The 139,679-nt window shown below is 35.7% G+C and overlaps 18 protein-coding genes and 2 pseudogenes across 27 annotated transcripts in view; 8 read left to right on the forward strand and 12 right to left on the reverse strand.

Annotated features, from left to right (window-relative positions):
• Positions 1 to 8,748: 8,748 nt before the first annotated feature.
• Positions 8,749 to 11,948, reverse strand: LOC132186960 (RNI-like superfamily protein). The gene is given in 3 exon segments (XM_059601091.2): positions 8,749 to 9,051; positions 9,053 to 10,632; positions 11,813 to 11,948. Coding segments are annotated over 2 exon segments (1,170 nt in total). The 5' UTR covers positions 9,920 to 10,632; positions 11,813 to 11,948.
• A 1,282-nt stretch (positions 11,949 to 13,230) lies between these two features.
• On the reverse strand, positions 13,231 to 21,580 carry LOC132186953 (fanconi anemia group D2 protein). Its single transcript, XM_088513813.1, has 3 exons — positions 21,359 to 21,580; positions 21,175 to 21,249; positions 13,231 to 13,501 (listed from the first exon to the last, which is right to left on the reverse strand). Exons 1-3 carry the CDS (start codon positions 21,470 to 21,472, stop codon positions 13,490 to 13,492), a joined length of 201 nt encoding a protein of 66 aa, XP_088369939.1. The 5' UTR covers positions 21,473 to 21,580; the 3' UTR covers positions 13,231 to 13,489.
• Positions 21,581 to 24,914: 3,334 nt separating this feature from the next.
• LOC148587144 (transmembrane protein, putative (Protein of unknown function, DUF538)) lies at positions 24,915 to 25,977 on the forward strand. The gene is made up of 2 exons (XM_088513675.1): positions 24,915 to 25,526; positions 25,641 to 25,977. The coding sequence occupies exons 1-2, from the start codon at positions 25,047 to 25,049 to the stop codon at positions 25,668 to 25,670; spliced, it is 510 nt and encodes a 169-aa protein (XP_088369801.1). The 5' UTR covers positions 24,915 to 25,046; the 3' UTR covers positions 25,671 to 25,977.
• Positions 25,978 to 30,283: 4,306 nt separating this feature from the next.
• LOC148587145 (putative sodium/metabolite cotransporter BASS3, chloroplastic) lies at positions 30,284 to 34,006 on the forward strand. Of its 2 annotated transcripts, none has more exons than XR_015911296.1 (5): positions 30,284 to 30,780; positions 31,527 to 31,622; positions 31,732 to 32,038; positions 32,136 to 32,610; positions 33,447 to 33,535. XR_015911296.1 is itself a non-coding variant. In XM_088512500.1 (5 exons), the coding sequence occupies exons 1-5, from the start codon at positions 30,395 to 30,397 to the stop codon at positions 33,682 to 33,684; spliced, it is 1,275 nt and encodes a 424-aa protein (XP_088368626.1). In that variant the 5' UTR covers positions 30,285 to 30,394; the 3' UTR covers positions 33,685 to 34,006. The 2 variants fall into 2 exon arrangements, 1 of the variants encoding a protein (XP_088368626.1); XM_088512500.1 differs by having other exon boundaries at positions 30,285 to 30,780; positions 32,136 to 32,383; positions 33,447 to 34,006.
• A 4,998-nt stretch (positions 34,007 to 39,004) lies between these two features.
• Positions 39,005 to 39,475, forward strand: LOC148587146 (uncharacterized). The gene has a single exon (XM_088513407.1). It carries the CDS (start codon positions 39,005 to 39,007, stop codon positions 39,473 to 39,475), a length of 471 nt encoding a protein of 156 aa, XP_088369533.1.
• Positions 39,476 to 41,456: 1,981 nt separating this feature from the next.
• On the forward strand, positions 41,457 to 45,648 carry OTP80 (Tetratricopeptide repeat (TPR)-like superfamily protein). Its single transcript, XM_059578908.2, has 2 exons — positions 41,457 to 43,374; positions 45,561 to 45,648. The coding sequence occupies exon 1, from the start codon at positions 41,457 to 41,459 to the stop codon at positions 43,341 to 43,343; it is 1,887 nt and encodes a 628-aa protein (XP_059434891.2). The 3' UTR covers positions 43,344 to 43,374; positions 45,561 to 45,648.
• LOC132167869 (maternal effect embryo arrest protein) lies at positions 45,139 to 46,200 on the forward strand. The gene is made up of 2 exons (XM_059578907.2): positions 45,139 to 45,347; positions 45,561 to 46,200. The coding sequence occupies exons 1-2, from the start codon at positions 45,340 to 45,342 to the stop codon at positions 46,132 to 46,134; spliced, it is 582 nt and encodes a 193-aa protein (XP_059434890.1). The 5' UTR covers positions 45,139 to 45,339; the 3' UTR covers positions 46,135 to 46,200.
• A 4,854-nt stretch (positions 46,201 to 51,054) lies between these two features.
• On the reverse strand, positions 51,055 to 56,373 carry LOC132168054 (uncharacterized). 2 transcript variants are annotated; one of them, XM_059579123.2, is made up of 7 exons: positions 55,768 to 56,373; positions 55,476 to 55,563; positions 55,304 to 55,391; positions 52,702 to 52,748; positions 51,656 to 51,724; positions 51,530 to 51,579; positions 51,055 to 51,410 (listed from the first exon to the last, which is right to left on the reverse strand). In XM_059579123.2, exons 2-7 carry the CDS (start codon positions 55,548 to 55,550, stop codon positions 51,335 to 51,337), a joined length of 405 nt encoding a protein of 134 aa, XP_059435106.1. In that variant the 5' UTR covers positions 55,551 to 55,563; positions 55,768 to 56,373; the 3' UTR covers positions 51,055 to 51,334. The 2 variants fall into 2 exon arrangements, with proteins under 2 accessions (XP_059435106.1, XP_059435105.1); XM_059579122.2 differs by having other exon boundaries at positions 52,702 to 52,766; positions 55,768 to 56,362.
• Positions 56,374 to 58,019: 1,646 nt separating this feature from the next.
• On the reverse strand, positions 58,020 to 62,485 carry LOC132167887 (uncharacterized). The gene is made up of 3 exons (XM_059578924.2): positions 62,220 to 62,485; positions 61,523 to 61,707; positions 58,020 to 58,411 (listed from the first exon to the last, which is right to left on the reverse strand). Exons 2-3 carry the CDS (start codon positions 61,694 to 61,696, stop codon positions 58,187 to 58,189), a joined length of 399 nt encoding a protein of 132 aa, XP_059434907.2. The 5' UTR covers positions 61,697 to 61,707; positions 62,220 to 62,485; the 3' UTR covers positions 58,020 to 58,186.
• Positions 62,486 to 64,778: 2,293 nt separating this feature from the next.
• LOC132167886 (vacuolar sorting protein 18) lies at positions 64,779 to 81,917 on the reverse strand. The gene is made up of 24 exons (XM_088512918.1): positions 81,755 to 81,917; positions 81,392 to 81,604; positions 81,169 to 81,308; positions 80,568 to 80,663; positions 80,334 to 80,401; positions 80,020 to 80,121; positions 79,629 to 79,773; positions 79,232 to 79,375; positions 79,012 to 79,131; positions 78,792 to 78,848; positions 77,906 to 77,965; positions 77,460 to 77,567; positions 76,600 to 76,742; positions 76,016 to 76,094; positions 74,371 to 74,433; positions 74,150 to 74,280; positions 70,923 to 71,028; positions 70,222 to 70,410; positions 69,632 to 69,859; positions 67,871 to 68,026; positions 66,948 to 67,109; positions 66,254 to 66,370; positions 65,580 to 65,794; positions 64,779 to 65,165 (listed from the first exon to the last, which is right to left on the reverse strand). Exons 1-23 carry the CDS (start codon positions 81,915 to 81,917, stop codon positions 65,621 to 65,623), a joined length of 2,964 nt encoding a protein of 987 aa, XP_088369044.1. The 3' UTR covers positions 64,779 to 65,165; positions 65,580 to 65,620.
• Positions 81,918 to 82,089: 172 nt separating this feature from the next.
• Positions 82,090 to 85,615, reverse strand: LOC132167885 (uncharacterized). 2 transcript variants are annotated; one of them, XM_088512919.1, is made up of 5 exons: positions 85,600 to 85,615; positions 85,151 to 85,413; positions 84,942 to 85,032; positions 83,167 to 83,321; positions 82,090 to 82,154 (listed from the first exon to the last, which is right to left on the reverse strand). In XM_088512919.1, the coding sequence occupies exons 2-4, from the start codon at positions 85,262 to 85,264 to the stop codon at positions 83,191 to 83,193; spliced, it is 336 nt and encodes a 111-aa protein (XP_088369045.1). In that variant the 5' UTR covers positions 85,265 to 85,413; positions 85,600 to 85,615; the 3' UTR covers positions 82,090 to 82,154; positions 83,167 to 83,190. The 2 variants fall into 2 exon arrangements, with proteins under 2 accessions (XP_088369045.1, XP_059434905.1); XM_059578922.2 differs by lacking the exon at positions 82,090 to 82,154 and having other exon boundaries at positions 83,119 to 83,321.
• Positions 85,616 to 88,087: 2,472 nt separating this feature from the next.
• LOC132167883 (B3 domain-containing protein Os04g0386900) lies at positions 88,088 to 92,322 on the reverse strand. 2 transcript variants are annotated; one of them, XM_059578920.2, is made up of 3 exons: positions 92,067 to 92,322; positions 89,240 to 89,429; positions 88,088 to 88,561 (listed from the first exon to the last, which is right to left on the reverse strand). In XM_059578920.2, the coding sequence occupies exons 2-3, from the start codon at positions 89,381 to 89,383 to the stop codon at positions 88,247 to 88,249; spliced, it is 459 nt and encodes a 152-aa protein (XP_059434903.2). In that variant the 5' UTR covers positions 89,384 to 89,429; positions 92,067 to 92,322; the 3' UTR covers positions 88,088 to 88,246. The 2 variants fall into 2 exon arrangements, with proteins under 2 accessions (XP_059434903.2, XP_059434904.2); XM_059578921.2 differs by lacking the exon at positions 92,067 to 92,322 and adding an exon at positions 91,615 to 91,743.
• Positions 92,323 to 97,478: 5,156 nt separating this feature from the next.
• LOC132167289 (S-adenosyl-methionine 4-1-methyl-2-pyrrolidinyl-3-oxobutanic acid methyltransferase-like) lies at positions 97,479 to 99,286 on the forward strand. The gene is made up of 4 exons (XM_059578208.2): positions 97,479 to 97,589; positions 97,720 to 98,127; positions 98,218 to 98,475; positions 98,770 to 99,286. The coding sequence occupies exons 1-4, from the start codon at positions 97,515 to 97,517 to the stop codon at positions 99,130 to 99,132; spliced, it is 1,104 nt and encodes a 367-aa protein (XP_059434191.2). The 5' UTR covers positions 97,479 to 97,514; the 3' UTR covers positions 99,133 to 99,286.
• Positions 99,287 to 101,077: 1,791 nt separating this feature from the next.
• On the reverse strand, positions 101,078 to 103,453 carry LOC148587147 (replication protein A 70 kDa DNA-binding subunit B-like; annotated as a pseudogene).
• On the reverse strand, positions 103,444 to 106,807 carry LOC132169398 (uncharacterized; annotated as a pseudogene).
• Positions 106,808 to 107,239: 432 nt separating this feature from the next.
• On the reverse strand, positions 107,240 to 108,265 carry LOC148587148 (uncharacterized). The gene is made up of 2 exons (XM_088513419.1): positions 108,082 to 108,265; positions 107,240 to 107,973 (listed from the first exon to the last, which is right to left on the reverse strand). The coding sequence occupies exons 1-2, from the start codon at positions 108,263 to 108,265 to the stop codon at positions 107,240 to 107,242; spliced, it is 918 nt and encodes a 305-aa protein (XP_088369545.1).
• Positions 108,266 to 118,907: 10,642 nt separating this feature from the next.
• On the reverse strand, positions 118,908 to 120,711 carry LOC132189827 (large ribosomal subunit protein eL36x). Its single transcript, XM_059604635.1, has 4 exons — positions 120,604 to 120,711; positions 120,081 to 120,185; positions 119,525 to 119,724; positions 118,908 to 119,203 (listed from the first exon to the last, which is right to left on the reverse strand). The coding sequence occupies exons 2-4, from the start codon at positions 120,180 to 120,182 to the stop codon at positions 119,173 to 119,175; spliced, it is 333 nt and encodes a 110-aa protein (XP_059460618.1). The 5' UTR covers positions 120,183 to 120,185; positions 120,604 to 120,711; the 3' UTR covers positions 118,908 to 119,172.
• Positions 120,712 to 120,958: 247 nt separating this feature from the next.
• Positions 120,959 to 127,330, forward strand: LOC132168219 (zinc finger (MYND type) family protein / programmed cell death 2 C-terminal domain-containing protein). 4 transcript variants are annotated; one of them, XM_059579342.2, is made up of 12 exons: positions 120,959 to 121,038; positions 121,831 to 122,093; positions 122,223 to 122,306; positions 123,079 to 123,209; positions 123,356 to 123,453; positions 124,555 to 124,643; positions 125,021 to 125,123; positions 125,445 to 125,596; positions 125,684 to 125,754; positions 126,388 to 126,502; positions 126,804 to 126,961; positions 127,214 to 127,330. In XM_059579342.2, the coding sequence occupies exons 2-11, from the start codon at positions 121,842 to 121,844 to the stop codon at positions 126,957 to 126,959; spliced, it is 1,251 nt and encodes a 416-aa protein (XP_059435325.2). In that variant the 5' UTR covers positions 120,959 to 121,038; positions 121,831 to 121,841; the 3' UTR covers positions 126,960 to 126,961; positions 127,214 to 127,330. The 4 variants fall into 4 exon arrangements, with proteins under 4 accessions (XP_059435325.2, XP_059435324.2, XP_088369009.1 ...); XM_059579341.2 differs by having other exon boundaries at positions 126,804 to 127,330; XM_088512883.1 differs by having other exon boundaries at positions 121,857 to 122,093; positions 126,804 to 127,330.
• A 2,208-nt stretch (positions 127,331 to 129,538) lies between these two features.
• On the forward strand, positions 129,539 to 135,571 carry LOC132175796 (leucine--tRNA ligase, cytoplasmic). 3 transcript variants are annotated; one of them, XM_059587853.2, is made up of 4 exons: positions 129,539 to 129,688; positions 129,793 to 129,924; positions 130,563 to 133,838; positions 134,283 to 135,305. In XM_059587853.2, exons 3-4 carry the CDS (start codon positions 130,582 to 130,584, stop codon positions 134,299 to 134,301), a joined length of 3,276 nt encoding a protein of 1,091 aa, XP_059443836.1. In that variant the 5' UTR covers positions 129,539 to 129,688; positions 129,793 to 129,924; positions 130,563 to 130,581; the 3' UTR covers positions 134,302 to 135,305. The 3 variants fall into 3 exon arrangements, with proteins under 3 accessions (XP_059443836.1, XP_088369079.1, XP_059443844.1); XM_059587861.2 differs by having other exon boundaries at positions 129,540 to 129,688; positions 135,221 to 135,571; XM_088512953.1 differs by lacking the exon at positions 134,283 to 135,305 and having other exon boundaries at positions 130,563 to 133,842.
• A 1,890-nt stretch (positions 135,572 to 137,461) lies between these two features.
• LOC132191270 (Far-red impaired responsive (FAR1) family protein) overlaps positions 137,462 to 139,679 on the reverse strand; it is a 6,699-nt gene continuing 4,481 nt past the window's right edge. Inside the window, exon 2 of the mRNA XM_059606219.2 lies at positions 137,462 to 137,746. Coding sequence (XP_059462202.2) covers positions 137,549 to 137,746 — 198 coding nt within the window. The 3' untranslated portion in view covers positions 137,462 to 137,548. The remainder of the gene's footprint in view (positions 137,747 to 139,679) is intronic.

The raw sequence follows: 139,679 nt of genomic DNA on the forward strand, positions 1-139,679 counted from the left end.
CATTTTCACTTTACAAAACAAAACAAAAAACGTGGTCAACTGATTACTTTAAAGAATATATTAAAAACTGGGGATGGTAAAATGATACTTGCACTTTTATTTGGTGCATTGGATTTTATTTGACATATATTTTTTAAAGAAAAAAATCTATATATATATATATATATATATATATATATATATATATATATCCTTATGCGTTGGCCACTATGCTCTTCTCAACAACATATAATTTTATTGCCTTCTTTTAGAAGACCTAAAAGAAGGCAATAAAATTATATGTTGTTGAGAAGAGCATAGTGGCCAACGCATAAGGCGCAAGCCGTATTGCAGTCCAAAGCAACATTAAAGCAATTGAATAGTAGTGAATCTTTCAAAATGTTAAGTTATGTGCTTATTAATTATATAAGCAAAATAGGGCTCCTATTCATTGCCTTCTGCATGACAGGTATTTCTGAATTTTCAATGGCTGAATAATATACCTACATTTTTTTTTTCACTAATCAATGAGAGTAGAGTATTACCGCACAATCATGCCTACTAGAGCTTTTTCTACAATATTTTTCTTACAAACTGAGGTGGCATTTTATAATTGGTGATATGATCACCACTGAATAGTTGACAAGCCATGCATTAACTAATCATTTCACTAATTATAACATAAACCTGAATTTGTAAAAGGACTTTGAAGTAAAAGCTGTAGTGTCTTAATTAGCATCAGTGATTAGATCAAGACTTGTTCAGTTACTAGCCCCAATATAAAATTATTACTCCTTTACTAACCTTTTGGACAACCACTTCCAACCTAGCCCACTGTTTGATATCCAGATTGCTACTTGATTGAATACAATTATCATGAGTCATGACATCCTAAATTTTAATTTATACCTTACTAGTTCAAATGATATTACGCTCAGAGATGTCAATCAACTCTTGCTTGTCTTGAAGACCCCAGTTGATCTTATTTCCAGTAAATGCTATTTGCTTAATTTGAAAGCATTTACATGATGGGTGTGCATTTCCTTGGTTGCTCTATTATCAAGTTTCTTGTTTTTCCTAACACTACAAGAAACTGACTCATCAGGGTCGACTTATTAGGGGCGACTTTATAGTCGCCCCTAATACTCAACTATTAGGGGCGACTTTCAAAAGTCGCCCCTAATAGTTAAGTATTAGCGTCCACATCCAAGTGGACGCTAATAGCCGGCCCAAAAGATGAATATTAGCGTCCACTGTAGAGTGGACGCTAATAACTTGACCCTAATATACACGCAGGAATTATTCAAGAGGCGGGAAAAAGATCAATAGGGTCGACTTACAGAGTAGGTAGAAAAATAAAAAAATAAAATTAATCACCAATAGCGTCCACTAAAAGTGGACGCTGAAAACTCACCATTAGGGTCGACTTTGAAAGTCGACCCTAATACAAGTTTCTTGTTTTTCCTAAGGACCAGGCTTGCTTGGGAACCCTTCCAAGGAAACGGGAATACAAGTATACAACATAGGGTAATTGCACACCCATTTCCTTTTTTTTTTTTATGAGCAATTGTGCTAATCTTTGAGATAAAAAAAGGTTTCGGTAATTGGTGACACAATCTTAAATAACCTGAAAGCCTCAAGGATATAATTAAGTGACTAGATTAGGAAAATCAATCCAAATGTATACAAAATAAAAACATCATGTCACATTAACTGCAACAAGGTAATATTAAAACCCAAAACAGATTCACAATACTGCTGTAGACATCCTAGTAGAGTTCCAGATTTCGTTTGTTCAAGAGACTAACAAAAAACAACCAAGGGCTTCATATGAGAAATACTAGTCAATAACAATAGGAGCATTTGAACTCTCACCCTCCAGATGTCATCTACGTATACTCTCCATTCAGAAACAAATTTCTTTTGACAACCAGATGCTCCATTATATGACATCTCCCAGTTCTTATCCCGACAGGTCAGAACAGTGGGGATCACAAGAGAAGGAATTGTTTGATGCAATTTCATTGGAACTACCTATAAATTGATGTATGATAACAAATCAGACTAGCTTAACAATTTTAAAAAGAAACTAACAATTTTCTTTTTTTTAAAAAAAAAAAAGAATAACAAATTTATAGGAATAGTTTAATTTTTTTATAAAAATAAGTAGTTTTTTATTTTTATTTTTTTCAAGTTTTTGTTTTTGTTTTTTCTTTCTAATTTAGAAAGATATTTTTGGCTTATTGAAATTTTTTTGGGATCATTTTTGTATTTTTGATAGTCTTAAGGGAAACATTGACACAATTAGTAGTTTGGGAGGACATGGAGAATAGAGCGATAGTTTGAGGAAGTATGTATATTTTTTCCTACTATTATTCTTTTAGTAATTCTAGGGGCAATTTGGACAGTTCAAGTCAAAACAAGTCATGTGGGCGTCACGTGTGGCATTTTCCATCAATTGCGGATGGTGTAACTTGTAATAGTGTGGATCCGGAAGTTGAAAGGGTCAATTGTGACTTTATAAAGTTTGGTGGTCGAAGTAGTTTCAATATTTTCTTTTAGTGAGTGTTATTTCCAATTTTCAACAGTAATTTATCAAGACTGTCCTAAGGTTTTGGGACAGAAAAGGGTGAAAAATAGAGGCGGAGGAGCGTAGCATTCTACTTATACAATTACAAGCTCATATTCGTCAGCATCGAATCAATATCAATAAGAAGTTCTTCATTCTTTAGCTCCGTCGAGCCAAACGGATAAGATTGGCGAGTGTCTCCTTTTTTTAATATAAAAAAATTTAAAAAATTTTTTTAAAAAAATTTGATGTCAGCTTGGAATGCTCGAAACTAACTTCAAATATTTCCCCTCAAACATTTCAATCTCACGTCAATCGTTCTTCCGCAAAAATTAAAATCCAACTTCGAATGTTCACCACCGATCATTCGAGAGAACCTTCGAACATTCTCTAGGCAGAAAGTTCAAGCAAAAGTCCAAAAATAAATCTTACCTCAACACACTCCTAATTCAATTGGGTTTTACTTGAACACTAGTAAAGGTTAAGGTACAAAATAGGTGGATTTGAAGCTTAATTAGAGTCCTCCCTTGTAACCTTTTCCCGCATTTGATTAGAAAAAAAAAAAAAAGAAAAAAAAAAAGAAGCTTAATTAGAGTCCATCAGGCTTGTGATGCAGAGTGAGAGCCCTAAGCAATTTGTTGTATTTCAATATTTATAAACTTCAGTGATGTATTTTGAGATACTTAATTGTTGTTTTCTTTTATGAATTTTGGGTTATAATTTATTTAAGAGATATTTTTTATGCATTAATTGTAGTAATGTCTAAACAGCGTTAATGTCTAACAACATAATTTAAATCCAATGAAAATGTAAGTTTTGTGCTAGTACACTTATTAGAAATGAGCTCCATGAGATGATTCTACGGTCCTCCTCCATCCTAGCCTCATAATCCACCTTGCTCATAACCTGAAAACAAAATATTGTAAGGGTGAGCGAAAAATGGACGGTAAGAAGATTCTCAACCATAATTAAGTTAATTTCATTTTCTTTAACATTGACTTTTTATGTGAAATCATATAGGAAACACTTTCTTTTCAACAAAGCATTAAATATTTCTTATAAGAAGAGTATTAAATATTACTCAAAATAATCTTTTTTTTAAAAAAAAAAAAAAAAAAAAAAAGAAAACAGTTTAATCTCATTGATTGATTAACGAGTATAAAACTCAAACAACACAGAGCAAAGCTCTGAAGTAACCATAGCCGAAACTACGAGGTTACAAGCGTCAAAGATGACGTATTACATTTCAGACTCAAACAAAATCTGCTAACTTATGACTAATTTTCAAATTGAACAGCAAATATGCGCCAAGCAAACTCAAACCAATGCATAAGTAGTTCTTATTCCTTGGCATTGAGGGCTAAGAACCCCAAGCCAAAACTCATCATCCTTGACCCAAAAGCTAGGATAACGTTCGCATCCACAACCCAAAGGTCTAGACCAAATCAACTACCCCAATGAGCATCAGGTGAGCAAATTGAGAGAGAGGATCGAGCATTATTACAAGCAAAAACAAAACCAATACAGGAAAATAAAACAAGACAAAAAGAACAAAAAAAGGAAAGCCAGCCAAAATTACAGAAAAATAACCAACAGAAAAAAGCACACTAAGAGGATGACAGCAGCCGGAAAGAAGAGCCGATCGTGCACTCACTGGAAACCGAAAACAAAAGGGGGCGTTGGAAGCTCATCGCGGTGGGGGAAGCGAGAAAAGGCCCAGCAGAGGACGGTAGGCGGTGGAGTAGATGTGGAGGAGATCGGCGGCGTACTCAAACGAAGGGGGAAGTTTGAGTGAAACCCCATGAGCATCACCCACAAAGAGTACCTAAACAAGCAGAAACACCAAAAGCAAAAACAGAAACAAACAAACCCAAACTCTAGCAAAAAACAAGAAAATGAGAGAATATAAGAAAATAAAACAAAGAAACAAGGGACCCAAAGCAGAAACCACATCGAGGAGGAAGGTTGCCAAGGGAAAATGGCCAGAACGCGAAGAACCTAAACAGAGTAGAAAAGGACAGGCGGAGGGGTGAGCGACAACGTGGGTTCGGCAAAGACAGTAGATCAGGCAAGGAACGGCCAATCCAAAAGCCTAGAGCAAAAAAAAGGGACAAAAGGAGGAGGAAGAGGCGGAGAGGATGGGAAAGGAAAAATCGCCCAAAGAGCAAGGGGTATCAGGTAAACAGACTAGCTCGCTAAGAGAAAGAAGGTGATGGGATGGGAGGGGAGGGGGGAGGCAGAAGAGGGAGAGGGGAGGAGGGCCGGAGGGTTGTTCTCCCCCTCCAACAACGCTCTCTGCTAGAGATGAAACCCTAGCAGAGGGGGAACTCAGTATCATCCAATTATCACAAAATGTTCCTAATAATATAGAGATTGCATTTATTATGATACTATTTCAAATCTCACATGGTGGGCGGATTAAGGTCCTTCATTGATAAATAATCGTTCTCATAGTAACTAGTAAGGCTCATGTAAATTGTTACACCTCATATACTAGGGTTGCGTAGTCCTTGCAACTGTGACAATGCTTGTGACTATAGATGTGCCTTCTAGGCCAGTCGATTAATTCTAGGTGCACTCAGTTTGGCAAAAATGATGGACCCCACCTTCTCTAATTTCGTTATGTGGATTGCGCTTTCATATCCAACTCCGGTACCATGCTGTGCTTTTTCCGAATTATAGGCCAAAATTATCTCCTTTACACAAGTAACCTCATCTTATAAAACTTTTTCTCATTCATTCTTTATTTTCTCTTGACACATCTTTGGACAACATGTTGGACGGTTTTTACTCCTCTATTCTTTCCATAACAAGAAATATTTATTTAAATAAAACTTTCTCAATCTAGGAATCTTCCAAAAAGATAAACTTCTTCAAATTGGAATATCTATCATTTGGAACATTAATGAAAGTAAACTTTTTTACCCATAAAAGATTGAGTGAGTGCGAAGAGAGTCAAGGTATTCCCCTATCCTTCTCTGGGGGATTCATTAGAGGACCTATATTTATTCCTGATTGGCCAGACCTTATTCTTCCCACCCGCCTATAACCTCCTATAACCTCTTTTTATTGAGATTCTCTTATACAGCGAACTTGTTTAGGTCAAAGAAGAGAGGAACTGTGGGAGGGAAGAAGGATACGATTGCTTTGATCCAAAGAGTACAGTTCAAAGAGAGAGCTTGATTCGGCAGCAAGTCATTCATCAGAAAAGGACCCTACTAGGTATGCTTTCCATTAGAGAAGGTGACCGCAAATTTGCCTCCAAAAGAAGAGGGTTCTGGACTCGTATTGGCAGAGGGAAGTCATCTATGGGGCGAGCTTCTTCATTTTCTGAAAGTACATACCTGTACCATTCCCATTCCAACAGACATTGACCCGATTGACGATTTGACCTTGGCATCTTTATGGAGGGTGACCTCTATGTGGTCAAGATAGGTGCTCGAGTGATCCATCAACCACTGATGATTGCGAGATGGAAGGAGAGCTCAGGTACTTCTTGCAAGTCGGAATCAAGCACAGTCCCAAATAGAAAAAAAAAAAAAAAAAGGGAGACTGGGCTTGCTCGTCCAGTAGTCTAGATAGAGCCCCCTACTACGTGTGGGAGCTATGATGACGGTGAGGGTTACAAAAGGCTACATTTTCGGACATCGACAAAGACAGGGTACACTGTCACTAATTGAAGCAACGGTAGGTAGTTGATAGTCCAAGACCAGGAAGAGCATAAAGATCAGATCAGTTATCTATCTAAGTGGAAAAGTCATCCAAAACACAGCTTCCTCTCCTTATTTATACTTACTATAGGGCGAGTTAGCAAAGAAGCCGTTAGGGTCTGTCTGGTTTCGGGGAGTGACTAACGTCATAGCGGGAAAGAGGATAAGGAGACAGGACAAAGGCGCTCGTCGATCAGCAAGCATTGCAGGCAGGAAAGGGCTTGGTCTCAGGAGGGGCACCAAAGGAAGTCGGTGTGAAGAAGGCTCACTCAAGGAACTCTTCAAACAGAGCTGGTATCCAAGTATGCGCAGTGCAGAGTGTAGCGCTTGCCCTATCGGCGAGAGAAAGGAAGTCGAAAGTAGAGAATGAATTCCCATTGCTCATCCTCTAGAGCCCCGTGTATCCTTCGGTTCAGATGCAGCACTTGCAAGAGCAAAAGAGTATAGGATCACAGTTGAAGACCGCCTCCATTCAGATACCAATTAAAGGCAACCGAGATCTCCCAAACGGCCCCGTCGAGTCACAATTCAAGACTGGCCAAGATCAGCTGTTCGCGGTCAAAGTGGACAATAGTCCACTAAGAAGAGTCCTGGAACCAATGTCTCATTTGAAATGGCGAAACTGCTTCTTGGCCCATGAGACCAAAAATTTACAGCTTCACTATCTCCTGAGGCTCACATAAAGAGGGTTCCAAACCTGCCCCCCTATTGGTATCGAGAAAGCTACTTCCGAGACGAAAAAGCTTTCCAAAGATTGAGAGAGCATCTCTAGTTCTAGAATGACCACCACTTCATCTTCATCAGTCTGCTTGGCCCGAAGCATCTGCCCATGCTGTTGAACGAACCTGGCTTTCATTTGAGACTTTTGAAGATCTTTCATTTGAATTTGAACCTGGCTAGCACGCTGGTCTAGCGGGTCAAGCAACCCTCAATCCACAGCTTTCTCTCAAAATGCCATCTCTGGTTTTCTTTGATCTTTGAAGTAAATTTATCGGGCTTTTGTGAAAAGTTGTTGGTATGCCGGATAGAAGGGTTAGTAAGGCGGCTTTGCGAGAATCTCATCACTGGCAAAAGAAATAATAACTGTCCACACATCAGTGACCTGTGTCTGTCGAGTCCTGAAGCCCGAGCGGTGAATAAGAGATCTTTTAATCCCATAAGCAAGAAGAATAAGGAGCTGTCTTCTATGACCCAAAGGTGCAAAAGAAGGAGAAGCTTTTGGGGATGCAACATGTTTTGCTTGCCTTATTATTAGAGAAAGGGGCACGGTGTTCAAGCTAGTACGTACGTTGGTTTAACAAATAGAAGAATAACTAAACAACTATAAGCCAATAGCGAATATGGCACGACACACGAGGGCAAGCCAATCAATCAAGCAAGACAAGCCCGGTGTTAAAGCGAATAGGCCCAGCCAAGAGGGTCAACTCTCCAATATAAGGTAAGGCTCGGATTCGCTGGTAATGTTCATAAACTCCTCTAATTCATGTAGCACATTCCCTAGCTTTTGTAGCAAAGGCTCGTGTCCTGTATACAAAACAGTATTTGTATATAGGCTTGTAAAGGATGGTCTAGCCGCGGAATCTCCGGCGGCGGCGGGATCGGGTGCTCGATTTCATGCCCGGGTGCGCCTTGGGGCATGCCGGGTTCTGGTGGAATCCCCGGATCAGCAGAAGGAAACCCAATCCCTGGAGAACCGTTTCGAATGTCGCAGGCGGCGACTGGAAACTTCATGTTGATTATTAGAAGGAGGAAAATCAAAAAGAAGAAAGTTATTTCGAAAGGAGTGGCATGCGGAAGCTCTTTATAAATACGTTTGCAAATTATGACGATCGAGACTATAAGGAAAAGAAGGAAAAGCCAGATGAAAGAAAGGATAAGAACTCCCGTTTCGTTGTTTATAGGTAAATGGCAGGGTTCGCTTGGCACTTGTTCTACTGGCCCCAAAGTAAGGAATAACCATTCTAGAACAATTCTTTTACTTTCTTTAGGGGCAAAAAAAAAAGAAAAAGAATCGTTGACACAGTCAGGAGTGAAGGAAATAATTTTCGAGTTTTAAAACTTTCTTATTGAACCATGAAGTAGCGGAAGACTAAGTAATAACAATCTGGAGGAGATTGAATAAATCACAGGAAGAGGAGTAGGAGAGGGGTTCTAATTCCCTCCTCCTCAAGCTTTTTCTCGCGAGAGAGAAAAGTGTGAAACCCTAATTGCCAACCATGAGGAAAGTAGGAAAAAGCTCAATAAGTATAATGGCAGTACTAATTAAAAATCTTACCAAAGGGCAATCAAGCTGAAACTCATTTTGTAAAAAATATATCTATGCTTAGCAGGCAACCAAACATGAAACACCTTAAAAAGAAAATAAAAATCGGCTATCACGAGTTCAAGAACATATAGTTCAACAAGATGTAATTGGTCTGTCATAAAAAATAAGCTAGTAAAATGATATCTTTCACCCATTATATATATATATATATATATATATATATATTATCTAAACGCCCAATTAGGGCCAATATAGATTATTTCTTCTTCCTTCACATCAACTTCAGGTACTCTACATTTGAACAACTCTATTGCTCTAGAAATGCGCCTAAAACCCCTGTTCACGTACAAGATACAGAGGCGTTTGCACCCATCTTTAAGCGCCAACAAGCCACGATCACATAGATTACGACAATCGTTGACATGAAGTTTCTTCAAATTATTGCAGTTCAACCCAATGGCCTTCCACCCAGATATGCTTACCGCATGGCATGATGCTAAGTTCCACTCTTGAAGTAATGGACACCCCCTTTGCAATTGCCGCAATACACTCATCACCAACACTCTTGCACATGCGAATGTTAAGGATTTTGAGACTTGTCGCGAAACCGAAACCTGTCCCAATTGCTGCCAAATCACCATCAATCTGATCATTCTGATGGCTTGGGAGAGAAACATTTAAATACTCTATCCCACCTCCGCTGAGGATTCCCTTTATACCTTCTGCTTCAAGCTTACAACACTCGGCTTCCATATAAGCTAAAGTTGATGAACACCCTCTGAAGCCAACACCGCTTATTTTCTGACAATAAGATATCCGAACTGCTCGAAGCTGAGCTTTTAACCCATGGTCAGAAACAAGAGCACAGTATGAGAGATTCACATCCTTCAATGCTGAGGAAGCATTGGCCAACGCTTCTAACTCAGTGTCACTGATATTGCACTTGAAAAGACTAATAACTTTGAGATTAGGACAGCAAGTAGCTACCAGAAACAGTCCACGATCGGTGATACCAAAACAACTATCCAGACAAAGACTCTGCAAATTTGAACCACAGTGTTCCAACCGTGTCAAGCACAACTCACGTAGTCCTTTGCAACCAGAGAGGGACAGAGACTGTAAATGTCGGAAGCGGGTTAACAGCTTATACAGACGGAATGACTCAAATGACTCAATGTTAAGAGTGGGCTGGGAATGGGATGATGAAGAAAGGTTGAGTTGCCTTAATGAGCGCTTGAATTGCAAGGATTGGACACTTGAATTTTGTATATACAGCCGGCGATGGCAATTTAAGCCAAAAGATTCGCGATCACATCTACAATCGAACCGTTGGAAGATTGAAAGGAGGCAATCATTAGGCAGATTCATGATGGTGGTGAGAGAAAGATCTTCCATGTCAACCTTCTTAATTAGCACTACTCTTCAGATGGCTGCAGAGCTCTAATCTCTATGGTTAATATCCGATGTGGCCTTTCCGCTGTCCGCTGTTAGGTCTTGGTATCTAGTGGGAATACCTGAGGCAACTTGCTCCTTGCCTTTAGGTTTAGAGCAAGCAAAGACAAATAAGAATAGATTAGTTGTTTGCTTTCTTCTAGGCTTGTACCTATGAGTGAGGAAGTCTTGGGTCTATTAGTTGAGTAAGTCCTCTTAGCTTCTCTTCTTGAGTGATCTCCCTGCCTAATTACAGAAAGCGGAGTCTTCCTGCCTAACTGTAAGCAGAGGCCCTTCCCTCTGCTCTTAGCCCTTAAGGCTTAACGCTTTCGGGAAAGTTCCCTGCTGAACTAACATATTCAAAAGTGGAACAACGATAAAGATATTCCTTACTGCCCGGAAAGCTTTTTGTTAGGTGTGGCAGATGAGTTAAAGCCACAAAGAGTAGGTGAGTCTCCATGTCCATGGCCTATATGAACCCCACATTGACGGCAGCCGAGTTTAGTCTTTGAACCATAACAACTCCAAGAGACAGGGAAACAGTTCACCTCATCAACCTTACCTGAGTAAATCTGCTGAGATCAACTGACAGGAAGGAGATGGATCCTTTCAAGCCTATGCCAGAGGTGATTCAGTTAGAAGATGATAAATTTAGAGGGTATCCACAATTCCCACAACTGCAAGGGGGTAAGAAGGGAGAATATCAATTTCTACATGACAACAAATCTCAGGGAACCACAATCTGCAACATAGAAAAAAAAATCAAATCCATATATAACATGTACGGCTTAATATGAAACACAGTAAAATATACAAGAATTATATGGCATTCAAAGGTTAGAATGCCAGCTACTTACTCAGTTGTGTAATGTAACATTATTTGGCATTAATTAAAAGCCAAGATGATTTAAAAGAAACCTTTTTTTCTCTGTAGCTTTTGAGAAAGTTTGTGACTTCTTGATGCAGTAGCCGTGGCATTAGAAAGAAGTGCTACTATTGGATCCCAAAATAAGGCTTTGGGTCTTGTGACCATCAACAAACCTAGAGGTCTATTACAAAAGAAGTGCAACTCTCATTTATTATTTGGATTGAAGTGTACAGGTTGAAGCTTCATTTTCATGAATGATTAATTACTACTTTCTTTTTCTTTCTTTTCTTCTTTATATCTCTTTTGTTTGATTTTCTGCTATTTACAAGTCATAAAATCTACAACCAGACCTGGGAATCCTTTTCCTGCACACAATCCTTTCTCTTGCCTTATCTGACACAGAACCTAGAAGCCTTCTATTAAACCTTCCAAATCTTAAAAACAAGAACTTCTCTACCAATATCTGTCCACCAATTGAGCAATAGAACCTATGCTATTCCTTGAAATATTGCTTCCTGATTTTTCCTGCAATCTTTTTCTTTTCCCCCCTTGAAATCCTGCAACCAATCCCCTTAAAACCGTTCCATAAGCCATTCTAACAGTCAACTTCAGAAAGTAGGGAAGTTGAGCCACATCTAAGTAGCATGCACCTCTCTAGAGCTAGCTAGCTCAATCCACTTCCTCGCTGTCTACCCAAAGATCAATCACGTTTGTTTTCAAAAGGATCAGATCGATTCTTTAGATCATGACACTTTAGATTTTGGCCTTCAGATAACGGAAACTTGTATTGTATAAACAATTTTCAAAGATGGGGGGAGCTAGAAAATCTTATTTGTAACAATAAAATGCAAAAGCAACGAAACTATAACTTAACTAAGATGACCAATCATGTCAGAAACCAAAATTTACCAAAGAAAAAGAAAATCCCAACACGACAACCTTGGAATTCGCTTTAATTTGTTTATTAATTATGTTCCTTAATTGATTACCTGTAAGAGACATCAGCTTGGGACATCCTCACCGGACAACGATCAGAGCATGCTTGCTAATCCCATTTAAGAGACTTTCAGAGTCTCAGACCATCGAATAACACCCGAGAGTTTGTCGATCATTTGGCAGATATAGGAGCACTTGTTATAGCACATATATTCTGATAGGGTCAACACCTATCAATGTGCAATTTCGTTTTTTTAAAAAAATAAATAAATAAATAAGACAAAATTGTTAAAGACTAGGATAAAGTATTTGCATTTGTTGCTCGCTTAGAAACTTCTTTGACGACTTCAAAAAAATTGCATAATCTATTTTTTAATGGTTTTTGTGAAAAAAGAAGTTTCTATGCAACAACCTTTAAAGTATAATATGAAAGGACAAGAAGATAAAAGCCTCTAGATTTGAAGAAAGCCGAAACAAACACCAAGAGATTGAAATAGTAAAATTGACAAATATATCGAACATGATAAATTCATCAAGTATCCTTATGAGCATTGCCTTTTACACCATGGTCGCTAAAAGTATAGATATATGTGCTGTTTGCTTGTACGTGAATTCAAGAAAGCTATGGCTCAAGATTTTGAAATGAAATTGAAGTGAAACTAATAAATGATTGCATTTTCATTTCTCAAGAAAGCTACGACGCTAGAAAAGTTTGTCGAAGCAGGATGTTGGGAAATCCTAAGATTTTTACATGGTTCTCAGAAGCAACTATTTGTGAAGCGGAGTATGTCTACATCACAACATGTGTTTGTCGAGCAATTTGGCTTAAAAATTTTGTTAAAAGCAGTTCACATGTCATTTAAAAAAAAAAAAAAAAAAAAAAAAAACAGTAATTTTTCTGATTTCTCTTGATAGATTCCCTTGGATCCTATCACCAAGCCTCTCAAGTTCGTTTGGAGTTGCAAAATCAACTTTAAGGGGGGTTTTGTTGTAAATCTCTCTTAACATGAGAGCTTTAAGAAGGATACCTAGTTTCCGATCACTTCTTATGCTCTGCAACATGGTTTCTTCACACCCTGCTACAGTTGAATGAATTCGAGAGTTCCTCTCATGCCATACATGATATGGTATGTATGCTTTCTTTAGATATTGAAAAATGTACTCTTACTTTATGAGAGTCCTAGCATGCCTCTTAGTTTATTCATTTGATGATCAAGATCAACCAATGGTGGTAGAAAATTAATTGGCACAGTTCGCCAAAAGTGATAATCTTCCAGGACCGCATCTGGTCGCCTTTTCTGCATACATAAGGCTAGAATTTTGCCACCAGGAACCCAACTTTCAGATTCTCTAGCCAAGAATGCAGCATCCAATTCTATGGATTCACTATAATTGTTCTGATCCTTCTAATACACTAAGAAGTGACTTATCCCAAAAAAAGAAAACACAAAGATGTAATTGCAGTTCATCAGTCCATGGAAGCTAAACATATTAGCCCTCAATATTAATGTCAAAACAACAAAGATATTAACTTTTTCCTTTTAACTCTTTCCAAGGAAGAAAGACATGTCAAGATTTCTAGATCACCTTGGGCACATTGTGCTATTTTCATAAGAAACATTCTTCAACTTATGATAAGAAACCTAACAAACGAGTTATACCAGAAGCTAGCAAAGCTTTATTTAGTCCTCTTTTCCTGTATGTAATATGGATCTGAGCTTCAAATAAAGCTAGCCTTCAGCCTGCCAAATGAGGGTAAATGCATCATTAGAACACTTCTACACATAGATTAATGATGAACATCAAAGAAAACAGTTCTAAACATCTCTCTCTCTCTCTCTCTCTCTCTCTCTCAAGCAGAAGCACAATTCATTTTCCTCTCCGAGTGGCCTACATAAAAATTTTAGGTACCAATTGTAATATTCATCATATCAAATTCCATATTCTCCATTGTTGTTATCTCAAATAAGAACTAGCAGGAGAGTACTCAAGGCTTTGGATGATATTATGCATTCCTTTTCTAGGGGGACAGCTTGCTACCACTATGCCAAAAGCTCCCAAGAAGTTTTAAGATTATTCAAAAAAAGAAAAGAACATGTTTATGACATATCAGCAAAGAGAGACCTTTAGACTGCCTAGGGATTATTAGGAGGTCGAGGTTTGTAGGATTTTGGGATAGTTAGGGCTAGGGTTTTGGTGTTAGAGGTCTCGAAAATATGAAGAAATATAGGATTTCCAATGGTGCAAAGGAAGGACAGGATTTGGAAATGAAACACAGAAAAATAGCATTTGCGTCAGCTGAGGATCATATGCAAGACTCTCATTGAGTGGGTAGTAACCGTTGTATGCAGTGAAAAGTGTTCTCAGCATGTTTCCATGTTTTCCTAGTGTGCAAGTTACTGATTTCAAAAGACGTCAATTTGGAGTTTTTTACAGTTTGGGTAGCTATTCCTGGGCCCATGCTATAGTGCAATACAAGAGAAAACCCCTTTAATGAGAAAGAACAAAAATCCACAAAATCAGAAAAGTTAGAAATTGTGAGATATTATACACCCCTATCCATGTATCAAGGATTTGACCAAGATATTCTTTAGCTTTTCCACTGAAACCTCAGGATCTTCAAAACACATCGCAATCCGCTCTCTCTATATACATCACATTAAGCACAAAGGGAACATTCTCCAAGCATCTAAAACAGAACGACTTCCCAATTGACGTCTCCAACAATCCAACAACCCTACCCTAGAAAGGCTAAAAATCGAAGTCCATTATTATTATTATTGTTTTTGATAAGTTAAAATTGAAGTCCATTAGTCTTGGTGTTAAATCTAATTTAATCCAAGTATGAAACAGAAATGTTACTAGAATATTTCTAACAGAGTGAGAATGGGAATATCCCAAGAGTTGAGGCCTGACTGAGGGACCTTACTATAAATACCATAATTGACTACTTGTAGACATTCACCATACTCACCATTGTGGTTCTATGAAAATGGTCTTTAAATTTGTATAAGACCAACCTGTTCAAATGGGACTCAAAACATTCCCAATGGTGATGACAAAGAGGTGTAAATAGAACAACCCTCAAGGTGTACTGCAAAAAGAGAAATTTGATACAGAAAAATGGCCATCGAGTGCAAAGTTTGATGAGCTTATGAGGAGATAGATGTCCATATGGAGAGTAGAGCAGGGAGTTTTTTTGGGCCTTGCTGACGTGGCATAGGTTTCCTAGAGGTTTTTGAAATCTGGTTGGTTCTTCTGCGACTGAGGCTACGCGCTTGATTGTTTCCGCGCGTGAGGGCGCGTGACTATTCCGACGACTGTGTTTCTGGTGGAGGTGTGCCGGAAATACACTGGAGATTGCAATACAGATGAGGTGGAGATCAATTGGTGAATGATGGCTAGAAGAGCCAATAGAGGTCGTGGCGGGAAAAAGAATACCAAAGTGAATTTGCAAGAAGAGAAGGTGGCTATGGAAGATGCTTCGCGATCTGGAGATTGTGATGTTGAGTTGAGTGAGGAGGAGGATAATTGTAAGGTTTTGGAGTGTGCAGATGCGATTCCAGAATTGGATGATTTGAGATTACCAATTGAGGGTACTTCGGTTGTCGAAGGAGACTCTGTTGTTGAATTGGTTGGAAATTGTGTAGAGGTTGTTCCTGTTAAGGAAAAGGAGGTGGATCTGAGTGAAGCTGGAGGTTCTGAAGCTAAGAACAATAAGAATGTAACTCATGATTGGAGACAATTGTTCAGAACAGAGAAGTCTCTAGGTGCTTTGCAGTTTTTTGCACCTACTCGAGAGGAGGGGAAAGTTGTTGTCAAACCTCCTAAGGAAGCGATTGAGGCAGGTATACTGAAGTGGTCTCCATCACTGGTAGGTCAGTTTTTAGATAAACCCGTCCCTTTCTATATTGTTAAGCGTACAGTAGATAGTATGTGGGCTCAATATGGGAAAGTGGAGGTTTTCTTGCTGGAGAATGGTCTCTATTTGTTTAGATTTGCTGATGAAAGGACCAGGGATGAGGTCATGGAAGCTAAGCTATGGCATATAGCAAACAAACCTTTGATCCTACGTAAACGGACTCCAGGTATGCAGTTACTTAAAATATCTTTATCCACTGTACCTGTTTGGATTAAGCTGCATAATCTCCCAATTGAATTTTGGAACTCTACATGCTTTAGTTATGTAGCTAGTGGAGTTGGTAAGCCTCTTTATGCAGATTCTGTTACTGAAGATCAGCTTAGGCTTGGTTTTGCTAGGGTATTGGTTGAAGTGGATATTGATTCTGATTTTCCAAGAGAGGTTGAAGTTGTAGGTGCTGATGGGGGGAGGGTTGTAGTAGGAATTGAGTACCCATGGTTGCCTGTTAAATGTAAGAAGTGTAAATCTTTTGGTCATTTAGAACATGGTTGTACCAAAGTGGAGAAACAAGTTTGGATTCCTAAAAGGACTGAACCTATCCAGCAAGAATTGCATAAGAAGGTTGGTGTTGGGTCTGGTAAAACCATTGGGATGCAGATTGTGTCAGCTCCTAGGGTTGCTGCTAAAGACCAGTGGACTGAAGTTAGATCTGCTAAAAGAACTCCTATCTCTAAGCCTTCTGCTAGGGATAATCTTCATTGGACTAATTCTTTTCACTTGCTGGCAAGAGTTGATGGCAGAGGTGATGCTGATGAGGTGAAAGATGCAGGAGCTGTTTCTAATACTCCGCAAAAAGTGATTGAATATGCCTTAAATGAGGAGAGTGCCAATCTCTTGGTTGACAAGGGGAAAGGCAAAATGGGGGAAGAGGAGGAGGTGTTAATGAGGGGGTTTTCTCCTACTGCATGAATTTCCTTGTATGGAATGTGAGGGGTTTAAATCATCCCTCTAAACAGCTAGAGGTGAGGAGATCGATTAGGGTTCATAAGATTAGCCTTATGTGTTTGATTGAAACTAGGGTTAAGTTTCCTAAAGCTGATAAAGTTAGATCATGCATTGTTCCTGATTGGGATTATGTGTATAACTATGATCAGAATTTTTTGGGGAGGATTTGGATTTGTTGGAAGCACTCTGATTTTGAAGTAACTGTTCTCAATAGCAGTGATCAAAGTATAAACTGTGTAATTAAATCCCTAAATCATAATCTCTGTTGGTTTCATTCTTTTATATATGGGGATAATAATGGTGTAAATAGGAAGCTGCTGTGGACTGATTTAGTTTCTTTGAAAGCTAGAGTAGGTCTTAATCCTTGGATGATTTGTGGTGATTTTAATGTTGTTAAGACCTTGGCAGAAAAGTGGGGATCAGACAAGTTAAACTCTTATGAAATTGAGTTTGGGGAGTGTTTGAATGATTTGGAGGTCTTGGATATTAATTTCAGTGGCTTTTTTTATACTTGGACTAATAAAAGTGAGGAGCCTCGTTTTGTGGCCAGGAAACTTGATAGAGTATTGGCTAATGAGTTTTGGTTGAATGATTTTGGCAAAACCATTGTGGAATTTCACTCAGGGGGAGTTTCTGACCATTCCTCTGCTATTATTTCAGTGGGTAGTATGCAGAGTTTTGGTCCAAAGCCGTTTAAGTTTTTCAATTTTTGGCTGGAGCATCAAGATTTTTTGAAATGGGTTTTGGAGGGTTGGAATATTCAGGCAGATGGGGTCTCTATGTATAAACTGTATGCTAAGCTCAAATCTGTGAAAGCTGTTCTCAAAGTTCAGAACTTGTCTTGCTTTGGGAATCTAAAACAGAAAGTTATGGAGGCTCGTGAGAACTTAGATATGGCTCAAAAGGATGTCATTGCTAATTTTGGGAGAGCTGATTGCTTGCTTAAAGAGAGAGAATGTCTTCATGCTTATGTTTCTCTTACAAAAGCTGAGGAGTCTTTGTTAAAGCAAAAAGCTAGAAATAAGTGGCTACAGCTAGGAGATCAGAATAACTGTTTCTTTCATCGGTCTCTTAAGGTTCAGAATGCTAAGAACACTGTCACTCATTTGTGGGATGAGCAGGGTAATAGAGTGGAGGATGTGGAGCAGATCAAGCAGGTGGCTATCCAGTTTTATAAAAAGTTGTTAGGGTCAAATCAGTTGCAATTCACTGATGCGAAAGTAGCTAGGATTAGACAACTTATTTCTACTGCCATTCCTAGTGATAAGGCTGCTATTTTGGAGAAGGAGGTTACTGCAGAAGAAATAAAGGAAACTTTATTCCACATGCCAGCCAACAAGGCCACTGGTCCTGATGGGTTCTCTACAGAATTCTTTAAGGCCTCTTGGTCTATTGTTGGAGAAGGGGTGGTGGCAGCTATTAAGGGGTTTTTTGCTTGTGGCAGGTTGCTTAAGGAGGTAAATGCTACCATTTTAACTTTGGTACCTAAGAAGGTGAATCCATCTACTATGGGGGATTTCAGACCTATAGCTTGTTGTAATGTGATTTATAAGTGCATCACTAAAATCATTTCTAATAGGATGCTCCCTTTGTTGAGTGATTTGGTTAGCCTGAATCAATCAGCTTTCATTCCTTCAAGAAGCATTTCAGAAAATGTCTTATTGGCTCAAGAGATTGTGAAAAATTATCACAAGGGTAAAGGGGATCCTCGTTGTACTTTGAAAATTGATCTTATGAAGGCATATGACTCTGTCAATTGGAACTTCATGTTACATTGTCTTCATTGCTTTGGGTTTCCTTTGAAGTTTTTAAGTTGGATTAAGGAGTGTATCACCTCTCCTAGGTTTTCCATTTGTTTAAATGGCACGTTGGTTGGCTATTTTGAAGGCAGGAAGGGGCTTAGGCAGGGGGATCCTTTGTCTCCTTACTTGTTTGTTTTAGCCATGGAGGTGTTTTCAAGGATTATGGCTGAGCACACTGGGGTTGGATCAGGTTTTCAGTTTCATCCCAAGTGTGTGAAGTTGAAACTTACTCACTTATGTTTTGCAGATGATCTTCTTATTTTTTCTGCAGCAAATTTGAATGCTATTACTATTGTAAAAGCTGCTCTACTTGAATTTGAAGAACTCTCTGGTTTGAAAGCAAATCCTACTAAGAGTTCTTTCTTTTGCTCTGGGATTTCAGATAGAGTGAAGCATATGTTGTTAGGAGAGCTGGGAATGAATGAGGGCCATCTTCCTGTTAGGTACCTTGGGGTACCTCTCATTTCTACTAGACTTTCTGCTGCTGATTGTGGGGCTTTGTTGGATAGGATTGCTGGGCATATTGACTCATGGCTTTCTAAGAACTTATCCTATGCAGGGAGGCTCCAATTATTATCTTCTGTGCTTTACAGTTTGCAAGTTTACTGGACTAGTATCTTTATTTTGCCAAAGAAGGTCATTAAGGCTATTGAACAGAAATTCAATAGGTTTTTGTGGAATGGGAAGAGTGAAGGGTCTGCAAAGGCTAAGGTTTCTTGGCAAGAGCTGTGTTATCCTAAGAAGGAAGGAGGTTTGGGCTTGAAACAGTTGGAGACTTGGAACCAATCTGCTATGCTTAAACATGTATGGAGTCTTTTTGCTAGATCAGGTTCTATTTGGGTGGCCTGGGTGAGAGAAAATTTGTTGAAAGGGAGGAGTTTCTGGAGTGTTGGCTTTCCTCAAACTTGTTCTTGGAGTTGGAGAAAGATTTTGAAGTTGAGGAGTATAGCTAAAAGGATTTTGAAGTTTAAAGTTGGAAATGGGGAGAATATTCACCTTTGGTTGGATTCATGGCATCCTTCAGGTATTCTATATGAGGTTTATGGGCATAGGGCTGTTTATGATGCTAGAAGCAATGTGGAGGCTAAACTCTCTTCTGTAATTCTTAATGGAGAATGGCATTGGAGACCAGCCAGATCTAATGCTCTGGTTGAAATCCAAGCTAGGCTTCCTGAGATTAGGTTTGCTCCTTATGATAAGCCTGTGTGGACTGCATCTAGGAAGGGAATATTTGTTAGTTCAGAAACTTGGGAGTTGCTGAGAGAGAAGAAAGAGGAAATTGCCTGGTGGAAATTGGTTTGGTTCTCATATGCCATTCCCAAGCATGCTTTCATTTTGTGGCTTGCTATACAAGATAGACTTGTAACAGGTGAAAGGTTGCTTAAATGGGGGTTTCAAGGTGATATTAAGTGTCTGTTTTGTCATAATCAAGTTGAAAGTAGGGGGCATTTGTTCTTTGAATGCAGTTTTAGCTATAGAATCTGGAAATTTTGTATGGCTCGATGTGGAGTGGACAATGTTCCAGTTATTTGGGATGAGTTTCTGCAAAAAGGAATTCAAGAGTGGATGAATAAGTCTCCTAAAGGTTTTCTTTGCAGATTGGTTCTAGGCTCTGTTATCTACAATTTATGGTGCACTAGGAATGAGCTAATGCATTCTGGTCAACCTAACACTGAGGAGCAACTTTTGAAGAAGATAATTTGGGAGGTGAGGTCAAGAATTGCTGGGAAGGGAAAGTTTCCAAGAACTAGAGAGAACCTGGATTTAGCTTCTTTGTGGAATCTGCATGCTGACTTGCTGTTATAGTTTCTGTGCAGGCTTGATATTCTATTTTTCTGCCTTGCTCTTCTTCTTGAAGGCTGGTCTCTTTTTGGAGAGGTTTTTAGTATTGCTATTGGTGTTGAGTAGTGTCTTTGAAGTTGTTTGCTTAGTTTTTTTTTATTTTAGACCCTGCGTGGTTTTCTGCAGATTTGGTTTCTGTTTGTTGATTCTTTGTAGAGCAGCCCTGCTTTGGATTTTCTTTTGGTAGTGCTGGTTTTGCCATATTGTTTGTTGTATGCATTTGGCTTGCTTGGAGCAAGTGTGAAGCCCTGCGTGGCTAAGTTTTTGGCCTTTTGAGAAGGCTTGTAATTGGAATATCTTTGTAGTTTGGATTGGTTGTTCTTGAATGAAATTCCTTATTCATCATCAAAAAAAAAAAAAAAAAAAAAAAAAAATGATAGATGTCCATATGAACTCCAACGGATGAAATCAAATCATTCAACTTTGTCAAGGACTTAAAGTTTCATCTTAGCCAACTTTTCTCATATGAAGAATCTAGGAATGTATCATTACTTTTTGCATATTGAAGCAACTATAAGCTCCTTGGCTATTGCCATTCATAGGAAATTACTCCATTGAACGGCAACTACCAAGCTAAACAGTATGGTTGTCGGCACCACGACTGCTATGGAATCAAATGCAATGGTTGACAATGAACATAAAGCCCATTGAATCTCAACTCAACCGACCCTCAGTTTCAACTAAGTACAAGGGTCTCACAATTTTTCTCATATGAAAAATAGACCGAAAATTGGTAACTTGAATTAATAATCTCACTTTCTCCAACTTTTCTTTCTTCATAACAGAATCAGAGTCTAATGGTCGGAACGCCGAGGCGTATTGTATAAATTATAAAAAGAATTAATCAAATATTAATCAAATTAGTGAAAAAAAAATAACCCCCAAAAAAAGATGAAGGAATTACCTGACCAGAACTCGATTTCGGTACTGCCTCGAGGTTCAAGACTCTGGCTTCCAGAGCATCAAATTTCTGCTTGACCTACAAGGAAAGAGAAAATGTAAAACGAAAACGAAAACGAAACAATTAAAAGCTTAATCTTTTTAAAAGTAAAAAAGAGAAAATGTTTGTTTGACAAGCGGCTACTTACATCTGAGAAGAGAGCGTAGCGATCGATCCCAATGTCTCTCCAGATCAAGCGGGAAACTGCAGCTCCTGCCACCGAAAACCCCACACCGAACCATAGCAACCGAGTTCTTATCATCTTCCTCTCTCTTCCTCTTTTCAAACCACAGAAAGAGAATGCGATTTGATCAGTCCTGGAGAAGTCTTTTTTACTTCTCTGCCTTTCTTTTAATTTTTTATTTTGGGTTTTCTCCTCTCTGTAATATCATTCCTTGTTTACAATTTAATTATATTTTATATCATTCATGCTTATTTCAAGTTTCAACCATTTCAACAAAAAAAAAAAAAGTTTCAACCCGATTAATCTGATCGGATAATGAGGTTTTTTTAAAAAAAAAAAAAAAGAAAAGAAAAATTGATTCATTAAATTAAGAGATTGAAGTTTAGAAGATAATTGAAGGAGTAAAAAGGCGGTTACGATTAACGGTTATTGGCTAAAACTGCGGACTATAACCACCTAGACAGTTAGTAAAATTTCCTAACTGCTTCTGCTATCGGCGGTTAGTGTTCAAATAACCGCTTTTTAAAAGAAAAAAATTAAAACAATTAAAAAAAAAACAAAACGTTGTCGTTTCTATGGTAATACGATAATACCCTATTACATATGATATCGTTTCTAAATTTGTATACATTTTTATATATATTTAAAAACAAAAACGACGTGTATATATATATAGCGGTTAGCGGTTTTTTCAAAACCTAAAATCGCTAATCGTAAACACTTAAGCAGTTAGCTTTTTTTCCTAACTGCCTTTAAAAGTAGTTTATGATTAGTACAGTTAGTTTCACCCCTAGACAGTGACAGAGGCAAACATTTCATATTGGGGGTGCCGTTAAAATAACCAGACTCCATATATACAAACATATAGGTTTACTAACTTTTATTCAATTTTCTAGGCAACCAATTTCCAAACAGAAGATAATTAAACAAAAACAACAAAAAAAATTACAAATAGAAAAGATAAATATGTGAGAATTAATAATCAGATAAATCAGATCAAGACCTAATTTGGCAGCTGCATCATCGAGTTCGATCGTTCCCACCCCACCGCCCAGTGCACCGCACAACCTCAAGAAACTGATAAAATAAATCGAAAAATTCCAAATTAAAATTAGGTAAAAGAAAGAAATTAGAACAAAAATCTAATACAAAAGCGACTAAGAGTCAGAGATGAAGAGTTACTTTGCTTGGTAATGATGATGGTGGCGTCTGGACAAAATATGGGAAAAAAGATCCTCAACCCCACTTTACTTGACAACCTCATTGAAGATAGCAAAGTCGAAACTGTTTTGAGAAGTAATGGTAATACGAGTAATATTGGGGGTGCCGTGACTTGGGTAGGTAAAAAGATTTTTTTTTTTTTTTTAATTTTCGGGTCGGAAAAAAAAATATTAAAAATCCACGACACCCCCAAAGAGTGCTGTTCCGCCACTGCCCCTAGATAATTGTATAAGCCACAATAATTCAAGAGAGTTAAGTAACCATCACCTCCGACCTCCGCTCAGTTTCTCCCGAATGGTTTGCACTAATGTCAAATTTGGAGTCTAGATCTTGGTTTTTACGAGCCAAACATGTCTTCCTCTACCCATCATCATCGCCAAAACACCACACCATCTTAATCCTCGGCCTCTCCGCTCTATAACTCCTCCTTCTGTGCCATTGCGTGATATGTGCAAGAGTATGTTTCTCTAAAGTAAAATTATTAGAACGAGAGATGTGACTTGTTGGATAGCAAAGATGTGCAGTTGGATAATCAATAAAAGAGCCAATCAAGAATAGCCTACAACTTTATCTCATCATGCCACCACCTTACTAACTCTTATGTCCTAGGAACATGCTATTTGTCATTTTTATGTTCTTTTTCTTTACAACTCTTTTAAAATCAATCATTAAAAACAAGTGAGACTGATTTTTTTTCATTTTCTAATTAGATGACTAGAACTGATCAATGGAAGTCTTAGAATTTTTTTTTTTTTTTTTAAATTTTTAATTTCATTTGATTCCATCTTATTTAGTTCTTTAGTTTCATTCCTGTCCTTTTTAAGGATTCACTCTTAGGAAAAGCTCGACCTTAGACTTTTTGATTTGAGCTTAGTAAAACCTAATTAGCCAATTCAAATAATGGGAAGCGTGAGAGTGAGGCCTAATAGTCATTTGGGTTGTATGAGTAGGGGTTAGATCCCAAGGTCGAATCTCATCATTAATGGGAAGCGCTTGGGATTATTGGCTTGTCCATTGATTTGGGTGTTGCTAGAGTCCTTGGTGAAGTTAGTGTTAAACTATGACTCTATCAGTCTTGACGGAATACCTGTAATTTCACTGTCTATGCCTCTTCTAAGTAATGCACAGTGGACGCATGCTATCATGATGATGCACAAGTAGAGTAAACACTTTGGTGACCATATTTTGCCTTTTTAATTGAAAAAAATAAAAAATAAAAAGACTTTAACTTATATCAGGCTAAGCCTTAAAATCCCATTTTTACAGCTCACAATCAATAATTGATACATAAGCAAAAATATAAAAAGTGCACAAAAATAATTTGGACCAAAATACACCATATTTGTGCTCATTTGAACTCAAAGAGAGAAAGAGCTTAGAGAATGGGTGACCCAAGGCTGGGTTTGGCCGTGACCCAGCCGTGAGTCACTTTCTCTGGCGCCGTGAGTCGCATTTTCTAGCCTTTAGTGTTATAAAATCCCTAAAGGGTTAATCCTTCACCTTTAAGTTTTAGTTTTGAATCAAAAAACGAGTTTTGAGGTATTAGAAACGGCTTTTGAGGTATTAGAAATGGGTTTTGAGGCCGATCACAGCATGCTAGACCCACGCCATTGGTCTGGCTGGACCCACGGCGTGGGTCTCACCGGCTACAGGTTTTTTGGGTTTTTTTTTTTTTTTTTTCTTTTACATTTTGATTTGGTGTAATTATTCTCACTTTTATTTTTTGCTTTTTTCTTAAATTGATAATGTGTCACATGGTGATTGAATGCTATAAAAAGGGCTAATTTACGCCGAACAGGATAATAGGGCTCTCAAATAAAAAATAGAGAAAGACAACATCCTTTTTTTAGATCAAACTTACACTAATTTGGAGCCAAATTTCTTCGAAAATACGAAAGGTCAATCATTTGTTTCATTGAAACGTTGATATCATTTGCTGGATCTTGTATTGGATTGAGTTTTCTAATGAGAGGGATGGATGGAGGTCGTGAATATCACAATCGTGACTGGTGGCTATTTTTAATCACACAATTTGCAAATGACCAAAACCTACCGGACAAGCACCAATGATGTATGTTTATCTTAAACAACCCCCCCAATTTCACCTCCCACGTGCCAAAATGACAAAAAAACCCACGATGTTGATATACGTGTAAGTTTAGCATTTGCTGGGTGAGAATCATTGGACTCATCCATTTTTCCAAAGAACAGGGGTCCCGCCCACAGGCCGAAGCGGTCACCACCAATAATTGGATAACTCTCCTCCTCCTAATCCTCTCTGTACTCAAGCTGGCACCACTTGTCTCCTTCCTTCTACTCCCTCAACACCTCTCTCTCTCTCTCGTAGTAACAGTAGCCACCACCTAAACACTTGTACTAATAATACACCATTTTTCTATGCATTAGCAAAGAAACGAAAATTCAATTAACAATGCTTCCACTTCCATTGATTTGCCTCTCTTTTCTGTCGTTTATCTCCTACACTTCAATCCCACTCTCCAGTGCAAAAGATCAATCATTAGTATTACCATCGTCGTCATCGTCGATATATGAAATCCTCCTGGCCCATGGGCTACCGATGGGCCTGCTGCCCAAGGGTGTGAAAGAGTTCGACATTGATGACACCGGGCGGTTCCAGGTGCACCTGGATCAGCCCTGCAACGCCGACTTCAAGAACTCATTGCATTACGATCGGAACGTTTCGGGGACTCTAAGCTACGGTCAGATCGCATCCTTGTCGGGGATTTTGTCTCAGGAGTTGTTTCTTTGGTTCCAAGTGAAGGCGATTCGGGTGGATATACCCAGCTCCGGCTTGATTTACTTCGACGTCGGCGTGGTTGATAAGCAATTCCCTTTGTCGCTGTTCGAAACGCCGCCGGATTGTGTAGCAGCGAGGACAGTGGAGCCCGAGGTTTGGTTTCGTTTGCCTCATGTCTGTGAATTTTTGCAAGTTTAAGTTTTTGCATTATGTGTATCTGGGTTGCTCTGTTTTTGATGCTTTGGGTATGGAACTTCATATACACAGAGTGAGTTTGATCAGGAAGATTTTGCGTAGATTGTGAAATGTGACGGAGCAATCGGCTCATTGGTTCTTCCATTCCCCTTGTAAACTACGATATATAGTGCAGACTCTGCAGTCTGTGCAAACTAGTCGCGCCAGCTCCTGTGTATGCAAATGCAATGATGGTGGGTGTATTCGATTGAGAGGGAGAATAAACGAGGCATATCTAGTTGAGATAAATGAATGTCAGCATATTCAGGTGTTGTATCGGGTCATCTTCTTCTTCTTTCTTCTTTTTTTTTTTTTTCTGTAATATAATTTGTAAACTAATCAAGAATCAAAACCTTTCTTCCTTTGCTTTTGCTCCTTCAACTCTTTCTATTATCAGTTTTGATAATTGCTTTGCTTCTATTTGACATCTTTGGTTTAAAATCTATGGCATAATAATATCAATTTAGATTAATGGTTTAGGGGTGGTGGAGTAAGAGTATGAAAACTTCTCTCTCTTATTTTGTTTTTAATTGGTATTGTTAGAGATAATGATCAAGCAAAACAACCACGACAGAATTGTAATAAAACCTGAAGATTTTAGAGAAGAAGTCATGTACAAATAGAACTCGATCATTTATAAGAAAGTTGTAACGAACTTTCTTATAAATGAAACAATCTTCACCATATTGAGGTAGGTAAGGTAGTTACACAATTCAACATACTTGTAAAATCTTACAACTATCGACCACTTTTGTTGATATTAAGATATAATGTCTGGTGTAAACCTTAAATAGTGCTATAAGTCCCTCTTAAGTTCCTCCAAAAATAATGTGTCTAATAAAATTACCATTAGGCTCATGATTGATCATCATTGAATTTTAATCAAATGGTAATTTTAATAGCCACATCATTCTTGGAAGGACTCAGAGAGATTTTTAGAATTACTCGTAAACCTTAGAGGACTCTGATTCTATTTTCAGAGAGTTTGTTGATATTCAAAATGGATTATTCATATAGGAGTCCTTTCTTACAATTTCTACTTTTCTTTTTTGCCATTTTCACCTAATGGTGTGACTAATAAAGAGTAGTAAACATTTTGGACATTTATTCAATTGGTATAATTTGGGTGCTCAGGGGCGAAACTAGGTTTTGTTATGTGGAGGGACGATACTAAGATCTTAATAGAGAGATTAAGGTACAAATGGTTGGTGTTTTAGCTTCACTAGTGCAATGGTTTTTAAAGGAGTGGTTTAGGTCAGTCCGGTCACAAGGCATGGCCTTGTGGGGAGTTGGTTCAGCCGCAAAGGCTGAGGATGTGCAAGTCATCCGTCAGCGCAAGTGGTGCATGATAAATTGTCGTTAATCGTTCTCTCTCTCTCACGCCATTTCGCTCTTGTTTGTTCTTTAAGATGGAGACTTAGAAAGATTTTGAGATAGGTTCAGATGAAAGGGTTTAAGTTTTGAAAAGTTAAAGGGAAAAATTGGAAAAGAAAGGTCACAACCATCAATTCCAGGCTTTGCCCCTTCTTATTCAATGTGACAAATAAAAGTACAAAAAAAAAAAAAAAACCAAATATTCACTGTGGTCGTTACACAATTCAACACTTTTGTCTAGGGACTTATATTTCAACTGTTAGAATATTTGATATTATTCTATTATGTTGTCTTATATGTTCTAGGGTTTAGTCTAAGGTTTTTTGCTCACTGCTTCTTCTCTTTCTATAAATAGAGAGCTATGTAAACATATCAACAATATTGAAGAGAATATACAATGTAGTCCTTATATGCATCCACTTTCTCTATTTTCTCTCTCTCTTTCTTCCGCTCTCCAATATATATTTAACATGCAATCAGAGCCACTTTCTTGTGGCTTTCAACTTCCTTGACATTTTCTTGTGTTCTCTCCAACGATCTCACTATTCCAATCCCCATGAATCGCCTCCTCAACCATCAGCGTGTGATTCCTACAGGCTCAAACGCGTTGCCATTCACCGACGGAAGTTCTGCATGTGGGCTTCACGTGCCACAGCACCACATAGTGGAAAGCGCGTGTACGTCAAGCGCTAGACGAGTTTCCCTTCTTCCTGTTGCCATGTGTCACCCAGACAGTGCCACCTCAACCCTAGGGAACACGTCAGCGTCCAATGCACCCCAACGGATCCATCAACCCGATCTGCCAACCCAACCTAGGGGGTATGAATCTGGTTCGGTTCACTGGTTTTCCTACTCGAACCGACTCAATCTTCATTCGTCTCACCTGCCTAAGCCAGCCCACTCTCAAACCAGTCCAGAAGGCTCAGCCGAACAAGCCAGTCAAGTCAATCCAGCCCACAGGTTAGACCCGGTTCACTTAGATCCATCAAACCCGGCTCAATTGAGTAGGCCAATTGGGTCAATCTCTCCAACCCGGTCTAAAGCAGTCAACCTGGTTCAGTGGGTTAGACTCGGGTCACGTAATTTCGGGTCAAAACATATTCAATAGTCCACGAGTTTTGGCCAATTTTAGCCCATGTAACCGGCCCAATCTAGCCTATCCTATAAGGCTCCAATCCAATTCAGTCCATCAATTCAATAATGCTCTAGCCCAAGTCATTGCCAACAGCCGCCGTCCTCCACCTCCGGCTGCCACTCTCCGGCAAACCAAAAAAAAAAAAAAAATTCTCTTTATTTCCCTTTCTTTTTCCTAAACTCAAGCTTACACCTTGAGTTTGAGATGGATGTTATAATATTTGATATTATTCTATTATGTTGCCTTATATGTTCTAGGTTATTTTCTCTCTATAAATACAGAGCTATATAAACATATCAACAATATTGAAAAAAAATATATAATGTAATCCTTATATGCTCCCGCTTTCTCTCAGGTGTAGTATACCTTGAAGGACTCTATATCTGTTGTCAGAGTTTTAGCAAAAGGCTTGATTATCAACTCTATTTATTTAGGAGTCCTTACAATTTCTACCTTTCTTTTGTGGCCCTTTTCCGTCTAATTGTGAGAGTAATAAAGAGTAATAAACATTTTGGACATTTATTCAATTGGTACAATCACAGTGCTTTTCTTATGATTAATGGATTATGTATTTAACTACTTTGCTTGTGATCGGAGAAATGGATGTAAAAGTTTGGATATAAAATTTTGAAAGAAGACACTCCGGTGGAAATTTGCCAAACCAAGGGTGGAGTGTACAAAACCCAGAACCTCCACTCCGCCCAACTTTCTTCCAATCAATCTGTTTTTTTTTTTTTTTCAAAGCAAAATAAGGTGAAAAAAAAAAAAAAAAAAACTGTTCTGAAACAAGATTCATTGAATTCATTAACAACAATAGTGAGGGAATAGATTGCATTTGGATTTTTTTTAATTTTTTTTTGAAATCATAAACACAAAAATTAATTATATCATTTTCTATTTTCATTCTAATTTTTGAAGAGATAGCGACATATGGATTAACATATTGTATATAAAGAAAATTGTAGACACTAATGCTAACAATGATAATAAGATAAGTTATGCTTTATTAAAAGCTGCTAAATACGATGGTATGGTGAGGATTGTGATAATAAGACAATTGTCATTTGAACTTTGAAGGAATGACTATACCTTAAATCATATCAAAGTTGTGTGAAAAACAACTTGCATAAGATCAAGAGATTATAGACTTTATTTGGTTCGAGTTGTAAGTTATACTGCCCAAAATTTGAACCACTTAATTAGAGTTATAGAGTTTATCTGCTTCGAGTATGTAAGTTAAGCACCATAGCAACTGTTTGAAAAAGATGAGCCCTACAACTTTTGGAGAACAAATTTTGAAAAAAAAAAAAAAATTGGGAAGTATAACATTCTCTTTTTTTTATGGGTCCAAATTTCAATAAAAAATAGAGCAACCTAATTTAATCCCAATCCCAATCCCTTATAATTACTCAAAAGAGAAGCATAATCACAGCAGAAAACCAAATATAAAAAAAGCAAAGGACTCCTTGGCAAAATTAAATAAAGCAACTGGCTTGATCGCTCTTCACTCCTATGCCATCAACTCTTTGACTTCTCCCATAGGAATAGAGATTTCCGGCTGCCAAGCATCAGATAATTTACCTTTCTTTTTTTTACTTTTTTTTTTAAAAAAAAAAATTAAGAAAAGAGATATTAAAAGAAAATTTAAATTTAAAATATTAGCACCCAATTTAAGGTATTAGCATTAAATTAAATCTGAGGCATTAGTAATAAATTTAGGATAATCAAATTCTTTTTGAATGAGACAATCTCTAAATGGTTAACTTTCTACCCCTAGATTTAAGTTTTAAATCCAAAAACAAGTTTTGAAGCATTAAAAACTGAATATTAATTCATAGAAATTTAACTAAAAAATAAATAAATTTTTTTTTTTTTGTTTAATATATGTCTAAATTTCACAGCCGCATAACAGGACTCCTCCCATAGATGATAGATTCTAAATTCTAAATATTAAAAGGTCACACGAAAAGAAAACGATGTCATATGAAGCACTTGAACAAATGTCACATGTCAGAAAGCGAAAAAACAACACATCCCACGCAAATCTCTGTCCCTCTCATATAATATTATTATTATTATTATTCTTATATGAAAACATAATAAAAAAACTTTTTTTCCCTTTTTTTTAATGAATGAGAAATTTTTATATCAACAAAAAAAATATCTATTCACTCTATTATCTCATCCACTTCCTCACTTCCCCACCACCTCTCCTTTCCCTCCTTCCCTAAAACCTCGCCGGAAAGAACCACTGACCGGCGGCGCAACCACCACCCCCATGTCCACTTCTTCAATGCCCTCAATTCCCTTCCTCTTCCTCTCTCCCCCAACCAAGCCAAGCCTCTCCGTTTCATTAAGGCCACACTCTTCCTCTTCTTCCTTTTCTTCATTTTCTTGCTCTTTGGTTTCCAAGCGCTCCAATGGATTCGCCAACAGGACGACTAAGCTTTCGATATTCGCTTGCTCCACGTCGCCGTTCATAGGGAGAGTGGGTCTGCAGTGGCGGGAGGGGAACGTGTCCCTGCTGTCGTTTGGGGTGAACCCATATGCGATGACCGAAGTTGGGAAGAAGAGCGATTCATCCCAGGCTCTGTCGGCATTGCTTCCCTTTGTGGTCGCTGCCACTGCGATTGCTGCTCTTGCTCAGCCTTCCACTTTCACTTGGTGGGTCTTTTGGGTTTATCAAGTTTTCGAATTCTACATGTGGCTTTGTGATTAGTTAGTTTCTACTTTTGCATGTGGGTTTGATTGTTCTTCTCTAACTGGGTTTTCAGTGTTCAGTTTAAAATATTGGTTATTTGTCTGCAAATGGGGTTTTCTATTCTATTATTCTTTCGGTCCTGAGTTCTTTTTTTTTTTTCAATAAATATGTAAGCATTTAAGGAAATTGTTCTCAAGTTTTTTATTTTTATTGTTCATTATTAAAGTTTTTTCTTTTATGGGGTTTTTGAAACTTTCCTTTCAGTTTTTACCTTTCTAATATAAAATTAATTGTTTTTCATTTAATATTTTTGCATTTCTCATTATTTCTTTTCTCCCGATTTCTTAATCTTTAACTTTTGGACTTTCTATTTTATTTTTCTTTTCTTGGAAAAAAGAGAGGTGGAGAGTGCTTCTCAGAGCTGCAAATACCTATTAGTTGTAATCTTAGAGACAGAAGGCCATGAAAGTTACATATCAGAATTCGGGACTGCTTGTGTTTGATTTAAGGCTGATAAGGGGCTGGGTTCACCTAGCTTTTCTTGTTCACAGGTCTTCTAGTTTCTAGTCAGCGTGTGCCATGGCAAAAGAAGCTGTGTTTTTGTTAAGATTTACGTGAAAAATGTGTAATTCTTCCCAACTAATTTATGGATTTAAATGTTTAAGAGTGGTTTAAAACTGAAGGAGCTATGAACTTTGAACATCTGTAGGGTATCTAAGGAACTATATGCCCCTGCTCTTGGTGGGATCATGTTGTCTATTGGAATCCGACTTTCTATTGATGATTTTGCCCTTGCATTTAAAAGGTGCAACCTTGTTTTATCTTTTTTATTTTTCATCTGAAAATTGAGGTATTGTAATCCATTCGTGGATTTTGAATTGTTTCCAATGTTCTTCAGCTTTCTTCTGTTGCAGACCTTTACCATTGACTCTTGGGTTCATTACACAATATATGCTGAAGCCGGCCCTCGGAGTATTAATTGCAAGAGCATTTGGCATGTCTCGGATGTTCTATGCAGGCTTTGTGCTCACATCTTGTGTTGCAGGAGCTCAGCTGTCTAGCTACGCCAGTTTTTTGAGCAAAGGGGATGTGGCCTTGAGCATTCTCCTAACCAGCTCTACAACCATTGCATCAGTGCTTTTTACGCCTCTACTGACTGGCCTTCTAATTGGATCTGTTGTTCCAGTTGATGCTGTTGCCATGTCAAAGTCAATATTACAGGTAAGAAGAACCGTGCGTTAAGTGATTAAAAGAAAATTTATAAATAATTCTATCCCCTTTGTCTTTACTAATAAATTTTCTTCACGTTTTTTGTCAGGTAGTTCTTGTTCCAATCACCCTTGGACTAGTGCTTAATACTTACGCAAAACCAGTTGTGAATGTCCTTCAACCAGTGATGCCATTTGTTGCAATGATTTGCACTTCTTTGTGCATCGGAAGTCCTCTTGCTATAAATCGGAGCCAAATTTTGTCCATGGAGGGTCTCCGACTGGTTTTACCAGTACTGACATTTCATGCTGTGGCCTTTGCTGTGGGATATTTGGTCTCCAAAATTCCAATGTTTAGGTAAGTTTATCCTTCCTTGCAATGTAATTTTATTCTTGCTTTGATGTTGATGTAGTGCCACAGGGAATTCAATGTCGAATGAGTTGGTGTTGAAAGGGCAATGTTGCAAGTGTCAATGTCAAAGGGACAGTTTCGTGAATAATGTTGTTCTGACAGCCAGTAACCGTGGCAATGACCAATGTTGTGCCAGCAGCTAATGCTTTTCCATTTGAGTGATTATCATTATGGTACGTTTGGAAGTCTAAGAGTTTCTTGGGACGATGTTGTTAGTAGATAAGTTGTCTTAGAAGTTAGAAGTAAGTATTTATTAGGTATTGTAATTTGTCTAGAAAGTTGTGTTAGTGTTGGACTTGTGTTTTAACTATTTTTGAGGTAGTATTTGTGTTGGAAGGCGTCAAGGGAGAATAGAAAGTTTTGGTAGTACTAATTTGTTGGTGCAGCCGTGCAGTGCCTATATAATATAGACGAAGTGGAAGTTTAGTTAAGTCATTTTTCTTATCTCTCTTGATTAATGTCATTGCAGCATGGGGTCCCCTTTTGGTCTATCTCCTCTTATTGTGCCTCTAAATGCTTTAATTCTTTCTCCTTCCCTCTTCCACCCACATTGAATTTCTTGTCCTATAAATAATGGAGATATGAGAAGCTAACCCCCTTGTCTTTGCCCTTGTATTATGGATTTGTGCACCTCTCTTTTCTTAATTGAATAACTTTTGGTCAGCAACATTGTGGTGTAGAGGGTCAATTGCTTAAGTGTAAAAAAACTCTTGTAAACCCAGGACTTGTTTGTGTGCCTACTTTGCCAAATCTGACATGTTCTTTAGTAGGCGCTTGTGATGGATTTAAGCTAGATGTTTCATGCTTTATTGTGTTGTGGGCACTACGTCATTATGCAAGTAGAAGTCGGTGTAATTTATCAAACACCGTCGATCATTACAAGAAGCCAGCTTCTTGATAGAATCTCTTCCTCTGTGTCTAATTGCGTACCAAAAACAGATCGTTAGCATTTTTCTGTTGAGGAGTTGCAACTGGTTTTCCTCAAAAATAATTTTGGTGTTGGTCGCAGGCAAGAAGAAGAAATTAGCAGGACAATTTCATTATGCACAGGAATGCAAAGCTCCACCCTGGCAGGGCTCCTTGCTACGCAGTTCCTTGGGAGCAGTCAGGCAGTTCCACCAGCATGTTCAGTAGTTGCTATGGCTATCATGGGCCTTTGTCTTGCCTCTTTCTGGGGCAGCGGCTATCGGATCAGAGACCTTCCATCCCTACTAATGCCACAAAGCGATTCTACGTTCAAGGTTTGATGAAGCACGGTCGGAGCGGTTAGATTGAACTAACCGGTGGTCGGAGAAACTGATGGATGCATGGCTCTAACAATCGTGACTACCATCAGAGATGGTTGAACCATCAGAGATTCAGAAGCAGGTTATGCAGCAATATATACAGCAGATTAGGAGCTATATATATGTGTGTATATAGCCTCAGAAGAAAAGCAAAAGAAAAAACAGGAGCCATATACATATATAGCGAGAACCATGGTGGCGCTTGGTTCCTGCTGTACATAAACCCGATAAATTGTACTTGAGAAAGTATACAAATGGTTGTATGAAGTAAGATTTTGCTCTCTCTTCACTCTTTCATGTTCAGTGTGTCTTTTCTTGCATGCATTCAATTGGCATGGAGTTAGACAAATTTGGGGGGCTAACTCTGCTAGGGAGATTTATGACTAAAACTTCAATTAATTATATAAAAATCCTGCTTTATATAATTTTAAAATGTATTTTGTATGTTAGGTGATTAAACAGATAGATTATAAATAAATAAAAAATAGAAACTATTATTTTTGGAACAATTTTGTTTCTACACGGTGCATATGAAATAGTTGAGAGGATTGTAACTAAAGATGTATAGTTGTTTAAAAAATTCTATAAAAAAAAAAAAAAAAAAATTAAGGCTAAGATATAGGTCGAATCACAAATTAGTTTGAAAGAAAACACTTGTAAAATATATGCCAAACCTTAAAGAAGATCAGAAATTAAAGAAAATGTCACATGCATGAATTGGTGGAGATGAGTTAGCAAGCTGAGTTGGCAGGTGTTGGTGATGTATGAAGATAATCCCACGTGCTGATTAGTTAATTCAGTTAGGTGGTTAGCATGAAGTTGTAATTCAGTTAGGGGGTTAGTTATAAGGGCACTATAAATAGTTCTCTCTTCAATTGTAAAGGCAGCTTGGTTGTTTGTAGTTCTTAATGAACATGGAGATTGGCACTCTCGAATGTGCTTAGGAGGCTGTAACCCTCGAAGTTACTGATTGCTCAATAAAAGTTCTCTCTTCCTTCTCAATTTCCATTCTTTTCTCTTTCATCTTTTATTCTTTTCTTGCTTACTCTCCATTACAGTATTGAATCCATATCAGTACTGTAACAAGTGGTATCAGAGCCCTTGATCCATTTGGGATATTCTGGTTTTACTTTTTTCCTCTTTGGTCTATATGAAAACAAGGTCAGCGATGGCAGAAGAAGCAATACAGTGGGAACAAGGCCGGCAGTTAAAAGCAGTCCAAACTGAGTGTGTGGTGTTGCAGTCAGCCATGAAGGATCTTCAGGATTCTAATGTTGAAATTAAATCAACTATAAATCAGTTGATTTTGGACTCTACCGAAAATAAGGCAGCAATGAAGGCCATGATGGGAATGATGACCAAGCAGAAACATCCTATGCAGCAGGGTGGGGACGAAGTTGGGCAAGTTCAAGGTCATGTTGCTGCGAGCCAGTGGGAAAGGCAGTTTGCAAAGGAGTCAACAACCAATGATGGGATTTTTACGAAGGCTTTTAGGCTGGAGTTTCCTACTTTTAATGGTGAGGATCCAGATTCTTGGTGTTATAGGGCAGAGCAATTCTTTGACTTCTATCGTGTTCAGGAAGGGCAGAAATTGAGAATTACTTCATTCCATATGGAAGGTAAAGCTTTATCTTGGTTTCAAGCTTTGCGTAATACTCATAATCTGTCTAGTTGGAATGATTTTTTGGTGGCTATTCAAGTTAGATTCGGTAAGGGTGCATATGATGACCCTATGGAGACCCTATCTAAACTAAAACAAGTTGGTTCTTTAGATGAATATAAAACTCAATTTGAAGTGTTAGCTAATAGAGTCTTATTGTTGATTGATTCTCATAAACTGAGCATGTTTTTGGGGGGTTTGAGGGATGAAATTAGACTTCCTGTGAGGATGTTTAATCCCAAGACCTTGAATGATGCTTATGCTTTAGCAATACTTCAAGAGGAGTGTTTGGTAACTAACAGCAGGTCAGGGAAATATTTTTGGAAGAATCAAGGAGGGGGGAATGATGGCAATACTGGTTTTTCTAAAGGGAGTAATTTGTATGGAAATAGAATGCAGTTTTCCAATTCTCCTAGACAGATTCAGGGGGGTGTTGGAGGAATTAATCAGGCTAGAGGAATTGTTAATGATGTTCCTAAAGCACTGGTTCCAGTACAGAAAATATCTCCTGCTCAGATGGATGAAAGGAGAAAGAAGGGTTTATGTTACTCTTGTGATGCCAAATGGAGTAGAGGGCATGTGTGTGCTGTACCTAAGTTGTTTATGGTTGAAGAGGTTATAGAACAGAAAGTAGTTGTTGGGGTTGATGTGAGTGACAAAGAGGAGGAGGATCCAGGACAATTTTTTTTAGATGAAGAGCCAGAAATCTCTCTGAATGCCATTACAGGCACTCCTAATCCGAAAACTATGAGGGTTATTGGAGTTTTAAGAAATCAGCAGGTAGTCATTCTTATAGATTCTGGTAGTACTCATAATTTTGTTGATGCTCAACTAGCTAATTTGTTGGGAATTGTAAGTGCTACTGATGATTCTATTAAGGTGAGGATTGCAAATGGTCAGGTGATTACCAGCCCAGGAAAGAGTCAGGACCTTACACTTCTGGTGCAAGGAAATTTTTTTCGAATGAACTTGTACATTTTGCCTTTAGCTGGTTGTGACATTGTGTTGGGGATACAATGGTTGAGGTTGTTAGGTCCCATTTTGTGGGATTTTGATCAGTTAACCATGGAGTTTCAATTTGATAATAAGAAGTGTGTGTTACATGGGCTACAGCAGGGTCCTCAATTGAGTTTGGAGGATGAGAAGTCATTGCAAGGGCTTCAGAAGGGAAGCAAAGGTGTCATGTTACAGCTTATTAATAATACAATGCAGCCAGAACAAGAAGATCATGCAGGGAGGAAGGTTGAAGTGGAAAAAAATGGACTATTTGATGATATACTTGAGCAATTTGAAGATGTATTCCAAGAACCTACTGGTTTGCCTCCCAGCAGGGCTCATGATCATGCCATTCCTTTACAGCCAGGAGTTCAGCCAGTGTCAGTAAGACCCTACAGGTATCCTTTTTATCAAAAAGAAGAGATTGAGAAGATAGTTAGACAGTTGCTGAAATCTGGAGTTATCAGAAGCAGTACTAGTCCCTTTTCATCTCCAGTGTTGCTTGTTAGGAAGGCTGATGGAACTTGGAGAATGTGTATGGATTATCGATCCCTCAACAAAGTGACAGTTAAGGATAGGTTCCCTATTCCTGTGGTAGAGGAACTCTTGGATGAACTTTGGGGGTCTACAAAATTTTCTAAGCTGGACTTGATATCTGGTTATCACCAGATTAGGGTAGTGGAAGAAGATATACCCAAAACAACTTTTAGAACACATGAAGGGCATTATGAGTTCTTGGTTATGCCTTTTGGCTTAACAAATGCTCCTTCAACTTTCCAAAGTTTGATGAACCATTTGTTCAAACCTCATTTAAGGAAATTTATTTTGGTGTTCTTTGATGATATTTTGGTGTTCAGTAAAGATGTGGAGCAACATAGAATTCATTTGCAGCAAACTTTGGATATTTTGAGGCAGAATAAGTTGTTTGCTAAGAAATCCAAATGCAGATTTGGGTGTGATGAGGTGGATTATTTGGGGCACATTGTTTCTCAACAGGGTGTAAAAGCTGATCCCGGTAAGATTCAGTCCATGGTGGATTGGCCCTTTCCAACTAACATCAAGGCTTTGAGGGGTTTTTTGGGGTTGACTGGCTATTACAGGAAATTCATTAGAGGGTATGGTTCAATTGCTGCTCCATTGACATCTATGTTGAAAAAGAATGCATTTTCTTGGGATGAAGCTGCAAAGGGTGCTTTTTTGGATCTTAAGATTGCTGTGACTCATTCTCCTGTTTTAGCATTGCCAAACTTTGCTCAACCTTTTGTCATTGAATGTGATGCAAGTGGGGTAGGAATAGGTGCAGTTTTGATGCAAAGCAGTAGGCCTATTGCTTATTTGAGCAAGGCTTTGAAGGGAAGGGCTCTTCTCATGTCCACTTATGAGAAGGAACTATTGGCTTTAGTAACTGCTATTCAGAAGTGGAGACCCTATTTGTTGGGGCAGAGTTTTGTTGTTAAAACTGACCAACAAAGCTTGAAGTTTCTGTTGGAGCAAAAGGTTGGTACTCCCTTTCAACAAAAATGGATTTCCAAGCTGTTGGGGTATGATTTCACAGTGAAATTTAAGAAAGGGGTGGAAAATAAGGTGGCAAATGCCTTGTCTAGGAGGGAAGGTTGGGCAGAAGAGATCTCACTTGCTCTTTTGTCAATCCCTACCTCGGATTGGGTGGATAGGTTGAAAAGGCATTATAAGGAGGATCTACTTATGCAGGGATTGATTACTAAGTGGTTAACTAATCAATTGAATACCACTAAGTATGCTTACAGGGAGGGGCTGCTGTTTTACAAAAACAGATTGTGCTTAGGTAATGATCCGACCATTAAGGCTCAAGTTCTATCCTTTGTTCATGGTGATCCCATTGCAGGCCATTCTGGTTATGAGAAAACAATGCAGAGGGCTAAAAGAGATTTTTTTTGGAAGGGCATGAAGAAGGATCTTAAGCAGTTTATTAAAGAGTGTGAAGTTTGTCAGAAAATGAAATATGAGAACACTTCTCCTGCTGGGTTGCTGCAACCACTTCCCATTCCACTTCAGATTTGGTCTGATATCACCATGGATTTTGTAGAAGGATTGCCTCTTTCCAGTGGACATTCTGTGGTTTTGGTAGTAGTGGATCGGTTGTCCAAGTATGCTCATTTCACTTCCCTGGCTCATCCATATACTGCTTCAAAGATTGCTCAACTCTTTGTAAGCAATATAATCAAACTTCATGGTATGCCTACCTCTATTGTTTCTGATCGGGATCCTACCTTCACCAGTGCATTTTGGAAGGAATTATTTAGAATGCAGGGGACAACACTCAAGATGAGTACCAGCTGTCATCCACAAACTGATGGACAAACCGAGATAGTAAACAAATGCTTGGAGAGCTATTTAAGGTGTTTTGCTCATGATAGGCCACGGCAATGGTTATCTTGGCTGCCTTGGGCAGAGTACTGGTATAACACCAGTTGGCAAGAGTCCATCAAGATGACACCCTTTCAAGTGGTTTATGGCAGGCTCCCTCCTAGGTTATTAACCTATGTGCCAGGCACAACTCAGGTGGCAGCTGTAGATGAGGTTCTGAAATCTAGAGAGGAAATCCTGGGGCTTCTACAGCATAACCTTCAGCATGCTTAGCAGAGAATGAAGAGGTATGCTGACTTGAGAAGGTCAGAAAGGACTTTAGAAGTTGGTCAGCAGGTGTATCTTAGATTGCAGCCTTACAGACAAAGGTCTCTGGTTACTAGGAGGGCCTTGAAATTGTCTCCTAGGTTTTATGGTCCCTTTACAGTGATTAGAAAGGTGGGGGAGGTGGCTTATGAATTGAATTTACCTCAGCATGCTCGGATTCACCCTGTGTTTCATGTGTCCCAGCTCAAGCCTAAGGTAGGTAGCAGCAATATTGTAGTCCCTACTCTGCCCCCAGTAAATGCTGATGGTATCATTCAGCCTGAACCAGTGGAGGTGCTGGCTCGCAGGTCTAGACCTCAAGATAATAAGGCAATCACTGAAATTCTGGTTAGGTGGGCAAGTCAATCTCAGGAGGATGCCACTTGGGAAGAGTTCTATGCTTTGAAAAGGGCCTATCCACACCTTGTGGGCAAGGTGTTCTGAAACAGGGGAGTATTGTCACATGCATGAATTGGTGGAGATGAGTTAGCAAGCTGAGTTGGCAGGTGTTGGTGATGCATGAAGATAATCCCAAGTGCTGATTAGTTAATTCAGTTAGGTGGTTAGCATGAAGTTGTAATTCAGTTAGGTGGTTAGTTACAAGAACACTATAAATAGTTCTCTCTTCAATTGTAAAGGCAGCTTGGTTGTTTGTAGTTCTTAATGAACATGGAGATTGGCACTCTCGAATGTGCTTAGGAGGCTGTAACCCTCGAAGTTACTGATTGCTCAATAAAAGTTCTCTCTTCCTTCTCAATTTCCATTCTTTTCTCTTTCATCTTTTATTCTTTTCTTGCTTACTCTCCATTACAGTATTGAATCCATATCAGTACTGTAACAGAAAAGTATTAAAAGGAAGAAAGTAAAGAGGATAAAGCAACTATGATTTCATGGTTATGAGAAATGGAAAAGTATTAAAAAAAGAAGGAGATAAAAATGGCCATAATTACGTGGTTTAATTATGACTAAATGTTCAATTTTTTATTTTGCGACGCTATTCAACTTGACTAATTTAATGGAATTAAAATGAATGGAAGTTTTTTTTTTTTTTTTGTTTGGTAGACAACTACCAACAATATAATAATCTCCCAATTTTCGTTTTCAAGGACAATTAGAAAAACAAAGCCTAAGAAACATTAACATAACAAGCCCATATTTTTTCTCAAAAACTTTTGGGGAGGGGACCTTTTTTGTAAAATTTTTGGGTTCTTTTTTTTTTTCTCAAAATCTTTGAGGGTGGAGGCTTTTTTGCAAAACTTTTGGAGGGGGGAGGGCAAAAGAAAAAAAAAAAAAAATAAAGAAAAGGGAAATTTACATTATATATATATAACCAAACAATGCTAAATAATCTAAAAACTATTTTAAATGGGCCAACAAATTGGCATGGCCATTGGGTTTTTGGCTCGCCGACCAAGAATGGAACCACCTCTAATGGCAGTTTAGAGGTAAAACTGCCGGAGATAGCACAAGAACCAAATTCTAAGCATTTTCCTTAGTATTTCACTTAAATTAATTAAGTAAAAAAAGTTTTCTTATCAAATTTTCTTAATTATTTAATCCATTATGAATTGGCACATTAGTTTGTAAATAACTTTGCAATAAAAATTGTAGTATCTTAAACATTTTTCTTTTCTATTGATGACAACATGTCTTATTAATGGTTTGAGTAATGCTATTTAGTAGAATGCTATATGATTATTATACAACTAAGAAGATATGACAGTAAAAATTAACCTCTAATTTTTTTTTCCTTTACAAGTACTGATTGAAAAGTTTATTTTTACTGATATATTCTCAAATTGTATGACAACTATATAATAGTGCGGTAAATAGCATTACTCTAATGGTTTCCATTAGAAAATCCAAACAAAAGTTCAACATAAAAGAGTTGTTATCATTGGCATACACTTAGCATCTTGTTTTGTGTTGTTATACCGTATACCCCTTATTTTTATGCCTTAAGGTGTTTATATTTGTTAGTGCTACAAAACCTTAGAGACCAATTAGTGATTTTCCTAATAAATTCCAATTTGTGTACATATATTTTGTCCATAGTCAAAGTTTCAAGAAAAATAAAAACATAAAAAATTGAAAAGTCCAAACCTTAGTAATCTTGTACCTTATAATATGGACATAAATTTCCTCCAAATTGAATTATATATATATATATATATATATATATATATATATATATATATATTTTCAATCCAATTCATAAAACTACCATGTGTCCTTAAAAAACATATGCTTTGTTAGTAATTGTATTAAAAAAAACCATGGGAATTGGGATATTGTGTTTAATGAACCTTGCTCATGTCATGTGTGACATGCCCATCCACCTTTGACACTTGGTGAACAACGATTATATCCACAACTACAAGCAAAACCATTTGGCCAGACACCTATCCTATTCATCAGGCCGCCGATGAGTTATTCCACGCTAGCCGTTTTAGGGAACCCATTGTTTCCGCCAAAATCAAAATCCAAAAGCTCCCCAGATAGGAAAGAAATCATTTCTCTCTTACAGAGATGCAAACACATGAACCAAGTTCAATCGCTTCACGCCAAAATCATAAGGAAGGGCCAAGAACATGACCCCTTTGTTGTCTTTGAGCTTATTCGGGTTTGCTCCAATTTCAACTCCATTGACCATGCCTCCAAGATTTTCCAGCACGCTCAAAACCCAAATGTGTACCTCTATACTGCTCTTATTGATGGGTTTGTGTTGTCTGGTTCTTACGTTGATGCAATTCGCCTTTTTTGTGAAATGGTGTATGAATCTGTCATACCCGATGCTTATGCAATCACTTCGGTCTTGAAGGCTTGTGGGTCTCAGTTGGCTTTTCAAGAAGGTAAACAAGTTCATGGGCAGGCTTTAAAACTTGGGCTGAGTTCAAACAGATTGATAAGGATGAAGCTCATGGAATTGTATGGGAAGTGTGGCGAGTTTGAGGATGCACAACAGGTTTATGCAGAAATGCCTGAAGGAGATGTTGTTGCATCAACCGTCATGATAACATGTTATTTGGATTATAAATTCATCAACGAGGCAATTGGTGTTTTCAATCGAGTTCTGGTTAGGGACACGGTTTGTTGGACGGCCATGATTGATGGGTTTGTTAGGAATGGCGAATTTAATAGAGCTTTGGAGCTATTTAGGGAAATGCAGGAGGATGATGTGAGGCCGAATGAAGTTACCATTGTTTGTGTTTTATCTGCTTGTTCACAATTGGGAGCTCTTGAGCTGGGGCGGTGGCTTCACTTTTACATAGAAAAGTATGGGATCAAGCTTAATCATGTTGTGGGTGGTGCATTGATAAGTATGTATTCAAGGTGTGGTGATATTGATGAGGCGCAGCGAGTTTTTGATGGGATGAAAGAGAGGGATGTCACTACTTATAATTCCATGATTTCAGGGCTTGCTATGCATGGGAAGAGCATTGAGGCTATCGAAATGTTTCGGGGAATGATGAAGCAAGGGATTGGACCAAACAACATTACATTCATTGGTGTGTTGAATGCATGTAGTCATGGAGGTCTAGTCGAGTTGGGATATGAGATATATCATTCCATGACTAGAGATTATGGGATTGAACCACAAATAGAACACTATGGATGCATGGTTGATCTCCTTGGTCGTGTAGGTCGGCTTGAAGAGGCTTATAACTTCATCAGAGAAATGAAAATAGCTCCAGATCATATAATTTTTGGTGCTTTACTAAGTGCTTGTAAAATGCATGGGAACACTGAAATAGGAGAATCAGTTGCAAAAATTCTAGTGGATTGTGGTCGCGCAGATTCCAGCACTTACATTCTTCTATCAAATGTCTATGCTTTGTCTGGGAGATGGAAAGAGGCTGCACAAGTAAGAGCAAAAATGGAGGAGAGCGGAATGCTAAAGGAACCAGGTTGTAGTTCGATTGAAGTGAATAATGAGATCCATGAGTTCCTTTTAGGAGACATCCGACATCCTCAAAGGGAAGTAATTTACAAAAAGTTGAAGGAGTTAAATCGTGTTTTAAAATTGGAAGGATACTTGCCATCAACAGAGATGGTTTTACATGATATGGAGGATGAGCAAAAGGAATGGGCTTTGGCAATACACAGTGAGAGGCTTGCACTAAGCTATGGGCTAATCTCAACTACCCCACATACGACGCTAAGGATTGTCAAAAATCTAAGGGTATGCAGTGATTGCCACTCCATGATCAAGCTGGTCTCTAAGATTACCAGGAGAAAGATTGTGGTGAGAGATCGTAATAGGTTCCACCATTTCGAAAATGGAGCTTGTTCTTGTGGGGATTATTGGTGAACCAAGCACAAATTCTTAATAGCTATTACAGGTACAATTTATTTCTCCTTTACTCGAGGATTTTCTAGTTGTACTTTTTCCCGTCTCTTCTCAACAGTGATGGTCATTATAGGCACAACAGCATCAATGACATAAAATTGTTATGTTCTTGTGGGTCTGAGAAATATTTCTAAAATTCAAATATTTAGGAATTAAAGAAGTAAGTAGCCTATACGATTCTTGATATAAGCTAAGTAATATCCATTGCTCAACTTGAGTATGCTAGTGCAAGAAGTAGCTTTATTCATTTGCATTGGACTAGATATTACTTTTGCAGTTTATAAGCTTTCTAGTGAATACCATATATAGGAAGGCTATTGGCGAAGTCTTTAGATTTCTTAATTCCAAGGGGTTAGTTCATGTGGTAAGGGCGTTGGTCTTAGTGGAATTTTCATTAGGTCTAAGCTAAAAGTATCACCGGATATGTGTGGAGTAGGCATTTTGTACGAATTTATGACTATTTTAGTAATGCTATTTGGATAACATCACCAGCACAAATGATAACGCATCAACATCAATATGTTGATAGACTTTTACAATTGGTGGAGGGGTCAGTTTCTTGTGGCTTCTAAACAAACATGTATACATTTATTTCACACTCCACAGAAGAATCCGAATTCCAAGCATTGACAACAACCAAGAAAGAACAATTGATATTGGGTGACATTAATTATCGCCAGTATATTTGTTAGGTTAAGCAATAACTTGGCCGATACTTTTACTAGAGGTCTCGAGAGATATTTTGATTGGGTTTGAAACCTTTCTTGTAGAATATTGGAAATCCAACCTTATGCAAACAACATCTTAATTTTTATTTTTTCTAAACAATACATGCAAGTTATCCCAATGAGTAGTTCAATTGGTTGGAGACCACACCTCATGAAACGGAGATCACTAGATTGAATTTCTCTCTCCCTTTTTTCTCTTCTTGTGTGGACATGTAAAAAATTAATAATAATAATAATAATAATAATAATACTGCTATATACTTATACAGTCATTCTATTCTTATTTTATTGGGCTATGTAACTATGTTTTAGTGTCATCGGTTCTTGTTTTAAATAAATAAATAAAATTATAAAATTAGAGGCCGAATAATATTGTTGCATCAACTCAATGATATGAATGTTTGACGAAGTGTAATAATTGTCATTTCTCTTTATGAAAATAGAAAAATTGAAACTCGTAAAATTTGGAAACATAATGGAAGAGGGGGTGGAAGAATGTTAGGTGAGCTGATTATTATGATACTGATGCCACAATCTTTTGTATGCTATGATGTCCTCAAATTATTCACATCCATGTCTTCTTTTTGGCTGAAAATTTTATTTTTCCTCTACTCAAAAGCCCTTATTTATAGAAAGTCGGTGGAAAGCTCAAACCACCATGGAGCAGAAAGTCTTGAGTTTGACTAAATATGCATGAAAAAAAGGAAAAAAAAAAAAAAAAAAAGGTGACCGTATTATGTATGTGTTCTAATTCTATATGTGTCCTAGTATTATTTATTTATTTTGTTAGTAACAGAGAAATGTGGTTTGGTTTAAGGTGGCCAGCCAGTAGACGGTTGAAAAGGTCATATGCTTATTTGATCTTTTAATATAGAGAAAGAAATAAAAGTTGGTATACACAGAAGGGCATTCAAGTCATTTTCCAGGATCAGACATTGATTGTTTCGAAAAAAATTCCACGTGTGTCCGGTCCGATATTTGGAGTCCCACCCCACCATGACGACATACTTTTTAAAACCAACAAATGAAAGCAAAAGCAAACATGAAACAACCAAAAAAGCAAAGTATTCCCCTTCCCCTCCCCTTTCTTTCTCCTCTCTCCCTCCTTTCTTCCAGGAAACAACCATAAACCCTACGATACAAGCAATAAAATAAGCAACACAAAGATCTCTCTCTCTCTCTAACTCTCTCTCATCACAGAAGAACAACAAGACTTGCAAGATTTAGCCATGGATGGGTGTCTTCCTCTTTCTCTCTCTCTCTCTCTCTCTCTCTCTAAATTTGTTTCAGTTCGAACCCATATACTATATAATTTCAATTTCCTTCTCATTTAAATGTCATTCATTTCTGACACCACATATATAGTTCTCTACTTCCCATATCTCTAAAATTCAAAATCTCAATCTGGGTTTTGTTGATTTCACACTCATTCTATCATTTTTTTTGGCAGATCGGAGTCGCCGTACCCGAAAGACGGCAGCTTCGGGAGAGTGACTTCAGGGTCAACCTCTACGACGACGACCACCAGCGTGCACGTGACCGCCCTGGACGGCCTCGTCAACGTCAACTCGCTCTTCACCATCGCCGTCTTCGTGGGGCTCTCCCTCACCACCCCTAACCAGCGCAGCCTGGAGAACAACTCTGCCTGCGACGCCGGCCCCGACGTGGCCAGGAAGCTGCTGGTCTTCGAGGTTGTCTCCTTCAGCTTCTTCCTCTTCTCCTCCCTTGTCGCCCAGGGCCTGAAGCTCGCAATCAACCTGCTCAACAGCAAGGACGTCGATGAGGCCTTCCGCGCCCACATCAACCTCAAAGTCCTCAGGCTCGGAATGATGGGCTCCGCTATCGGATCCGTCATGGGTTGCTTGTTCCTCATGCTTTCCATGATCAACGTCATCCAGATCCGGTTGGGAATGTTGTCGTGCGGGAGTAAATCCGCTGTCCATGCGGTGGCGGCTCTGCTTATCTTGGTTTCCTCTGCTCTTTTGGTTTATATTTCTACTGCCATTTATGCTTTTATGCAATGATTTTGAAATCTAACTCTATATTCTGAAATCTATAGACTATATATATAGCTCTGAGTGGTTTGGATATTCAGCTCAATTGAGCTCATTGTTGAAGTTGCATCATTTTGATTTGGGTAATTAATTAGCTTACTAATTAATGTTTGTTGCCACACATTGAGGATAAGATTAGTTTGATATGGGTGCTTGACCTGGTTCAGATTTGCTTGAACTTTATATATAGATTTTAAGATAAGATGAAAAATTTCCCAGTTGATTAGGAGTTAGGAAATGTGTTAGCTTTTATTTGGTTAATCGGCTAGATTGCTTATGTTTAGATCTGCCTAGGCTGGATACTTTGGTGCCTTTGGCCTTGGGTTAATTGATTTTAGTGGCTTTGTGTTGAACCATTTTATGTGCTAAGCTTAATCGGTGAGGGTTGGTTCCAAGTGCAGTAACATTAGGGTTATTGTAATGATAAGCATTTAATCCTTATCATTGTAAGAAAGAATTTGAGTCCCAAAGAGATTTTGGCTAGAGGTCAGAAGATTAATCTTAGGGGAAACTTCAGAAAGCTCTCTTGAATTCCAGCCAATTTGAAAAACCTCCCATGAATTTCCAAAACTCTCATTTAGGCTCCCTGAACTTTGGTTTTCTCTCACTTTGGACCCTTTTAACATTAAACTACGTCGTTTTGGGCTGGGTAGGTGTTGTAATTTTAGGACACAAAACGACGAAGTTTAATGTTAAAAGGGTCCAAAGTGAGAGAAAATCAAAGTTCAGGGGGCCTAAATGAAAGTTTTGAAAATTCAGGGGGAATTTTTCAAATTGGCTGAAAGTTCAGGGGAGCTTTATGAAATTTCCCCTTAATCTTAAGATTGCATTTAAGCCATCAAGGCAACAATTCAGATATTGCATTCTGTGGACGGCAATTCATTGATTGTTGTCTATTTCTGTCATCTATGTCTATGATCGAGCAGACAATTATTACAGGCCTTTGATGGGATTGGGGGCCCCTATTGAATAGATGGCTTAATGATCAAACAGGTGAATCTTTTCTGGAGGCCTCTCACAATTGTAAAAAATTCCTTATAATCCGAACATAAAAATTGGAAAGAAATTTCAGTCCAAACAAAATTGCCAACGTTGAATGCTTCCTGGATGTAATTGTTGTCTCTTTTGCTTCTTATGGTCAAATGTATGATATGCTTTAATGTGATCTCTTGTTTTTTGGTGGGGGGACACGTGATTTAGCAGTAGATGTGTCTTGAAACTTGAAAGAAGCCATTAAATAAAGCCTTGAAGCAAAGAAATAAGTTGTTTACAAGTGAATCCAAGTGAAAACAAGTTCAGCACGGTCAAGGCAACTCGAGGAGACAAGGGCGAGAGAATGGTATATTCTATGGCTTCCCTCCCGCTCATATCTAGTTTAGTCTACAACTATGGAGATGCTCGAAATTTGTCCTCATGGGAATAGGATCCTTATGGCATTGTAGGGCTTCATTAAATGGGGAGGATCCTATTTCCATAACAAAAGGCTAAATCCCCTAGTCCCATAACAAAAGGCTAAATCCTTAACCCAATAGCATAGTTGAAATTAGCAGAATCCTAATCCTGATGAGATGCAAGGATGACACGCACAAATCAATATTTTTTTAAGGTCATAATTTTCTTAAATTCCCTCGATCTCCAAATTGCATGTAATTTGGACCGCTCCATAAAAAAGACAAATGTGCCTAGCTTATCATCTATTTTCTTTGTAAAGCTGTCTAAATTGGATATAATTTAAACAGTTAATTCGAAGGCTAATCCAAGATGGTTGGTTGTGTCATCATGAAGCGTGCTGGCTAATCCAGGATGGTTGGTTGTGTCATCATGAAGGGTGCTGGCTAATCCAAGATGGTTGGTTGTGTCATCATGAAGGGAGCTGACCATGTTTGAAGGCTAACCCAGGATGATTGGTTGTGTCAGGATGAAGGGTGCTTACCATGTCTGATTTTAAGAGAACGAAGAAAATCTACTATAATTTGAAACTAAAGAGACAAAAAAATAATCATCACATCAAGCTTTAATATAAAAATTGATTGGAAAAAGAGTAAAAGGATAAAACGCAGATCCCACTCTCTGAATTTAGCTTCGCTCAGGCCATCATTGCAACATTTCGTGGGCCTCCAAGAGGATAGCAACACTTGGATGCTAGTTCTAGAGATCAACTACCAATAGAATGTGTAGTACCGTTTCAACTAACATTCTCTTTCATCTTCTACTTGCCTTACCTTCTTCCAGAAGTATCCCATCATCTCAATTTGCTAATTTTGCTGTATGTAGTACCGTTCAAAAAGAATGTGTACCATTATACAAAGGGAAATATCTCAAAAAAATATATATCACTACCCATAGGAACCTTGCTTATCGGCGTGCTTGAACAATAAACACGTTGGTGACATGGCACATGCCACCGTCAACCATGTTGTGCTTATTTCTCTTGTTACCTTGCTCGTAAATGGTATAGCAAGAGTTTATACATACAAAAGAGACCATGAATTTATCTCTATTTCATCAGCTCTCATATGCATTTCATTTATAATTTGGTGAGAATCAATGTTATGAATTCACATACAAATTTGTTTTAATTTGGCAGTAAGGCTTGATTAATATTTGATTAGCCTTATTAACACCATATTTTAGTAAGTTGTTTTACCTTTTTAGTGATCTTACTATTATTAGTTTTGGATAGATTTATGCTTCTTCTCTTCCCTTTTCTTTTTTTATTTTTTTATTTTTTTGATTATGTCACTACTGATAAATTCATTGATTAATGGTGGGTTTTCATCCCCAATCAATTTGTTTCTCAAAAACCTCATACATTTGAAGTTGGGGGATTTTATATGACAAGGAACTCGCCACTTTGCATACTCACCCCAGTCAGGTAAACCTCGAATCCGTGCAAAGTTTTGTACTCCCTCCACACGAATTGGGTAATACTCTAACTTTGCTAGCGGGCCAATCACAAAAAAATTGTCCGCATCAAGGGACTTCGAACCATGGGATATAATTCAAATGATAAGCATATTAATCATGCTGTTTCTGGTGATATAATTACATAAGCAATATGATTAAAATAGCATCTGAACCAAAGTTATGTGGAAAGATGAAGCAGTTGGAACCAACATTATGTGGAAAGATGCAGCAAGAAACAACATTACTTGGTCTAATAACAAAGTGAAAGTGAAAGTGAACCACACAGACTGCAGCATCAGATTGAAGACAAAACAAACATTGGAAGGAACACATAAAACAAGTTGGTCTACATTTCCCCTCCCAAAAAATGTAACCAATTAAATCTACACAAGCATACGCACATAACATAGAAACATTGTGCTGTAAGAGTTATAGATGATTGATTAAAAAAATGGTTAAAATTCTTAAAATTCGCATTTCATCAGATCCCGAGACAAAGTATATATGGACTCCTTCCACTTCAAGATGTTTCTCGACTTCATCAGCCTATCATTTTATTTCTGACTGCTTTTCCAATATAGATCCTTCCTCTATTTGTTGGAAATCTTTATGAAAGCTTAATATCAATGACAGGACAGGCTCCAATTGTTTTTGTGGAAAATAGCTTGGAATATTCTTCCGACTAAGGAGAGATTAAGTCAATTGTTTCCTTCCATTTTTGATACTTCTTGTCCTCTTTGTAAAGTGGCCACAGATTCCATGCATCATTTATTTTTCAAATGTGTTTTTGCTCGTGTTGTCTGGCGAAATTCTTTCTGGCCTTTGGACTCGACAGCTTTCAATTTCTCTTCAATGGAGGAATGGATAAATTTGATTATTTCTCCAGGCAAATATCTCGGTATCCCTCGAGAGGACTGTCATAAGTTCCAAATCTTTGCCTCTGTGGCATGTGACATCTTATGGTTCTACAGAAACAAAGCTTTTCATGACAATTCTGTCTTTGATGTTCAGAATGTCTCAGCTCATATTAATAAAATCTCTCTCGAGCATTATCAAGCTTGGTATCCAGATACACAGGTTTCAACAGAAAATTGGATTACCCCTCCAAATCTCTAGTTCAAGATTAATTTTGATATTGTCATCCGGGACTCTTTCTCATGTCAGGCAGCAGTTTGTCGTGATTCTAAAGGCCATATTATTGCAATGATCTCCCAAATCAGTTCATCATGCTCTCCAAATTTGGGAGAAGCCTTGGCAGCCCGCCTTGCGGTTTCCTTAGCATCTTCGCTTCGTCTTGATCGCTTTATACTAGAAGGAGATTCTGAAGTGGTTATTTTAGCTCTTCGTCAATTAGATTCTTCTCCAGACTGGAGGATCTCTTCTGTCATCTCTGATATTTTAGACTCTATTCTCTTTGCTTCCTCTTGGGAAGCTAGAAAGGTTCACCGAAGTGCAAACTTCTGTGCCGACTATTTGGCACGTTGGGCCGCAGCCAGATCTCATTCTGGCAGCATTCCCTTTTCCTCTTCCCCTTTCAATTCTTCTACGATTGTTAGCGGAGAGGAACATAATCTTTCTGTTTGTTTGTTGTAGTTTTGCGGGTTTGTAATATACTTATAAAAAAAAAAAAAAAAAAAATGGTTAAATTCACTTTAACCCCATGAAGTTTCAGGAGTTTTTCAATTCGAATCTCAATGTTTAAAAATTGGCAATGTACCACCCTAATGTTTCAAAAATTTTCAATTCAAACCCTCCGTTACTAATTTCTGTCTAATTGGACGGAAATTAAAGAAAAAAAAAAAGCATTGAGGGTAATTACGTAACTTCATAGATTTCCGTCCAATTTGACGAAAATTAGTAACAGAAGGTCTGAATTAAAAATTTTTAAAACAATAGGAGGGTACATTGCCAATTGTTAAACATTGAGATTCGAATTGAAAAGAGCTCAAACTTCAAGGGAATAAAGTGCATTTTCCCCTTAAAAAAAACAATATTAGGTTTTCTCCTTCCTGTGTATCGAAGCACATGTAATGAGTTTGGATGTATGAAAGTTGGAAAGACTACTAAATCAGCAACATGCAAAGAGCTAGGAGAGACTCAACAGTTTGAACAAAAATTTCACATTACAAGCTTGAAATTTATAAGAGAAAAAACAAAATAAAATCTTTTAACCAAAAAACACTAGAAAATCTTTCAGAACTTTGACTTCAATTAGGAAAGTCGAACATTAGGAAACCCTAATACCAGCAAGTTCTACTTGTGCCTATGCTGCGTTAATGGCATCAATGACATCCACCTTATCCCGACTCACTGCTTCATCCATTGGTGTCCTCTCGTAGCTGAACATAACCCGGCACCACGATGGTTTATGATTTAAAACAAAAGAAGAAAAAAAAAAAAAACATGTTCATATTAAAAAGGCTTTCTGAGTTTAAGTAAGAGGTTAGAAATAACAGACCTGTTTAAAACACTCACATTTGCACCTGCCAAGATCAGTTTCTTAACCACCTGAGAAAAACAAACATTAGTCAAAGATCTTCAATATTGCATTACATTTGCCAGACATAGGGAATGTGATAATTACCTCAATATGCCCATTGAGGCAAGCCCAATGAAGAGGTGTATTCTTCTCCTCATTGAAAGCATTAAGGTCCTGCTCAGACAAAAGTCCCAAAAACTATTTAACATTTATGCAAGTAATTTAACAATCATAACCCACAGTAAGAGCAGGAAATCCAAGTAACCAGTCCTTTGTAAGAATTTAGGAAATTGGAAAACAATGATTAAGAATATATTAAGCTCCATGGCAGACATGGAATGTTCTTTATTGGAAATTTTACAAACTTGCCTAATGGATTATGAACCCATGATCTTACCCTCCATCCCATTCTCATGGGGAGCTAAAATTCATTTGCACAAAAGGGTTAAGGAAATACCAAAAATATGCTAGTCAAGGTTGGAATGGGGTTATAAATCTGAAAAATTTAAGACTAAGGATTCCCAACAGTACTTGGAAAGGTTTTGGTCATCAAAAGAGGAAGAAAATTAGAAGTAAAATAACCATTACACTCTGCATATACTCGGAAAAGTTTTGGTCTTTTGGCGATCAGATGATGCACTCAACTAACATTCAGAACACGGAAGGCGGAAGCTGTTTAAACAAGCACATATTTCAAAAGTGAATATCTACTCTGATAAATCCGGCAAGTTTAAATGGTCAAGATCCTGTCGCCTTAATTTGTACTACCTAGCCAACCAAGCACCAGATGTTTTTCTTTTCTATATTTTACATCAAAGCTGCAACTTAGGAATCAGAGGTTGAGAACATAGGGTAATATAAGCACAGATAATTTCTGCGAAACAATATGTTAACAAATTGCTAAAACAAACAGAGTTAAAACAATTTTGTTTTTGAGCTAAAAAATGTAGAGAGTTTTTGTAGGATATGGCAGCCAAGAATTAGCTTGAAGATAAAGGGTTGAACCAAAAACACCAACAAGTTAAGCATAATGAACACATCAAAAGACAAAACTTGTAATTTACCAACTATCAAATGTCAGTCCATTGAGGATTTTTAAAGTATGGAAATGATAAACAAAAGAAAAAAAATTAGTAAGATGGCTTACTTACCACTCCTCTGTTGACAAGATATTCTACGATGTCAAGATGCCCATTAGCTGCAGCCATATGAAGTACTGCAATCAAATATCAGCAGGACTTGGGTCAAGCATAGATAGATCCTTGATTAGCAGAATAGGACAGCTTCATCGTTAACAAAGGATACAGTAAGAGTATCATGGCAAACAAAGTTTTGAAATTCAACCTAGAATAAAAGGGAAATTTTACCAAAATCTGAAGGAAAATAGTAGAAAACCTTAACCTGAAAAGATAATTCTTAAACTTAAGCACTAACATGACAATGTTAAATAAGGCAGTTTCATTCAAATAACATCCAATTAGGCCAAAGCATACTTGAAATTTACACTTAATCAAAGTACAATTTATACTCACTATGTTTAGTTCAACAGTCTTTACTCTCCAAAGATCACAACAGTCTTTTTCTCCAAAACTATTATTTCTCAATCTCTTGGCAAATAAAGGACAATCTCCTATTTCTCAGGAATCCATAGCAATAGGATCCCAAAAATATCATTTATCATACTCACTGTTAAGTGTCAGCATTTAAAGTTTGGGCTACTCGCACCTGAAAGAGGAGGAGGGGGAAGGGGGCTCACTTGCTCTCTCAGATCTTGTCATATTTCCTATACCAAATTTTCATCACAAAAGGTAAAATGCCACTAGGTGCTTCCAAGACCAGTGATGTCAATCAAAGTAAATATTGCACGGATCCAATCCATTAGACATCTTTATGCTAGTATTTTGGCCATCATAAAACTTAGTTCATCACCCCATTGACTAATAAAGACTTCAAACCTATTACAAATCTCTCGAAAGATGTAAAAAAAATTCAAAACCCAAAACAGCCTTTCAAATATCACACTTATGGCCCCATTCTATAGCTAAATCAGAAGAAATGCAATCACTGCAAATCTTTCAAAAAGCTCAAGAGGACATCGTCAAGATCTGGAACCCTAGCCTCTTCATTATAGCAGAGGAAGCACGTAGCAGGGGTTTATCTTATCTCTTCCAAAAAGAAGGCCTTGTGGGATTTTACGAATGTGGAAGATCATCTCTCTTCATAACTCATTTGTCATATTCGGACAAGAAGTTAACAACCAATATTCCAGAATCAAGACTTGAAACCTTTTCAGAATGAATACGATTCCGTAAATCATGCACCTATTAAATGCCAAAGTTTACAATGAATAACCTGTAAACAAGAACTAGCACCTGGATGGTTCAGAAACCTTCTTCTTTTTTTTTTCTTTTTTTTTTTTGGACGATTTTAGCTTTGGAATGACCACATAAAAAAGGGGCCAATGACGCCAAACTTAGGCCAGGTGACATATAATAAAATTGTCAACCCAAAATACACTTTGGCACAAAATGTTTTGTTATCAATTTCTTAAGCTTGAGTAATAAAATATATAAAGGGAAAAAAAAAACACTCTCCTTTCTGAAATTTGCTTAAGTTTTCACTCTTTTTCTCAAACAATAAGGTAGTGGACATATTTTTATTTTTTCAATCTCTATCTATAAATATGTTATATACATGTCATGCATCTAAAATCCAAAATTGTGCAATGTGAAATTTATGCCCCTCCAATTGCACATCGGTACATTAAGAACATATTTACCTAATCCACAGATTTCATTTCATAAGGGCATGAATCAACTTAAACTATGCAGTCTCAACTTTCTTTTTGAGAAAAATGCATAATTTGGGAAATGAGGAGCTCAAGCTCAAAGCAAACTCCTTACTTATATTAGCAACCACCATGTTATAGCTATACCAGTAGATTGTGTTGACTTTCCAACTTTATTGTCAAATCCACTGAAATTCTTTGAATAGCATCAACTTCAAGCAGAACAACGATCCCCACTAAATCATTTGATTCATGTGATTTCTAGGGTATGGATTTGCCTTCACTTGGAAGGAAAATATGTGTTACCTATTTCCTGAAGCAAATTTGAGGAAAAAAATTAAAATCTAGAAACTGGCAACACTAGGCATAATTTCAGAGATTGTAACAGAATGTTCATACGTTCAATCTAGATCTTTAAGGAACTCATTGCTGACAATTTGGAAGCTTGTTAACACATGTCGGCCGCCAACAAACTCATGGCACACTGCAAGTACCGAAACAGGTTTCTTCAGCTCACTAAAATCCTATTGAAGTTTAGAATTCTAAGCACCAAAGCCTCAGAATGTTAGAATATCAATTTAAATAATTAAGATCAGCTTAACCTTATGGAATAATTGAGAGTGCAGATCACGACAATTTACCCATTTCAGTTAAATATTTCATGTGTTGAGTTTCACTACTTGACAGAGAGTTTGAACTCACAAGTGAAAATAAATGTTAAAATATTAATGTAAATGATTGAGTCCAACCGTTTTCCATAAGTTTAAGCTTTTGGGATAACAAAAACAACCTAAGAATGAAATCCTTCAACCTGAGTAAAACGATAATCAAAATTCTTTCTTTCTTGCAAAAAATTTCTCTATTTTTACCCAATAAAACACAGGTTTCTCTCCAAAGACATTGTTGTCTGCTGGAACAAAGCAACGAGAAATAGAGAGGCAAAAACTACGTAATAAGGCTATAACCTGTTCGGCCAAGTGAGTCCTTGGAATCAAGAAGAACGCCGGCGGTGGCTAGGCTTACGACGTCGTCGAGATCATCGTATCTAGCAGCCTGTGAAAGGGATAGAGAAACGAGAAGTGCAATTTTAAGTACTCCAAATAAATTCAACCAGAAGCAATGGAAGTGGTGTTGTACCTCAAGCAAGGCCTCCACATGCTCCGGTGTCGTTTCAGCAGGCGTCTGCTCTGCTGTGTTTGCCTCCGTCCCCATCTATCCCTAGGTCCTGAATTTTCAAAGTAGACAGGGTTTACTAATTACAAAAAAATTCTTGAGAAAAAGGTTGAGTTTATAATGAATTGATTAGTTAAAAGTAGATTTATTTATGTTTTTAGGGTTTTTATTTTAACAGCAACAAAAATTAGAAGAAAAAAAAAACGAAATATAAGCAAATCAACAGAAATATCCGATCCAAACATACTTATAGTACCTCACTGCTTTAGAAAAAAATTAGGAAGGTGAAAGTCGATCAAGAATGCAACCAACAAAGCTAGTGATTGGTGGAAGAGGAATTAGCATACCGACTCGCCTTCTTCCTCCCCCTTTTTATTCCAATGGATACTTTTTTTTTTTTTTTTAGGAAGTTTTACAACAAACAAGATAATTCTGAATTGATATAAGACCTAATGCCTAATTCTAATAAAACAAGTATCATTTTTTGTTGAACTCCAATTCGTATTGTTCATAGAATGAGGGCTTTGTTGTTGTCCCACATGACTCGAGGGAGAGATTGTGTTTCTTTTTTCTTTTTTGAAACCCCACCAAAAATCTTTAAACATTTTTTCCAAAGAGGAACAGATAGTTTTGGGGAGGAGGAGGAAGGGAAGCATCCATTGACTTAATAAAAGTGGTGCAACCAGCTTGGGAGAGGACTTTTGATTTCCTACACGAAATCCTGTTTTGAAAGAGAGTTAGCAAGTCGTCAAACAAATTTTTTTTGGATTTGTGGAAAAGGAAAGGAAGACCGAGATGTTTGGTTTTGGAGGAGGATGTGTTGAGGTTGAAGATGTTTTGGACAGCTACAGACGAATGTGGCCTTGTATTTTTGAGAGAGAGAGAGAGAGAGAGAGAGAGAGAGATTGGTAAAAGATAAAAAATTTTACCAAAACCAAGTAAATAGATCACACGTAAAGGAAAAAGGTCAAATTAATTCACCAAACCAAGAAATTTTACCAAAAACACGTAAATAGATCACTGCGAAAAGGAACAGCTCAAATTAATTCACCAAACCATATCCCCCACTTATCAAGTAGGATAGATTACCAAAATTTTGCTACGTGCATTAATAAATTTCAATTGCGCAAGGTAAACTAGAAGAATTTCAAAATCCGGAAGTGAACAGAAAGAAAAATGATTTAAAACAAGAAAACTTAGACAAATCTTAGCCATTCAATAATACTAATTAACTTGATTTGCATAGCCGGTCAAATATAATTGCATATCACAAACATTAAGTTAAACATAATTAAGTTAATTTCCGTATGCATACATGTGTAGTTCGCTAACCTACAAACCCACAATCTAAAACTGGATTCCGTGAAAGCGTAAGGATTACCTAAAATTAACTCACATTCTCTACAAGGAATGTCAAAGTAAGTCAGGGAAAAAATTTAACATTGGAAAGCATCTCTGAGTGCGGTCTCCAATTCTTTTGCTATAAGAGGATTCTCCCTCCAAGTATTTATAAAGTTTAGTTTTACCAAGTCTAGAATGTGAAACTTGGAATGGAGGTCTCCATTTTAATGATTCTAATTGGCCTACACAAGTAGCCCAAGAGAATGAGAGATTGCTTGTTTGGAGGCCTTGCAACCACATTTTGACTTAATTTTCACTCGCCTACGTAAGTTGTCCAAGGGAATTGGGGACTATTGGAGTGGAAGCTCATGGCCTACACGCCAGGGACCTCCATTGACCTAGTATCCCACCACACTACCTTCAAAGCCTCCAAGATGGAACCCCTTCGTGCTCGGGCTTTCCGACAAGCGAGTGAGGTCCATTGGCTTAGACACAACCTTCGAGTCCTCCAAGAGGGAACCCATATGTGCTCCGATTTGCCAACAAGTTAACGAGGTTCATGCACACACATTCAAAAGAAAGAGAAATGATTCATTTTCTCTTCTAGTGTTTCTCTCGTCCTCTTAATTTTTAAAATAACTATTGAATCTGTGGGACCTAAGTGTAAAACCTATATGAGCCTCATAATTCCAATGGTAATTTTGAAAATTAGGAGGATGGATGAGTGTATAACACGTCACCAAAAGAAAACCCCTTACAAGGCAACAAATCCCTCATATTAATGACATGGAGAATGTGCATGAGAACAGAAGCCCCCTCACCAAGAAAAGAAAGCTTGCTAAAAGGAAAGGGTCCTAAGGATGAAAAAGAGAAAATTGACGACACTTCATTCCAATCATATATCCAATACTTCATAAATATAACCAAAATTTAGAAATAACTTTTCAACGTTGATAGTTCTTGGACGATACTTTCAAGAGGTAGGACACACCATGAGTGATAAGATACAAAAAGAGCATTTAATTATGCTGAATTTCATAACGTACAACACTCTTTTAAGTATTCTGTGATGATCCAAATTTTTTCATTCTAAGTCCCACTAGAGCATGCTAATCAGCAGACTGGATCTAAATGCATAGTAAAGGGGAAGGGGAAAATTGGGAAGCGTACAAAAAAGCCTAACATATTATTAGCAAAAGAAGTTTTTGGCAACAATCATGATGCACGAAAGATGTTAAACACACATCATCTCAAAGAGGCACTCATGTCACAAAGGATCATAAACGGCAAGTTCCCCATTTATGTACCAATCCGCCCTGATACAAGCATCTTATCTAGTTGGCTTTCTTTCGCTTTATGGAAGGCTTCTCAGTCTGCAGTTTCAGACTAGAGGGACTTTTCAATTGTTCAGTTCCAGGCTCTTCAGGCAAAGTAGTTAGCAGAAATTTCTTGCTCGATCCAATATGGTTGCAGAGCAGCTTCAGCATCTTCCTCCCCCTCATCCATTTGAGCATTAGCTTCAGATGTGTCTTGCTGTTCAATCCACTAACACCAGATTCCTGTTATGAAAAATCAAACCCAATCAATACAATAAAGCTTATACAAATGCAGATATAGTTTTGTGGTGCAACATCAAATTTCAAGAACAAGTAATGTTGTAGCAGAGATGGTCTACTTATCCTAAGTTTCCCTCCATTAACATGCACAATCTAATGCTAGAAACAAGAATATTCCATGATGTATTTCAGGAAACAACAACCGTACTGGCTTTAGTACATGAAGAACACGACCAGTGTCCACTAATTCAAAGGCCTGTCCATGCAAGCATAGGTAAATAATTTGGAGAAGAGTAAGGTTAGAAAGTTAACTTAGATTATAGAAGTGTCATAACCTTTAACATAGGTTACATATATCCTTTATAATCATAACTTGAACTTTACTAAAAGAGCAAGTCTTGATGTCATATTTTGGCTCTGGCATTAACTAAGAAAAAATATAATGACTAAAGAAGGTTGCAATCAGCATTACTCTAGAAGGAAGGAAGGACACTTTGATCTTGACGGTTAGACAATGTTCAAAAAGTAGTAAAATTACGCATATAGACAACGATTTAAGAAAAATACTGGAGAAAGGTGAAAAAATAATTTATTGAAGAAGAAGAAATGCTCATGTACACGAAAATTATACAAAAGAAGCAACCACCCTACTGGGTCGAGAATCTAAAATGTTAACAAAATTACAAGGTTGAAAGATAGATGAGAAACTAGGAGCAAAAGAAACAGATCAATCTAAAAGGGAGCTCAAGAATGAGGTTTTTTTGATAAATAAACGAAATATCATTAAAAACGTAAGGTGCCCCAGGTACATGTAGAGTATAAAAAGAAGCTACCTAGAAATTATTGGCAACAAGAACAAGAACAAGAAACTCAAGATAACTATTCACTAAAAAGATGAAACATTACGCAGCTGTCCAAAAATAAAAAGTGTTGAAGAAAAAAGATTTCAACTACTCTAATGCCATCTAATCTTGCAGTCCTCAAAACATTTATCATTCATTTCCCTCCAAAGGCACCACAAAAGACACAATGGCACTATTTTCCATACAACAGCACTTCGTGTGCTGCCAGTAGTTCATCAACAAGCAAACACATCAACTACTCGTCTAAGCATAACCCAAGATAACCCGAACCGATTAGAGAAAACATTCCATATAGCACAAGCAACCTCACAATGAAGGAGAAAGTGGTTCAAAGACTTCCCATTCTTTTTGCACATGACACACCAATCAACCACAATGACGTGCCGTTTTCGGAGATTGTCTATAATAAGGATCTTCCCTCGAGCCACCGACCATACAAAAAAATCCACCCTCAAAGGAGCCTTAGTCTTCTAAACACTTTTTCAAGGAATCATATACCATCGTGACAATCCAAGACACTATAGAAGGATTTAACACTAAACAACCCTTTTTTGGAAAGGACCCACCACAACATGTCTTCCCCTTCCCTTATCAATCTAAATAAATACAACCTATAGAAAGAGGCTTTTAATTGCAGCACATTAGACTTGCGGTCTTCAAAAAGACGTCTATCTCTTTCTCTCCAAATGCTCCACATAAGTAAAGAAGGGATGACTTTCCATATGGTCTCTTTAAGATGTCTCCGCCCTTGCGACTTCCAACATTAAAGTAACGAGTAATGCTCAACATTCCCCTTGTATCTCCCCAAAACTAACGTGGCTTTTAAAATTACAATTGGATCAAAATTCAATAGTGGTCTACTACAAATTTAATGGTGATTTTAAAAGGCACATCAATTTTGGGGGAACACAAGGGGACGTTTAGCATTACTCTAAAGCAACTCTAGAATATTGCCTTGCATGACCCACGAGACCCCAAATAAAATAAAAACCAAGTGCCATGAGATTCCCTATCTCCTCAGGTTGTCAATCGTAAGGATTTTACCCAAAGTCGTTGTCCAAGTAAAGAAAGCAATACGAGGTGGAGCCTTCCCCTTCCAAACACCCTTCAAAGGAAAAGGAGAAGACTCTCCAAATTGTAACGTATTGTAATAGAACTTCACTTCAAACCTGTGATTACGAGTTGGGAACCATAACATTGTATTTGTCTCTCTTGAAGAGGTTTTCGAAGAGTATAAGTGATTAAGGAATGGAACTAGAGACTCAAGCTCCCAATCTTGGACCGCCCTGAGAAAACTCAGGTTCCAATGAACATAGGAGTCAAAAGAGTCCAAGTAAACAGACACTAAAGCCTCTTTGTCCCAAGCTATAGAGAAGAGTTCTTGGAATAAGGACTTGAGATTTGCTTCTCTACACCACACATCATCCCAGAAACAAAGGTGAGATTCATCCCCTGCCCTATAAGCGACCAAGTTCAAGAACCACCCCAAGCCATTCTTAATATTTCTCCAAAGACCTACTTATCAAAAAAAATATATATTTCTCCAAAGACCCACCCCATATGGTGCTCAAATTTCCTCAGAACACTAGCCCCTTCTCTAGATCCCGTACTTTTCAACAATTACTTGTCTCCATAAAGAATTTTTTTCCTGAGCAAATCTCCAAAGCCATTTAAAGCTTTATTAAACAACCTGAAATTTTTCACACCCAACCCTTCGCTTGGGGGAGCAAACAGTCTTCCAATTAACTAGTTGGAGCTTATGATACCCAAAAAAAGTCCCATTGAATGCAGTCCAATCTTCTAGCTATACTGGCTGGTAAGGGGAAAAGGGACAAGAAATACGTAGGCAGGCTGAAGAGCGTGCTCTTGATAAGGGTAAGACAACCACCATGAGACAAATAGATCTTCTTCCAACTGGCCAATCTTCTTTCCATTTTCTCCACTACCCCATCCCAAATTGCTTTTGACTTGACAAGAGCACCCAAGGGGAGACCCAGATATTTCAATGGCAATGAAAAAATGCTATGAATTTTGATTTTATCTTTTTATTGTAAACTGATGACAAATTAGTTTGTGTGACATATAGAGTCTATTTTTGGATTGTTAATATATGATATAAAGTTCAAAATATTGATAATTAAATTAAGTCTAATATCAAAATTTACATTTATGATTAACATGAAACAAAATTTCGTATGATTCAAAACAGGATTCGAAATAGCTAAATGGCAAAGAAAGAAAAAAGTGGAACCTGGGCGTGAATCCAAGTGTTGGAGACAGTGAGAGGGCCGCGTTGCTTGATAACATGGTAGAGGTCTTGAGCAATGGAAGAGGCCTCTTGAGGGGTCACCTTCGGGTTGATTTTTCTCAGATTCTCCGCGCGCGTCCGTGAGAAATGCCTCACGAATGTACAAACAGCAACCATTGTGCCAAAACCTAGACTCCAAGTGAACAGAAAGAAAAATGATTTAAAACAAGAAAACTTAGACAAATCTTAGCCATTCAATAATACTAATTAACTTGATTTGCATAACCAGTCAAATATAATTGCATATCACAAACATTAAGTTAAACATAATTAAGTTAATTTCCGTAACCTACAAACCCACAATCTAAAACTGGATTCCGTGAAAGGGTAAGGATTACCGAAAATTAACTCACATTCTCTACAGTGATTACCGCTCGAGAAATCAATTCCTATTCTTTCCTACGTATACAAGCCTCAGGATCAAATAAGAAAATTAAAATAATCAACATCCAACCACCTCTTAATACTAATTTAGATATTGATTATATCAACAAAAACAGATTCGCTTTGATAGCCTAATTCATCTGCGTGCTCTGTCAACCAAACTTCATTGATAAACACCATTAATAACCCCAAGAGTTGTTCCACAACATCACGTAACTTTGACGCAAGAAATATAACAGAGAGAGACAGATAAAACCTGTGCGTTTCGTCGTCAGTGGGAGAGAGGGAAGATGGATTTTGACAGTGGGTTGGGGTTTTGAAATTTGGGGATTTTGACGGTGGGTAGCTCGTCGCCGGAGATGTGGGTGGCTCGTCGTCAGCAGTGGTTGGAGTTCGTGGTCTCCGGTGGCCGGCCGTCGGTGAGGGCTGAGAGAGAGGCACTCAGAGTGAATTGAACGTGGTGACGGCCTGTCAAGTAGAGACGGGGGAAGAGAGGTTTTAGTTCTACAGACACAGAAACTGAGAGGGAGAGAGAGCTTTTTGAAATGAAGCCCGGTCCAATAAGGGGAAAAATATTGGGCTACATGACACTTAAGCAAAAGGCCCACCATTTTGAAGCAATGAAGCCCATATAATTAATTACCATTTTTTATTATTTTTTTATTTTCTCATGAACGTTACCATTTTTTATTATTTTTTTATTTTCTCATGAACGCTGTTGAAGTTTATACTACATTTGAAGAGCTTGCTTATGGACAAAGTTTTCCTTCAAACTGGGTTGGAGGAATTTCTTTCAATCTAATCTATAAAAGTGACACGTGTCCCATGAACATGTGAGATGCACATGTTTTTTTAATAGTAAGGACAAAGTTGAAATAAATTTTATAAAAAACTCATGTGCATCTCACATATTATTAAAAAAAGAGACACATGTCACTTTTATAGAGTAGGTTGAAAGAAATTCCTCCAACCCAGTTTGGAGGAAAACTTTGTCCCTTGCTTATGGTACTTCTCATGTGCACCGTTTGAAGTTTATACTACATTTGAAGAGTAAATAAAGATGGAGAAAAGAATATAATACTTACGAAAGTATTATGTTACATGTATGATAACCAACAATAATATACAAACAATTGTATATTCTTCCAACTAGCCAATCTTCTTTCCATTTTCTCCACTACCCCATCCCGAATTGCTTTTGACTTGACAAGATATTTCAATGGCAAGGAAGAAATGCTATGAATTTTGATTTTATCCTTTTTATTGTAAACTGATGACAAATTAGTTTGTGTGAGATATAGTCTATTTCTAGATTGTTAATATATGATATAAAGTTCAAAATATTGATAATTAAATTAAGTCTAATATCAAAATTTAGATTTATGATTAACATGAAACAAAATTTCATATGATTCAAAACAGGATTCGAAATAGCTAAATGGCAAAGAAAGAAAAAAGTGAAACCTAGGCATGATCCAAGCATTGGAGACGGTAAGACGGCCGCGTTGCTTGATAACATGGTAGAGGTCTTGAGCAATGGAAAAGGCCTCTTGAGGGGTCACCTTCGGGTTGATTTTTCTCAGATTCTCCACGCTCATCCATGAGAAATGCCTCACGAATGTACGAACAGCAATCATTGTGCCAAAACCTCGACTCCAAGAAGCTCCACCACCGCCCAAGCACGTCTACTCTACTTCAAAAGGTTTGAGATGGGGATCTTTATTCCAACTTTTTATCTCTCCCACTGTCTGAGATGCATAGTCCAATGTATATAGTTTTTTTAGTGTTTTGCTTATTTATTTTAGATAAAAATAAGAAATAGCTAAGCTATTGTGAGTGCTTTAACAAATGGATTACAAAAACATATGTTACAAAAAGTTTTGTACTTATTAAAGTCAACAAATATCTACGTAAATATTCTTGAAAACAATTTTAGAGACAAAAATTCTAAAACGTCATAAATTTATGCTTGGTGTTGCTGATTTACCTTGGAGATTTATATTTTTTGCTATTTATTATTTATTTTTTTTAATGTGTTTCTGTTATGTGTTTGTTGTCCTCTTTGTGTTGTTGATTTCAATTTAACCCAAACCGGTTAGACTTCAAACTCTTTGTCTATGAAGGGATCCCATTTTCGTGGTTCATTTTAATCTTAGTCTCTCGGTTTCTTTGAAAACTTGTCTAGATCTAATTTTTTTAAAGTTCTCTTACTCTCGATGGGTTTACCCATCATAGTGTGCCGTGGCTCTCATTGGCTATATCCCCAAATGACTTTCACCTTTTTGGTTTCCTTCTGGTGCGTTGAAGTGCTAGTTGTCTGTCTAACTTGGATTTTTCAATTGTTAAGCTTGTATTTTTATTTTATTTTAATGTGTTTCTGTTATGTGTTTGTTGTCCTCTTTGTGTTGTTGATTTCAATTTAAGCCAAACCGGTTGGACTTCAAACTCTTTATCTATGAAGGGATCCCATTTTCGTGGTTCATTTTAATCTTAGTCTCTTGGTTTCTTTGAAAGCTTGTCTAGATCTAAGTTTTTAGAAGTTCTCTTACTCTTGATGGGTTTACCCATCATAGTGTGCCGTGGCTTTCATTGGCTATATTTTCAAGTGACTTTCACCTTTTTGGTTTCCTTCTGGTGTGTTGAAGTGCTAGTTATCTGTCTAGCTTGGATTTTTCAATTGTTAAGCTTGTATTTTTTTTTTTTTTTTAATCATTTTCTTCTGTTTGTTGTCTTTATTGCTGTCATTTGTAATTTGTTTTGTATGTACACTTATAAATAAATAAATAAAGAAAAGACTCAACTGGCCAAAGTTAAGTTGTGGAAGAACCGAACTCTCTCTAGCTCTTTTGCCACTTTTTCTTCCAACATAATAAGCGCACTACAAAACACTTTTTATGTTCGAAATACAGGAAAATATAATGAAAAGCATGATCTTTCTGCTTTGATAGGACTACTACGATGCTTATACAAATATAGCTCAATTAGCTCTCATGAGTTTGTTAATAAACTTGACATACATTAAATACTCCACCCTACTACAAAAAAATTAATAAATAAATAAAATAGAAAAAGGAAGAAGAAAATTATACTTTCAACAATGCTACTATAATTGATTACATGACAAAAACCAAACCCTCTCAAATGGATTTTACAACAGACAAATTTCAATGGTGGAAGATCAAATCACCTGGAAATTGCACAACTGCAGAAAGGCAAATTATGTGCTCAAGATAGGAGGGAGGGGACCCAAATTCCAAAGGGCATAATTTTTTTTTTTTTTTTTTTTTTTTTAAAAAAAAAATGATAAGGAGAGTGATTAATGTTATATACCACATTTTTATACTACATGTCTACAACCATCTCACAATACTGACGTGGTAGTCTCATCCAACCATTGAATTTTATTTTATAAAAGATTGATCCAAGAGTTGATTGAGATTGACATGTTGGCATTATGAGATAAAAATGTAGTTTTTAACATTACTCAAGAAGAGCATTCTTCATGACCCAATTGACCTCATGACTTCGCATTTAAAAGAAAATGAAAAAAAAAAAAAAATTAAAAAAAAAGAAAAAGAAAAGAAAACTGCAAAGCACCATTTTGGCAACAACATACCTCCCTGGAACACAAGCATAGCCTACAGAGACACAACACGATCATAAAGGTAAAGAAAGGGTCCTCTGGTTTCCAAGATTATGTGGTTTTATCTCCCACGATGTAACCTGCCGAGCTTCTTCCGGGAGGACAAAAGGCAAAGAGATCTCACGGATCATCAAGTCACCGCAAAATGGGCATTCGCTGGCTATGGCATCATCCAGCTGTGATCGAAGCTGCACATCAATTGGACATGAATTAGTTAATTTAGCCAACTTTCAGAAGTTAGATTTTTTTTTTGACAAGTCTATATAAGAGGGGGGAGGGAGATTCGAATAGGTGACCTCCGCTTCTTGAAGCGTGGTCTCCAGCTGATTAAACTACCCCTTTGGGACTTCAGAAGCTAGATTTTTATTTGTGTTTGAATGCTTACAATGAAACAAAGAATCTTATTTTTTATTTTTTCATTTTCTTCAAGGCACAAAAAGCATTGAGTGAAGAATACGAATTACATGCCATATAAATATATCACCAGAAATAACAGCAAAGAAGTGAACAAACATTACTGGAAACCTTAAAAGTGATGGGGTTCAACAACAAAGCCATAAGACTATAATAGTCTCAAATCAAAGACAATCCATATACCAATGCATGTTGCTTAAATGCAATATCAGGAACCACATGAAAGAACAGACCTTATCCGCAGGTGTCATGCTAGTTATGGATTCCTCAGTTAGGCTACCGTTTGAATCCTTCCTTGCTTCCCCACCCAACAAAGTAAGTTGCTTCTGCAGATCCAGTATGTATTCTGCCTGCAATGTTCATTCAGAAAGTTAAACTGGGCCAGAACGATCCTGTTACTGGAATATATCTCAATCCAATAGCATCAACTCTAAATGTGTCAGGATGATCCAAGCAGTCAAACACATGTTCCTTTTAGAGTACCAAGCACATTAAGAAGTTCTAATAACATACAATTTTATGAGCTATGAATGAGAGAAGCCATCTACATTATAGAATTTAAGTAATTCAAGTTCCCCTCTGAGCTTCACTATGTGCTTGTCGCTGTAATAAAATCAACCTCTTGACAAAATTTTCTTCTTTAGACAAAACCTCTCAGCAGTACTCCTTTTAAATGTTCTTCGATACAGGACATCTTTTAAATCTGTTCCATGCAGTTAACACATCTTGCTAATAACATTACTAGTCATCTCAAAAATATAAGATCATAGTTTTACTCTGAAGTGGCTCAATTCAATATTATCGTAAAATCTTTTGATAGGGCTAGTGATAAACTAACCAGGAATAATGACAGTTCAGCCATACATTTCCACTCACACTCAAATCAAACGGAAATAAATAGAAAAGAAAGATAACACCATAACATACTTGAGTTTCATTGGTACAACGTGTCACTTGTGCAATCAGGCATTGTGCATGGAAGGCATGTCCACATGGAAAGACATAGAAAGGAGCCATTGGTCCTATTGATGTGTAACCACGAGCCATCTGGTATTCTCTACCCACAGTTAAGATTTTACGCCTACAAACCTGATAATTTGCAGATAGAGAAGTCGTATTCCAAATATAGGAACAAAGCTAACTAATAAATACAATCAATGTCACAAAGGCAGAGAGAGGTAACTTTCAACTATGGAGGAAAGAACATTTTATTGTAAAAGTAATTAAGAAACGAAAGCATCAGAAAGATTGCAATAGAAATCCCATTTCCGATGCTCAGGGAAAAAAAAGAAAGAAAACTAAAAAGAAAACCAAGAAGTTCCATTTAAGATCTGACGGGGGAAAACTCAATTGTTAGCCAAGAAAACTAAATATTTAAAATGGGGTTATAAACGATGCATCCAATCTGAATGCCTAAATAAAAGGAGGGGGAGGGAATCAAAGAGATTGCTCAGTTTTAGGAATTCAAACCAGAGAGGTGGGTTTTGGAATTCAAATAAGTTTTGAGGGGACTAGATGGAGCACTTTCAAAGAAGATCATATCAAGCATAATAATTTGCTTTAGCTCCAACCTAACATAAGTGGCACATATGTGAACGCACACTATCTACACACACAATATCAAGTGGATCTTAATCATATTAGTTATCAGCTTGACCATGGCAAATAAAGATCAGGATGGAGCACTTTCAAAGAAGATCATATCAAGCATAATAATTTGCTTTAGCTCCAACCTAACATAAGTGGCACATATGTGAACGCACACTATCTACACACACAATATCAAGTGGATCTTAATCATATTAGTTATCAGCTTGACCATGGCAAATAAAGATCAGGATGAATAATACCCCGCATTCTTCGTCACGATCAATCACAGCATATCTTTGAGCAAGTGCACTGATATCATTTCTGATGTTGTCTGCACCATGCGTTGCATCATTCATCTCCTGCTTTAGTTCTTCAATTTGCTTGTTGTAATCCTCTAGTGATGAGCAAATTGCCTCCTACACACATTTAAAGAAATTAAAGATCTAATGGCATCTGAAGACAGTTTAAAAGCAAGTAAAATATCTGAAAGTTGGCCCGCATTAGACATAGGATCATTTAGGCAAATGTCATCTATCATTGTGATGGAAAAATAAATTACTTTCAGAGCAGACATATGCCACACTATATATTCCTTTAGCAAGAAAAAAAGAACAAAACAAGGTCTCTCATGATGTCCAAACAAACTAAAAAAGAGTTGCCTAACGTTTAGTCTATAGGATTTTGTAATTAAAACAGGACCCATCATTGCACACTTGAAATTGAAGGCACATAAAAAAGGTGAGTTTAGAAATATAAGATTTCTAAAGTAAGATGCCACATAAAACAAACAAAAAAAAAAGTAATTTTTTCTTTTCTTTTTCAGAATTGTGGTGAATCAAAGAAATACCATGAGTTTGAAATACAGCAAGTTTACAGAAGTTGAGTTTTCTTCAAAACCTCATTTGCATTTTATATTTACTGCTCTCTGCTTTAAGTCTTGTTTTCCTTGATTTTACTGCCACTTTACTACTAGAGTTGTTTGTGTAAAAAGAAATGAAAAATGCACTAAACAATCTAACCAAAATGACTCATCTGGTATCTTTTAAGCCAAGTCTGCTTTTAAAAAAAAAAAAAAAGACATACACGCACTGGTGCACACACACACAGATATTTTATCATCTAGCATTAGAAAAGCCTTATTTTGGCGAAAGGGTACATAAGAAAGAACTAGGCTTCAAAACTTTTAAGTCCCTCAGCATAGCACTTAAGCAGATTGTGGCACTTATTGGAGATATTTCAAAGGATGCAGACCTCACTTACATGAATAGTTCTTTCCAATTATTGAACTCCTCCTCACATTCTTTGGTCAGTTTCTTTTGTTTATGTTTACGTGAAACACCTTTAGGAGTAAAGCCTTTGGGGAAAACAAACAAATGCACACAAGAGTTCAAGTTCTTTGCTAGAAAACTTAGGCAAAACCTGAACGGCACAAGAAAGTCTTAAATCCCTTATACTTGGAGAAACAACTCCCCTTGCACATTACATGCTTAAGGGATGGCTTAAATGGCAGCTCATGCATTCATTATCTGGTGCAAGATGAAATCCAGACTCAGAAAACTAATGAAAGGAAAACCCAACAATTTATATGTGAATGTAAACCACAAGCTCTTCTACATTAAAAACACCAGCAAATGGTCACTAAATTTAATTGGGCAATGAAGAAGAAAAGAAATCCACATATCAAATGGAGTGAATTACCCTGCATTAATGCTAGAAAAAAACATCTGGATTAAAGGATATATAACTCAAAAAGTTCTTCAAAAGGTAGAAGAATTGGATTTAGTCAATATCCTTTGAGGAGAAGAGATTTATTTGAATTGGAGTTACTTTGTGCAAAGAACAGCGACTACAACTAACATGAAACTTGAGAGTAACTATAGAACGTAGACTTGACATATTTAAGAAGCCAAGAACACCTAAACCAGATTGATTTAATTTTACAAGAGAAGAATTGTAGCCTAAGGTAGAATCAATATGATGACTAAAAAACTAGAAGAAAACCAAAGGTAATGAAGTCTCACTTTGAAGTCATCAATCAGAGCAAAGTCTGGAAAGAATGGTAATATATCCTCAATCTTTAAAAGGCCATCAGTTTCTTTCAGAAACGCTATAGCCTTCCGTATGTTCTCCCTTTTAGCCCCCTTTTCCTGTTTAATAACATGCTTGGCGACCATGAGCCAAAGCTTCTTTCTTAAGTCTTGGTCATCTTCAACCTTCTCAGCTTCAGCCATTGCAAGCTCAAGGTCAACCTAGTGCACCAAAAGAAGAATTTGAATAACAATCATATCAAAATGCCATCTAAAATGAAAGGAAAGATCACCATTAAAAACTTATAGAAAAAATGTATACTGTCTAAGAATCTTCATAGGTTCCACACTAGTACACGACAGGAGGCGGGGTATATTAAACCAACTGTTTCTATTCTTCTAGCCCCTTGGTATATCAGAGCATTGGGATACAACAATCACTTAAACACATTTCAACAACAGAATTACCCAAATATCCCCAATGCAAAATGCCATCCAAGAAGTTCCTATGGAAAAACTAACTACAAGAGAACAGATGCAGAATTAACAAGTTGGAATAGAAAATTTCAGTATCAAACTGTCACCTGTAGGGCAAGAGCAACTGCTTCTTCATGCATAGACATCATGCTGTATATATGTACACAGGCACGCATTCGCTTTTCCTTGAGGCATAGGCGCAAGGCATACTTGGGATCATAGAAGAATTCGGGGCCATTTTCCTGTCCTTTCCCAAACTTGCATTGTAGGAAACGCAAAAGTGCACTATCATCTTCCTGATTAGAATTATGAAAGAGAAAACAACACTCAATTTCCATAGTAGAATGATGCAGAATAAATTTCACCTAAAAGCAACTATTACTCATCATACAAAAAAGAAAAAGAAAAATTACTTCAATTCAATCTATGATATCAAAAATTAATAAAAGGAAATATATGTTGTAGATGTAACAAGACTCACAGCTTTACTTGACTGTGAAACTTGGGGAACAAGCATGACTAATGGCCATGGTACTATATGAGTCAAAAAGTTAATGAATGAAAAAGTAATCAAATATCTTTCAGACTAAAACATTGAGTTCATTAAAAAGGGAGACACCAGATTTTTTGATAGGATTGCGTGGAAAATTTGATACATTTATAGCATCCATCAGCCAAACATATCCCACAAAAACAATGACATAGTGCAATAAGATTATAATGTGTGATAGCACATGCAAAAAAATTATGCAACTTAAAAGCATATATTCAAAAAATTATTTCAAAATTTTAAAGTAAGCAAATCAACCTTCTTCACATACAGAGAGAGCAGCAAGTTGTGAACTCCAGGATCCTCATTATGCAAACGATGAACACAGTATTCCAAATATTTGATGACTTCATGTGTTTCATTCCTGCAAGTGATAAATAGCAGCAATAAACAGTGAATACAAAGTTCATAACTCAGAATACATAGAAAGTTTAATGCAAAGCTAACCACTAAACAGAAAACAGAGCTTCCAAAAGTCATAGTAACTTCTAGTTTTGGTCTCTATTAATTAAACTGTTACGCCTGACAACGAAGAGATGCAACTGTATATAATCTATAAACAGATTTGTCACCAAAGAAGCTAAATATTGGATCCATTCAAAATGATATGCGCATATCATTTCAAAGAAAGGCAAATATATAATAGACATGATATGGAGAATATGATTCCTGCATCTCGAGCTGTGATCAGAGAATGCTCTAATACTCTAAATACAAACTTCATGAATCAAATAACCCAATAAACAAATAAAATATAAATAACTTCTTCTTTTTTCGCTACATTGTAGATAGAGATGCTTTAAATGCAATTTCATGAATTAAATAACCAAATAAACACACACACACACACACACACACAAATCTATAAACAGATTTGTCACCATAGAAGCTAAATATTGGATCCATTCAAAATGATATGCGCATATCATTTCAAAGAAAGGCAAATATATAATAGACACGATATGAAGAATATGATTCCTGCATCTCGATCTGTGATCAGAGAATGCTCTAATGCTCTAAATACAAACTTCATGAATCAAATAACCCAATAAACAAATAAAATATAAATAACTTCTTCTTTTTTCGCTACATTGTAGATAGAGATGCTTTAAATGCAATTTCATGAATCAAATAACCCAATAAACAAATAAAATATAAATAATTTCTTTTTTTGCTACATTGTAGATAGAGATGCTTTAAATGCAATTTCATGAATCAAATAACCAAATGCACATATATAAAACATTTGTTTATTTTTCCCCTAGGCAAAAAACTTCATGAATCAAATAACCCAATAAACAAATAAAATATAAATAACTTCTTCTTTTTTCGCTACATTGTAGATAGAGATGCTTTAAATGCAATTTCATGAATCAAATAACCAAATAAACACACACACACACACACACATATAAAACATTTGTTTATTTTTCCCCTAGGCAAAAAGGGTATGGGGGTGATGGGGGAGGGGGGGCCAGGGACTAGAACTCCCTACTCGGGCTTTACCACACACACACATGGGTGGTGGGGGAGGAGGGGCCAGAGACTAGAACTCCCTACTCGGGCTTTACCACCCACACACACACACACACAGAGACTAGAACTCCCTACTCGGGCTTTACCATAGCAGCACCTTACCCACTAAGGCACCAGTCAAGAGGAGCTTAGACGGGCACACAATGCAAGAGATCCATAAGCACTCCCTCAAGACAAGTCGAGCCATAGACTCACTGTGACGTCTCATATTGTCTGGGTGTAGAAAAGATGATGTGTCTATATGGAATATGCTCTCTCTAAATGATATAAGGTCTTTTGGGATAAACCCAATAATAAAACCATGTGGGCTTGGCCTGAAGCGGACAATATCATATCATTTAGGGCGGGGTGTTACATATACTATCAGAGCCATAGCTCAGCCTAAGATGGGGGAGTGTACACAAGCCTATGATGGTGATTGTGACGTTCCACATTGTCTGGGTGTGAAAAAAATAATGTGTTTATATGGAATATACTCTCTCTAAATGATATAAGGCCTTTTAGGATAAACCCAACTGTGCGGGCTTGGCCCAAAGTGGACAATATTATATCATTTAGGGCGGGGTGTTACATCCCCATCAAGGGCATAGTAGCAGGAAGCCCATGTGCATGGATTAATGGAGATAAGTCTCATTCCCTTAGCATCGTGCTCATACAAACTCAAACCCATGTCCTCCCCATCACCTTACTACTTTGGAGTAAAATCCCCTATCACTAAGCTAATCCCTTTGGTGGTATATAAAAAGTTTGTTATCGGTACATTGTAGGTGCCTCTTATCTTCTTTTAGAAAAAGAAGAAAATAAAATAAAAGACGGAGTGCCTTACCCAACTCCTTGGATATAGATGCAAATTCTACTCCCAAGTCTTCATGCCAAGTCATCAGTATATTAATTTGTGTGCTAATTGTTAAAATATTAATTAAATGAATAAATTCACTATTTCTTATCAGCTTAAGCTTTTTAAGAAAAGTGGTAATTTAATATATTATCGAAGCAGAAGTCTTGAGTTCGAACTTTGACAATACAATTTACCCCCCATTTTCAGTTAAATGTTATACATGTTGAGCGTCACTTGTGAGGGAGAGCTTTAGCCCACACATGATGAGGAGTATTAAAGTATTAATTAAAATATTTTTTGATAAATAATCAAAGTATCATTAATTAAATTATTAAATTTACTTTCCTATTATCTTAAGCTTTTAGGATAAGTAATGATTTAATACTAATCAAACCAAAAAGTAACTTTTTTAATAACTGGAAAGCGCCAGGCAGACGAGATATAATTTAATCATTATGAGCAAAACCTAAAAGCATGGTCTAGTTTTTCTAATTCCTCTTTGCTTCCAACATACCCTACTAGGAGAGTAAGCGGCTAGCTTGTTTTCATTAAATCTGGACCAGATCCATAATGACTGGTGAGAAGGAGTTTGTACAAACGTAACCAAAGAGGCCTATGAAAGGAGGCTATTGATCCTACTTTTCCGAGCAAAGATTTGAAGCCCTAGTTTTTTGGAATTTCTACAATATAATAATAAAAATCTAAGGGAGCTTGCAGTCGCAGGAATTAAAAATTCATTGGATTCAAAGGGGTGCAAAATTAACAATCCCTGCATTTACAAAATGAACAACAGTACCATTTCTGACCACAAGAAATGCATAAAGTTGCTAATCTATCAACTGATGAATCAAGTGAACAGTCAAATGGGTGAGGAAGAAGTGCAGTTCTGGTACAAGCAATAATGTCATATACAGGTGTTAGTTGCAACTGCTTTGAATCTACAATCCTGGAAAAATTCTGAACTATCACACTTTCCAGGATGATATGCAAGTTTAACCAGGTGTCCTACAACATATTGCAATTATCGTTATTATCACAACAAATTTGTGAACACAGGCCCAAACAATTAGAGAGAAAAATATAGTTGATCAAAGATGCAAGTGCATATTACTTTGCATGAGGTTCGCTTGAATAACGCATCATTGCAGGAATCAGTTTCCTCGGATTCAGGTTTTTTGTGGCCATCCATGACTCCACAGTTTCATACGCATCAAGCATGATGAGGTCTGGGGCAAACTTGTACTGCAAAATAAGTTCATTGATTATGGAGGCCCAGAGTTGGAAACAAGGGGGAACCTGTAGATTCTGTTGAGGAATATGTTCTTAGTCTACCTGAAGGTCTATAGGAACAGCAGGTCTTTGAAGAACTTCCAATGCTTTCTTTGCTTCTCCTTGCTGAATCCAAAACCAAGACCAGGGGCGGGGGGTGGGGGTGGGGGTGGGGACTATAAGTATCAAATCAATAAATTGGCTCACAAATTTAACAATACTCAATCAAAACGAGTAACATACTATCTGTAATTTAAAGTGGTTAAATAACTACTCTCTTCAATGTATCAGTTCTGTCCTTATTAGGAAATTCATAATTTTCCAATTTATACGATTAACTTCAATGACCTAATCTTTGCAGCATTTTTTCATATTAGATCCAGAAGCAAAAAGAAAGTCATGTTATTAGCGGGAAAAGGGTACAAGGGTAGAAGGGGGCCTCTAAATTTGGAATGCTCCATTAACTATGATGCGAAGGGAGCATCATCTAGGCGTGGGAAAGGCAAGGCTCACGCTTGTTAGCGTTTGAGGGCTTTGGGCTTTGTTGTCTTATGGGTGCTGGGGTTGTGGGCTTTTTGGGTGGGTTGGGTTGAGGGTGTTTTTGTTGTTTTTTGGGTTTCGGGCTTGTGGGAGCTCCATGTGTATACATCCTGTGTACTTAGAGGCGCCTTAAGCTTTCAATAAAAATTGTCATTACTTAACAAAAAAAAGGGTACAAAACAGAACTGATAATCAGGTTTCCCAGTATAGCAGAACACTATGGATCTAATTCTATAACAACTATATCAGCTTCTAATTTTTGTTTTCCACCACTCTTGTCATTTTCTTTTTTAGCCGAAGAGAAACTGCTCAACTGACACCTAAGTGCCCAGATCATAAAGCAAAAGTTAATAGGGGTGGGACCCAATATCGGAATCAATAAGCATGATTATGGTATTCCCCTCTCTTGATATTGGATGTTGAGACTTGTCTGTATCAGTCCCCGCTCTTGATAATATGGCAGATTTTTTAACTAGAAATGAGGAAGCTGAAAAAGACTTATCGGTGTCAGGAGAAAGACAATATTTTCTCTCTACCAAATCTCAAACCCCCTCGGATAAGACATTAAGTTAATACCTAATCCTCTTCCATCTTTAGAATTGAGCAGTGTGTCATTATCAAAACAAGTTGGAATTGGATTTGGTATGCAGTACCAAGGTTTATCTGTCAAAGGGGGATAAGTAGAAGGTGATTATTGGACAAAGACTATATATCTTCTTAATGCTGGTGGAAATATCACCACTTGTTAGCAGGGCTTTTGTGTTGAAAATTCCTCGTCTAAACTAACACCTATCAAAGTGGTGTTTTTTTTTTTGGGGGGCGGGGGGTGTTGGTATGGCGATGAGAAGAAAAGGAAACTTAAGAACCAAAAACCCATATTATCCCATTGAATTATGAAGGCTAGACTAAGTTTCCCAAAACAAAAAACACATAGCTAAGACCGCCTACCATTTGCATAAAACAAGACCCAGAAAAGCTTTCAAAAGCAAAAACTTAGAAACTTTAAATAATAAATACATTGAGGAATTGAAAGTACTTAGACTAGGAAAAACATTGCAGGACAAGGAACGAGAAAATTAAAATCAGGAGCTGAGAGAAAACCAATAAGTAGCAGAAATTAGTGACAACAACATTCCACAAGAAAATCAGAAGGCTTCTAGAATAGCACCTGAATATAGTAGTGAACAACAATTTCATACTGCTCCTTTAGACTGGCAAAATATACCAATTCTTCAACCCGACCATAACTGTAGCATTTTCCGAAACAGAAACAGAGTATTTTAGGATTCTCTTAACTGACTAAAATTTTTAAAAAGACTGACATATATAAGAAATGAGTTTTCTTCTTTCCAATGTAAACAATGACGCTGCATCATAATAACAGTACTTGAGAAATAAGATAATACATATACTGCAATAAAAGTGAACCAGTTTACCATGCATTATACAGTATCCATTGCAAAAGCGTCAAGCAAAATCTAGGTTAATTTATGAATTTGCAGGGGGAGAAAATTCTCTCTCAAAAATCCAGATATTGGGGCGTTGAGAAAATCCCAACCTTATGATTTACTGGTTGATTTTGGGATCAATCAACTGAACCCCCTGGGCAAAAACCTATGATTTTTCACAAAAATCTCTTTGTGCTTATAAAATAGTTCCAAACACTTAATTTATTGGAGATAAACAATCTATAGCAGATCCTGTTAGCAATAGCTCATTAAAATAAATAAATAAATAATCTTCAACAATTACCTCTCTAAAAGTCTCATTGTAGTTGCTTCATCCAATACATCCTTGCAATCACTGAGAAAAGCACGAAACTCTTTGATGATTGATTGGTACTCTGAATTCCGATTATCCACAGCAGTGTCATCTTCCAAGAGTAGCCGGTTTATCTGATAATCATTTTATGAAATCTGAATTTAGTTTTAAAACGACAACATATAACTTCGTGCTTTGTTAACTATTGCAATGAACAGATGAATGAACTTTTAGATGATAATATACATGTAGAAGATAACTTAAACGCCAAATGTTCCTCACACAGAATTCCCAAAAACAGCCTTCATGCATTTACAGCCACTTTTTAACAACATTAAAGCATAACAGAAGTGGATAACAATACCACTTGTTTGTTTAGATATACAATTATGAACATACGAAGGACCAAGACAAGCTAACACACCGTTTTTTTGTCCATAGTTCAACAGCATAGTAACTATATACAGCACTTATGCTTTTAGTCAAAGTGACCATTAGCTGCATCACTATGCTAAAAAGAAACAAAAAGAAAATTTGAAATGAAAATGAAGAACATAAACAATTTACTTTCGTGCATAACATCTTTTGAGTTGTTTAGTGCACTTCTTATCCATTTAACCTAGTTCAACATAGAAATATCAGAGGTAAGAAACTGCATGGAAAATGGAAACAAAATAAGTCCAATATTGTCATATGCATCATATTGAACCTAAGCATCCTACTGTCCTAATTTGGGCCAACAACAAATATAGTTTTTATAGAGCCATCTAGCATAGCAGACATGGAGAAAGAGTAAGCATATGGAAAGCAAGGTCATTCATGGAAGAACCATGCCTAAAAAGAAGCAAAACCTTGTCCAAGTACAATTCAGAAGCCCAAGTGGAGATCATAGTTATTTGGCATTTATCATCCTTTGCAAGATTATCAACCTTCCGCAGTAAGAAAGTTCTCAAAGCATCCTGCAAGTAAGCAAATCAAAATGAAATATGGTAAATGTATGTTTCACAATTCTAGTCAAATCAAGTCCAGTTAAACTCATGCATCTTATAACTAAAACCAATAAATGAGTTTTCCATAAATGCTCATAATGAGTTGGCTCACAGCCAACAAAATATTTAAACTGCATCAAGGATATTTGACCAATTGGAATTTAATTTAATGAAGCATGAACCCCATAAGTGTGAAAGACTAAATGAAAACTATACCATAAAAATAAAAAACATGGTAGAGTGCATGAGTGGAGATAATTTTGATACATCTTCATAAAGCTAAACAAACAAAATAGTACTATAACTACCTGTTCACTTATGGTAATAAACTTTAGAGTGATCTCCTCAAACGATAATATATAGTTAATCTGCAAAACATTTCCCTGTTAGTTACAACATTGTCCTCCGGATAAAAGAAAAAGAAAAAGAAATGCATAACTCCAGATACAAATAGGGTCAAACTTTTCAAGAAATAATGCTCTCAGGTCAAAAGGTAAGAGCTTTTATGAACTACATTTAATACAATATTTTGGAATACAGTTAATTAGCAAGTTAGAGACAATTTCAACAACACAATAAAGCAATATAATTGGATTCAAAGGCACCTAACGATACAAAGGACTATTGAAAGAGAAAGTGAAGGAAGATAGAGTGAACAATAGGGGTATTTTCTTTTCCAGCACAAAAAAGCAGTAATTGAAAACAGGACCAAATGAAAACTGGTAGGAAGGGAGGGCAATGTGATGAATTAATGATTATAAAGAGTTATATGTATGTTAGAAACCTTCAAAGGTAGAAGATTCGCAACTGAAAATAAATATTAAATTCTTGTGAGAAATTTAGTAAATCAGATGGCTTGTCCTTCAAAAGTAAAAAACTGGAGTTATGAGCATACACTAATTGAGGGAGAAGTGGATTATGCATCTGCAAATCGGGTGGCTTTGTCTGTACAAAGGACAAGAATTGCTTTTTGCTCAAGCTTAATAGCAAAAAGTCATTGACCAAGAGATAAAAATTTTCCAATTTCTTATTATAAACTTTGGCAAGGTGTGGGCAATCCGAAACTGGTAATGCTTTCATGAATATCGAGTTCATTCATAAGAAATCAAATACATAGAACAAAATCCCAGGAATCTATGCATCATTGTAACTTAAATACATTGACATAATAAGATTGAGTAATAGAAAATTCACTTTTGCAAAGAAAGATGCTGCTCTCAGATAATCCTTGGAGGCAAATGCAGCTTCAGCCTGCACCACAAATTACTCTATTATGCACTATACAGATAAAAAGATTTAGTAGATAAATATATGCTGACCATAAAGACATCAAATTGTGTGACCAAAAATTACAATAGAAGTCTACAATCAGAACAACCAAGAGTTTAATGCAATAAAAGCAACTACTCATGACCTGTAGTAAATAGACTTGGTCTCTCTGGAGTGGGTCACGACAATTTGCTAAAGCTGCAGCATACTCTTTCATGTCCAGATAAACTTTCCACATATCCCGACCTTCATCATTGACAGACACCTGATGTTGCATCCTCAAATTAAGCAGCATGGGAAATATGTACTTTCTGGTGCAACATGGATCAAAAACAGAAGGGATAAAGTCATCAGAAGATACAAACCTGAAAAACTGAGTTTTGGTCATATGCATAGAACAATCCAGCAGTGGCATCACTACATAATCCAATGATACCCCTTGAAACTGACTCCGATGTTTGATCAAACTGAAGTTCCTCTATGATTTGCTCGCATATTCTATTTACAACCTAGAAAACGTTCAAAGAACTTAGCAAACAAGTCCCAAAAGCTGAAGAACAGGGAAAATGTATTAGGTAGGATACTTTTGGTAAAAAAGACTGCAAAACCTCATTATAAGACAGTACAAAATTAATGTACCTCATATTTGCTACCAGCATTAGTCCTAAACATATTACCAGCATTAAGATTGTAGCATTCATATGGTTACCAAGAGATGGGCATCTTTATAAGGTATATTATAAGTGTTAAGTAATTACACACCTTGACCTTATTCCCAATAAGAAGCAAGAAATGGAATTCAGACACTGCCATAGAACTGGGTTTAACCGCTTCAGCACCTTCAGACAACTTTGAATAGTCCAATAGAGCCTTGTTCTCCACAAAATTTTCATCTCCATTTGGAGAACTGCCCAAGAGATTTCCCAATGAAAAAAAATAAATAAATAAACAAACAAAGCAACATTCATACTAGAACTACAGCTGATACAACAACAAGAACCAATACACGACGCATATCAACGAAGTACAATGATCACATTCCAAAAAGAAAACCACAAAGCTAGTACCAGCTAAAGCAAGAAATGCAGTGATCTACACGAATGGTTCCAAATTGACACAAAGGAAGAAAAAAATAAAGAATGCCATCCTCTACCTATGCTGTGCTCCAAAATTCAAGCCACCGTGATAGATACCAGCTCCAGAAAGCCACGCAAAATGTACTGCTCTTCTTTGCTTGATGTAGAAATGCAGTTCACTGAAAGTTGACCAAAATGGTAAAGAAACCTCATATATTACTAGCCCAATAAGAAAAAAATATTCCAGCCCAGTAGCACAAATTATCACTTTTAGAGAAGAGAGGCATGCTTCTAATACAAATTTTAAATAATATGGCAACCTTTACAGTTTTAATATCTGAAATTTTAGCAAGTTATTCAAAATACTGTTAAAATAAACAATAGCATTTACCTGTTTGGTATTTCCCCAGGAAGTTCCATGAAATGCACTGCACGTTCTAAATAACTTGCAAAAACAGCCTAAAAGTTTAAAACAAACAATAAGCACACAATCCAAATTATATTGCACAAAAATAAGAAAACTGCTATAAACAGAGAACAACTTGTTCCACAGCAAAGTGCCATTGTAAAAAGTCGTTCAAATTTGAAAGCCCAAAATGAAGAACTGGTGTTAGAGTTAACTTACCTCTAGCGAACCCATTCCAGAGAAAGAGTAAAGTCGTGTAGGAGTAACAGCCATCACATAGTATCTAGTTCCATTGATCACGCTAGCCGTTTCCATCTGTGCTCAAAAGAATAGGACCAAAATGGTTACATTGCGAACAAATTTCAACTTCAACATCTGAAAAGCATCACAGATTTGATTGAATCTAGCTGCCAAGGTGACATTCCAATTCCTAGCAACGCCCCCACCCCAAAAGAAAAAAGGAAATGGCATTCCGGTGTTTGTTCCATGTACAGGTACTTCAAAACTTAACAGAACATCAAAGGAAACCTTATAATCTCCAAAACGTATAAGGTTTCACGTGTTGCAGCAATTACATAATAGCTGATTGAGCATTGTCAGCATGGCCAACAGCCCAAAACAACTGGATAGATAGAACATGAGGTTAAGTCGATACACACAAGTATTACAACTTTGACGGTTCAAATAAGCTTTTTTAGTTGCTTTTTGTGAACCAGAAACATGCACATAGGATACTAATACAAAGGGTTAAGAAAGAAGCATTAACTCTCAACCAATAATCATTTTTCCGGAAGAAAAGGCAGAGAAATAAAAATAGTACCTGTAAATCCATGAAAGCTTCAGGAAGTTCTGTAAATTCGAACAGAAACTTGATGTACTTCTCCTTCTTGTCCTTCTCATCCACGGCAATCTCATGAAGCTGGCCATTGTCCGTACCAAGAACGACTTCCTTTGTAGAAGCTGTGTTTTAAACTAATCAATACCCATAAAAAAGCTTATACATATCTATCAAACAACCCATGGCTGAAACGATGAAAAATTACCTTCTGTGATCTGTTGTCTATTCCAGGCAACAGCATTCACCACAAGACCTTTCAATTTGCTTAAAACTCGAGGCTTGGTCCACTTCGCATGAGTGTAAAAAGTATCAGCACCTCCACTACCAACAACTACGGCAATACAATGGCTCCCTCCCGGATCAACAAAAACCCTGTGGATGGATTGCTCCCCAGGACGACCCACAGAGAGATCAATCTCTATACCCCAACCAAAAAAAAAAAAAAATCAAACCTAGAAATGTGATGAAAAGTGAAACGAACAAACAAAGAGTAGAAATTGAGAATTCGAATTCCCATTCTTAGTATACATTTCACGCAGAATTGAATTGAATTCAGAGAAGAACGAACCGTAGGAGTCGCCGACCCCGAAATCGTGGCGAATGATCCAGCCTTTACTGGTGCCCAGTAAAATGACGTCGTTTCCGGCGGCCATGCAGGTGATAATCCCGCGCCCTTTGGCCGCGTATCTTTCCAGAAGATCCACCGTGAATACCTGTCTTCCTGGATCCATCTTTGAATTATCTACGTAACCAAACACCCCCCCAATGTACTGTAACCCACCTGGTCGGAGCTCAAAGTTGCAGAAATATGAATCGGAGAGGAGAGGAGCTAATTGTGCAACTGTCAATGGAACGACAACGTTACTCAAGGTAATCGCTTCAGTCTGGTTGGTGGTTAGCGCAAACTGGATTACCAGCTCCACTCAAACGACGACGTTCTCCAGCAGAATTGTTGGCGTAACTATAGCCTACATAATTAAGAGAATACCGTCATTAACGATGCGGTGTAAAATCCATCTTTTACCGCCTTCAATCAAAAAGTGATACATAATCTAGAAACATTAAACTTGAAAACACTGGATCTTGGAAAAAAATAAATAAATAAATTTATTTTTATTTTTTTCTTTAACATGTCCACAAAAATAATAAGAAAAAATTCGAACTAGTAACATATGCTTTGGATAAAAAAAAAAAAAAAAAAAAAAAAAAACCATTTGATCCCTTTCAAGAGACCCACCGGATCTATAAGAAAGAAATCCTCTGCGTCCTCCGCCGGAATCCGCCCAAGGCAACCAGACAAAGCCACCCCAATTCTTTTGTGTGTTGTTTGATAGAAATGGGTTGTAGATCTCTTGCTGTTTTCGACTGTTTTCAGCAAACCTTGGTCCATCTCCCCCAACAATATATTCTCGTACTGTCATCCTCTTGGCCAGGCAGCCAACAAGTAACTGAAACCAAATAATTCTTTCTTGGCGTTTTCGACTATTTAGTAGTGTTTTCCTTCACAATGGCAATGTCAAAAGGGAATGGTTCTTTGCCTTTACGTGATCAAGCTTTGTTGGCTTTTGGTTCAAGATAAAATCACTCTATTTTACAAAACCACCGAAAAAAAAAACGCCCAACACCACAAGCAATTTCGCCACCTATAATCAAAGCAAAACCCATTTCTAAAGAGACACCAGTGGAGAGAAATTAGAAGGCACGAAACTACACTTGAAAGACGATGGCCTTGGGCGGTGGCCTTCGTCGGTGTCTTTTTGACGGGTTCTGGCAATTTGAAGAACATTGGAGTTGGCAATAGATCTTAAAGAAAATAAGGGTTACTTGATCCAGTAGTCCATGGGTCAATGAATTCAAACCAAGTCAGATTTTGGCAAAACTTAATTGGAAAATTAAATTGATAATAAATATTCTACTTACAATTTTCTTTTTTTTTTAAAAAGTGATAATTAAGCGAGCTTGAGAATAAACTGACTGAACTTCAAATGTACATGATAAAAGTATTTAATCGTCACGCCATCTATTTCTACAAGTTTCATTCAAGCACGTATAAAATGTTGTGGCCGGCTCATCAGCTGATCTAGTCTGAAATTGAACATAAGCAGCCCTTCCATGACCACATTTCGGGCACGATGCTGCCAAGAAAAAAAAATGGGGTTCAGGAAAAACAAAAACAAGCAGTCAAATTGCAGTATTAGCCATCATATCTTGAAAACATTTTGCAAGGAAGCAGCATGGACAAGAACATCAACAAGAAAATTGGAAGCTTAACAATAAGATAATAATTCATGCCTCAACCTTCAAGCATTGAGCACCAAATAATCTTTGTCATGTAGCTGAACATCCATGACAAAGTTTTACTCTATTTAGTTCAGAAAAATAAATTAAATATGAAGTCAATGAAGATCAATAACTCCAAATATGTACAGAATATATCAGAGAACAGAATTTATCCCATACCCATGACTAGAAAAGGTCCTAGTTTAATCTTCTAAAGCTCAACTTAACCTAACCCAAGTGGCAAATGCAACAAAGCTTTTACCCCCTGCTACATTATGTCACTTATGAATCCTATTTTCTTTCTTGGACCATCTATAACTCCCCATCCACCCCTTTACGACCAGAGCCTAGGCCCAAGGAATAAGGGCTAATTTCTCTAAATCATATATCAACCAAAATCCCAAAACTGTGGCCTGCATTTTTTTTTTTCTTACAGGCATCTTCTAGTCCACCGAACACATTCCACTCAATCCATATAAAAGATCAAGGAGTAATTGGTTTTGCCACACCTTCCAAACCATCCCGACTGACATATATCTATTTTGTCCTCAAGAAAGTTGTTTGTAAATCTAATCTATATCTTCTTGCCTCTCATCAATCTCAACAAATGGGATCCAAGCCATCAGCAAGAAACATACATACAAAAGAGATTACAATTTCAAACACAAAACAACAGGTCAATTAAATTTCATTTCATTTGACAGAATGGATATGCAGAAACTTTTAAGTAATTTCTTCTAACATCTTGAGGCGTGAAAACTACTTGCCCATTAGTTATCCAAGCTAGTGAATATATGTCATCATCTTCACCTGTTACTGGTTATCAACGCTCACAACCTTGTAACTTTATTTATTTTTTGATAAGTACAACCTTGTAACTTTATCAATGTTCAAAAAGCCATACATCCAACTTATAATTTTGTAAAGCTTTTAATAAACTAGGAGATCATCAACATGGGCCCAATACAGGCAGCATGTGACCCATAGCTATCCAATGGATGCACAACACTAGCTGAGAAGTGTTTATGCATCATTAGGAGACCGAATTCAATAAAATAACTACAAAACCCAAATAGGGTAGCATGACCAAAAGTTTAACAGTTTTGCCTATGGCATTTGTGATATATATGTTATCAATAAACTACAACTCATACAAATTGAGCCACATTACATCAAATACCATCAGACAGATAGATGAACATCAACTCACACATAGAAGTACCAAATCGAACAGCGGCAGCAAGAATCATGAGCAAAAAGGTGCAGGAAAAAAAAAAACACTTTGTTCAATTCTATATGCCAAACAGAACCAGTTAATGAACTAAAAAGAGTACCCTTGGAAGATCATCAAAGTTAAATCAGATAAAATTGTCATTGCAATACAATGTAAAAATTAACTATATTTTCTTTCTTTAAGTTATGTAGATGCTTTAACTGACAAAACAAGATATCAAAAATTATAGCAAGAAACGCACCATCAGTCTGAGACGCATTCTTCATGTCATCTTCAGTGACGACAGGCTCTAAATCTTTCTTAACCAGAGGTTGCTTTTTCTTTATCTTAACCTGCAATCATGAAACCACACACACATGCACATGAAATCATAGAGATGTTATACATTCCTCAAAAACTTCACATATCAATCAATCGGTTAACTACAATGACTTATTCAATGGACTATACCTTGTTCTCTAAGTAGCATACATACGGACATGCCGGGCAGAAGAATCTAGAAGGGCGGCCCATATAGGGCAACTCATACTGCAGCATGGTCCCGCAAGTTGGACAAAATTCCATTTCTTATCAGCTTCTTACCAATAGAAGCTTTCCCAAAACCGCTCACTCCTTGCGGAGACAGAAAATAAATTTTGGTGAAAGCAAATTGGAAACTGTAAGGATATTCCCAAAACCGCCTTTGTCAGTGTGATTTCACTTTCAATTTTTTTCTGCAACATGATTAAAGAAAAAGAAATTAATATTACTTTCATAAATCAAAGCAACGTAGAAGAAAAATAACCGCTCGAGAAATCAATTCCTATTCTTTCCTACGTATACAACCCTCAGGATCAAATAAGAAAATTACAATAATTCTATATATATATATAGAGAGAGAGAGAGAGAGAGGCACTCACAGTGACTTGAACGAAGCTTGTGAGTGGTGACGGCCAGGCACGTAGAGACGGAGAGAAAGAAAGGTTTCGGTTCGGAAATTAAGCCCGGTCCAATAAGGGGAAAATATTGGGCTACATGACACTTATGCAAAAGGCCCACCATTTTGAAGCAATGAAGCCCATATAATTAATTACCATTTTTTTTTTTTATTTATTTATTTTGTCATGAACGTTGTTGAAGTTTATACTACATTTGAAGAGGTTGCTTAGTGAATTTGCTTTGGAGCAGGCTGGCTTTCAGAATCAAGTGTTAAAGCCCGTGAGATTTCTATCAAATGGATTTTGGATGACAATTTTTTATGACTACTTCCATCGGTTCCTAGTTTTTACTTTTGACTTTGATCGAAAAATTAGAAAATACTCCCATGATTTCAGTTGCTGATTACATTTTTTTTTTTTTTTTTTTTGAGTTGCTGATTACTCTAATGGATAAAGTGGATTTTGTCGAATTATTGTTGAAGAATTGTAGGAAAGAAGTTTGTATTTTTTATGTATAGAAACTGTAAAATAGAATGACCTATTTATAGTTAAGTGATGCCGGGATGAAATTATTTATATGAATTACTAAAGAAGCTTTCTTTTGTGAATATCTTCATCGTCCCAAAGGTTGATAGCACGAGTCAACTGATAAATGTATTCTCACTCAATTTAAACCATTCACACCGCCCCCCTCCTTTTGTTTTTCCTTTTTATTTATTAATGCATTTTCACTTTAAAAAAACAAATCAAAACAAAGAACGTGGTCAACTTTATTAAGCCCCGAGTCTTCCTGATGCAGAATGGAACAAGTTAATGAGGCATTCAAAGAATAGAACAAGTTGATGGGATATCCAAAGAATCGCGGCAAGGACTATCAAAATTCAAGGACGAATTCTCTCTAACCTAGGAATGATAATGTAGATCGGAGTGCTAGGACAGAGAGTCAAGACGAGAACACAGATGCGTGCAAAAGGGCTGGAGAAGCAAGCACAAGGACTATCGTTCAATATCCCGTCCGAGCGTGCAACTTGAGAAAACTCCCCATAGTAATTCCCGAGGCATCCGCCCGAAGCCCTGTTCGAATGCCTATATTATTGTTTCAATTTTGCACTTAATTTCTAGTTTTATTCAGTGACCGTCCGAGCAAAGGTGTGTTCCGTCCGAATGGAAAGCGTAGTTTTTAATAACCAACTTATTTCAGAGTTCAATTAGGGTTAGGAGTCTAGGGCTATAAATATATGTTTTATAGCTCCAAGAACGCAACTTTTGATTATGAGTCAATTTTTATCAAAAATAATACTCATAATTGATATGATCACTAGTGAATGATTGACAAGCCATGCATTAACTAATCACTTTACTAATTATAACATAAACCTGAATTTGTAAAAGAACTTTGGAGTAAAAGCTATAGTATCTTTAGTATCACTATTGACCTCATCAGTGATTAGCTCAAGACTTGTTCAATTACGAGCCCCAATATAAAATGAGTGATGATAGAGAGCACGCCCAGCGTGCATAAACAGTATGCACGCCGGATGTAAATTTTTTTTATTTTTTATTTTTTATAATTATTTTAATTATAAAGAAAAAAAAAAAAAAAAATTACGCCCGGCGTGCATACTGTTCATGGGGGCGTGCTCTCTGTCATCACTCAAAATATTACTCCTTTACTAATCTTTTGGACGACCACTTCCAACCTAGCCCACTGGCTGATATCCAGATTGCTACTTGATTGAAAACAATTATCCTGACATCCTAAATTTTAATTTATACCTTACTAGTTGAAATGATATTACGCTCAGAGATGTCAATCAACTCTTGCTTGTCTTGAAGAGCAATTGTTGAAGCAAGTTTTTTGGGAAGTCAGGTCAAGGATTGCTGTGAAAAGAGGTTTTCCTAGATCTAAGGAAAACCTTTTGTTGTGCTCTTTGTGGAATCTACCTGCTACTATTCTTTGTAATTTTGATTTGTAGGTTGTTTCCCCTGTTTTTTGCTTTGTGAGGGGTTGTTTCCTCTGTTTTCTTTGTAAGGGGTTATGTCCCTTGACTTTGGAAGGAGTTGTATCTGTGCTGTGGAGTTGCTCTATTTTGAGCTTTGGTTTAATGAAATACTTATTCATCTAAAAAAAAAAAAAAAAAAAGAGCCCAGGTGATCTTGTTATTTCCAGTAAATGCTATTTGCAGGCATTTACATGATGGCCCATGGGTGTGCATTTCCTTGGTTGCTCTATTATCAAGTTTCTTGCTTGGGAACCCTTCCAAAGAAACAGGAATACAAGTATACAACATAGCTCTGCTCTTAGTCTCTTGGTGCTGAAACCCATTTCTTTTTTTATGAGCAATTGTGCTAATCTTTGAGATAACTTAGGGTTTCAGTAATTGGAGACACAAACGTAAATAACCTGAAAGCCTCAAGGATATAATTAAGTGACTAGATTTGGAAAATCAATCCAAACGTATACAAAATAAAAACATCATGTCACATTAACAGCAACAAGGTAAATATTAAAACCCAAAACAGATTCACAATACCGCTATAGACATTCTAGTAGAGTTCCAGATTTCGTAACAAGTAGTGTTGTTCAAGAGACTAACAAAAAACAACAAAGGGCTTCATATTAGAAATACTAGTCAATAACAATAGGAGCATCCAAACTCTCACCCTCAAGACTGACCTTGTCTAGTAACTCAGATGGGAAGTCGCCTTTAAGAATTTGGACTCTGAATACGAGTTTCGTACTACAGCACTCCATAAGCTCAAACACACATGCATCCCCAACCTTGACATTGTTGTCATCTACGAATGCTCTCCATCCAGAAACAAATTTTTTATGACGAGCAGGTGTTCCATTATATGACATCTCCCAGTTCTTACCCCGACAGGACAGAACAGTGGGGATCACAAGAGAAGGAATTACTTGATGCAATTTTGTTGGAACCACCTATAAATTAATGTATGATAACAAATTAGGCCAGCTTAATTTCATGAACTGCTGATCTCAGTAATTGGACACCCTACCAACTAAAACAAAATTTAGCCTTCAATGCCCATAACTAAAATGATCAAGGGTTTGACAGGAAAATATGTTATCTTAGTTCAAGAGTATGCCTTCAAGAAAATCGTGTGTATTTAAATTAGTAGCCTTATAAAGTAATCGACAATTTCCACTGGTAGTTTAACACTTATGTTGTAAACATAGTATAAGTTGTTGTGAAGGAATTGACATGCAGAAGCTATGTAGCTTTTCATGTTAAAAAAGTTCTTTGGGTAAATATTGTGTAGTAGTTGTAAATGACTGAAATACAATGCGGGTGTGCGGCAAAAAGTTTTGTATAAGTGCTATGAACATCTGAAATGACGAAAATGAATATCATAGAGAATGAAAAAACATTGAGGATTTTCAGAAGAATTTTAAAGAATTTTTTTTGATAAGTAGAATTTTAAAGAATTAATAAGGATAATTCTAAAAGTAGGAGCTTGTTATCCGCATAGGAGCTTTGGAATGCAAAGAGGCTACTTCCCAAGTCTGCCGCGGTATAGCAATTGCTTACTACAAAGCAACTTAGCATGGATTTACCAAACATATTCTAGAAGTGCAGATAAAGAAGGGAGTAATTACCATTTGATACTGGGGTTTGACATTTGATTTTCCAATAATGAGATGAAAGTATGGCTTCCCTGAAAGAGGCCAATGTTCATCCCCTTCAAATTCACTCTTTTCCATAGGATTTAGTTCAGGCTGGGCCAATGGGACCTCCTCCATTTGGGATTTACTACTTGAATGCTTGGATTACCTGCCAAAGAGTCCACTGGAAGAAAATATTTGAAGTCATCAACTATGTTCCAAGTAAAAGTACTCAGTTATATTACAACACCTCAAGGCATAAAAAACTGAGAGAATCATTATACTGTGACACAACATACTTCCACATCCAATAGTAGCCATGAGAAGACATGGTATATGTAATTTCAAAAAGTTAAGAGGGTGCAAGCAACTTGATGAATATTGTAAAAGACAATTATAAATCAAGCATTGTATATGGTAGAGAATGCTAGACAAAAAATACAAATAAAGAAAGAAAGAAAGGAAATAAAGCTAGTTAGTCAATCTATTGCATGCATAATGGCAATAGTGAAACAGATAAGTAGCGGTATAAGGAAAAACGTAATCAAATATACATTCACTTAAAGCTCAAAGTTGCGACCATAAGGACTATAAAAAGGTATTAGAGAATTCATATTGGCTTAGTCATTTTAGATTTCTATCCAAAATGGCTAATAGGAGCCCAAAACAGGCCAGCATTGGCTTAGCTATCCATAATGCACAATGCATTTTAGCTACAATGCCTCTCCCACCCCTAAAATCACCTGCTCGTCCCTCAAGGCCCAATCCCAGTCCGCCAAGCACCAACTCCTCAGCCTCATCTCAAACCAGGACAGAGGACTCAAGATCCAGAAGGACCCTAAGAAAGCACTTTGATCACTGAAGTCATTGATGCCATGGCCATTCCCGGCCGCAATACAGCCACCATCGGCGGGTCCCTCTTCTAAGTCTACAAATTTTCCTCTGTTTAAACTGTACAAACAAACTCTTTTCTCCTATAAAGGCACCCTTTCAATATCCTCTCTGACGGTAAAAGACTCTCAAATGGAAGAAAAGCGCAACTGTAATGACAACAAACTGTTGGGGAGAAAAACAATTAAGGCGTTTTTACCTTGAGTACATCAATACACATATTTGAACATCACTATAGCCCAAAAACCTAAGCTATTGGGCTTGGGTCCACTTAGGTATATTAACTAATTTTTTTCTTTATACTTTCTCAATGTGGGAGTCAGCACTGACGAGTACACTCACAACACAAACCATCCTCCTTATCATGTTTGCAAGAAAAATTGTCAACAAGCAAATATTATCAAGCACTCAATAAGACAAGAAGTTATAGACATCGAAAAACACCCATATAGTATCACAAGTACCTGTGTGAAACTGGATTTTTCTGAAATCAATGGACAATCCAACTTTGGCTAACTTATAAGCTATGTCATCTCTTGTATCTCAGCAATATTAAAACTCAAGGTGCAATATCATTTATTAAGGCACCAACCTCAATGCTTGCAAGTTTCTATTTGAAAAGCACATGTGATCAAGAAGGCATCTCCTACTACTAATATTAAAAGACCATTTCCAATCCACCTAGACTACCAAGGGGTGGTTTCTTCATTTCCCCAGTTTTTGTTTGGCCAGCAAAGCACTATAAAGTCTTGCTTCAATTTTGTGTTAGCCCTCAAAAGAAAAAAAAGGTGCATTGAGGATTATGATTCTTCTCTAGGGATGGTGACAACAAATTCAAGTATCGTTTCAAGTGACTATTTTATGAACACTTACTGAAACTATAGGTAAACTAGAATACCAGTAGATAATATGTATCCTCATTTGATCTGCAACAGGGGAGGCTTACTAGAAACAGTCTAGTAACCTCCATCAGTTTCATATGCAATCTCAATGGAAGAGAATTCTAACAACAAGGTATCAATTATATAATGTAATCAATGGATGCTATACCCTCCCACAAAACAACTAGGGTGAGAAAAGTTATCCCACAATATCCAAAATGAAACGAAGTACCAATTATAGATTTCACATCAACAGTTACAGTGGGAAAGGAGATATATGCTCACTCAGCAAGTCAGCATATTAAGAATATAAGTGAAAGAAAATATAAGGAAATGGAAATTAAAGAAAAACATCGGAATAATATAATAGAGACAAAGAATTTTAGGTGGGATTAAAGCTGTAAGACTACATTTTGCTCTTATTCACTTGACGATGTTACAATACAAAATATTCCTATTCATAGGAGAATTTGGACAGATAAATATGTTAATCAAATCTATACAATCAAATCAACATTAAATCTGATTACAATCAAATCTCGTAATATATTCTAGCAACAAGGGTATAGCAATCCGGCCCAATACAGACTCTCTCACATTTACTGCTCGGATCGATTGCAAAATTGTTAGGGATCTCTATCTATCCGACTATAAGTGGGTGTCTGGGATGGCCTTGCGCTTCAACTTAATCATAAACATTCAAAATATGGATTTTGTCACTCCTACTCCCTTTATTTAAAAGGAAATCTGTAACATTTATTAGTCTCACTCCAAATCACTTAATAAAGAGGAAAAAAAAAAGGGGCAAACAGACACACACAAAGTACACAAACAAAACCATACATACACCCTTCAACGTCAACCACCTCAACAAATACCAAAGTCATGAAAGTGTTTCCAAAAACATTTTCTGTTTTAGACAAAAAGAAAATGTAGGTTGAAAAAAGTCGCATACTTTGAGAAAAGGCAACTTTAAAGCACATGAAGCTTCATAATTCATAAATATGAGATAAATGGATTGACAGTGTTAGTTAAGAAAGAATCTTTACCCAGAAAAACTTCTCAACACGATATTTTTGCGGTGGAAAAATCTTGCCTCAGTGCTTGTGATTCCAGTCAATCTTTCTAGTCCATAAAAGCACAAAAGTATAGAAGAGAGAGAGGGGGTTGCAGTTGCTTTTATTGCACGGATTTGCTTAATTGCTTCTCTTCTTCTTCTTCTTTCTTCTTTAGCATTGTTTTCTCTGTTCTATGTACGAGCAAAGAATTCAGACCGTCCCAACTCCCGAGTTTTCCACGTGTCGTTCATGCGCCGTTCCCATTTAATTTGCCACCTGTTTCATTGAAGTTGTTTCAGAGAACTTTACCACTTTATTCTATTGCTAAATGCTAATAATAATCACCACTTTAATACTTTAGATGTTTAAAAGATGCCTGAAAAAACGATTTTTATTATTTCTTATATTGCTAATAATAATATTAAATTTTTGGGCTCCGCTCGTGTGAATCATGTGAGATTTCAGTGTTCAAGATTTGAGCTCAACTTTGAACATTTATGTCTTTACGAGGTAATTCAATCGGCTGGAACCACGTCTAATGAAGCAAAGATTATTAGTTCGAATCACTATTTTCCTTCTTGTGCGGACATGTCAAAACAAAAAAAAAAACTTTGAAGATTTATTCAATTTCCTCTCACCAAGGAATAGTTTGTTAAACAGCTTATCATCTTCTCAATATTATTTACTTTCATTTTTCAAAAAAAATAATATCAAAACATTCTCATTTTTTTACTTTTTTTTATATCACATCATTTACTTTGGAATACAATCTTTTCCAATTCTAATAGATATTATAAGTTAGTTATATTATAAGGGTATTTTTATCTTTTTACTTTTTGAATAGACAAAAATACTATTACAATATAATTAACTGATCAAATGAGATCTTAATTCATTTACTTTGTATATCACATCATAAAATACAAAGACAAGCTTTTGTCGAGTACTTAGATCAACTCAGTATTAATTTTTATCATTTCTCCATTAAAAAAATTGTTAGCTATCCACTGATTACCAAAATAACAAAATTTTTGGTTACCAATTGATTTGGAATGTACGTTATCGAACTTTAATTTTGGAATGAGCCATAGCAAAACAATGGTGTCCTTAATTAGTTATTTTGCACTATTTATGTAGTGTAATGATCTGAAGCCTCGGCATATTAAGTTTGTGAGAAATACAAGTTTTTTAGTACTATTAACGGAGTTGTGTGCTTCGATTCCCATATAAGCAAATTAAGGGGTTCCTTGTTGTAGACACGAGAATTACTCGTTCACCTATTACACTATCATAATGATAATTTATTTCATTAAGCAATAGTTTACTCGTTTTATGATATTGCCTTAAGTAACAGTGTCGCTAACCCCAAATTCTTTGTTCACCGAATCACCAATCACCATCATGAAAATGGTCTTTAATATATATGACTTACCAAACAAAAAATGATTAAATAAGATAGATTGCTACTTGATTGAAGTTGTGTGTCCCCATTTTATTGTTGTGCAACATCTATTAACACAAGAAATTGACATCTTTCTATCAAAATTTTGGCTTACCTCACGACTTGATTGCTTTTTATCTTTATATATATTGTCAAAGTAAGTACTTCAATCTGTCCCTTATTTTTGTTTAAATTTATTCTAACTATTCTTTCACTAACTACTATATATATATATATATATATATATATATATATATATATTCCCCGCTGATATTGTATAGCATTGGATTGAGAACTTGGAAATAAGGGAATCTAAAAACTTAAAGAAGACTCGGAGGAAATGATTATAGAGTGAGAATAATTTTTATAAGGTCTTGGTATAAATCAAGACCTTTGTGCCCACCCATAATGGCACAAACCAAGACCTTTGTGTCCACCCATAAGAGGTTGACACCTCAGCTTGAAACAAGACAACAAAACGAGAACGAAACACCAGATCATACCAAATTTAAACCCTAAAAAACTTCTCGATCTACTTTTTCACATTAACCATCCATCATGCTACCGTCGCTGCTCATTCGAAGCTGGACGTCACCACCCTAGATGGCATAAACTCTATCGCACAAAGCTTTGTTAGGTTCATCCCTCTCTTTGTCTTGATTTTATCAAGCAACATCCATAGCCGTTTTGGTCTAAGCTTATTACGATGGGCATGGTAATGCAAAATTGAGGGGATCTTATAGTTGGGCATTAATGTATCAATGGTTGAGCGGTAGATCCAGAGAAAGAGATGAAGCTAAGAGATCCAGCGGCCTAGGCGGTTGATAAGAGAGAGAGAGAGAGATAAATAACTTACCGGCATGGGTGGTGTGTTTGGCATCTAGTTGACGGCGGCGGCAACGTGGTGGGTGGTGCGGCTTGGGGGTAGAAGTGTGAGAGAGAGAGAGAGAAGATAAATTGCCAATATGGGTAGTGGCGTAGTAGCGGCGACGTGATGGATGGTTAATGTGAAAAATAGATGAAGAGTTTTTTTAGGATTTAAATTTGGTATGATTCGGTGTTTTGTTCTCATTTTGTTATTTTATTCTAAGCTGAGGCGTCAATCTCTTATTAGTAGGCACAAAAATCTTGATTTATGCCAAGACCTTATAAAAATTATTCTCAGATTGATTAATTATTCTTTGGTATATATATGCACTTGTTAATTTAAGCAGGACAAAAATATTGTTTTTGTTTGTGATTAGAGAACTTAATTATTATATTTTTCACAACCCTGCCCACCCTTGGATTCCTTCTTGTCTTCTTGGAATTGAAACAACTTTAAACACGAGAATAATAATGCCTTTAATATTTGTAGTACGTACTTCAATCTGTCTTCAGAGATCTTCACCAACAAATTTGACCAACTCACGTGGCTCACGAGACACTGTTGGCTTCCAAAACCTCACCATGCATCCAGGCCGTCCACTTCAGTCGAGAAAACACAACTTATATATGCCCTCATACACTGTCCGATATTGTACGGAGGAAAGACACGATTTAACTAAAACTTCATCTTGGCCGTCCACTTCAGTCCAGAAAACACAACTTATGCATGCCCTCATCCAGTTGGATCTTGTACGGAGAAAAGACACGGATTGTAAATTCTACACGGAAACAAATTGGCATGGCCATTGGGTTTTTGGCTCGTAGACCAAGAGAGGAGCCGCCTTTAATGGCAGTTTAGAGGTAAAACTGCCCGAGATAACGCAAGAACCAAATCCTAAGCATTTTCCTTAGAATTTCACTTAAATTAATTAAGTAAACAAAAATTTCTTATCAAATTCTCTTAATTATTTAATTATCTTAAACATTTTTCTTTTCTATTGGTGACAACGTGTCCTATTAATAGTCTGAGTAATTCTATTTAGTAGAATGCTATATGATTACTATACAACTAAAAAGACATGACAATGAAAATTAACCTCTTAAATTTTTTTTCTTTACAAGTAGTGATTGAAAAGCTTATTTTTACTTATACATCCTCAAATTGTATGACAATTATAAAATAGTATGGTAAATAGCATTACTCTAATGGCTTCCATTAGAAAATCCAAATACAAGATCAACATAAAGAGTTATATATTATCATTGGCATACCGCATACACTTTGTATCTTGTTTTGTGTTGTTATACCGTGTACCCTTTATTTTTAAGCATTAAGGTGTTTATATTTGTTAGTGCTACAAAACCTTAGAGACCAATTAGTGATTTTCCTAAAATAAATTCCAATTTGTGTACATATATTCTTTCCATAGTCAAAGTTTCAAGAAAAATAAAAACATAAAAAATTGAAAAGTCCAAACCCTAAATCTGGAGAGCAAAACTACTATGTGTCCTTAAAAAACATATGCTTTGTTAATAATTTTATTAAAAAAACCATGGGAATTGGGATTTTGTGTTTATTGTTTAATGAACCTTTGCTCATGTACGTGCGACATGCCCATCCACCTTTGACACTTGGTGAACAACGATTATATCCACAAGTCCGCAACTACAAAAGCCAAAATGGCCAAAAACACAGAAAAATATTGACCTAATTTCCTAAATATAAATCAATAGAAAATTCAAGGCATATATTGTATATAAGTGCGAAAATATTAACCTATAAACTTTAAAAAAGTGTCACCTTGCTGGGTTGTGAAATGTAAACTCTACCAATGAAAGTTTTGGGCTTTTTTCATTACACGACATATGAATCCATCAAAAATTAAGGTATCGGCTGAAACACTTTTATGAACATGGTTCTCTTTTAAATTGGGCTGGAAGAAGTTTCTTCGACTCAGTTTATGTGTTATTTAAACATGTGAGATGTATGTATTTTTGTAATAGCAGGGATAATGTTGAAATAAATAATATTAAAAATTTATACGCATCTTACATGTTATTAAAAAAATGACATGTTAGTTTTATAAACTAAGTTGAAAAAACTTTTTTTAACCTAATTTGGAAAAAAATTGTCCTAATCGGAAAAGTTTTTTTTTTGAACTGTGTTGAGGGAAATTTTTTCAATTTAATTTATTAAATTAAAATATATTTTAAAAATATATCTCATACACTTTTAATTTAATTATTATAAATTTTTAATAATTTTTAAAAATTTAATAGATCGAATTAAAAAAAGAAAAAGAAAAAATCTTTCCATCTAAAGGAAGCTTTATCCTAAATGGAGGCCAGCCCTCCGAAGCTCTCCAGGTGTTTCTTTTAAATTTTGCGGTCTCGGTCTTGGGACAGGTGTCATCGTGATCTTTGTTACTCTGAAAACGCAATGAAGCCCATAATTACCAATTTACCACCCACCAAATGAAACCAACAGGGGTAGCAAAGTAAAACGCAATCCGTGGAAAGACACGGATTACCCAAAACTTCATCTTGGCCGTTCACTTTAGTCCAGAAAGCACAATTTATGCCCTCATCCACTGTTCGATCTTGAAAGAATACCTCCTAGGTCAAGGGCATTTTTTTATTTTAAAGGTGGTGTTTGCCCTCAGCTAACCAAAGGGGCTTCTTAATGTGGTGAGTTTGAAGTGATAAGTGCAAATAAGGTGTAATTCATATGGATAAGTTTATTTGTCACATACTGTTTGTTGTGAAGTTCTTTTGTCGATACACATTGTTTAAATTTTCTAGTCAAGGAAATCATCAGGCCATTTTGTTCCATAATGTTTGGTATCAGGTCGTGTATCTTTATAAATATCTCGGTTAGAAAAGTTTATTAAGATTTGTAAGTCATTAGAGTGTGGGTATTTTGGTCATTGTCAATTGTATTTTGGTATTTTATTATTTTATCAAACAATTGAATAGTATGTTAGGAGTCTTTTGCCTCCCATTTTTAGTGAACTAGGCTCTTTGGAAAACTCTTGCTATCTTCAATTATAAATAAGTTAGGGTTACCTCTCCCTCAACACATTCAGCTGATCTAACTCACAGCAATCCAGGTACACAAGAGTGAGAGAGAGATGGAAGTTGCTCAAGTGCTTCACATGAATGGAGGAATGGGAAATACAAGTTACGCAAACAACTCCCTACTTCAGGTAAACTCGGTAACTTACTCGTGAAATACTTAACTGAAATAAAATAACTATAGAGTCAGGGTTTGGATTATCGCTTATTTCTTATACACAAGAACTCATTCAAATTCTTTGTCTGGATCACTTTGGACAGCAAAAGGTAATATCGATGACGAAGCCCATTACAGAGGAAGCTATAAGCAATCTCTACAGCAGCATGTCGCCAAGGACGCTAGCCATGGCTGACTTGGGTTGTTCTTCTGGACCGAACACTTTGTTCCTCGTTTCTCAACTTATGGAGGTGGTTCACAATCTATGGCGAAAGCTAGGGCATGATCAATCACCTGAATATCAAGTGTTCTTGAGCGACCTTCCGGGGAACGACTTTAATACCATTTTCATGTCGGTTCCAAGCTTCCTGAAAAAAATGAGCCTTCAACTGGGGCCGGACTCCGGTCCATGTTTCTTATCAGGAGTTCCCGGTTCTTTCTACGGCAGGCTTTTTCCGGCCAATAGTCTGCATCTTGTCCATTCTTCTTATAGCCTCCATTGGTTATCTCAGGTTAATTAATTACTCTTAATTAACAGAAAATACATATATTAATGTTATAATTAATATCCATATTCATATGATACGAGGTTGTATCATTAGGTTCCTGAAGGGTTGGGTAGCAACAATAAAGGGAACATTTACATGGCATCCACAAGCCCGCCAGGTGTACTTTGTGCCTACTACGAGCAATTTCAAAGAGATTTTTCAATCTTTTTGAAATGTCGTGCAGAGGAGTTGGTGGGAGGAGGAAGAATGGTTTTAACAATTCTGGGGAGAAGGAGCGAAGATCCATCTAGCAAAGAGTGTTGTTACATCTGGGAGCTTTTGGCTACGGCACTCAATGACATGGTCTCCGAGGTAACTTCTATGGATTAATTAATAGAAATGTTTCATAGTCTTTAGTAATAATTTTACCATTCGGATTGCTAGTAGGTTTTATGTAGTCAATATGATAGAGTTCTTACATGGTCCAATTGCCTGAATCAGTCTGAAGCAGACGAGCTTTCTACTTGAATAGGTGATTTTATAGGAGCTCTCAAATTACATGCTAACACGTATTAATAAGTTTTTTTTTTTAAAAAAAAAAAAATTATATATCTAGCATTTTTCAATATCTATTGTGCTAAAGCATATGTTGTAACAATATTTCAGGGCCTCATAGACGAAGAAAAATTGGATTCCTTCAACATTCCTAAGTATACGCCATCTCCATCAGAAGTGGAGTCCGAAGTTGTAAAAGATGGATCCTTCTGCATTGATCGTCTAGAGGTTTCTGAAATCAACTGGAATCCTTACGACAGTGAATCATTCAGCTCGTCCGATGCGTTTTCTGATGGCGGATACAATGTTGCAAAGTGTATGAGAGCTGTGACTGAACCATTGCTTGTTACTCATTTTGGAGATGCAATCATTGAAGAGGTTTTCTGCAGATACAAAGAAATCCTTTCTGATCGCATTTCTAAAGAAAAGACACAGTTTACCAATGTGACCATTGCCTTGACTAAAAGAGGATGATTAAGGTCAAGATAAAAACATAAATATAGAAGTACTTCCAAGTCTCCTTATGAATAAATCTTGGCCATCTCACATTTATTGGCGAGTCGAGGCTTGTGGAAGAAAAATATCATAAAGTTAATTATAAGGTTATTAATAAATAATGTTAATCCAATCAAAGTCATTTCATCTTATGAATGAATCACCTCGTATGGTTGTCCAATAATAATGTGTGGTAGTTCCTTCAATAAAATTACATAAAACAAAAAAAAGAAAAAAAGAAAAAAGAAGTGGTTGTTCAAGCTATTGTATTATTATTACTAGCCACTTTTTAAAAACACTATACATCAAACTCTTTAAATAATTCTCTATTTTAACTAAATGTATCTAAAAATGAGAGTGCCAGTATTATTAAAACATTTTTCCATTTCCTCCAACTCTTTTTGGGGACAGATGCAATAAGCCTTAGCTTGACTTGACTTGATTGGAGGGTCGAAACAACGCGGTTTCTAACATGAAAGTAAAAAAGGCTACAATATGTTTTTGATAGGAAAGCTCACGAGAAATTGCAGCCTGGTCGAACTCTAAACCCAAAACAGGATATCCCACTACACCATATACACTTACGGCCTAGAATTTCCCCTCATGTTGCTTCCCTTATATGCTGTTGTTCATGAGCAACTTTTTTTTTTTTTTTTTTACAGATCGAAGTCAATACCTTTATATCACATTAATCATTTTTTATTATTATTTAAATAAAAAACTTACAAACAAAAACATTTCCCAAACACACCTGTTTGTACATGGAGTACTGAAGAGACTTGACTTGGTTTAGGAACGCCGTGCACAAGGGTGTAGAAAAGTCTTGAAGAAGACTGCAATGTCTTTACATCAGGAAAGTTTGGTCATGTTTGAGAAGATTGTGATGAAACGTGGATGTCTTCATCTGGCTGTACAATGCCGTGCACCAGGGTGCATGTAGAAATTAATAGAAGTAGAGATGATAGAGATATGACATGTGTTGGAAGTCCCACATTGCCTGGGTATTAAGGAGATTGTCCATTTATAAGGTGAGAGGAAACCTCAATTCTTGAGCTAGTTTTTGGGTTGAGTTAGGCTCCCCTCACCCTTATAAATGGACAATCTCCTTAATACCCAGGCAATGTGGGACTTCCAACAACATGTCACATGTGCAAACATTTAAGAATGCCCTGAACCAGGGTGTAGAAATACCCATGATGAAGACATTCCCATGTCTTTGGCTTTCTGCTGCTTTTAAACTTTGATGTTGCTGAAAGTTTTACATGAAAAAAAAAAGAGATCAAATTCACGTATGGAGGTTAACAATTTGTGTAGGTAATGTTGATCAAATTAAATAAAAAATTTCTTTATATAGATGTTTGCCCAAGTGGTTGGACCTTATGATTGATAGACCAATTATCCCAAAAACTTAAGCTTATAAGAAAAGGTAAATTTAATCACTTAATAATTACTCTAACACTTTCCCTCACGTGTGAGTTCAAATTCTTTTTTAATAAGTGAGGCCCAACATGCATGTGGAATATTTACTTGAAAATAGGGGGTGAATTTGATGGAGTCAAGGTTCAATTATAAACTTTTGGCTCTGATACTATATTAAACCATCACTTGTCCCAAAAAAACTTAACTTTATAAGAAGAAGTAAATTTATTTACTTTATTATTACTCTAACTAGCTTAGAGCCCGCGCCATGCGCGGGGCTGTTCACTTATCTCAAAAGTTTAAACCGATAGGAAACTTTGTTGATTCATAGAGCGCTGAGAAAACTTAAGAACAATTACAGTAATATTAATATTAAGAACAATTACATCAACTTGTACCAAAATTTCATCTCTTGAACCTTAAAAAAATAAATTGACAGCAGTCTGAATTCTAATTAAAGCAAAAAAGAAAAAGAATGCATTAAAAAAAATCCTTGAACTATTTCTCAATCAATGTTTTGAAACTTTTTGTTGATCAAACTCTTGTGTTGAGTATGTCGCTTTCTTTTGCAAAGCAATTTGATCGGAATGTTGTCGTCATCATCATCATCGACTGTTTCTATATCTTCAATAGGTAAGGAAAAAGACATGGAAGAACTTTGAGTGAAGATTTGTTCATCTTCGTTTTCAGAGCTGGACCCCTCAAGTGTTGTAATTAGAGGCATCTGTTGATTTAATGGAGTTTCTTGTAATCATTAAATTTCATTAGAAGATGCATAACTTATGTAGGAAAATAATGTGTAGATAAAAATAAATAAATAAATAGAATGAAATGTTACCTTTTGGATATTTGAAACATGTGATTCAAAGATTATTGAAACAGTATAATTCTCCGATCCTCTTATCAAATTATAATCATTAAGCCGCAATTGAAATATATGCTCTTGGGAAACAATTTTTTCAATTTCTCTTGGTAACATATTGTCATTCAAATCCTATATAAATATAAAAGAGCATAATGTTATAACAGGTTAGAGTATGTTGTATTGTTTTTTGTTTATGCAAAGGTAGTGTGAATTTTTTAGATTTTTGTTACCTCATCTTGCATGTTTGCAAGTTCGTTTGCTGTCTTGCCTATAAGTTTTTCAGCCTCTTTGTCAAACACAACAAATGTTGCTGAATCAGTTGTATCGGATACTTCTAATTGTATCTTATACCTGCTTCATTTCCAAATTGATTAGTAGTAGGAACTATATATTTATATACATACATATTAAATAGTAATTATTTATTTATTTTTTATTTTTACCTTGGTACAGAATGTTTAGGTTTCACTTTACAACGTTCACACCAAAAAGATCCTCCTATAATCTTAACCTTCGCCTTGTATGTAAGACACCCAACATAGTACCATCCAAACTTGGTGTCTATTCTATTGACTTTGCATAAACATGTAATTAATACTTCCTGCAATATTAAGTTTTGTAAAAAGTAAAATAAATGATAAAGTATTAGTGATATTATAGATTAAGATTTAGATCTTAGAATTACACTTGATCAAGGGCTCACACCTTTGTCTCTGATTTCGAACCCATTTGTTTTATTTCAGCAACGGTCTTTCTATTATGCAAGGCTAGTTCTTTGTCTGGTATCATTGGTGGTCGTTCTTTCTTCAATTCTTTAACTTCCGTTACCGTGACATTGTTCAACCTATTCATTATAAAACATATATATGGGTTTAGTTTCCATTTTCTTTGTTTAAAAAAAAAAAAAAAAATTGCGAATATTTGTACTTATCAAGAACTCTGGAAACTTCAGGTATTTTAAGGTTGATGTACACCCTTGTTGCGCTTGTTGATGATAAATTGTATTCGTCTACAAAATTTTCAAAGAGAAATCCATTAACATATACAAAATGAAATACACATTATATGATTTTAAATATAGTGAGTAAAATACTTACCTCTGAAAATTTTCACAGTAGTTGAAGTTACTATTACAATGAAGGGACTTGTATAATTATTATAGAAATCCTCATCTATTTGCAGTGCTGTAGATCCCCACAAAGTTGTTTGCAAACATATGTTTCTGACATGGTAGATGACTATAAGTTAGTATCTCAATTTTTACTTTATGTTATCTTTATTTGATATGAAGTTATGGTTTTTAGGGTTCAATAGCTCATCGTATTTGACATGAAAATAAAAATTATGTCTTACTCTTCTAGTAACAACTTAATTTTTTGAATTTTTGTTGGACGACCTTTCGAATTAATCTCCCCAATAACTCCAATTGATTCTAACCTGCCAATTACATCTGCAAATCAAAGAAATTGATTCAAATAAAGTTAGTATTGAATTTTCATTTTGTATCATTTTGAATAATTTGTAAATATATTTTCAAATATATGAAAATAAATGATTGATATACCAGTCAAATAAGTAACGTCATTGCAACGACTTGTTATGGTTTCATAATCAGCCAACTCAAATCCATGTTCAGGTATGGAATGATTTACTCCATGGATCTTAGAGATTGATGTTGTCGACATAAAATTTATTTTGACATGGTTTTGCACTGGACGGTATTTTGCTCTATATTCCTCGACAATAAAATTTTTGACCGCATAAATACATCCTTCATTAAAGAGAGGTCGAAAACGCTGAGCGAAATTCTTTCTAATACACGCATGTATTAGTGTTCCCTGAAAAGAAAAAAAAAATTGTTTCACAAATTTATTATTTTATATTTGAAAAGGATTTAATTGAGAAAAAATGAATACCAACTTACATTTTCATCAGCCATTATCATATCAAGGCTGATAAGCTCATTGCCATTTGCTACGTTAACTGCATCTCACATCCTTATTATTCTAACTTTCACATTCCATGAGTCTTTCTCGGTTGATATTTGATTCAGAGGTGTGTAAGTCATGTTGATATGATTCTATACCTGCACACAATTTATATTAGTTAGGTTTACTTATATTTCTAGGAAAAAATTTCGACATTTCAAATCAAGCTACAATGTAAGACTCAAATTTATACTAAATGTTACCTCTAGGTAAATTGTTGAAAATTTCCTTGTATACTATATTTTTTGTATGAAATTGGTCATCATAATGTTCATCTGCAATGTATACTCTAAGGCCATTTCTACTTGTAACCCTGGATATAGCGACATATAATTGACTATGGCTGAAGACAGGTTTAGGTAGAAAAAAGGCCTACACGTTGCAATGACTGGCCTTGACTTTTATTAATAGTCATAGCAAAGCAAATAGATACTGAAAATTGTCTTCTTTTCAGTACAAAAGGCAATTTAGAATCGGAAGGAGATAAAAGTATTCGTGGAATGAATACTTTATGTCCAACATGAGTTCCCGATATGATTTTAGCTTCTAACACCCACTTTGATAATTGAGTAACCAAAAGTCTAGTACCATTGCAAAGTCCAGCACTCTGATTTAAATTACGAAGTAACATTATAGGGATTCCAACTTTGAGCCTGAGTTTATGATTTGGAATACCGGGAAACTTCAATGAATTTAAGAATTCTACTGGATACATAAGCTCTTGGTCTTGAATATTGCTTGCAGCTTTACATATTGAATCTGCACTGAGATATGTTTCTTCACCTTCGTTAATAAGATCAATTATGTAGTCATTTATGTCTTGCACGGCATCATTTGTTGGAGCTAAAATTGCTCTATCTTCTAAATACTTTGCATCGGTGTATTTAGTTTGCAACTCGGGATAGATAGCATCCACAATATCATTAATAGGATGAGTACCATGTGGAATTAGTAAATCAGATGGTATCTTAATCAATGCTTCACCTTCGCTATCATCTAATTCGCCCTCACCTATTTTCAAAATCCATTCTGCAAATTCTTTTGCTGCATTATCATCGGGATTTTGTTCAAGTCTCATATTCTTTGTCAAAGTAAAAATTGTACAATACTTCCATAATGAAGACCTGTTAACTGATGCCTCAACAATTTCTTCTCTTCGGCCTTTAGATACAACCGGTAATATTTGTCGGAAATCACCACCAAGAACAATTGTCTTTCCTCCGAAGGGTTTTTCTTCACTTTGTGGATCACTAAAACGTAAAATATCTCTTAGTGAACGATCAACAGCTTCAAAACAATTTCGATGAGTCATAGGCGCTTCGTCCCAAATTATTAGATCCGTTCTTGCCATTAGGTTTGCAAGTTGTGAACCTTGCTTAATCCCGCAAGTTGAGCTATCTGTTATATTAATCGGTATCTGAAACCTTGAATGAGCAGTTCTTCCGCCAGGTAACAACAATGCTGCAATCCCAGATGATGCAACTGCAATGACTATTTTCCCTTCTGAGCGCAATCGACATATCAAGGTTCTCCATAGATAAGTCTTTCCAGTGCCGCCATGTCCATAAACGAAGAAAACACCACCCTTTTTTTCTATGACTGATCCAATTACTACATCATATATCTTTCTTTGTTCATAATTTAGACCCTTAAGAAGTTTGATATGCTCCTCTGCCAAAACAACCCTATCATAATCCAATTCTTCTTGCAATAATCTATTGCTACTTTGACTAAGAAGTAATGTGTTTGGATATGGCATTGTCTCAAATTCTCTCAAAGATCTTGCATTTTTGTTCAATAACCGTTCGGTATCACAAAGTGCATAGTCTTGTAATTGCGAGTCACTAAGATGTAGGTCATTATATCGTAAAATTCTTCTTTCTCGCTGCAAAATATCCTCAGATAACAATTTCCAATTTGAAATCCATAGTTTGTAAGGGTCGGCAACCTCACAAAAAATCAACATTGTTGCAAAAAGTTCACGAAGTTGCTTCCCTGAAGCCCAATACGACGCATGATTTAAAGCTTCATGCCACTCTTTATCATCATCAAGCAAACCAAGAGCGTAACATGCTGACTTGAAAGTTGGGTACAACACACTATTTACAGTTCTTATTTCCTCAAAAGATCGAGGTCCTTTAACAATGTTAAGCAACATTCGCAAATAAAATCGTTCACCACTTCCAGGATGAGAGTAGAATATCCGTCCTACACATAATCTTTGCTTCCTCAATTTCCATTCCTTGTCTTTGTTGTGCCAAACCCATTTGGAAGGGAAATCAGAATAAGTCAATTCTCTTGCTTCTTCATACAAAGCATTTGTTTTCATCCATTCAGTAAATTTAGTCTTTCTAATATTCGGTTGATTCAAAACATTATCTAAGGAATCTGAATCATCAAACATGACTGGTTGTTCATTTTCAAGATGAAAATTTAATCTCTCAACTGCAGGTTCTCGATAATGGATTTCAAACTGAAAGATTCTCCAACATGCCTCTATAGCCGACACATATCTGCAATCTAAATATGCTTTTATTTCATCAATATTTATCACATGTTGTATTCCAGTAGATCCATCGACGTGTAGATTTTCTTCAAGAATTAGAGTTGCACGATCAGGTCCTTTATTTATATATTTGAATAAGTACTTGATAGACCTTGAACGATTACACCACTCAACATTTATATGTGACTGATATTTCACCAATAAGTCAATATTGTGAGGAACTATAAATCGATTGTCAAGTTTGACACCATTTTTTTCAACAAATCTTCCATTGTTCCTCCTTTTATACACTGGAAAGCCATCTTCATCAACTGTAGTTTCAGAGTAAAATCTCTTTGGAAAATGCTTGCTACATTTGTTGCCAATCATACAACTTGATTTTGGATTTATAGAGCCGCAAGGACCATGTACCATAAATTGTTTGACAACATCATAAGCTTGAGGATCTTTGTTCAAATCTGGCACTTCTGCGGAGATTATCCTATCTATTTCTACTGGTGTTGGATGTTTGTCCTCAGGATGTAGAAAAAGCAATATATGAGCATGAGGCAATCCTCTCTTTTGGTATTCAATAGTGTAGACAACTGTAAGCACAATAAAATTTAATTATGTTGGGTATAAAAATTAAAAATTAGAAGATAACAAAAATGGTTAGTTTAGAATACCAGCCAGTAATCTCCCAAAGTGTCGTCCATGCTTTAAGTCATATAATAGCTGATCGAGCTTGATCTTAAAGACTCTTGCAAGTATATCAGGTCGATCCTCAGGTTTCTGACCAGGATTCATAGATAGAAAGCTTTCAATTTCCGGCCATTTCGCATTGCAAGTGAAAGTAATAAATAAATCAGGAGAGCCTGCCCATCTACAAATTGCCATTGCATCTTAATAATTCTCAATCATATATCTTGGGCTTCCCGTAAAAGTCGAAGGCAAAACAATTCTTTTCCCAATAGATGCAGGGGTGGTATCGCCTCTCATAACTGCATCCCTCAGACCACTATACAATTCAATCTTCAATGCACTTTGGTTACGTCTTACCCACATAAGCCGCATTCCTTCAATACATGTGTATGCATCAACAACAAACTGCTGAAATAAGCGGCCACCATATATCAAAGTATTTCCTTCACCTTGACATTCTTGCAACCGGTATGCATAGTACTCCCTCATTGTTACATAACTGTTTGTGTTATGTCTAGTTCCGTTAACACTTCTATGTAAAATGCCAAGCCTAAATCCATCCTCTCCATATGGAAATAGAAGAGGATACTGCAATGCCATATACGATGGATGCAACTCGTTGATCCTCTATAATCCACCTTCTTTATAATCCACAATAACATCACGGTGTGCATTCTCAACACCAATGTCACCGATGATAATTGCAGCAATTTCAGAACATGTGGGAAGATTGTGCTCTCTTCCATCAGTTGATCGTGATTCAATAATACGTAATCTTAAGTGGTGGACATTATCTTCTCTAAAACGATCTCTAGCCATACGAAAGATCTTCACCAATACATTTGATTCATCTAACATTTGGACCAGGACATCAACAATAGATCGGTCAAGGTTATTGTCAGAGCGATTCAAGGAATTCATTCTATTTGGAACTTCATTTTCAGTGTCGTAAAAATATAATTGCGCAAAACGCGGGTTCAAGCCGTCACCTGGGAGTAATGATCCAATTCTATGGTGGTTTTGACCATTAAGGCGAAAAATATAACGACCTCTTCCATCGTTAATACTATTATCCACATTCCCACCCATTGATGTCATAGCAAACATAGAATTATAACTTCTTATTTGTGCCTTAAAGTTTTTTGAACGCTGCCCACCAGCAGGATTTAGCAAGTCTTCAAGAATAATAGGTGGTTTCTTAAGCAAAGGCAACTTGACTTGACCTTCCATACAACATAGAGAAAATTTAGGATTAGGAGGCTTCCTAGATTTTGTTGTTCTTTCTTCATACCATACTATTGCACCACAATATTCACATACACATGATGGTTCACCAAAATTCCAAGGTTCAACAAATTTCCCTGTATGAAATAGAAGTAAAGAAAGAAAGAAAGATATTTTGGATTAAATTTAACGTTGTTCTAAGCTTTTCATATTTTTTATCAAAAAAATTTAGTTAAGTCATTTACTTGTAATATCTTCTGTGCCTGAACCATAGCTGCATCCACCTTCTGTCATATTTTGACCAGTTGAATATGTTGGTTGAACGAAGTTGACATCCCTAACTTCGCTAGAGCCACTTCCGTTATCCACACTAATAACTCCTTGATTTGTTTTACGTCGTTTATGTTGTGAACGTCTCCCATTCTCCATTTCGTTCCTATTATTTGTCATACTTTGACCAATTGAATTCGTTGGTTGAACGTTGTCGCAATCCCTAACTTGCCTAGATTTTTTTGCATTCATAATCATCCGCCTTCGATGTCGTGAAAGTCTAGTATTTTCCATTTTGTTTCTATTTTCCTATTGCATATTTGCGAGGAAAAAAAATTAATGACGAATCTATAAATCCTATCATTTAGTACATCAAATTGAACTAAAATATATAATATTATTTCAGCTGATAGTATAATCAACATAATGCAATATAATACATACAAAATGTATCAAGAAAATTGTATACTCACAATATAAAGAAATTAATGCTGCAAAACAAAGCAAACAAACTAATGAAAAACTTAAGAAAAATAATGAAAATACCTCAACACCTATTGCAAATTATTTCCAAAGAACGCAAAAGCAATCACCTGTATTCAATAGTTACAGACATTAATTTAAGAGACAATTTACATAATATTATAATGCATAATAAATGATACCTGGAAAGCGAAATTAGGAAAATTAAGAAATTAATGTTACAAAAACAAAGAAAAAAAAATTCAGAAGAAGAATGAAAAATATATAGAAACACATTATTATTTATGAAGTTGCAAATTTTATCAAAGAAAAAACATACAAACGGAATACTAATTGGAGGAAAAAAAAAAAAAAAAAACAGGCACATACAGACTAAAAGAAAAAAGAAGAAATTGAACATGCAATTCCTTTAAAAAATTAACTTTACAATACAAAGTAAAGAAACTATATAAATAAAATTTTACATTTTTAATTTTTTTTTTTATTGTTGTATATAAAAGCAATAACAGTTTATCAGCCGAAAAAAAAGGTTGATATATTGTATATTAACAATAAAACTTAAGATATATCAATGGGAGACAAAACATCTAGTTTGTTTATGTTTTTTAAATAAACAATAAAATTGAATGATTGATTTATTTTTAAAATAAATTTCTAAAGCGTATCATTTAATTCAATATTTCAACTAAAAAGTATAATTATATAACACTTCATTTATAAAGTTCACAAAAACAATTACATTTTTTTTTTGTTATTTTGTTATTGTTTTTTTAAGAGGGTTGAGCTATTTTTATCAAAGTAACACAAAAAACATGCATTTCATATCTATATATTGATATATGAACACAAAAAAGAGTGTAAATTTTTTCGTAAAATTGTTAATCCAGATTAACAATATAAAACACAAAACTCAAATAAAAACACATTATAATGTTCCATCAGCACAATAATATACTTTTAAAAATATATTATCTTAATTCTGAAAATGCAATTTAAATTAAAGAAAATTGAACCTGCAAATCGTTTAATAAAGTAAAGAAACCATATAAATAAAATTCATGATTTTTAAACATTTTTATTGCTGTATTTAAAAACAACAACGGGTCTTAAGAAATGTTGATTCTTAAATACAAATAATACTCAATAACAAACTAATTTAACTAAATTAGTTTTTGCAGAAAAATAAAATAAAATAACATGCGTTGGGTTATGGGAGAGAAAAAATAATAATAAAAAAACGGTTGAAACATAAATAGAAACAGAGTATTACTTATGAAGTTGCAATTTTTATTTAAATCATAAAAAAAGAGTACTAATTGAAGAAAAAATAAACATAACAGAAACAAAATAGTGTTAATACCAAATCATAAAATATAAATAAATAAAAATTATTATCGTAATTCTAAATTGAACATACACAAATATATACAGAAAAAAAAAAAATGATACAAAATAAAGTAAATAAATTAATAATAAAAAATAAAGTAAAGAAACTATATAAATAAAATTAAGAGCTTTAATTTTTTTTTTTTAATTGTTGTCTTTAAAAACAACAACAGTTTATTGGCTATTAAAAAAGGTTGATATATTGTATGTTAATAATAAAACTTAAGATATATCAATGGGAGACAAAACATCTAGTTTGTTTATGTTTTTTAAATAAACAATAAAATTGAACAATTGATTTATTTTTAAAATAAATTTCTAAATCGTATCATTTAATTCAATATTTCAACTAAAAAGTATAATTATATAACACTTCATTTATAAAGTTCACAAAAACAATTACATTTTTTTTTTTTTTTTTTGCTTTCTTTAGTTGTTTTTTAAGAGGGTTGAGCTATTTTTATCAAAGTAACACAAAAAACATGCATTTCATATCTATATATTGATATATGAACATTATGAAAAAAAAAAAAAATTCATAAAATTGTTAATCTAGATTAACAATATAAAACACAAAACTCAAATAAAAACACATTATAATGTTCCATTAGCACAATAATATATTTTTATAAATATATTATCTTAATTCTGAAAATGCAATTTTAATTAAAGAAAATTGAACCTGCAAATCGTTTAATAAAGTAATGAAACAAAATAAAGTAAAGAAACCATATAAATAAAATTTATGATTTTTTTAAATTTTTATTGCTGTATTTAAAAACAACAATGGGTCTTAAGAAAGGTTGATTCTTAAATACAAATAATACTCAATAACAAACTAATTTAAATAAAATATATAATATTATTTTAACTAAAGAGTATAATCAACATAAAGCAATATAATACATACAAAATGTATCGAGAAAATTGTATACTCACAACATAAAGAAGTTAATGGTACAAAACAAAGTAAACAAACTAATGAAAAACTTAAGAAAAATAATGAAAATACCTCAACACCTATTGCAAATTATTTCCAAAGAATGCAAAACCAATCACCTGTAAATCGTTAATCCAGTTAAATCGTTAATTCATATTAACAATACAAAAACACAATATAAAGGTTGATTCTTAAATACAAATAATACTCAATAACAAACTAAAAGTCAAACAAAAACATACTAACCTGAAGAATGGTAACAAAACTGAGAGAGAGAGAGATTGTTCACTTAGTAAAATGAGTTTCGGATGTGGCAAGGCACTGAAAGACAAAACTGACAAAAAGAAAATACAATTAAATTGTTAATCCGGATTAACAATACAAAAACACAATATAACCTTTCATTAGCATAATAAAATATTTTAAAAAAATTAATTTAAGTCTGAAATTACAATTTTTATTAAAGAAAAAACATACACACATACAAATAAAGTAAAGAAACCATATAAATAAAATTCATGATTTTTAAACATTTTTATTGCTGTATTTAAAAACAACAACGGGTCTTAAGAAATGTTGATTCTTAAATACAAATAATACTCAATAACAAACTAATTTAACTAAATTAGTTTTTGCAGAGGGTTGTGCTATTATTGAATACTTGTAATACTCAATTACAAAGTAGAAGTCAAAACAAAAACACACTAACCTGAAATGGAGATATTATGCAAAAAAATAAAATAAAATAACATGCGTTGGGTTATGGGAGAGAAAAAAAAAATAATAATAATAAAAAAATGGTTGAAACATAAATAGAAACAGAGTATTACTTATGAAGTCTGAAATTACAATTTTTATTAAAGAAAAAAGATACACACATACAGACTGGGAAAAAAAAAAGGAAAAAAAAAGGAAATGAACATGCAAATACAATAAATAAACAATCACAATTTATTTGCAGAGGGTTGTGCCATTATGGAATACTTGTAATACTCAATTACAAAATAGAAGTCAAAACAAAAACACACTAACCTGAAGTGGAGAGATTTAGATGTTGAAAGGCACTAAAAGACAAACATGGGGAGAGAGTGATTTGGTATTTTGGATGTTGTAACTTGTAAAAAAAGGTAAGAGGCATGCAGAAATAAAAACAAAAAGAGTTTTGAATGTTGGAAGGAAGGTAGTGCGTTGGGTTATGGTTGAGAAAAAAAAATTAAAAAAAAAAAAAACGGTTAAAACATAAATTATAGGAGAGAGAAATTATGGAGAGTGAGAGATTATGAGAGAGTGAAAAAAAAAAAACGGTTGAATCATAAATTATGGGAGAGAGATAGTTAGCACAATTAATAATAATAATAAATAAATAAAAAAAAACCAATTGAGATATAAAATTATGGGAGAAAGAAATAATTAAGACACTTAAACCATATAATTAGTTTAGAGAGAGAAAAAAAAGGCTCAAACATAAAATTATATTAAAAAATAAAAATAAAAACACACTAACCTGAAGTGGAGAGAATGTTGTAACTTGTTAAAAAAGGTAGGAGGCATGCAAAAATAAAAACAAAAGGAGTTTTGAATGTTGCAAGGAAGGTAGTGCGTTGGGTTATGAAAAAAAAAAAAAAAAAAGTTGAAACATAAATTATAGGAGAGAGAGAGAGTTAGCACAATTAATAATAATTAAAACAAATAAATTCAGATATAAATTATTGAAGAGAGAGATTATGGGAGAGTGAGAGTTAGAGATTATGGGAGAGATAGAGGAGAGAGAAAGTTATGGGAGAGTGAGAGTTAGCACAATTAATAATAATTAAAAAAAAAATGAATTCAGATATAAAATTATGGGAGAGAGAGAGAGACAAAATTATGGGAGAGAGACAAAATTATTCAAAAAGAGTTTTGAATGTTGGAAGGAAGGTAGTGCGTTGGGTTATGGGTGAGAAAAAAAAAATTAAAAAAAAAAATGGTTGAAACATAAATTATAGGAGAGAGAAATTATGGAGAGTGAGAGATTATGAGAGAGTGAAAAAAAAAAAAGGTTGAAACATAAATTATGGGAGAGAGATAGTTAGCACAATTAATAATAATAATAATAATAAAAAAAAAAAAAAACCAATTGAGATATAAAATTATGGGAGAAAGAAATAATTAAGACACTTAAACCATATAATTAGTTTAGAGAGAGAAAAAAAAAGCTCAAACATAAAATTATATTAAAAAATAAAAATAAAAACACACTAACCTGAAGTGGAGAGATTTAGATGTTGAAAGGCACTAAAAGACAAACACGGAGAGAGAATGATTTGGGATTTTGGATGTTGTAACTTGTTAAAAAAGGTAGGAGGCATGCAAAAATAAAAACAAAAAGAGTTTTGAATGTTGCAAGGAAGGTAGTGCGTTGGGTTATGAAAAAAAAAAAAAAAAGTTGAAACATAAATTATAGGAGAGAGAGAGAGTTAGCACAATTAATAATAATTAAAAAAAAAAAATTCAGATATAAATTATTGAAGAGAGAGATTATGGGAGAGTGAGAGTTAGAGATTATGGGAGAGATAGAGGAGAGAGAAAGTTATGGGAGAGTGAGAGTTAGCACAATTAATAATAATTAAAAAAAAATGAATTCAGATATAAAATTATGGGAGAGAGAGAGAGAGAGACAAAATTATTCAAAAAGAGTTTTGAATGTTGGAAGGAAGGTAGTGCGTTGGGTTATGGATGAGAAAAAAAAATTAAAAAAAAAAAAAACGGTTGAAACATAAATTATAGGAGAGAGAAATTATGGAGAGTGAGATTATGAGAGAGTGAAAAAAAAAACGATTGAAACATAAATTATGGGAGAGAGATAGTTAGCACAATTAATAATAATAATAATAATAATAATAATAATAATAATAAAAACCAATTGAGATATAAAATTATGGGAGAAAGAAATAATTAAGACACTTAAACCATATAATTAGTTTAGAGAGAGAAAAAAAAGGCTCAAACATAAAATTATATTAAAAAATAAAAATAAAAACACACTAACCTGAAGTGGAGAGATTTAGATGTTGAAAGGCACTAAAAGACAAACATGGAGAGAGAATGATTTGGGATTTTGGATGTTGTAACTTGTTAAAAAAGGTAGGAGGAATGCAAAAATAAAAACAAAAAGAGTTTTGAATGTTGCAAGGAAGGTAGTGCGTTGGGTTATGAAAAAATAAAAAAAAAAGTTGAAACATAAATTATAGGAGAGAGAGAGAGTTAGCACAATTAATAATAATTAAAAAAAAATAAATTCAGATATAAATTATTGAAGAGAGAGATTATGGGAGAGTGAGAGTTAGAGATTATGGGAGAGATAGAGGAGAGAGAAAGACAAAAAACGTAAGTTGAGATAGAGGGAGAGAGAGAGAGAGGGGTGGGAGATTGAGTTAGGAGGACACGTGTTGCAATTCTAAGCACCACCTACGTCAAAACTCGGCTTTTATATATATATATGAAGAAAAAAAAATTGAAACATAAATTATAGGAGAGAGAGAGAGAGTTAGCACAATTAATAATAATTAAAAAAAATAAATTCAGATATAAATTATTGAAGAGAGAGATTATGGGAGAGTGAGAGTTAGAGATTATGGGAGAGATAGAGGAGAGAGAAAGACAAAAAACGTAAGTTGAGATAGAGGGAGAGAGAGAGAGAGGTGGGAGATTGAGTTAAGAGGACACGTGTCGCAATTCTAAGCACTCCCTACGTCAAAACTCGGCTTTTATAAATATATAAAAAAAGCTCAAACATAAAATTATATTAAAAAATAAAAATAAAAACACACTAACCTAAAGTGGAGAGATTTAGATGTTGAAAGGCACTAAAAGACAAACACGGAGAGAGAATGATTTGGGATTTTGGATGTTGTAACTTGTTAAAAAAGGTAGGAGGCATGCAAAAATAAAAACACAAAGAGTTTTGAATGTTGCAAGGAAGGTAGTGCGTTGGGTTATGAAAAAAAAAAAAAAAGTTGAAACATAAATTATAGGAGAGAGAGAGAGTTAGCACAATTAATAATAATTAAAAAAAATAAATTCAGATATAAATTATTGAAGAGAGAGATTATGGGAGAGTGAGAGTTAGAGATTATGGGAGAGATAGAGGAGAGAGAAAGTTATGGGAGAGTGAGAGTTAGCACAATTAATAATAATTAAAAAAAAAATGAATTCAGATATAAAATTATGGGAGAGAGAGAGAGAGAGACAAAATTATTCAAAAAGAGTTTTGAATGTTGGAAGGAAGGTAGTGCGTTGGGTTATGGGTGAGAAAAAAAAATTAAAAAAAAAAAAATGGTTGAAACATAAATTATAGGAGAGAGAAATTATGGAGAGTGAGATTATGAGAGAGTGAAAAAAAAAAACGATTGAAACATAAATTATGGGAGAGAGATAGTTAGCACAATTAATAATAATAATAATAAAAACCAATTGAGATATAAAATTATGGGAGAAAGAAATAATTAAGACACTTAAACCATATAATTAGTTTAGAGAGAGAAAAAAAAGGCTCAAACATAAAATTATATTAAAAAATAAAAATAAAAACACACTAACCTGAAGTGGAGAGATTTAGATGTTGAAAGGCACTAAAAGACAAACACGGAGAGAGAATGATTTGGGATTTTGGATGTTGTAACTTGTTAAAAAAGGTAGGAGGCATGCAAAAATAAAAACAAAAAGAGTTTTGAATGTTGCAAGGAAGGTAGTGCGTTGGGTTATGAAAAAAAAAAAAAAAAGTTGAAACATAAATTATAGGAGAGAGAGAGAGTTAGCACAATTAATAATAATTAAAAAAAATAAATTCAGATATAAATTATTGAAGAGAGAGATTATGGGAGAGTGAGAGTTAGAGATTATGGGAGAGATAGAGGAGAGAGAAAGACAAAAAACGTAAGTTGAGATAGAGGGAGAGAGAGAGAGAGAGGTGGGAGATTGAGTTAGGAGGACACGTGTCGCAATTCTAAGCACCCCCTACGTCAAAACTCGGCTTTTATATACATATATGAAAAAAAAAATTGAAACATAAATTATAGGAGAGAGAGAGAGAGAGTTAGCACAATTAATAATAATTAAAAAAAATAAATTCAGATATAAATTATTGAAGAGAGAGATTATGGGAGAGTGAGAGTTAGAGATTATGGGAGAGATAGAGGAGAGAGAAAGACAAAAAACGTAAGTTGAGATAGAGGGAGAGAGAGAGAGAGGTGGGAGATTGAGTTAAGAGGACACGTGTCGCAATTCTAAGCACCCCCTACGTCAAAACTCGGCTTTTATATATATATATATGATATATGATAATATGCCTTTCCTCCCTTATTGTGATATTTTTAGGGACTTTCTTCCCTGATTGTGATATCTTTAGTGAATTTCCAGCATGTAAGACTTAAGGTCAAATTAGTTTTGATCAAGGATGTCGTTTGGAATTTGATATACTTATGTATCTGTTATGATTTCAGAAACAAACGAGCGACTATTTGCTCGAATAACCACCTTGGTGCTTTTTGCTCGCTGCTCGGTGTCAGGTTCTAAAGCAATGCACTTGGAGTTTGGGTGAATGCTCTTGGAACTTGAGAGGGCGAATGCACTTGGATGAATGCAAGGCTTTTCACATGGAGAGAGATGGATAAAGAGCCATGCAAGCCTTTTTGACCGAACGAGGGAACCACCCTCCCTTGTGCATAGAAATTATGCAAAAAGAGTTTAAATTTTTAAACTTAAAAAGTCCGCACATGGCCATGTCCGAGAGTCAAAACGAAAAATACAATTCACGTGAATGGGGTTTGGTGTAATTGTAAAAAAATAGAAATGTTTTTTTTTTATTATTATTATTAAAAAAAAAAAGAAATAGAAATGCTAATCTCGAATGGAAAATATATATATATATATATATCATTTCTCTTTAAAAAAATGTGTTCTATGAGATATGCTTAAATGGTATGATTATATTGGATATTTTGTGTTAATAACACTTGCTCAAAAAGTATGAATGTATTGGGGATTTTGCTTAGAAATTGGCATATACAAAATTTTTCACCAACAAAGTAACACCATTGTGAGTGTGTGACTAATTCAGTTGCTCTACATACTTGAGAGAAAAAAACAAGACTTGTTCCCTTCCCTCCTTACTCCCATCTTCTTTCCTTCCTTCCCTTCATGTTTTTTCCTTTTTTTTTTTTTTTTTTTTTTTTTTTTTTTTCAGTTTATTCTTTTAGTTGTTTTCGATAAGTTCAGTTACTCTAGCCATCCTTTTGCTTATGATGTGCTGCCTCTGTTTGCCCTCCACCATGCTCCCTGGTTTATCAATTGCTCATCGGCGCAAAACAGATTCATTTTGTCCACCACGAGCCAGCCAATGCGCTTTGCCTCCCTCACCTCAGTGTTGTAGTGGTTTGCTGGTTTTTTATTGTGTTTTTTTTGTTGTTTTTAGTAAGGGTTTGACTTTTGGGGTGAATGTTTTGGTCATGTCCTTTGCATCAAGGATGATTTGTTTTAGTGTGTGAGTTTTGCTCTTATGGCTAACAAAATAAAAGTTTTGTTAAAAGTTGAGAATATGGGCTAAAATACCTATGTATTAGATTGAGTTTATTTGAGTAAATCTGTTCTATAACTGAAGTTTAAACATGAGTTAGCGGATGTTGAAATCATACATATGACTTGATTGTAAGATTTTTATGTTCGCCTCTATGACATTGTAATCTTATATAACTTTGACTATAATTTATCAAAACTTTATGCTTATGATGTAAAGACTTTATGGAAGATTCCTTCAAAAAAAAAAAAAAAAGCCTACATACTTAAAGCTACAAAATCAAAATTATGAACAATAATATTTTTTTTATAAAAAAAATTAAAAAGAAGAAACATAGAGGAGCATCAAATAATTTGGAATGACAAAAAAACCTACCTTTGTTTTTAACATGTTAATCACATGTCCCACAAATGCTTTGTTTAGGCAATCGAGTTTATGAAGTAAGCTACATACAGTTTTACCATTACACTCATTAGCTATCTCAACCTTTTATCTTCAATATCTTTACCACATGAAAGTCCCTGAATTTTGACCCCATTGGTTATTGCGAGTGTTTATACCCTAAAATTTTCTACGCAAGTTAGGCTCTACTTAACACCATGTCACTATCAGTATCAATTTTTAGGCTCTACAAAATCAGCTCACTACTAACCCAATCGCTAAAATCAAAGTCGGCTGATAGATGATTTATGCCTAAATAATCATCTTCTTTATTAGTAATAATTTAGTATCCACTTCATCATTATCACACTATGCATGGGTGACATCTCCTGGAAGAATAGGTGTATACTTAGATTACATTCCCCCAGTGAGATTGTGACCTAATCCGCACATTTTTAATGTAAATATAAACCTTAGATGCACAATTAAAAAAAAAAAAAAAGTCACTCATATACACTCCTTAAAATCCTCTAGGCATCAACCCATATCACCTCCCCTAGGCCGTACCTTATCTCACTTCGACCCTCTAACCTTGATGACATTGATAGCCCACTCATACAAAACTCTTTAAAATCAAAATAAATGAGTAATTCTATTAATTCTAACTTTTAAAATTACCATTTGATCAAAATTAAATAATGATCAATCACAAGTTCAATGGTGATTTTAAGAGCAACATTATCTTTGAAGGAATATAAGAGTGACACAAGAAAATCTTATAACATTATTCACATAAATCAAGATAGCTGTTTGTTATAGGAGTCGAAGGATATTTAACCCTAAGAAATAATTACCCGTGGAGAGACCTACATACCGTGACAATACAAAAATCGATGTGATTGAGTTTGGATGGAGAGAAATCTAATAATAGTATTTATGTCGTTGACACATATGCCTTTATACCAATCTTAATATTTCTCTTAATTAACAAAAGAATGGTTAACAAGGCATTAAGCAACAATCAGATAAACTCCAACGCAATTTCTCACACCAAACAATGGAAAATAGAGAGAGCTTTTTCTGAAGAAAAAAAATTCCATCAAAGCAAACAGAGCCTAAATGTAAAACAACAGTACTGAAAGGTCACTGTGCCCTCCTACCAAAGGGTAAGCCAAAGTTGAATTCTGGAAAAACATAACAATAAATGTGCTTAAAGTGCTTCGCGTTCTCACAATCTCATTCAAAACAGAAATATAAAAAAGAAAGATTAAAAGTACAACTCTAACAGTAAGGGTTTTAGTCGAGAATGTGGCAATGCAATCATCACTTCTTCTTTTCTCCAGCTCCACCAGACCTGAAGACAAGTCCCAATAAGCAAAATAAGATACAGCAATTGAAAATCTAAAAACCGACAAATTTCATCCAAACTGGATTGAAAAATTTCTCTCCAACCCGGTTTTTAAAATTGCCATTTGTCCCTTAACGTATGAGAGACGTACATGTTTTTCTAATAGAAATATTAAAAAACACATGGCTGATTTATAGACTTGGCAGAAATTTATGGCCTAACTCTTAGCAATGAAGTCTTGGTTTTGAACACAATAAAGTTATGCTTACGAAAAGAAGAACACACTGAAGTTTTGATAAAGCAAATTTGCAAGAATAGTTTATTAACCTCATCTTGCGGAGAACATTAGACATTTCCTCACGCTTCTTCTTTGCCCTCTTGTGGGTGCCAAGCTTTCTTTTAGCAACTTTGAGCGCACGCTTGTCCTTTCCAACCTTGAGAAGCTCAGTGATCCTCTTCTCATATGGTGCAAACCCAGCAACTTCCCTTATCAAATTCCTCACAAAGTGAACTCTTTTACTAGTTTTCTGCATGTGTAATAATAAACAATCAACAAATTGTGCCATGAAAGAATAAAAACAGAAAATTTAAATAAATTTTTATGACAGAACCCTCAAAGGGGGCACTTCGTGTACCCACACAGAGTGTGACAAATCTCCAACCCGAGGGGCATGGAGCCAAGAAATTGTTTGCACCCAAAGGAATTCAAACCTTAGGGTAGCCAACCCTTGGGGTTGAGAATGATTTAATTGAAACCACATTGCAACCAGGGAAAAATACTTTAATATGCTAAACTCAATACAGTTTTTTTGCTCTAATGATGATTCCCAAATGTAAAACACAGAATCTCCATAAAAGTAAGCTAGCAAATGAATCAACTTACTCCTTTACGATCAGAGGGACGTGGAGCCAATTCTTTCTTGGTGACAACATGGCCTTTGTTTAACCCCACAAAGAGGCCAGTACTTGGCTGTTTTGGAGCCATTACCTGCTTACAAAATCACTGTTCAGTTAACCTTCATCTACACAAACAGATTTCATTAATAATCGAATCAGCCCATCTTTGTTCGGAATTTATGACACTCATTTCTATGGGTTAATAATATATTCTTAAACTATGACACCCAGCATGCAGATTCAAACATTTACAACACATGGTAAGAATAAAATCACTTGAAAACAAAATCAAAGAGAATTTCTAATTAACAAAACCGAGTTGGGTTTCAAAACTAGCACATGTATTCTTTACTTCAACATAGATCTGACATCCAAAAACCCAAAAAAAAAAAAAAAAAAGAAGGAAAGGAAAGGAAAGATAATGCCTTAAAATTCACAGATGAGGAAATTGAAATCAAAATTCTAGAGTCAGATTTCGTACAAGGAGCAAAGATCTGTAAAGAACTCACCGAACAAAAGGTCTCTGAGCTCAGCGGAGGGTGTGGGGCGCGAAACCTAATGGCTAGTGTTTTCGCAGCGGAGCCGAACTAGGGTTTTGTAGGGTTTGTGTGCGTTTTGGCTTGGGTGATCCGACGGGAAAGATTCGTTTTCGAGATGACGGTGGATCTTAGCCGTCGATTGGAGGGTTTTAAAGAATGATGTTAGAGTCACTGGGCTGTTTTGTTTTCAGTCATCTAAAATTGGCCTAATGGGCAATTTGTCTTTAGTTGGGCCTGCATTAAAAAAAAAAAAAAAAGAGTTTACGTTTTAACCCTCGCCTCTCTCTCTCTAATTCTTGCGCCTCTGTCCATCGTCTCTTTTTATCGATCTGTCACTCTCCCTCTCGTTTTTGCACGCACGCGGCACGCCCCTCCCTCTCTTTTGCAGCAAAAAAAGAAGCTCAGGTCTGATTTACAAATTCCTGTTTTCTGAAAATAAATCAAAATTTGCAACTTTTAGATTTCATTATGTTTTCTCATTGCTGAACATCTTGGAGAAGCAGAAACACGATGAACCAAAGTAGTTGTGATTTTTGTATAATTCTTTATGCAACTGTAGGATTGTAGTGTAGTTGGCTCTATCATCTCTCTCTTTTATTTATTTTTATTTTTTTCCTGTACTGTTTTCTTCGAGTATGGCATTATGCTACTACTTTTGACTAATTCCAGGATTTTTCGTTGCTAATAGTTGTTTATGGTCTTGCTCCGTCTCCTTTTAAATAAATTATTCCTGGGAAGATAGAGGAATTGTTTTTCAATACTAATGTTTTGATGTTTTGTCAAGTTTTCATTTATTTCGTTTTAGGGCCTTACTGAATATAATATGAGTTTCTGATCATGAACTTAGTCTTGCTTACATTTAAGATAGAAGTTAGAATCTTTTGGCATTTGACTGATGGGAATTTGTGAATAAGTTTTACTTTTTAGGTTGATTTTTTAGTTGTTTTGTATTAATATTTTATGTTGGAAATGAAATTTGTTATTTATAGGTTAATATGATTATATGAAACTTTATAAAAAATATTTGGTAATTTTTTGTACGAGCCAAACTTTGGACCATTGTCAAAGTTGCAAACAGACAGTAGAAAATAACTATTTTTCCCGAAAAATATTTTCAGCTAGCAGCATTTTCCGAGAAAAATATTTCCAGCCTCATTGTTGTAGAATTGTTCTCATTAAACCCCAACCCCTTTTTAGCTTTCACTGCAATGGCCAATGAGCAGAGTAGTGCTGTGAACGGAGACACTATGGAAAAGCAAAAAGGCATCCAAATCTCCGTGCTTGATGATGATGATGAAGAACAAAATGAACAACAGCAAGAAGAATATGCTACGGATGAATTTGATGATGATGATGAGGAGGAAGAAAAAGAATTTGTGACTTTAGGTTTTGTGGAAAAGCCCAAGACTCGCTGGTCACTTCTCCGTCAATTGTTTCCTAGCAAGGCTGGAGGCGTACCGGTACTTATAAGTGTTTCATTCTATAGGAAATTAAAATAGAAAAGATGTTTCTTCGGTGAAAAATATGTTTTAGGTTATTTCTAGATATCATTTTTGAGCTGTAAATGTGATATATTTTTGCGATTGTAGGCCTGGTTAGATCCGATGAATTTGCCATCAGGAAAATCTTGCGTTTGTGATATATGTGGAGAACCTTTGCAGTTCTTGCTTCAGGTAAAGCTCTTTTGAATTCGATGACCACAACTTCTTTAACTAATTTGGTGGAGGAACGAGGAATTTTATGAGATTTTGTGTTGGTTTAAATTATGATTCACTATTCATAAAAAAACCGATTCATTGGATTCATGTGTTCATGACTTTGTAAAGTCTATAGCATTTTGAGCTCCTTGTCTGTTTCTTTTCTCTTTTTTTTTTGTTGTGTTTTTTTTTCCTCTTATATGTAAAACTTTGTTGGCCCATATACACATTTTATTTTATAAGCCATTATTAGCGTATATTAATGATAATAAGTGTGTTGAAGTTATCAGATCATCTAATCTTGATATGTTAAGCTCATCATATTATTGGTCAATAAGAGAAGTTGTTTCCTAATTAAAATCCTAAATTGATGCTAAGTGGAGTTATAACTGAATAAGAAAATCGTTCTTCTCTCTACCCGTTAATGTACACAATTTTCATCCTTATTGTGTAACTAAAGATTGAGGGTCAAGTGAAAGAAATCATTTTGCGGCATTTTAGATCAGTTTTTTTCGAGGTTTGTAATAATGAATTCAATTGTATTGTTTTATGTATATTTAATTTCCACATTATTGTTTTGTGAAAGTATGATAGTTTTAATCTTGAGAAAGAAAGACTCTGTTCAATGATTCGATAAAGTTTAATTTACATTATAAGCATGTAGGTATATGAACAAATTCTTCATGTGCCAATCGGGTTGTTGAGTACAGTAGTTGATGATAGTTACCTCTAACTGCGGACTTTCTAGGTGTATGCACCGATCGAGAAAGAATATGCATTTCATCGAACATTGTTTGTCTTCATGTGTTTATCAATGAGCTGTCTTCGTCGGGATCAACACGAGCAATGGAAACGCCATCCAGAGAAGCCTTCTAGAAGGTATTTTCCATTATTCCTTTCATTTGTATTAACTACAAAACAATGTCATTTTCTAGTTGAAATTAAAGTTTTAACTCATAAGAAAATTACATTTTCTCATTCCTTACACTTACATTGCCTTTCTGATTATGTTATGGTCTCTGAAGTGTGAAGGTTTTTCGTTGCCAATTGCCTCACTTTAATCATTTCTACCCAAGTGAGCCCCCAAGACACGATGGGACTGACAAACCCTCTGGAGCTGGAGGTAGTTTCAAAGTTTTCTTTCATTGCCTGTTGATTGATTGTGCTTATGACAAATATTGTTCTGGTCAGCCCTGCAGAACTTCTATCTCTGTTTCTTGGGCTGGCTGCATCAATTTTTTTTGTCATATATGCCTTAGTATAAAATTTAAATTTTCAGGTTTATGTTCTAAAAACATACTGACTAAAATTGCGTTTGGATCCTGGGTTAAGAGTGGGTGAATTTGGCACATGTTGTGTTAAGTCTCCAAATCAAAATTTTTGTAAAGAGTTCTAACTTCCAATGACGTCTTTTAGATTATGATGAAACATACAAGTCTAGCCATATATTTTGGTTGAATATAACATCTTGGAGGCGCTTCAAAAATCTATATGCCTGGGGCCTAGAAATTCAAATCTCATATTTCCATCTGCACATCCAAATGCAACATAATAGGCTTCAATGTTGGCTCTTTGTCAAGGCAGCTCTCCTTTTTTCTGGTCCATTCATGCCAATTTTCTTATGGGATTTGTATCTACTAAAAAAAAATGAAAGAATTAAACTTTAAGTGAAAATAAGGATATATCTTTCTTGGAGGCTATTGCTGATAGTTTTCTCAATGTATTTGATTGTATTTATAATCTTTTCCGATTAACATTATAGTTTGCAGATTCTTATGATTTAAGTGTGTGTTTTAGGTTTTAGAACTGTAATTTGTAGAAGAATATTTCCTGTGTTAAAGGACGATTTGTATTAATGAACTAATAGAAGGTAGCTTGGTTTATGCTTGCTAGTAAACAGGTATTCTAAATACCAATATTATATATTAAGCAGATTGGTTTATACGAAACCAAGAAGATTGCAGTTCTGGGGCCACAGTTTTGCAAGGGCCTTAAATTTTCCTCCTAGGAGGGCATCCACATCTCCAAATTATGTTTTATGTCCTTAACTCTCATATTTACTATTTTTTTAACTTGGTTACACCTTTTGCGTTTTTCAATGATATCTCATTTAGTTATAAAAATAAAAAAGAAATGAAAAATTGTTGTATATGGGATTTTGTTATATTACGTTAATGCGCTTTCAAAAGCTCTCTTGATGGTCTTTGATGTTTGCTTGTGTTAGCTGCACTTTGTAGTTGGTGTGGTACTTGGAAAGGAGATAAACTCTGTAGTAGCTGCAGGACTGCTCGTTATTGCTCAGAGAAACACCAGGTAATTGTCTTCTGCGTTATTTTGCCTTCATACCAATGAGCGAGGAGATGACAAAATAGAGAGAAAAATAGAAGACAAATGTTATTCTATTTTGTAAATGATAAGATAACAAAATAGAGAGAAGAAAAAAATAGAAGATATTTATTTTATTCTTTTGTTGATTATGTGACATACCATCTTAGGCTTGAGTATGCCGCATGAACTCTAATTGATGGAAGGAAGACATTGCGACATTATAAATATTTGAAGGACTAAATTGGAACTTTTCAAATTGGAAACTGTTGTATATTTTACGGAACAAAATAGTAGTTTGGCCCAAAAAAAAAGTATTTCCTTAACATCCGCCCCTAAAATTTCAAGTCGTCCTATATTTACAGGTCATGCATTGGCGCTCTGGTCATAAGATTGATTGTCAACGGATGATTATTTCTTCCGACTGCCCCAACAAAAATGGAGCTACTTCAGCAAATTTACAAAAAGGCCAGTACAGGATATGGTTTCTAGGATTATTTGGCTGGAAATTACAGAGTCTTGAGATTAATTTATATGTTATACTTGCTGTTGGATTATAGAAAAGTCATTACATCTTAGATGACATTAACATGGTGACGACTTATGAGTTAGAGTCTAGCCTGCAACTGTTGGCATGATACTTTTTGTGTTGTCTGAGAATTGTATTTGCCATGTATATGTACACTTAGAAAATGTTCATTGATATGAGCTCTATCATCAGTGGTATTGTCCTTGTTTAGATTTGGATTTTAGAATTTTACATCTAAAAGATTTTGCATTTGTACACAGCTGTGAGCAACACTCTATGGGCAGAATATGAGATGATAATTGAGAATGAAACTGAATTCAGCACAGAAATGGTCGAGAATAATGCATGTACTAATTCATTGATCTCCAAGGAAAAAATTGATGATACAATGATGTCACATATCAATATTGAGGTATTTATTGTTTGTGCTGTTGTAGTAAAAAATAATGTTTACTTGCTTAAGTCTATTACATGCTTATTTTTCCATGTCTGTGAACAGGGTGATGAAGACAAAAAAAGTTGGGCCTCTTTCCAGGAGTGCATAGCCAAGGCCCCTGAACAAGTATTGAGGTAATTGATATTTCCAATTGAGGATACAGAAGAAGAGAAGAAAGACCTTGAGTATTTATTTTCAGGGGACCTTAATCAGCCCATATCATGTCTGTGGCCTTCATATGGAGAATGGCAAAATGAAAGCAAGGAGGCCTTAAGGTTAACTGTTTGTGGGGCTTCCTTATTTTCCAAAAAAATGATAAAAGTCTTATTAAGTTTCTGCAACACATATAAACTTTACTAGGAAGACAAGCAAATTAGTGTAGAAGTTAAAAAAATGAAAAACTTCTAATTGCCACTCATTTTAATATGGTATCCTAAAATTCAAGCAAATTCATGTTATATAAAGAATTTGCTGCTGTGTACATGCTACTTCTGTGTCATCTATCAATATCTTTCTTCAAATGTTTACATGAGTAATCTGATAGAGGTTCCAGTTGGAATTACCCTATCCTTAATCGCAGCCTAAGTCACATAAACTAGGCATAATATTTTTTTTTTATCTTGGTACAAATTTTGTATAGGAATTTATAGCAATTTGGCTTGTCAAGTCATTTATCCCTGCAGTTTTTTAATCAAATGCACTTATATCTTTCTTCCTTTTTATCCTGCAATGATGGATAAATCTGTGTCTTTGTTTCAAAATATCAGGTATTGCAGGGATGGTAGCGCTAAACCCTTATGGCCCATGTCAAGTGGCCGGCCATCAAAAGCTGATATTCCAAAATGCAAGTACTGTGGTGGCCCGCTGTGTTTTGAGTTTCAGGTATGAACAAATATGCCTTTATAAGTTATCCATATTCATGGTGCTATCTTCTACTCAGCCAAATAGCTGAGATAGCCAAGTGTGTTCTGTGTACTTTCTTTATGGTTTTGGGTTGGGAGAGAGTTTTTCTGTCCCTTTTGTGAGGATGGCTTCTTGGTAGAAAGAAGCTTGTTTGGTTTGTATTTTAGGGATTAGGGATTAGGCACCCTGAAAAAAAGCTTATAAAATTTCTGCATTTTATGTTGGTAATTAGTTAACTTAAAACCTTTTGTTGATGTCTTCATTATGTTGATGATTTCAGATCTTACCTCAGTTGCTGTATTACTTTAGTGTGAAGGACGAAGTTGACTCTCTTGATTGGGGGACTATTGTTGCATATACTTGCGAAGCCTCTTGTGAGGGGAATGTTTCTTACAAAGAGGAATACGCTTGGGTTCAACATGCTACTCTACCTTGATAGTTATTTATCTTTTTACTGATTTCCTATATTTCTTTTTCTAGATATTAGCTTATGTTCTTTAACTGAAAAGTTGAGAAAGAAAAGAATTTACTTATTTTACTGTCTATTTAAGCGATAAGACAGTAATTTAAATCTGCCATGGAATTATGTTCTATAAAATGAAATTTTGCCACAAAAAAAAGGTGAGTAGATGTTTCATGTTGATTCTCCTCAGTCATTTGGTGTGCTGATGTTTAATTTTTTGTTTGTAGACCGTGTTGAATCATAGAAGGGACTTCTCTGACCTCAACCATTGTAATAAATCTTTGGCTTATTCATTTAAATTCTTTATTTCTTCCAAATGCAGAATGTCTTTTATCATTTTCTCCTCCTTTTTTGCTGGTAAGTAGAATTGGTGTTATATGTTTATGGAGCTATATATCCAAGAGTGGTGTAAGGAGCACTATTTTTCTTGTTTTCTTTCTCTTGCATATTGAAAAGAAGATTAGATTGCATTTTTATTGTATGCAATCCTTAGATCTATCTTTATTGATTAATAATAGCATGGCAAGTGAAGAGAAGATGATGAGAAATGCATGATGATTAATGTAAGTTTCTTCAATTGTCAAATTGAAGCTCCATACTTGGCAAGGCAGCCTACCATAAAATTCGCTTCTCTATTGTAAATCATTTGGATATTAGGGCAGAGGTAAGCAGGACTAAACTGAGAGTTGCCCCGCCAAAGTTATGGTTATTTACTTCGGTTAGCTCTGGGATCAGCACTCCCCTCTCTTATTCATTGCCCCAATTCTCTGAAATTCGGACAGAAATTCTAGGGATATGAGAAAAAATAGCCTAAGATGTGAATCCGACTTATGAAGGCAACACTATCAGTATTAAGCTTGAAGCACCACAATAAAGGAGAAGTTCTCAAAATAAAATAATAATAAAAAAAATAAAAATAAAAAACCAGTGGATGTGGGTCACCAATTTTTATTTTGTATTATTTTTTTCTCTTCAATTGAAAGTTGATGAGAACCAAGTGTACTTTTTCAAAAAGAATTTTGTGTTGCCAAAATGGTAAAAAGAACAAATGAATGTAAATACACCTTTTTACAACAAGCTCCGCATCCAACACTAAAAAAGAGAAGTAATGTTATACATATCTAATGGTGATTTTAAAAAAATACATTATTTTTCATTTTCCATTCTTCTTTATCTATTTCTTAAACCAAAGTTGTCACCCAGCTAGTTTGGTTGGGGATTTCCTCTCTCCTCTCCATAATGAAGAGGAAAATTTCTATGGAGGCTTTTTGAAACCGAGAGGTCTGTTTGATTTTGAGTCTAACTACAGGTGCCAAAATTGCATTTAACCCTAGAAAAAAAAAAACCAAAAAGAAAAGAAAAGAAAAAGAAAATGTTTATAAAGAATGAATGATCTGGTCTTCAATCGCACTACTGCATGGATGACAAAATCCTCATCTAATGTAGAACAGATTCTATCATCACTAAGATCTTTATAGAGATTTTGATATTGATGACAACAAAAAAAATCACTTAGCACCGACCCCGGCCTTCTCTCTTCACCGGTTTTTAGTACCACATCAGAAAGTACATTTAAGAGTGCGAGAAAGAGAGTGAATGTCATATTTCTCCTTTTAAAAAGGAAAAAGAGTTGTAGTAAATTCTTGTAAATGGGCATTTATGTAAAAGACTTCAATTTTTATTTTATTTTTTAATAAAAGATTTCTATTTAGTTAGGAAAAGCTTTTAATTCATAAAGCTTAAAATGACCATTTTTTAATTTCTTGATTTCTTTGATTTCTTGTTTTCTAAATTCATAAATTGATTTATGAAGGTGTTCTAATCTTTTCAGATCTGATTGTAATAAGTGAAAGAAAAGTAGATGAAGTTTTCTTAATTAATGGCCGAATGCATATAGACGAGAGATTCTGTCCTTGACAGAAACTCGGAGAAGCATGGACTGTACCAGCTGGAGGCAAGGCAATTCCCATAAACAGTTTTTTAATGTCATCGTCGACCTCAATCTTTTTCCAATGCTTGTTAACTGGATAAACAATCAATGTCTTCATAGGCTGACTTTCAAGCTCTAAAGAAGAATAAGTTCATATTCTCACTTTGTACATATTATACATAAGTGATGCATTACAACTACCATTATATTACAGTAGTTGAAAAGAATGATGATTTCCACTTGTAAGGTGAACAAAATTTCATAAAAGATTTTTCAACCTCTTGTCTCTCTATTGTCTCTTGAGATCTTGTAAACGTATTAATATATATTAAATGACTGGTTCAATTTTACTTAAAACACCAGTTTATTCACTAAAAAATATGGGTTCAAGTCATATACCACAATTTTAAAACCCTTTCTCCGAAAGTTTTAGACCTTTAGCTTTTATTAAAGATTTTTATATATATATATATATATATACGGGTCAATTTTAATCAAACTTATTTAATTAAATAGTCAAATCTTTTAACTATAATTAGCTAATTTTAATGGATATATAAATTGTGTAAAAAATTAGCGGCATATTGTCAAAAGAATAATAAAAAAAAAAATTGTAACCCAAATGATAAAAAAAAACGTGTTTACGCTTGGTGAACCCTAGCCGCGCCGGACATTAAAAAGAAAGGTGAAGTCGTCTCATCAGCCTCTCGTCTCAGCCACAGATTTTGTTCCTTGGTGTTCTCCATTTTCGAGTAGCTGCTACGTTGATGATGTAATGGTTTTTATGCAATTCTGTTTTTCACATGAATCGACTTACTTTTTTCAAATTCAATTGCATTTATCTTTTTCTTGTTCCTGTTTCCGTCACTTGGGCAGCTAGCGTCGGCTGATGTAAAGCGGAGTTGTTTGGCCTCCAAGAAACCCCGCTTTCCCACTGGCTTTCCCTCTCCTCCGTCAAAACTTACCCAAGTCTCCCCGTACACTTTGCGTATCGTTTCTGAGCCAGAGGTACAAACTTTCTTCTTTTTTGCTTGTTTAAGTTATTTGATCGGTTTTTACGTTTAGGACTCTGACCCGCGCTCGCCCGAGAACTATTATGTGTGTACTTGTTCTTTTGTTGTTGATAGAATGGAAGGAAATTTTGATTTTGGGCTTGAATTTGTGCTATTTTCAGTGAATTAAGTTCTATATCTAGTGAATTATTAAGTTTTTAGTACTCTTTGGTGTAAGGTAGATTGGAATCCGGATGATTCATTATCATTTTGGGTTTATGAGATATGAAAATCCTTCTACTTCTGAACATTCAAAAAAAAAAAAAAATCCTTATGCTTATTAATCTTTAAATGTTTTGGGCTTTATTGTGTCTTTTTTTCAGTGAATTGAGTTCTATATTTTGGTGATTCTGTTGTAGTTGGTCTTGTACCCCACTGGTTTCTTCTTTATGATACTGAAGAAACAAAGAGAATTTCAAATTTCTGTTCTATTTTTCATCAATTGGTTCATAGGTAAGGAGAGTAAGGAAAAGAAAGAGAGAGAGAACATCATCATAAATTTTGCACTTGGACCAAATAGATTCGTGTGCGTGCTTTCTTTTTTGAGTACTTCCTGCAGTAGTATGTTTGGTTATTGTATTTTGTTCTTTGCAGTTTCTGTCAACGTTGCGACATGGCAGCTGAGGGTGGGAAAAGCTTTGCTAGGAGGGACCGTCTCCTGCAGATTGAGCATGATGTTCGAGAATGGTGGGAGAAAGAAGATATTTTCAGGGCTGAATCTTGTGAAAGACCTCCTGAACCGGGTGAGAAGTTCTTTGGCAACTTCCCCTATCCTTATATGAATGGGTATTTGCATCTTGGACACGCTTTCTCACTTTCAAAGCTAGAATTTGCTGCTGCTTATCATAGACTAAGAGGTGCCAATGTGCTCTTGCCTTTTGGTTTCCATTGCACTGGCATGCCCATCAAGGCCTCAGCTGATAAACTTGCACGTGAAATCCAACAATTTGGGAATCCACCAACATTTCCCCTTGAATTGGATGAGGAAGTACACATCTCACAAGAATCTGAGGATGCAAATGAAGGTGCACCGCCAGATAAATTCAAGGGCAAGAAGTCCAAAGCTGCGTCAAAGTCAAGTGGTCAGGCATTCCAGTGGGAGATTATGCGTAGTTTTGGCCTCTCTGATAGTGAGATATCTAATTTCCAGAATCCACATAATTGGTTGAGCTACTTTCCTCCATTGGCCAAGGAGGACCTTAAAGCTTTTGGCTTGGGTTGTGACTGGAGACGCTCCTTTATCACTACTGACATGAACCCGTTTTACGATTCCTTTGTGAGGTGGCAGATGAGGAAGTTAAAATCCATGGGGAAGATTGTGAAAGATGTCAGATACACCATATATTCTCCCCTAGATGGCCAGCCATGCGCAGATCATGATAGGGCTAGTGGTGAAGGAGTTCAGCCTCAAGAGTACACTCTCATTAAGATGGAGGTGTTGTCGCCTTTTCCCCCTAAACTAGGAGTGCTAGAAGGGAGAAGAGTTTTCTTGGCGGCTGCAACTTTGAGACCAGAGACTATGTATGGGCAAACAAATGCATGGGTATTGCCTGATGGGAAGTACGGGGCATTTGAAATTAATGACACAGAAGTGTTTATTGTCACACAAAGAGCTGCCCTTAACCTTGCATATCAGAACTACTCTAGAATCCCAGAGAAACCTACATGCTTGGTTGAGCTGACTGGTTATGATTTGATTGGCCTCCCATTAAGGTCCCCTCTTTCGTTCAATGAGATCATATATGCTCTTCCCATGTTGACCATCCTGACAGACAAAGGTACCGGCATTGTCACTAGTGTTCCCAGTGATGCTCCTGATGATTACATGGCCTTGCATGATTTAAAATCAAAACCACCTCTTAGGGCAAAGTATGGTGTGAAGGATGAATGGGTATTGCCGTTTGAGATTATTCCCATAATTGACATTCCCGAATTTGGAGATAGGGCTGCAGAAAAAGTTTGCAAGGATCTGAAAATCAAAAGCCAGAATGAAAAGGAGAAGCTTGCAGAAGCCAAGAAGTTGACATACTTAAAGGGGTTTACTGAGGGAACAATGGTTGTTGGTGAGTTTTCAGGGAGAAGAGTCCAGGAAGCAAAGCCATTGATCAGGAGCAAACTTTTAGAGATTGGCCTGGCAATCATGTATAGTGAACCTGAGAAGCGGGTGGTATCAAGGTCTGGTGATGAATGTGTTGTGGCACTTACAGATCAATGGTACATTACATATGGGGAACCAGAATGGCAGAAGTTGGCTGAGGAATGCCTGTCCACCATGAATCTATTTTCTGATGAGACACGACATGGATTTGAGCACACTTTGGGCTGGCTGAATCAGTGGGCTTGCTCGCGATCATTTGGGCTTGGGACGCGAATCCCTTGGGATGAACAATACCTTGTTGAGTCACTGTCTGATTCCACTATCTACATGGCTTATTACACCGTTGCCCACCTGTTACAGAACGGGGACATATATGGGTCTGATACATCTCTCATAAAGCCAGAACAAATGACGGATGAGGTCTGGGATTTTCTTTTCTGTGGTGGGCCATACCCAAAATCATCTGATATTTCTTCATCTATTCTTAATAAGATGAAGCAGGAGTTTGAATATTGGTACCCGTATGATGTTCGAGTCTCTGGTAAGGATCTCATCCAGAATCATCTGACCTTCTCCATCTACAACCACACAGCAATCATGCCCAAGAATCACTGGCCTCGGGGGTTTAGATGCAATGGGCACATCATGCTCAATTCTGAGAAGATGTCCAAGTCTACAGGGAATTTCAGGACCTTGCGCCAGGCAATTGAGGAGTTTTCTGCTGATGCTACACGATTCTCTTTGGCTGATGCTGGTGATGGTGTTGATGATGCAAATTTTGTATTTGAGACTGCTAATGCTGCTATCTTACGACTTACTAAAGAGATTTCATGGATGGAAGAAGTTCTGGCAGCAGAGTCTTCTTTGAGAACAGGTCCCCCATCTACTTATGCTGATCGGGTGTTTGCAAATGAGATAAACATTGCTGTCAAAATGACTGAGCAGCATTACCATAATTACATGTTCCGCGAAGCTCTCAAGACTGGATTTTTTGATCTTCAAGCTGCCAGGGATGAGTACAGGTTCTCATGTGGTGCTGGGGGCATGAACTATGATTTGGTTTGGCGTTTTATGGATGTGCAGACACGGCTTATCACTCCAATCTGTCCTCACTATTCAGAGTATGTTTGGAGGAAGCTTTTGAAGAGGAATGGGTTTGTTCTGAAGGCTGGATGGCCTGTAGCTGATGCTCCAGACCTAACCCTTAAGAGTTCCAACAAGTATTTGCAAGATTCGATTGTTTTGATGAGAAAGCTACTTCAGAAACAAATATTAGGTTCAAGGAAAGCCAATAAGACTGGTGCTCCAGTCACATCACTGACTGAAGACAACAAGCTAACAGGCTTGATATATGTGAATGAACAATTTGATGGATGGAAAGCAGAGTGCTTGATGATATTGCAAAGCAAATTTGACAGGAAGTCTCATACCTTTGCTCCAGATAAGGAGATACTTGAGGCACTGAAGAATAGTTCTGTTGGTCAGGCCAAAGATTTCAAGCAAACCCAAAAGCTGTGTATGCCTTTCTTGAGGTTCAAAAAGGATGAGGCAGTTGCACTTGGAGTCCAGGCTTTGGAGTTGAGGCTACCATTTGGAGAGATTGAGGTCCTCCAGGAGAACTTGGACTTGATTAAGAGACAACTTAGTCTTGAAGAGGTGGAGATTTTGTCTGCAACCGACCCCAATGCTCCTGCTAAAGCTGGTCCTCTTGCATCACTACTAAATCAGAATCCTCCAACCCCTGGAAATCCAACTGCCATATTCTTGAATAGGTAAAACAACTTTCATCCATTTTTGTAATTTCTCTTGATTGACATTTATTTTCTTGGAATTTCTGATCAACTGATATATATATATATATATATATATATATATATATATATATATATGGTTCATACTTAAATATTCATTAATATGGGTCACAATTATGAGAATAACTTTTATAGGGACTTGGCGTAAACCAAGTCTTTTGTGCCCTCCAATAACAATAGGCCACATCAACTTGTAACACCAAGACAATTTAAAACAAAAACACTGGATCACACATTAAATAAACCAAAAGAAAGATAGAAAACCATCGCCCTTTTTCAGCCCCACAAAAGGCTTGGTTTGTGCCAAAACCTTATAGAAGTTATTCTCCACAATTATTCCATTGTTTTCTGATGAGATGAATTTCTTCTGGCTTTATTTTTTTTTTTTTTGCTTTTGTTCTTTAGGCATCCTCTTCTGCCTTGATTGTCTGGTTGAGGATAGAGGAAAAGTAGTTACGGAAGCTGCATCCCTGACAAGGAAGTCATGTTTCAATTTTTACCATCCATATTCTCAGCAATCAGAAAGAAGAGTTTTACTGTCTTCTTTATTTTAAGAAATAGTGGAATCAAAGAATCTGGCAAGTTGACAACATTTAACGGAAAACATCTGTTCTGGCAATTCAGTTTATAAATCTTGATGTGAAATAAAATGTTGCCAGCTTTTAGCTCGTGGTTCCATCTTTATGCTATCTCTATTGTTGCCTTTGTTTTTGACATCTTATCTTTCCATCTAAAGTTTTTCTCAAGTCCTTTTACACTCAGCTGAATGATGTTTGAATTTGTGCCTCTTTGTTTTACTAAAATCCTTAATATGTCTGGGTACCAGATCAGAGACAGAAAAATTGGTTTTTGGGTGATAACTGTAGGACCGAGAGCGTGGTTTTGATTTTCACATGTTGGACAGCTGCATTGTTGTTTTCTCTGTGACCACCCCATGAAATTCGTCAGATGTCAAATCGTTACTCTAATCATCTCTAGTTTGCTAACTGTAATTTTTAGGCAGATGCTCATAATTTACTCATTCTTTCAGATATGATAGTTCTGTCACATGCCTATGAAATTGTACAACATCATCAATGTACTTGGCATCTCATAACATACTCATTGTGTTGTTATCAGATTGCATCTCCTCCCCCTAATATAAGGAGTGGAGGGTGAAGTCATGGGTTCAACTCTGTACGAGTGTCGAGTATTTTTACCTTTAAAAAGAAAGTGAACTTGCTCGTCTTTCATTGTCCTGTTTCTGCCCAATTCTGATAGCAATAGTTACTCATGTTCTTCTTTTTGTGTCAAGTCAATGGTGTCATGAAATTCTTTTCCTCGCTTCTCCTGTGTATTAATAGGTCATAGGAAGCACCGGCAGCAAATTACTTGACCAGGAAGCTGAGGATCTTGCTTTTCGTGTTGCTTTGGGAGAAATTCCAATGACTGTAGACCAAAAGACCCTTACAAGATGCTGTGGTATACGCGGAGTATCTTCAAACGATTTTGGAAAAGGGATGCTATTGATACAAGCAATCACATTCAGTTAGTGAAGAACTTGTCTTGCCGTTCTTCTGATATGAACAGGCCATTTTTTATCTTATTTTTCTGGCTTGGATGAAATATCTATTGATTTTCAGCTTTGCGTTTGTAACACTTGGTTTTCTGAATAATATATTATGCTCCTGCCTTTAATGTTCTATAATTTTATATTTGTTGATTTATTAAAATATATATATATACTTGTCAATCGGAATTCTACCTTTACTAATGTACTTAAGTTTGTCATGGCCGAAGATAATTTTTAGAGAAATGCTAGAATCTAATAAAAATTTTACATTTTGCCCATAAAAGTCCACGTGACAAGATGTCACTTCATTTTTTTTTGTGGAGGAAAAAAGACAAAACAAAAGGAAAATGATGTGGTATCTTACCACATGGATTTTTATGGACAAGATATGGAGTTTTTATTGAGTAATGTTAGGAACTATCTTTTTATTCTCCTAAAGCTGATGTGTCTTTTAAAATTATCATTAAATTTTAGATGAATCATACTTGAATTTTGATCAAATTGTGATTTTGAAAGCCACATTAGCTTTAGGAGAATAAAAAGATGATCCTTAACATTACTCATTTTTATTAAATTCTAGCATATCTCTAATTTTTATATTGATGCTTGAACTTTAGGAAACTTGGGATGCATAAAAGAAGTAACGACAGAAACAGAAAATTCACTCCTGAGATGGTGGAGGTATAACGGTATCAATACAGATAATTCTAGAGAAAATATATTCCCTATTTGGGAGAGAACTTTACTAGATTTAACCCAATGTCCACTTCTTTGTTGAATGTTGAGCCAAGTAGACAAGTGATGTGCCCAAATGGATTAACCATGAAAATAGTTGCAGTTAGCATCACAGACTTAATTATTACATATAATTAGTAATGTGGAGGTTGATCTTTTGTTTTTGGTGTTTTTTTTTTTCTTTTTTAACTTTTTGACCTTTTATTTTTCCATTGAAATAGATAATATATTCCGAAGTAAATTTTAATGGATGCCAAACGCATCACTCAAACAACAATAGCTTTGCTACTAAAACCGCTTCGTTGTTTTCAAATCACAAATGTTGTTTTAAAAGAGAGTACTTCAAAGGTTTGACAACAGCAGCGACAACATATCTTCCTTGGCAATGACAACATATGTTTTTAAGAAAGATAATTGCAATGTCATTCCCAAATTTTTGAATTGAAGCAGTGTTCAACGAGTAATTCTAGAAGTTTCTCTTGTGTCATTCTTGTACTCCTCTAAGAATGATATGACTCTTAAAATCACCATATGATCAAAATCCAATAATGATGCCTAATAATGATGTCACATTATTCTTGAAGGAACATAAGAGGGACTTGTAGCATTACTCGTGTTCAATTCCCCTCAAAAAAAAAAAAAAAAATTTTAAAAAAAAAAAAAAAAAACTATGAGAAAATTGCAATCTACCCCCTTTACAGAATTCCATTGTTTTTTTTTTTTTCTTCAAATTTATAGGAATATTTTTGTCTTAATAAATTTTTTTTTAGTCTCATTTGTGTTTTTGCTAGCCTTGGAAGCAACATTGACATAATTGATAGTTTAGGAAAAACAATAATAATTGTGTTAAAAGTTGAGGGGGGGTATGTAAACTTTTCTCAAGAATATATTTGCCGCAAATATATCTTACCAGCCAAAACAGAAAGATAATAAGCAAATATGTAATTAGAAGATTAACAAGATCTTAGAACAATCTTTAGCAATAACTCGTTTGCAGATCAGATTTTAATCCCCAAGAAGATGAACAGAGTGTAATATTCATTCAAGAGAAAGGGTAAAAATTTATACAGCTTAAAATGGTTAACTGAAATTGTATCATTCATTTTCAGAGTTAAAGGGTCGCGCTAGGTTCAATTGCCTATTAGAAAGAAAAAAAAAACAAACCTAAACCAACTCATCAGTTATAAGTATGTTCAAAACACCTCACTAATTCTAAGCATCTCCTTCATGCAAATACAAGACAATCCAGCTCAACCTATATCGCCAGACCAAAAAGAAAAAACCTACAAGGCTACAACTAAATTTATACCTGAAAATGAATGATACATGTTCATATAAATTGTACAAAGACAAATCAAACTGGAAAAACTACTAGAGCCTCTGGTTATGTTAAAGTGCCTAACCTCTTCGATTCAATTTCCCTCACACTTTGAACTATGTCATCAATGTTTCTTGATAGGTTATTGGAATGGTCCTCCATATCTCTTAGAACCACGTCTAGTTGTTCTTGAAAAGCTGCAGATCGCTTTCGCTCACGCTGTAACTCAGCAGTCAATTCTCGAATCTTTACGTCTTTCTCGTCCTGAAACATGTAAATTGAAACTGAAAACACAATGGTAGTCGAATTCAAAGAAGCTTTTCCTGCATGAACACTGTAATTTTGATGGCTCTAACAATCACATCAAGGTTATCATAACAACTAATGTACCCATCTCAAAGTCAAAAGTTAAATGGCTGGTGGAGAGAGAGAGCAAGAATATCAATATGTTATTCTTCAATTATCTATCAGGCAAAATTATTTGACAGTCAAAACCTCGAACATAATGATCAAGGACAACAATCTCTTCATAATTATAGTTAAATAATAGACTTGAAACACTAATATTTTGTCTTACATATAAGGACTAAGACAGCTGAATTTCCAAATCTTCCATTCATCTTGAGGGAAAGCTAAATGATTGAATGTAACTGGGACTCGACTGATTCTTCAAACATCATCTAGTGAATTAATGAAGCCAGGGTCTGACGGGACTTTACTAACCTATGATAAAACCAATTGACATCTCAAGAGCTAGAAGACTTTTCCAGGTTTTCTCCAACTAACGAACTTGAAAGCTTTGACTTCAAGCTATTCCTCGAAGGAGTATCCCGTGTGTACATGCCAGCTTTTCTTCAAACTTCTACAACTTTGGTAGTATCTTATTCATTTAGACAAACAATTAAATTCTCTAGATATCTTTATTTTTTCACAGAAGCCAAAGCATGAGTAGCAGTAGAACTGCTATATAATAGCCTTTCATAAAGAAAGGTCTAGTGTCTCACATTGATAATCAGAAAAAATAAAAAAATAAAAATAAAAATAAAAATAAAAATAAAAATCTATTTGAAAGACGTAAAAGATTTCCAGATGAACAGCAACACAAGAGATTGGGTCATTCTCGGGACTGGCTGTAAAAGAACAAGAAAGGCCCCAAATGAAAATGACCCACAAACAGATAGATCCGACCTCTATGACAATCCATGATCACGTGCCCACAGAACATCATTGCATAAGAATGCTAAATGGCAACCAGATTGGTGATGCTTCAAAAAATCATTCCACATCTCTAAAGACTCTTCTTATTTGGGTATTCCCAGATTATCCACATCAAAGCAAACATCTATGAAATTACTCTCTGAAGGCATCAACACCTTGCAGTCATTCCATGTTATACATATAGACAGTTATCTTATTTCTCTCTTCCATCTGATGAATAAAGATTAAAAATATATATGCTGGCACATAAGCTTTTCTTAACCATACATTTACGATGATCTCATTTATGCTCCAATCATAATCATTCAACATATTCATTCTGGCATCCGTGCACTTGGTGAATTGATAACGCAGTATCTCTCCACATTTTACCTTTAAGGGGGTCATTTCAGAGAACAATATCATTGACAAATCCTCTTGTATATCACAAGTAGGATCGTCCAATAACAAGTAATGTATTTATATCATTACTTGCTTCCAGTTGTCAGCATTTTCTTGTAACTGACACAATTTTGTCAAGCCTCCAGAGTGACCGGGAATAACAACCATCTCTCAACCTACTAGTTACAAACAAGTAACAAGCACTAGAACCAAAACAAAATTTCTGCTGAGCACTACAAATTTGCTTGCTGGTTTGCGGTTGCATTCAAGATGGCCATGACCATGAAGCTGTCTCCTTTATCAACTAGAAAGTAATAATGCAATCTTTTGTTTCTCCTTGAAAAATGTAACAATATTATATTGGAGTGATTTTTATAATTTCTTGAATTATATATCATGTTAATATAAGATTTCTGATGATGCGACATGACTATTACATAAAGAAAGACTTTCTGTTTAGCTTAACAGCAGCATAAGTTTATCAAACACAATCACGGAATCCTTTAACAATCAGTATTGTGAGTGTAGCAGCATTAAGCATATTTCAATGTTTGGGATCTTCACAGATTTACAGGACAAATAAGACACGGTAAAGTGC

The sequence above is a fragment of the Corylus avellana genome, chromosome 2, assembly GCF_965113065.1.
Source record: "Corylus avellana chromosome 2, dhCorAvel1.hap1.2, whole genome shotgun sequence".
NCBI lineage: Eukaryota > Viridiplantae > Streptophyta > Magnoliopsida > Fagales > Betulaceae > Corylus > Corylus avellana.

Coding starts and splice junctions, on each gene's coding strand:
- LOC132186953 (XM_088513813.1), bottom strand. CDS start 21,472: ATGATAAGAACTCGGTTGCTATGGTTCGGTGTGGGGTTTTCGGTGGCA. Junction 21,250..21,358: donor GCTACGCTCTCTTCTCAGAT/GTAAGTAGCCGC, acceptor CTTTCCTTGTAG/GTCAAGCAGAAATTTGATGC.
- LOC148587144 (XM_088513675.1), top strand. CDS start 25,047: ATGCTTCCACTTCCATTGATTTGCCTCTCTTTTCTGTCGTTTATCTCC. Junction 25,527..25,640: donor CGAGGACAGTGGAGCCCGAG/GTTTGGTTTCGT, acceptor TCATATACACAG/AGTGAGTTTGATCAGGAAGA.
- LOC148587145 (XM_088512500.1), top strand. CDS start 30,395: ATGTCCACTTCTTCAATGCCCTCAATTCCCTTCCTCTTCCTCTCTCCC. Junction 31,623..31,731: donor TTTGCCCTTGCATTTAAAAG/GTGCAACCTTGT, acceptor CTTCTGTTGCAG/ACCTTTACCATTGACTCTTG. Junction 32,039..32,135: donor TGTCAAAGTCAATATTACAG/GTAAGAAGAACC, acceptor GTTTTTTGTCAG/GTAGTTCTTGTTCCAATCAC.
- LOC148587146 (XM_088513407.1), top strand. CDS start 39,005: ATGAAGAGGTATGCTGACTTGAGAAGGTCAGAAAGGACTTTAGAAGTT.
- OTP80 (XM_059578908.2), top strand. CDS start 41,457: ATGAGTTATTCCACGCTAGCCGTTTTAGGGAACCCATTGTTTCCGCCA.
- LOC132168054 (XM_059579122.2), bottom strand. CDS start 55,550: ATGGGGACGGAGGCAAACACAGCAGAGCAGACGCCTGCTGAAACGACA. Junction 51,725..52,701: donor ATCTTGTCAACAGAGGAGTG/GTAAGTAAGCCA, acceptor TTGTCTGAGCAG/GACCTTAATGCTTTCAATGA. Junction 51,580..51,655: donor GCCTCAATGGGCATATTGAG/GTAATTATCACA, acceptor TGTTTTTCTCAG/GTGGTTAAGAAACTGATCTT.
- LOC132167887 (XM_059578924.2), bottom strand. CDS start 61,696: ATGGTTGCTGTTTGTACATTCGTGAGGCATTTCTCACGGACGCGCGCG. Junction 58,412..61,522: donor ACACTTGGATTCACGCCCAG/GTTCCACTTTTT, acceptor TTTTCATAACAG/GAATCTGGTGTTAGTGGATT.
- LOC132167886 (XM_088512918.1), bottom strand. CDS start 81,917: ATGGATCCAGGAAGACAGGTATTCACGGTGGATCTTCTGGAAAGATAC. Junction 80,402..80,567: donor CTGGAATGGGTTCGCTAGAG/GTAAGTTAACTC, acceptor TTAAACTTTTAG/GCTGTTTTTGCAAGTTATTT. Junction 79,774..80,019: donor AATTTTGGAGCACAGCATAG/GTAGAGGATGGC, acceptor TCTCTTGGGCAG/TTCTCCAAATGGAGATGAAA.
- LOC132167885 (XM_088512919.1), bottom strand. CDS start 85,264: ATGGAATTTTGTCCAACTTGCGGGACCATGCTGCAGTATGAGTTGCCC. Junction 85,033..85,150: donor TATGCTACTTAGAGAACAAG/GTATAGTCCATT, acceptor TCATGATTGCAG/GTTAAGATAAAGAAAAAGCA. Junction 83,322..84,941: donor GAATGCGTCTCAGACTGATG/GTGCGTTTCTTG, acceptor TTTTCTTGGCAG/CATCGTGCCCGAAATGTGGT.
- LOC132167883 (XM_059578920.2), bottom strand. CDS start 89,383: ATGGAGGAGGTCCCATTGGCCCAGCCTGAACTAAATCCTATGGAAAAG. Junction 88,562..89,239: donor TCAAACCCCAGTATCAAATG/GTAATTACTCCC, acceptor ATTAATTTATAG/GTGGTTCCAACAAAATTGCA.
- LOC132167289 (XM_059578208.2), top strand. CDS start 97,515: ATGGAAGTTGCTCAAGTGCTTCACATGAATGGAGGAATGGGAAATACA. Junction 97,590..97,719: donor CAAACAACTCCCTACTTCAG/GTAAACTCGGTA, acceptor CACTTTGGACAG/CAAAAGGTAATATCGATGAC. Junction 98,128..98,217: donor GCCTCCATTGGTTATCTCAG/GTTAATTAATTA, acceptor TTGTATCATTAG/GTTCCTGAAGGGTTGGGTAG.
- LOC148587148 (XM_088513419.1), bottom strand. CDS start 108,265: ATGGAGAATGGGAGACGTTCACAACATAAACGACGTAAAACAAATCAA. Junction 107,974..108,081: donor AGGCACAGAAGATATTACAA/GTAAATGACTTA, acceptor TATTTCATACAG/GGAAATTTGTTGAACCTTGG.
- LOC132189827 (XM_059604635.1), bottom strand. CDS start 120,182: ATGGCTCCAAAACAGCCAAGTACTGGCCTCTTTGTGGGGTTAAACAAA. Junction 119,725..120,080: donor GTCCCTCTGATCGTAAAGGA/GTAAGTTGATTC, acceptor TTACACATGCAG/AAAACTAGTAAAAGAGTTCA. Junction 119,204..119,524: donor AATGTTCTCCGCAAGATGAG/GTTAATAAACTA, acceptor ACTTGTCTTCAG/GTCTGGTGGAGCTGGAGAAA.
- LOC132168219 (XM_059579341.2), top strand. CDS start 121,842: ATGGCCAATGAGCAGAGTAGTGCTGTGAACGGAGACACTATGGAAAAG. Junction 125,124..125,444: donor TTCAGCAAATTTACAAAAAG/GCCAGTACAGGA, acceptor ATTTGTACACAG/CTGTGAGCAACACTCTATGG. Junction 125,755..126,387: donor GCCCCTGAACAAGTATTGAG/GTAATTGATATT, acceptor TCAAAATATCAG/GTATTGCAGGGATGGTAGCG.
- LOC132175796 (XM_059587853.2), top strand. CDS start 130,582: ATGGCAGCTGAGGGTGGGAAAAGCTTTGCTAGGAGGGACCGTCTCCTG.